Source organism: Peromyscus leucopus, chromosome 4, assembly GCF_004664715.2.
Source record: "Peromyscus leucopus breed LL Stock chromosome 4, UCI_PerLeu_2.1, whole genome shotgun sequence".
NCBI lineage: Eukaryota > Metazoa > Chordata > Mammalia > Rodentia > Cricetidae > Peromyscus > Peromyscus leucopus.
Window position 1 is genome coordinate 47,121,374 of NC_051066.1, and position 144,179 is coordinate 47,265,552.

Here is a 144,179-nt window from a genome sequence, read left to right on the forward strand (position 1 = left end):
CTAGCCTCAGGGTGGGCAGGGACTACTCTGGGGACAGTAAAGGGTCCAGGGAGAAGAACACTAAGAATGAGTCGGGGTGGAGTGAACTCTTAGGGGCAAAGACAGATCGGGGACTGGGTTTGGGAGGCCTCACAAACTGAACAGCTAGACAACAAAGTGGGTCCCCTCTGCTGACCAACAGATACGAACCAAGCCTTTGACTAGCCTTTCCCGTTTTTGATTAGTTTCTTTTTTTTAAGATTTATTTTATTTATTTTTAAGATTTATTTATTACATATACAGTCTGCATATCTTCCTGAATGACAGAAGAGGGCACCAGATCTCATTACAGATGGTTGTGAGCCACCACGTGGTTGCTGGGAATTGAACTCAGGACCTCTGGGAGAGCAGTCAGTGCTCTTAACCGCTGAGCCATCTCTCCAGCTCCTATTCTCTCTTTGTATAAAAATAATTTTCAGTATGAAAAGATCCCCACTTTTCTAAAGAAATCTCTCTCTCCAGTTCCTCTCTCTCTCTCTTTCTCTCCCTTTCTCTCTCTCTCCCTCCCCTCCCTCCCTCCCTCCCTTCCTCTCTCCTCATATAATTAACACCCGGCATCTCTAAAGTCTAGTTCCTACTCTAAAAGACAGTTTCAAATAATGGTGAAGTGTGGTTGGTCCTGGCTGTTCCTCCGCTCTCCCCCCTCCTCTGTGTTCCATGGGTGAGGGCAGGCAAGTCTGGCGGTTCAGGGCTTCGATCTTTTGTCTGCCTTGAGACCCTCGCCATATGCAGCCTGGGGATAAGCTCTGCCAAAAACATGCCGGTTCCGTTTTGAAGAATTTATGAAAAGATACTCAAGTATGCGGTGTTACAAGAAATATATTTTCCCTTCATATAAAAATGAATTTCGTGTGTATGTATCCCACCACAAATATTTAAAGATGCCAGGATCATCATCTTCCAGGTTGGAAAACATATGAATTTTGTACATTTCCTAATTTTATTTCATTTTCTCCATTTAATTAGAAGGGGAAAAAAAAAAAAACTATTAGTGTTTAGTCCCAAATTCATTTTGTGACTCGCAGCAGCTGGCTCTTATCTGTGAGAACACAGACCTACCAAGATATTTTTTCTCTGTATTGTCCCAAGCAAGTGTTGGCCATGAAATGTTAAGGGCAGTGGTGTCGCGGCCTCTCTGCACACATCCTAGTCACTGTTGGGACTTGTCTGCTTGATCAGGAGATCCAAGAGCGGCCTACGTTTGTTCTTTGCCTCTGAATGGTTGCGGTGGGGCAGAGTGTGATGGAGAAGTTCGGAGAAGCAGAGATTGTGTGAGTGTGTGATCGGGAAGTTAGATAATAAACAGCCCCCCACAGGACAGTTCTAGTAGCCAAGATCAACAACAGTCTGGGTGTGGGTAGGAGTAGCCTTCCTGCCTGCCCCTCCCCAGAGAGCCCTTTGTGTCTACGGGCACAGCCAGCCTCCTGGCTGGCTCCCAGGTCTCAGAGTGGGGCTATCATTTCTGTTTGCTTTGCAAATATCTTAATGGGAAGTGGTTCAACACCACCTATGGGTTAATCTGAGGGCTTCTGCCTGGCAGCTGTTGACTCTGCCAACCACATGGCTGCTCTCCGGTGGCAGGAGCCGAGCTGGCGCTCTCTACCCAGTGCCAGGTTGAGGTGTCTTCTTTGCCTATCGGATTTACAGACTGGCAGGAAGCACCTTGTTGCCTTTTATTTTTAGTTTGTTCCTCCTGGGAGGGCCAACTGTGCTTTCGCTCCAAGGCAGGGTAGTTGGGGGAATTATTTCCACCATTGTGAAGCACCCTCTTTCCCCTAAGCTCATGCTTGCAGAATCTGCGGTTTATATTAAGTGTGGTGATGATGGAGGTGGTATGGTGGGAAGATCTAGCGGGCCAGCACACAGGAGGACTCTGGGAGTCCCCAGAGGACCCCCCCCCCCCCGGGAGCTGCAGTCTGGTCTTCAGCTGGGATCTGAAGAACTGGTGAGGTACAGAATCCCACTCTGTGATTCTGTCAGTTCAGAGAAAGCCCAGATGTGGCTTTTGTGCATCTAGAGGAGCCGAGCACGCTTCCCAGAGGGACATGACCAAGCCATGCCTCTCTGCATCTGTGGCTTCTGACAGCGACACAGACCGCGTCCCTCTCCACGCTTCTCTCACGGGGTTCTGGGCAGGGTGAGCTGGCTCCCATGTAGCAGGGTAGGGAAGTCCATGGAGTGACCCAGACTTGGAGACCGCTTCCAAAGGCTGTGTTTGTAAACGCGCAGACAGGTCAGATTGCTCAGCGGGAGAGCGGCCCACTGGACAGTGCACTCCTGCTTGCAAAATCGGGTTCTTTTCTGGGGGGTTCACACACACTTGAGAGGTTGCTGCAGACAATGAAGTCCCCGAGGTCACCACCCCCACACACACCTTCCGATGATAAAACCTTGCTGAACCCACTCGTTTTCTCAGGGCCTCAGTTTCCCCATACTTAAGTGGAAGAGCAGTTGGCACAACCGCTCCTTCACCGAGTCATGAAAGACAGAAGAGATTGCACACACCAGTGTGTAGTGCCTCATCTGGTGCGTGACCGCACCCAGACCTAGGGACAGCAGGAGCAGTTAGTGTTACGTTGGCAGCGTAATTCTTCCTTTATGGAAGTCTTGGTGATATACTTCAGCGCTCGCTACTCTAAGCCCTGTAATATTAAGCCAGGGCTAAATTCAGGACAGTGTGAATACCAAAGTAAAAAATGATGACAAAAGAATATAACCCACTGAGTGAAAAGAATTCAGGAGTCCACATTAACAGAAGAAAAAGAAAATAATAAATGTAAATTTGATGATCGGAAAAACTGACGTTTCCAAGTACCGGAACCATCACCGCTCTAGGTGGGAATCAGGAATGGGAGCTAAAAACAGTAAGGAGAAAGACAAGCGATAACAACCGCTTTCACGATGTCGGAGTAAATCCCCAACCCCCGTAAGAAAGCTGTAAAAAAGGAACCTTGCAGAAGTCACTTTGACCAAATGACAGCATCACAGTGATGGAGCCATCACCGCATGGGCTTCCTGAGAAGAGCATCTTGTCTGTGGATTTCCTGCCAAACAAGCATGACCTGGATTTAATACCGAGGAAGCAGCAGACAGACCCCGACAGCGGAGTCTGCTGGAAGATAACTAGCCAGTAGACTACAGAACGAACCAGAGGGGGCCGAGGCCTCTCCCAGATGGAAGGAGACGTATCTGAATGGGATGCCAGGCTTTCCTCTGCTACAGAAGTTATTTATCACTGGGATATTTTGCAAAAATCAGAACACCGTGGAGTGGGTCATAGAATCTCACTAAGAGTATTCATTCTCTGATTTTAGTCACCACACTCCGGTAAGAGAACACTCTTCCTTCTGAGAAACAGACACCGGAGTAGTTAAGAGATAAAGGAGTGTGGGGTTTCTGCAGAGGCTCAGAAAAGGTCTGTGTGCTTGTGTGTACCTGTGCTGCTGTCTGCCGGACTGGGAAAAACAAGGACAGAGTGAATAGGTGCGCTGTAAGAGTCTACTCGTCCTGCATCTCTTGTAGAAGTCTGAAACTTAGTCAAAACCAAAAGGTACAATTAAAACCCAGGTCAGTTCCCTTTCGTCTCTCACTCACCAGTCTCATTCTCTTCAGATTCATAATCCTCTCCGTCACTCTTGCCCAGCTTTAGTGCAGTACCCAAGTTCCTCTAGTGTCTGGTGCCCCTGTTTGTTTACTTATTTAAAGACAGCATCTTTCCTTACAGCCCTGGAACTCACTATGTAGACCAGGCTAGCGTCAAACTCACAGAGACCTGCTCCCCTCTGCCTCCAGAGTGCTGGGGTGAAAGACTTCACGCCACCATACTGCGTGCTAACTCAGTTTTTAAAGTGCTAAATCCAGAACTCAACATAGGTCAACCTACATGCTACGTCAAGACCCACCCCCAAAGTGGGTGAGGAGACGTGGCTGGAGCCCCACCTACTCAAGAGATGGAGGCAGGAATGTTTCCTGTACCTGGGAGTTCAAGACCCGACTGGACAACATAGTGAAATCCTCTGGAAGACAAGCCTACTCAGAGGAAACACAGGGGTGACGGGAGAGAATCTGTTCCGAGGTCACTGCCTCTCTGCTGCCATTTCCGTGTTTAGGGATTTCTCTCTCAGAAGTAAGCAGTACATCTTTATGAGGAAATGTAAAACTTCATTAGGTTTGTGTTTTGTTTCTAACTTCTGGCCCTGCCTATCTCTTGATTTAATTCTTTTAAAAATCAATAGACTTATTTTTTCTTTCCTTTTTCCTAAAAACACAGATGTGATCGTTTTCTCCCAGCTCAGCAAGGGTTTTTATTTATATCTTATTGATGAAGAAATGGAGGTGTTGATTTCACTTGGCAAATGGAGGCACAGGCTGCCCACCTACATTTGACATTTGTGAAAGCAACAAATACTCCTCTTCCTATCAGCACGTTACAAGAAGTATTTGAAAATACTCAAAGAATTAATCATTACTTATCCAAACTTCACATTCGACTGGATATCTGTCCTGTATTTTATCTGGTAACTGCAGCCCAGGTAGTCTGGGGCTATTATGAACCGTGTGTCCAGCATGAAGAGGGGTCCTGAAGTGTGCCCCGAAGCCTTTACCAAGTGCTCGCACACTCCGCTGGCTCTGCCGGCCATAAAACGGCATTTTTCACCCTTTAAGAATCTTGGAAAATACGTACTCCTGCATAGTTACTAAGTGACTCAGATGTCTCTTTCTGTAGCCACTTCATCTGCCCAAAGTCTCTCCTCCAATACTTTCTGTTCCTCCGCTTTACTTTCTTCTTGGGCATGTACTTCTTTTTAACGTTCTGTAGTTTTTGTTTCCATCACTGCCTGCCTCTCTTGGGAACTGGCTTCCCAACAGAGGACTCTCAGGCCCCTTGATCACTGCTTTATCCTCAATGCCTAGAACTGTGGAAGACTAATTGATAGGTGTTTGTGGGGTGGACAGACTGATGGACAGACAGATGGATGAATGGATGGATGGATGGATAGATGGATGGATGGATGGATGGATGGATGGTGTCTAGAAAGCTATGGAAGGGCTTGCATTGCACAGTTCATATGTATTTCTCAGATAGAATCTGGAGAAGGCTTGCTACCAAGTCGGAGCCTAAGCATGGCGTGGTGTGCATTTCTTAATACTGGCCCATAGATACAGGGTAGGTTTAAAGGCCAGTCAGGGCTCAAAGATACAGCAGAGCTTCTTTTGATCTGTTCTCAAATATTTTCCAGAACTTAACGCTGATTGTGCCAGGTGCCAGTCATTAGGATCCCCGGTGTAACGGTGCAACTGACTGCCGTGTCCTGGAACAAAACGTGCCGGGGACAGAGTGCAGGCTGTGCCGCAGCCAGACCTGGTTTGCATCCACTTCTGACCTACACTGCTTACTCAGACAGATGGCCCAGCTTCCTCTCCCCAGTCTGTGAAATGGGGATGTTCAGGGACCTAAATCATCAGCTGTAGTTTAGGATGAATGAGACGATCCCACTGAGTCCTCTGTACTCCCCAGGCAACGAGGAGGAGACTGCATCTGCTGTTGCTCTGGTCTCTGGCGACTCCACCCCTACCTTTCCTGGTCAGGCCACCCTGCCAGACTGTGGCCCTCAGACAGACGGTGCGGCATACTTTCAGGTCGCAGGGTCCCTCGTCACTGCTCATTCCACTCCTTTTCCCAGCCAGCGGCTGCAGTGCTGATAAAAAGCCCAAGACTGTCACTTGTCCACTGAGGTACCTTTTCCACCAGGAGGAGGAAAAGCCTTCTGCTCCCACCTCAGGCTTTAGAGTGACAGCCGCCTGCGGTGGAGAAATAAATGCAGGAGAGGGGAGGAAGGAAAAGAGTGAGAACGCAGAGCTAGTGAATTAACACGGTGGGCTCACTGCACGAGAAAGGCGCTAGTGTGAATACACTCGTCTGGAAAAGCCTAGGAGGATTCGGGAAATGAGTGTGAGTCCACAAACCTAACTGGCACTGACGTAAAGCGGTGGAATATGAAACATTTATTAGCTCTTGGAGTCCTTCGGATGAATTAATCCTTGAGCCAGGTTCTAAAACAGAAAAGCAAGTCTATCTCAGAGCAACGGCGTATCCACATATTTAAGCACAGTTTGCATATCCAACCTCCTTTGGCAACAACAGTGACCGGCAAGGGAAATGAGATGTATGTTTCAGAGTTTTTATTAAAAGTGCTGAGTTATCCAAAACAAACGAGAAAAATAAAAACAAAAGCCAAGCTGTTAGGTGCAGTCCTCCTGGGTCTCTGGTTTCCAAACACACCCTGTTCCTTCCTCTTCTGTTATGTCCTTTGCAGCCCCATGATGTCCTATGTTAAAGCTCATGATGATGTTTTCCTGTTTATAAATGTAAGGGAGAAAAATAGCAAAGTACCAGTTTCTGACAGGAGCATGTGAAGACTGAAATGACTGATAATGTCCAGTGTTGGAGATACAGAAAAAAAAGTACCTTCCATACATTCATGGCTAGATATTAAGTTTTGTTTCTTTTTAGGGGAGAAACTGATGTTGTAGTTTAAACCCTTAGAGTAGGAAAAGGATTTTCTTACCCTTAGGCCCAGCAACTTCACACCAAATATTTATCCCCGGGGAAACAAGCAAATTAGAACTCAGAACCTCATCCACTGAGTATTTAATGATCCCTCATTCAAAATGTGAGAAACAGACATAACTCATATACTTAAAAATACGTGATTATTCAATTCACTTCTGCCAATCACTCAATGCAACACTGTATAGCCATAAGTATGATGGTGTAAGAGAGAAGTGGATACAATTTTAATATTTAAAACATGATTATTCAACTCACTTATGCCAATCACTCAATGGAACATTGTACAACCATAAATATGATAGTATGCATATATCTTTGCATATGTGGAAAAGGAAAGCTAAAATGCTCATATGTCATGGCCAAAATAGCCATGGGCCACTAGTTTTTAAAATATATATTAAATGCATAGAAAGTATCTGAAAAGATGTATATCTGGGTACTAATTTTAGCTAGGTGTGAAGATTATCCCTCCCTGTATTTTCTTCTCCTTCGGTGCCTATATAAGAGACAGTACAAGGGAACATATATCACTTTTCATCACAGAAAATAATCTTTAATTAGAAAAAAAGGGGAGAATAGGAAATATTTTGCTGCCGGAACTTTAAGCCATTTTGGTCAGAAAAGAAGATGTTGATATATTTTCATAGATTAGTGATAATGGTGATTCAGATGCCTGGGTTCATAACTGTCCCTCAGCTAAGCAATAACAGCAGAGCTGATGAACTCTCCAGTAGGAAGAGCTGATAGCTCAGGAGGCAAGGGATTCTGGTGTCGGTGACTTTGCTCATCGCTCTGACGATCACCTGATGAGAGGCACTTAAGGGAGGAAGGGTCTGTTCTGTCTCTCAGTTTGAAGATGGAGTCCATCCCATCAGAGACAGGATGGCAACAAGGACAGGATGCTGTTGCTTACATGTTGGCAGATCAGGGAGCAGAGAGAGAGGATGCTAGCATTCAGCAGGTTTTCTCTTTTTTTCCCCTTTGTTTATTCAGTCTGGGGCCCATGGGATGGTGTCACCACATTCAGGGCAGGTCTCCCCTCAGCGAATGATCTTTGGAAAAGTACCCCCAGCACACACACCCATTAATGAGGTACCTCATAAATGCCCTAGGTTAATATCATGAAATTGGCCATGGAGGCTAACTGCATCATGGTGTCTGCTGTCTTTTGTGTTTGGTCAGACGCCCGGCAGGCTTCCTCAGCAGGTGAGGTACAGACCTTGAGCTCATCTGAATGTGAGGCCAGGCAAATCATCTACAGAGCCATGTTTTCATGGTTCTTGTGTTCAGTATAGCTTGGAAATGCAGCAGGGGACTTCCAGCTCTACCAAGAGTAAAAAAGGCAGAGGAGGGCTTGGAGGTGGGGACAGAATGGCTTCTCAGGATGGCTTATTCAGAGGTGACAGCCAGGTGTGCAGGAGAGGTGGCAGCATTCCCAGGCAGGAAATGTGACCACAACCCAAGAGATGTCACTGGGGCTTGACAGGTGCGTACTGGCGGTGGGGGTGGTAATGATGAGTTGGAAAAGTAAAACATTCTATATATTTTAACGTTTTAACTTTTGTAATGAAAGACTCATTAATGTATGCCTTTAGATGCTTGTGAACTTAATGCAATAGTTTGTGCTTTAAAAAACCATTTTGATACCTTCTGCTCTGCGTGTTCAAAGCTAATGAGCACACGAGGTGAAAATCGGCAACACCACCCACACGGCACAAGTCAGGGAAGGGTCGGGGCCGTGCTGGGGATGCTGGAGTGCCTTCCTCATGATACCCCCACCCTTGGGAGTTCTTTATCCTTTATTAGAGCTAAATAATGGAGCTGGAGAGATGCCTAAATGGGTAAGAGAGCTTGCTATGCAGTCACCAAGACCCGAGTTCAGATGTCAGCACCCACATAAAAGCCAGGCATGACTATGCATGCCTGGAACTCCAGCCCTGTTGGGGCCAGAGACATGAGGGCCCCTGGGGCTTGTTGTTAGCCTAGCCACGAGTTCAATGAGAGATCCTGTCTCAAAGGCATAAAGAAGGGAGAGGAAGATAGAGCAGGACAACTGATGTCTTCCCTGGCCCCTGTGCATGCTCTGGTTGGCGGTGTGAACCTGGGAGAGCGGGGTCTAAACAGGAGGTGGACTAAAGTCTCATGCAATAGTCAACTTTATTCAGGGCATCAGACAACTTATACTCTGAGGGTGAGTCACCTGAGTAGAGTGTTCAATCACAAGGATGAGCCACAGGGAGCAAGAACATGTTTCTCCACAGAGACGTATGTGAATAACGACAGCTGAAGTCTCGCTCCTCTCCGCTACACATGGAAGAAGCACGCGAACACATTCCAAGGACAATTCTGTGTTTTGAAGAAACTGAGGTCACAAGACTCTTGTCTTATTTTTTTCAAGTTTTCTCACAAGCACTCAATTCTCACAGGACTCTGTTCTTTTACTGTGCCCCCCACCCACACACAGGTACATATAACTGCACATATGCCACACATATGTATAACATAGACACACACACACACACACACACACACACACACACACACACACACACACCCTAAGAAGCCTTGAGAAGCTCCATCTACCTGGCTCTAGTTCACATGAAAATTACCCGTCTCAAGTCAGCACAGGGTTTTCAACAAAGGACAATGTCCCCTGATGCCACCCCTCACATATCTTCATTTACCCTGTGGCTTGAAAGTGTTGGAACCCCTTCCAATCCCATCGTTCTCATGGTAATACGGTCCCTAAAGAAAGCTGGGTGGTGAGTGGATCTGAAACCTGCCTCCCTCAAGGGTCACAGAGGCCTGCTCTGTTCACACAACCTGCTGGGAGCACCTTGTCTGCTGGGTTGTCTGCTGGACAGCTGCTCCTCGGGGGCAGGAAATTGACCTCCTACTAAGAGTTCCTTTGGTCCCATGTCATCAAAGGGACGGGGGCAGTTGGCTAGTTGTGTTGAGGAACCTTCCTCCCAGAGCTGCCACGTGAGGAACAAGCTTGGCAGAAATACTCCCATGTTTAGCGTCACCAGGGTTGATGTGGCTGCAACCTGCTCGGCTTTGAAATTAGCATATGCTTTCAAGTGTGCAGCGCTAATACAGGTCTCGGTTTGTTTAGGTGCCAACGAGTGGTAATCGATACAAGGTAAGTCGTAACTTTCAACATGTAATCAAAATTAATAAAAAGAGCATGAAGAAAGCAGTTTAAATGAGGTCTAGGAAAGAGAGTCTCAGCAGGCACCTGGTATGTCTCAACTCTTACCTAAGAAAAGACAGTAAGAGGGTGACCTGATACCAGAGAAAACCAGCTGTCAGACAAGCCCGACGACGACGACGACGAGCCTTGTCCTCCATGACCCATCTCTCTAACTCTCCTGTGCTTTAGTCTCCAGAATATATTGACCAGCTAGTGAAGGAACAAATCTGGTCCAATTTGCTGCCCCTTGCAAAAGTCACACCCCGGCATCCTGCCTTTCAAATACGACTCCATAAGTTTGGTTAGTGTAACTCTGCTACCCCAGCTCTATTATTCCTCATTGAACTGACAAATTGAATTTCAGAGCCTGTGAAGCTCAGGCCCAGACCCTAGCCCACAGTAACTTCCCACTGGGCTAGCAGTACAGCGTGACAGAGCCAGCTGGCTTCATGATCTTCACTGCAGAAGAAGGCTGCCAGGCTCTCTGAGGAGAGCATGTGGAGAGCCAGCCTCTACACTGCCCCTCATCATCACGTGAAAGAATTAGATGCCAGCCTCTTTGGGCTTTTTTTTTTTTCAAGGCAGATTCCTAGAAGAAGGGTTCTGAATGGTGCCTGGGGTTTTCCATCCACCTCAGATCACACAGTTAAATGCGCCAGCTTCATCGAGCCTGGGGGCATCTGCAGGAGATATTAGCGATGTTTCTGAGAGGACCAGGTGCCCTGAACACGGGTAGTGAAGGTGGAGATTCATAGCCCTTTAATGACAGACTCATTGATTTGCGAGTCTTAGCAGAAATTGAAGACTTATTAAACACACACACACAACACACACACACACACACACACACACACACACACAACTTATTTTTGGGTGCAGATTCAAAAAGCAGTGTCTCGGGGCTGGGGAGATGGCTGTGGATAAAGGGCTTCCTGTGCAAATGTGAAAATGGATTTCAAAAGCCAGAACTTATGTAAAACCCAGGCAGGCAGGCAGGCAGGGAGAGACAGGGGACCCACGGAGCAAACTGACCGGCTAGACTCACCAAATTAGCCTGCTCCAGGTTCAGCTGGAGATCCTGCCACAGTAAATTAAGTGAGGAATGTCCAAGAAAGACACCCATTGTGAACCACTGGCCTCCACCCATACATGTGCCTGTACACATGCGACTATGCATACACATGTGCACAAATACTACACATGTAGACATGCAAAAGCAACAAGCCAGTATCAGCCTGTAAAAATGAAGACTCTCTGCTTAGTTACCTAATAGTCAAACTTTCTCGGCTTTCCTGAGAAACTGCACCTGATTGTCCAGGCTAGGATCCGATCTAATGTGTTTTATCACAGCAACAGAGAAGTAAGACACATGTTCACACACATACATATATGCATATATGCTCACACAAAAAAGAAAGAAACAAAGGGGCTAATGAAACCCCTGTGAAGGAATCAAAGCAGTGGAACTTCTGAAGAAAATTAGCTTGTTCACTCATTTGTATTTTTTGTTTAGTAATTAATTGTCTGCTTACATACTTGTTCATGTATGCGTGCATATGTACACATGTGTAAAAGCCAGAGATCAACGTCTTTAGCCTCTTTTCCATCTTTTAAAAAAATGTATTTATTCAATGTGTGTTTCTTTACATGGATGGATGGATATGCACCACATCACGCCTGGTGCCCTCAGAGGCCAGAAAAGGATGTCAAACCCCTTGAAACTAGAGTTAAAGATATTTGTGAAGCACCGTGTGGGTGCTGGAACTGAAACCAGGTCCTCTAGCAGAAGAGGGAGTACTCTAAACGGCTGAGCCGTGTCTCCAATCCACCGTATTTTTTGAGGCAGGCCTCCCACTGAACCTGGGGCTCGCTCCCAGCTCCCCTGGCCAGCAAGCTCCCTGGATCCAGCAGTCTCTGTCTCCCAGCACTGAGATTACAGGTGCCCACACGCATCCACACCGGGATCAACTCAGGACCTGATGCTCTCGCAGCAAATACTTTACCAACCAAACTGTATCCCCACCCTGACTTGTCCCATCTTTTAGAAAAAGCAAGGTGGTGACTGGGAGTGGATGGCTCAGGGGAAAAAGCACTCGCCATGTAAGCGTGAGGACTGGAGTTGGGATTCTCAGAACCCACACGAAAGCTCATGTATGGTGGACGAGCTTGTAATTCCAGCACTCGGGAGGCAGAGGCGGGATCCCTAGGCAGGTTGGCTAACTAGACCAGTCAAAACTGGCAAGCTCTGGGTTCGGTGAGAGACCCTGCCTCAGTATCTAAAGTGGAGGGCCATAGAGGAAGACATTTGACCTACATCCACACAGACACACAAGCGCATATGTAGGCCCACACATGCAAGCAGGCAACCGTGCATTCACACACACACACACACACACACACACACACACACACACACACTCACACTCACTGCAGATTGAAGAAAAGAAATGCACGTTGGACTTTTTCTTAAAAGAATTTCCCTCATCAGTACAGTACACAATACACGGGAGTCGGGTCCAGTGATAATATCTAGGGAAGGATACGTTTCTTCCCTCTCTCAGAATTTTATTGTGCATAGCGTCTCCGGGAAGAAATCTGCTTAACTTGGCTAAGTACTTTCCAGTTTATCTGTCTGGGGACAGTATTTCCTCCCTGCTCCTCCTTTTTCAAGTCAAGTAACAGTAAAGCATTGCACTAAGGGCCTTGGAGTCTTCCAAAGGCTTCCAGCGGGGGAGAGTCCCTTGATTGGCTGGCCCCAGGGAGCGTCAGGAGGCATCTGTACTGGTCTTTGGCTTCTAAAAGGCCCCAAGCTAGAGGTGTGCTCAAGAGGCTCTGATTTCTGCCCTGGGAATAGTAGGAAGTGGAGGCCTGGCAGTAGTCTGAACTCCACACTCTTCTCTAGATTTTCCCCAAAGCTCACTAGCCTTCGAAGGAACATAGAAGGCACGTGACCTTAAGTGTCCCACAGTCAACAGGATTTACTGGACTAGACAAGAGTGAGTGAGTCTCTTGAACCAGTGCCAAATTGCATTGAGGGAAGACTGGGCCAGAGGGAGAGCCAAGAATTTGGAGCCAGAAAAACTTGGGTCAACAATGTCTAGGAAATGGCCGAGATACCTGAGGAAATCCTTACCTTTCTTAACCTTATTTCTTCAATATTGTAGGCACAATGAGAGTGCTTGGCTCAGATGGTTGTGAAGATCTTGTTAGATATTTAAGAACATTTTAAAAACCAGATATGCAATATAAATAATTAGCTAATTTAAATTTACTGTTAAAGATATTTTTACCCAACTTATACTAACATTTACTAACTGTGCTGTGTCCCAGGCACTGAGATAGGTGCTGATAAAGAATGTGGAAAGCAGTCACTCTGATCCCTTCCCTTCCATGTGGGATGCATGTGATGCTAAAAAAATAACAGTTCTTTCTGCCCAGGTCTTGAGGTGTTTTTGATGAGTATACTATTTATAGCCATCTCTGAGATGTATTCACAAATGGTCCACCCATGTTGGAATAAATTAATCAGTTTAAATAACAAATAAGATTTAAAATGTAGCACTGGAGGTAACCTTAAGACCAGCTTATCTCAGTTCCCTTACTTTATAGCTGAGGAAAGGTAGAACCCAGAATACTTGAAACTCACCCAGAATCACATATTTGTAAGTGTGTGTGTGTGTGTGTGTGTGTGTGTGTGTGTGTGTGTGTGTGTGTGTGTGTTGGGATACCAGGGATACTCAGGCAAGGTCAGAACATAGACTTCCCCTCCCAGGTCAGTGCTTTTTTCTCTTGCAGACTTCTATCTGAGGCAGGGTCTATGTATCCCTGCCTCTGCCTCCTGAATTCGGGGATCATAGGCATGTGCCACAAGCCTAACTGAAAGATGCTAACTTAACTTTGCTTTGTGCTTTTGACTAGGCTCAATTGTGCCAAACTTTTTCCCTGTGAAGATTGAAGAGTTTACTAGATGTTAGTAAGTTCCTGGTCTGGTAACTTCAGACACGGTAATCCTGCCTCTGCTTCAGAGGTCCAGGGTGTACTATGACTGTTGGAGGAGCATCCCTGTAGCTAGGAGACTCTTCCATCACCCTCCACCCACCATCCCCAAGCTTATCTGACTATGGAACACATTTGTACCTCTTGAGCATGGAGTGTGGTAAATGCACTGAGCAGAAAGTACAGCCTTATATCAACTTGGCAAACCTGACATTGGAAACCTGTGGAAACCTGGCATTGCCCACCAACCCACACAACTTTAAAGGGACAGTTTCTAGGTCTTAGGACTTTAGGTGTATGTGGATCTGTTGGAATACACAGAGACAATACCAGTAAGATGCATTTCTTTACATGGACGGTGTCCTTTTGACCAAGAGCTGGCGCAGGATGCAACAGAAGCGGAAAGAATAAGTTTGCATACCTGTTTTTGGTGTTTTGTGGGGTTTTTTTTCCAGGAGTATTCCTATTAATTTTTTAATTGTAATTTTCAAACCTTTTAAAAATTATGATTTTTGTTGTCCTTTTAGGCATCCACAAGCCAGAGTTCCCCGACAGGCTGTGATGTTGCCACGGGACATGCACTTAAGGCAGCTGGACGTGATGATGCTGAGGTAACCTTCCCTTCAGTCTGGTCCAAGTCCGTGGGCATGGAGCCTGTCTGTGACTGCCGGGCACAGCCATACCAACATGAAACTTGCAGTGATATTTTGAAGTCTTTGAGACAAAAGCCTAGCTAAAGAACCTTGGTTCAGTGGAGAGACAGGGCGGTAAAGTGAAGAGAAAATCAAAAGCCTGGAAATCCGCTGCTGAGAATAAACGTCCGCAGCTCCCCGAGGTGATTTGCTGAGTGCTCCGCTCTGCAGATGGTGGAGTCTCTCTCTGAGAGAGGACCTGAGGTTCTCTGGTACACTTTGATACCCTGCTTGAATTCAGCATGTGAAATGGAGGCGTCTCTCTGTGACTTGGAGCCCACAGCAGGCTTTGAAGTCTGATCCAATTTTTGCTGCCTCCTATTTGATGTTGAAAGGGTGAAATGAAGAAAATGTACAGTTTTTGCCAGTGACTCTGCTGAGCATATGTAAGATTAAAAAAACAAAATCCTTTGGATGATGTGCTTAGAAATGGCAGGCAGATTAGTACCTTCCTATAGGTTTTCTTGTTTCTCTCTTAAGGATAAAAATTAAGTAAAGAGGAGAATTAGCACGTGGCTGGGCTTCTGTCCCGGACTGTAAGTAATTGAAGAGAGTATTAGGTGCATAGGATGAAATTAATGAACGAAGTGAAAGGTACTGCAGTGTGGCTCCTAATTGCCCCAGGAGAGGACTGTCACTCAGTTCTATACAAGACGCAGGGAGCATACAAATGTCATCAATACAGTCAGGGGCGAGGGTCCCTTCGTGTAATGAAAAGCATGTCCTTAAGGCGACTTCATCAGAGGATAGAAATGACACTTCTCTCCCTCAATCTTTTGGTAGCGCTCAGTTGCTGGGACCCATGTGTCATCTTCTTGGACATGTCACACTGCTCCAGCTCACCAGAGGCTGAGCCCCTGTGAAGGCCCTCCCAAACCTGGTAAGGAGGACATTTGGAATGCATGCAGTTCGACCATTCGTGTGCTGGCATGTGTTCCAGTGAGTTGTTTGTGAAGGGCTTTCTAGAAGTCAGGACCCAATTAGTGAGATGATGTAGTGTTAACAGGAAGCCCTAAAAGCTGGGAACAATATTTATATTAAAAAGTAGCTTACGTCGGGTGGTAGTACATGCCTTTAATCCCAGCACTCAGGAGGCAGAAGCAGACAGATCTCTGTTGAGTTTGAGGCCAGCCTGGTCTACAAAGAGAGTCCTAGGACAGCATGGGCTATACAGAGAAACCCTGTCTCAACAAACAAACAAACAAAAAGTAGCAGTTTAAGATGGCCATGGCAGTACAATCCCACTTAGGAGGCAGAGGCAAGAGGGTCAGGGTCCCTGACCAGCCTTGGATACACAGCAAGTTTGAGGCCAGCCTGGGCTACATCATGACTCTCTGCTTCAAACAGCCAAAATACATACATTCATACATTCATGAGTAGTAGCAGTTTATCTCCTACTCATATGCTTAAATGAATATCAAGAGCCTTACTTGCCTTATAAAATCCTGAAATTATGAAACTGTTCCTAAGCTTCTTTTGTTAAAAATAAAGAATTATCTAGATTGTAGCAGAGTCATTCATTTAAGGGCAGAATCTCTGGCTTAGCAATGAATATGGACTTGGAAAATACTTCTGCATTCTGGGTAGCAAGGCCATTTACCTAGCAAAAGACAGACACCTCATCACTTGTCTTTGGTGCCAATGAATTCTGGTCCCTTTTCAAAATTTGTTGCTATAAAATATGGTGGAAGTCAGTTTCAGGCTCGTGGGCAGCTGCAATCAGTGCTTCTGGAAGATAAAGTATAGAACATGATTGTAGAAAATATTTATGAACAGCGCTACCCCTAGTTCAAGGAAAGAAATCTTGGGGCTGGAAAGACAGCTCAGCAGTTAAGGACACTGATTGCTCTTCTAGAGGACCTCGGTGTGATTCTTGCTCACAACCATCTATAACTCCAGTTCCAAAGAATCTTGTGACATTTTCTGACCTTTGTGAGCACTAGGCACACACAGGGTACATGTATATACATGACACCAAACATTCACTTAAACACCATTTACTTAAGATAAAAACAACAGTAATTTTTTAAAAGGGAGAAGGCTCTCCACTTCAAATATGGTTGTCAGATTCAGTGTCAACCTGATCTGTTTTGCTGAAAGATGTAGTTATTTCTCAGCTCTCTCCAAAATTCTTCTTTACTCGTTTTTCAGTCAGTGAAAATGCAGTGGACTATAAAGGGGAAATACAGTTGAAATGTCCCAGCCCATGAGAAATTCCTACTCTCAGCGACCAGACAGGATGTGTGCACTATTGTAGAGCCTTCCTCATGGCTAATGCAGTAGATGATGACAAATCTTCAGACACAGTGTTTCCTCACAGACAGGCAGTGTTCAGGAATGTGGCCATGTTCTACTTTACAACCCAGGCAGTCCCTGGGCTGTAGACATAGCTTAGTCAGTTAAATGCTGGGCTCACAAGCATGAGGACCTAAGTTTGCTTTCTAGAACCCACCTAAAAACTCTGGGCTCAGAGGGAGGCAGAGACATGAGGATCCCCAGATTTGCCACACCTGTGGTGGTAATCTAATTGTACTGAAATGTGATTTTGATTGTATGTTAATAAATAAAGTTGCCCGGGGGTCAGAGCTATTAGAGCCATAGCAAGAGTGTGGCGGTGGTGGCACACGCCTTTAATCCCATAGATCTCTGTGTGTTCAGGGATACAGCCAGCATTGGAGACATATGCCTTTAAGACCTAGGGGGCTGTACATTCAGACAGTGACGAGGCAATCACGTGTTTGGGTTTACAACCAATGAGAAGGCAGAACAATAATACTATAAAAAAGTCGTACAGACAGGAAGTAGCTTTCTTTCGGGAAGCTGGGACACCGCAGGCAGAAGGGTGAGATTTTAGCTCTGAGCTCTGACCTCTCTGCTTTCTCTTTTACATTGTTTCTGTGTTTCTTATTTAATAAGATGGTTGGATACATCTATATCTGGCGCCCAACGTGGGGCCTGAACCCACGACCCTGAGATTAAGAGTCTCATGCTCTACCGACTGAGCTAGCCGATTGGTGAGCTCCAGGTCGATGAAAAACCCTGCCTCACAGGAGGTAGACAGCATTCTTGAGACAGGACTCTGTTCTCTAGGTTACACAGGCATGTGCACCCCCTCCATGCATAAAAAGCAAATAGAATACATGAAATTCCCTAGAAATAAAAGTAAGTGTAGTTGAAGCACAGGTTTAAAGTCAAGCCTCTCTGGATTCACATATCTGCTCTCTGTGAAATGTTAACCAGGCTATGTAATATATCGGTTACTTTTCTCGTCATTTTGACAAAATGAGTTACACATTTTGATAAAAAGCTGGGTATGGTGGTGCATGCTTTTAATTTTGTACTTGGGAGGGAAAGGCAGACAGATCCGTGTGGGTTCAAGGCCAACCTGGTCTACATAGAAAGTTCCAGGCCCCAGCCCATGAACTGGTAATGGCCACACTCAGGGTGACCTTGTCTCTTCAGTTAGACCTTTCTGGAAATACCCTCTGACGCAGTCCAAAAGGTGCGTTTTCGTAACTGAGAGGGGCAGCAGTTACATGCAGGAGGGCTGCATGGGGACCCATGAGCCAGGGCTAGTGAAGGGCACTACCCAGAGCTTGGCGCATGGTGAGGGGTGCTCAGGGGCTGTGATGACTTACCGTTTCTACAGATGTACTCAGTATGGGTGGCTGGTGGAGAAATCCAGTTCTTAATGTAAGGCACCGAGTTATGATGGGATCGCTCAGGAATAAATGCGTACTAACCAAAGGGTAAAAGACACTTGTTGAATTACAGTTATTTTTCTAGTCATTAGAAATACACTCCCCGAAGTCAGACTTACTAAGGAGTTGTAAATTTGACGTTTAGAAATGGCTCTTAGGTACTTTTCCACAGCTGTCCCTTCCTTCCAACAGACTCAGCTGCATCTTGGGTCAATGGCCATCACTATTACTTCCCCTTATACTCATAAAAATGGCTTCCACACTAAGTGGTTTCCCTGGCTTTTTTCCCTCCTTGAACTCCTCTAATGCACGGAAGTCTAAGGAGCATTTCTAAAGCGTAACTCTGCTCACGCCATTCCCTTCCTCCACCATCCAGTCCGTCCGTCCATCCATCCCGTCCCCCGTCCCCCCCCTCCCCCGCAGCCACCCCACAGTGTCAACTCTGAGGAGTCACTGACGGCTTCCTGTGCTCTTGTGCTGGCCTCGCTTTCAGGCTCTGAGTCTCACTGATGCCTCTTTCTGTGGTTCAGACGCCCTGAGCTCTCCTCTCCCCTGTGGACACGCCTACCATATTCTCTCTCAGGACTTTGTGCTGTCCCCTCTACTCTGTCAGAATCACCTGTGCTCTTCACGGTCCGTGATAACCCCCATTCTGTGCCCTTTGACTTGGTACACAGTATTTCTCTCCTCCTGCCTCGTGTTCCAGCTGTTTCCAGGCTTGAGGTCCATTTTAAACTCTCTGGGGTCACAGTTTATGGATCCTGAAGGTCGCCTGGACTTCACATTTACCTAGGCTTTGTCACCGAGCCACATCCTCAGCCTCCTGGATGAGGTTTCTGAACTGATTTCAGGGGCATCTAAAGTCATGATGAAATGTAATGGAAGAAGAAGGAGAGGAAACTCTCCTGGAGTAAGCATGCCATAGAAAAGACTTAGATGCTAAAACATGTTGGAACAGCATTGAAGTCTCCTGCAACTTAGATATAATGTCATGCTGACTAATGCTCCTTACCAACTTGACTAGATTTAGAAGCACTATGAAAACACACCTCTTGCAGTGTGTCAGAGGGGATTTCCAGAAAGGTTTAACTGAAGAGGCAAGGTCACCCTGAGTGTCAGCATCACCAGTTCGTGGACTGGGGCTGAATAAGAAAGACAAAGCGAGCTGAGCATCAGCATTCCTATTGCCCTGCTTCCTGACTGCGAACACAACGTGAGCAGGCAACTCAGTCCAGCCACCACGCCCTCCCCACCAGAGAGAGCTATGTCCTCAGACTGAGCTGAAATAAACCCTTCCTTCTTCAGGATGCTGGCACCAGGTGTCGGGCCCAGCAAGAAGAACAGCAACTAATAAAAACACACTCCTAAACAAGTTCCTATGATGGAAGTGGTTTCCTTTTGTTGCTGGTTTTTGTTTTGCTTTGAGACTGGGTCTCACTACCTAGCCCAGGCTGGCCTCCAACTCATAGATATCCACCCACCTCTGCCTCCTAAGTGCGGGGGTTACGCATCATCATGCCTTGGTAATTCTCTGTCTTTGATGGCCCATTATTTTAACCTGGTTTCATGGGAGCAAAAAGAAAATACTGTGATCTTTACCATTTGTAAGGAAGCAGCAGCGCCCAGCAGCCTTCCGTTCTGACTTGAGGGACTGACGCCACTGTTCCAGAAAGACTCTGGAGAGTCAGAGGCAGGAAATAAACCCTAAGTGCTCGGTCTGGGGCTCCAGAGCAGCCATCAAACCAGTCTGTAAAAATGGGACTTGGACAGGGCCCTTAGCTAAAGAGCCCAAGAACTTGTCTCCAGCCAGCCCACAGGTGCCTATACATTGCGCAAATAGATGAGTATGTTCAGAAAGAGGCAGGCACCCATCACTTTGTTATTAATCCAACCAGCTAAATACTTAATAGGACTGTATATAAACTCTAACCTTAACCATATATATTATTATATGTATATATATATATTATATATATGTAAAGATGTATATCTCAGATATTTGTTCTTATCTTAATTTATTCATATATTTATTTTTTTAAATCATCATTAACACTTTCTACATGCCAGAATCTGTCTTGGGTCACCAATTTTCAAATTGTTTTGAAAGACTTGACGTTTGTTTGTTTCAATAGACTGCTTTTCTGATTTGCTGTCTGGTATTTTTGTGACATGTAATAAAAAGAAATCCTAGAAAAACAATCACCCACTGAAAGTAACTGGAAAAGCAATTGCACCCTTGGCTATTTCACTGATATCAAACTGATCTCAACTTTGTCTAAATTCTTCCTTCCAATTAGTCTGAATTCCTTTACTCATCTAGTCAGGCACAGGGACACCCGTCAACCTGAAGACAAAGTGTCAGTGAGTGACAGTCACATTCTGATCACCCAGGGCCTCCTGGGCTAGCAGAGGTTTGTTCGCCTTTGTTTTGTAGATATAATTCCAACAGAGTGCTCCAAACACCAGCTGCCATCACCTCCCTTAACCCTTGCTGAGACCTGGTCCAAAACTGGACTCTTGAAAAGAATTTTGCAGTGTCCCTGTCCAGAAGCAAGGGTTTCTTATGGGCCTGCACGTGAGAAGAATTTGAGGGATGAAAAAGGGACAGCGTCTGTGTATGTGGCCAGGCCTCCCTCCCTACCCAGGGTACCCAGTGAGATCTGACTGTGGTAGAGGCTGGAGGGAAAGTGACCAGCTGAGCAGGCCACCACTGCAGAGGCCACAGGCTCCTTGTCTAGTCACTGTTGGGTCACTGTGGAGAGACACCATGACCAAGTCAACTCCTATTTAAAAACAAAAACAAAAACAACCAAGAAAAACTATTTTATTGGGGGTTTGCTTACAGTTTCAGAGGGTTAGTCCATTATCATCATCATGGCAACATACTAGAGCAGTAGCTGAGAGCTACATCCTGATCTGTAGACAGAGGGAGGGAGGGAGAAAGAGAGAGAGAGAGACAGAGAGAGAGAGAGAGACAGACAGAGAGAGAGAGAGAGACAGAGAGACAGAGAGACAGAGAGACAGAGAGAGAGAGAGACTGGGCCTGGCAAAGACTTTTGAAAATCTCCAAGTGCACCCCTGGTGACACATTTCCTCCTCCAACAAGGCCACACCTCCTAACCCTTGTAATCCTTTCAAAGAGTTCCATGCTCTAGTGATTAAACACTCAAATATATGAGCCTATGGGGTCATTCTTATTCAAACAAAGCCTTCCACAATGTGGTCTTGTCCCTGCCCTGTAGAAAAGCTCATTACAAAGCCTAGGACATTATTTCTGCCTAGATTGTTCCTGCCCAGCCTTGTCGGTGCTCCCTGGTGAGAGTTAGCTTGGGATGTTCTTTCTGTCACTGCCAGGACGGCATCAGGGGCACAGCTGCCAAGGGAGGCGAACCCGTGCTGTGCCCACAGCTCCAGGGACTGATGCCCACAGCAGGACTGAGAAATGAGCCCAGAGAGACTTTGATTTTAGCTGATGTGATGTCTTAAGGAAATGCACGCAGACTGCCCCGTTAATCTCAGCCACCTACTTTATTACATTTTAAACTCTACTTTAAAATCAAACATGCGATTGTTTCATGGTAGAAATGGAGTTATGGTTTTTCATCTTCTGCTTGATTTCTGAAATTGGGTATGATACAGTTTTCTACTATTGGTGTGTGTGTGTGTGTGTGTGTGTGTGTGTGTGTGTGTGTGACACAGACTTGCTATGTAGCCTTGGCAAGTGTCTTAGTTACTTTTCTATTGCTGTGACAACATTATAACCAGGGCAATTTATATAAGAAAGCATTTAATTTGGGGGTCATGGATCCCAAGGCTTAGAATCCATGACCATCATGGCGGGGAGCATGGCAGGCAGGCAGGCATGGTGTTGGAGCAGTAGCTGAGAGCTCACATCTGCTCCACAAGCAACGGGCAGAGAGAGCTAACTGAGACCTCAAAGCCCAGCCCCTGTGACACACCTCCTCCAACAAGGCTATGCCTCCTAATCCTTCCTCAACTCTTCCACTAACTTCAGGAACAAACATTCAAACATATGAGCCAGGGAGCCGTTCTCATTCAAGATACCACAGCTGGTCTGAAACTCTCTGTGTAGACCAAACTGGCCTCAAACTCAGAGATCTGCTTGCCTCTGCCTCCCCAGGCTGGGACTAAATGTGTGTGCTACCTCACCCAACTGTTGTTTCTTAATAGACTTTGAGTCATTTTTGTTTGTTGCAGGAACACTGAGCAGAAAAGTATGTAATTTCCATATACCCCTCCCTGCTGTATTCCTGTTTTTGACATGTTCCAGGCTTCCTTACAGCTCAGTGGAACGGCATTGCTTACAATGCAGGAGCCCTAGTTTAATCTCTATCACCATAAAAAATGATTTTTGCCTCCGTGTGATTCGTTTGAGAGCCAGTGTTGACACACTGTTAACTGGTGTCTGTGTTTCACATCAAGGTTCCCTCTGTGTATTATATATTCTGTGGGGTTTGACAAACGGATAAGGGCAGCTATCCATCATATGCTCTAGAACAGTCCCACTGGCCTATAATTCTCACCTCCACCTATTCTTCCCTCCCTCCCGTGCTCAAGCCCCTGGCAACCACTGATTTCTCTCTTCACTTTTTATTTATTGATGCTCTGTTTTCCAGACTGCCATACAATGGGAATGCAGGCAGTGCCTAGCCTTTTTAGGTTGGTTTCTTTCATTATCAGTGTTCACCTGAGACTGTGATATGTTTTATCATGGCCCTAGCCTGCTTGTTTTGATTGCTGGGTACTATTCTGTTGGATGGGTGTACCACAGCCTGTTTATCTGTTTACCAATTGGCAGACATCTTAGTTATTTCAGGTTTGGACAGTTACTAATAAAGCTACTACAGACATTTGGGCAAGCTTTGCATGAAAGTAGGTTTTTGACTCATTTTGGCCAAAACTGGATTAGGTGGCACAAGCATCTTTGCTTTGTTAGAAACTGTCAATTGTCTTCCAGAGTGACTATTACTATGCTGGGTTTCCATAATCAATGCGTGAGCGTCCTCATGGTCTGAATTCTTTGCCAGTATTTGATGTCATCAATACCTTGGATTTGAGCCATTTATTAAACATATAGTGGCATTGGTTATCATTTTAATTTGCAATTTCCCGATGACCTAAGGACTGGAACATCTTTTCATGTGGTTATTTACCATCCATGTACCTTCTTCAGGGTAGCGTCTGCTCAGCTCTGCCAACTTTAAGTTTGTGTTGTTTGCTTTCTTATTGAGTTTTTAAAGTTCTTTACATGTTTGTATGCTGGTCTTGTGTCAGTTTCCATGTATTTTCTCCCAATCTGCAGCTTGTCTTTTGATTCTCTTAGTGCCATCTTTTCTGGAGTAATAACATGCTTTTAATGACTGTAATCAGATGCCCCGCCTGCAGGGCTTCAACGGGTTCTCAACCACCCTAAGGAGGGAATGTAGGGACAGGAGATACAAAGGAAAGACACCAAGTCTAGATTCTGATCAAGGTGCAACTTTATTTCTCTTCCACAAAGGTTTATATAGTTCCGCAGGGTGGGGGGAGCAAGAAGCTGTCATCTGCATAAGGTGGGGCAAGCTAACAGGATGTTTGTATAGGATGTTTACAGGGTGAGAGGGTCAAGGGCTCTGACTCAATGTCCTGTTGCTAGGCAACCTGACTGTAAGATGATCTAGTTCCCCGTCTTATTGGGGGTCTGTATTTTTTTTTTTTTTTTTTTTTTTTTTTTTTTTTTTTTTTTTTGGTTTTTCGAGACAGGGTTTCTCTGTGTAGTTTTGCGCCTTTCCTGGAGCTCACTTGGTAGCCCAGGCTGGCCTCGAACTCACAGAGATCCGCCTGCCTCTGCCTCCCGAGTGCTGGGATTAAAGGCGTGCGCCACCACCGCCCGGCCTGGGGGTCTGTATTTTTCCACTAACTAGAGATTCTGTCCTTGTCCCTGACAATCAGAGAGAAAAGCATTCCTAACTACCTGTGATTCCTACCTGGGCTTGGAAATTGAGAACAGATAGCAATATGGAAGCTGATATTGATGACATGATGAGTGTAATATCCAAAGAAGATGTAGCTAGCCTCAAGTACTGTGGATGGGCAAGACAAATGTAATCCCAAATCAAATAAGGGGTGGAGACACTTGATCACATGACTGTGTGTAGAAGTGCAAAACAAAAAACAAAAACAAAAAAAACACATTTCTCCTAATTTTCACTTTTGTTTGTCCCCCTTCATGTGCTGGCTCACTTTCTGTTGCCATGATAAATACCATGACCAAAAACCAACTTGAGAAAGCAAGGCTTTATTCAGCTTACAGGTCACAGACCATCATGGAGAGAAGCCAAGGAAGGAAGTGCAGTAGAGATCATGGAGAACACTGCTGATTGGCTTGTGTCCCTGTTAATCTCACAGGTGTGAGGAGAAATATCACCTGCCTAAATCATCGTGGCCAAGCAGTTAGCTAAAGCAAGCTTTTTTGTGTGTGTTCACAGGCTGTCTCTCCCTTAAGGCAGGGCTCAAGAGATCAGCACTGGACATGGGTAAGATAAGGGTTTTTATAGTTCAGGAGTAGGGGGGGTTTCTGAATGAGGGCTTTGCCAGGCAAATGGGTGGAGTTACAGAAGCAGAAGATAACAAGTTGGTCATAACAACCTCCTTAAACAAAGACATGTTGCAAGGTAGTCATAACAAGGTGGTCATAAAAATACTTTTTGAAACAAAGACATGGTTGTTATTTCCTGGAGCAGGAGTGCAGAACCATTTGTAGTTAAGGTTACAAGCCCAATCCTTGAGAAATAGATTTAATCATAAACAGGAAGGAATCTAGTTTGTCTTTACTATAAGATGGCTTTCAATCCCAAGATGGACTCCAGCTGGTTTATTATCCCCTGGCTTGCTCAGCCTGCTTTCTTATACAGCCCCGCCCACCTGCCTAGGAAGGCACCGCCCACAGTGGGGTTGACCCTCCCACACTAGTTAGCTATTAAGAAACTGCCTCACAGGGGCTGGCGAGATAGCTTAGAGGTAAAAGCGTTTGCCCACAGGCCTGATAACCTGAGTTGGATCCCCAGGACCCACATAAAGGTGGAAGACACAGAGTTGTCCTTTGACTCCACACTCACACAGTGGCACATGCACCCAATAATAATAAATACAGTTCTTTATTCTTTTTTCTTAAATTCCTCTCTCATACAATACTTCCCAACTGCAGTTTCCCCTCCCCCCACTCCTCCCAGCTTCCCCCTCCCCCCATATCCTCTCTCCTCCGGATCCACTCCTCCTCCATTTCCCTTCAAAAAAGAGCAGGCCTCCCAGGGATAGCAACCGAACATGGCAGAACAAGTCACAATAAGACTAGATACAAACGCTCATGTCAGGGCTGGGCAGGGTAGCCCAGTAGGAGGAAAATGGTCCCCCACCTCCCCACAACCCCTAACACCTGTGATTGGCGGTTACCTGGAAGTGTAAGATAAAACAAACCTCTATGAGTTGTTTTTGGTCATGGTGTTTTATCACAGCAACAGAAACCCTAACTTAAGACAGGAAGGTTATGTTCGTAACCCATGGTGATGCGTCAGTTCCCCAAGTTCTCTACCAAGTACTTATGGGAACTACCCATATTGAAGATTATAGCGGCCTTTGAGAAACTTACTTTCTGTTCGACTTACTTTACAAATCAGGAAACTGCCCTAGTCACTCGACTGAGAGGCAGATTCTCAGAAGACATGAAGGGGGTGAAGCCCTTTGGGCAGCTTCTGGCCCACACTCTCCTTAAGGGTTCCAGAAGCCTCCTAAGGTTGTCTATCAATTTGGTCAACTGTCCATTATGAAGTCCACTGTAATCAAGTTATTGTATTATTCCTTCACCGGCCAGGATTTCGTGTTTCGAGGATTCTGGCCTAATTTGGCTCAAAGGCACAAAAACAAAAGAAAGAGACATGAAGTAGTGTGGGAGAAGGGATACTGTTGCAGGGTTCAGGTGTTGAATCTGGACCGCTGCTGGGTTGAACTAGCACAACTGTTTGTTTAAACAAGAATAGATCTATTTCTAATTGAGCTGTGAGTCTATGGATGTGGCTAGAGCGATGGCTGGGAAGGAACTCACAATAAATAATGGCTAGTAAAAACAAATTCCTAATTTTCCTCCCAACCATCATCAGTGGAGGAGCCGTTGGCATCTGGGTTCAGGTTACAGTGGAGTTGAACTGAGCACCGCCCCCAGCTTCCCCCACAAACCCCTCAGTCGTACGCTCCCTGTTTATGGCGCCTCACTGATATTTAAGCCTTTTCTTATGAAGGAGAAAACCTCTGTGTACTTGTGATGCCCTGGTGGATTAAGAGGATTCCAACTCAGGGCTCAAGATTCTAGATCTGAACTCCCTGTGAGGACAGATCCTGGACCCCTGCATGACCCCAGTCCCATTCAGTTACTCCCAGGGGCCACCTCTTGCTCTAGCGGGAGCCACTTTTGAAAGGTCTGTGTCTCCTTCCTCCACTGCAGTGGTCAAGTCTTCTGCTCATGCTGAAACTGCTCTTGGTTCCCTCAGCTCCACGGGTCCAGAGGCTTGTCACTCAGATCCTGTGCTGCACCGAAGCAGTTAGCTGGCGTTTTCCACGTCAAGCAGCTTGTGTAACTGAGGGCGTCTGCGGGTCATTAATCCACCTGAACAGTGAGCAGAGGAGTCAGAGTCCCACTGACTCGGCCCCGGTTTTCTTTCATCACCATCTAGAAAGGTCTGAGGGTGCTTAGCCGTGGGCAGCGAGCACAGGCCGCCTACAGACACTGACCTAATAACACGAAGACTTGGTATTCCCAAAGCCTCATCTTTTTAAGGCGAGAATTAATGATATCTCTTTTCATTAAGTCCAGGCCAGGCGTCTTTGCTAAGCAGTCTATTTAAAGGACAAATTCAAATGGGTCTGAGAACCAAATGCAGAGGAGCTCAGAGCTCTTCATTTCAAAGGAGACATTTGTGTGCGGGGACACAATGGCTGGGCGCTCCCCAGGGGCGCGCTCCCGCTGTAAGTATCAGACTTTGCATTCGTGCAGACATCAGATAAGAGCAGAGAGCCCTGGGTTTGTTTCTGCTCTTAATGGAGTCATCCTCCAAAGGAAAGTTTCCACACTGACTCATTCCCCCGGCGCCTGAATGTTTGAGGTACTTGTTCTGGACAGACTATCCAAGGACCGGATCCTTTTACACAGTGTATCCATTCTGTTTGTTCCTCAATGATGTATCTGCGCATGCCCCGAACAGTTCAGCTCAGACTCACAGGCATACTCGGCCTTCTGATCTTCAACTTGGATTGCCCTTTGGCCAGGACACGCCCATCTCACGTAGGCAGCTCATTCTTCACCCCAGATTTGCATCCTTTCATTCAGGCTGTGAAGGAAGTCTCCGCCTTATCGGGCAGTTTTTACTTAGGCTGCGAAAAGGCACTGGAAATTGGGCATCACATTCTTGCTTCTGTGTAGAAGAGGATTAAGACTGATATCATCTCAAACTCACCCATGTGTGCCTAGGGGTAGCCATGTAAACAAGTGCTGGCCTACAGGGGGCGCCAGTGCTTACTGCAGAGAGGTTTTGCTTATCCTTATCCGGACAGTTCTGAGCGTTTGACCCCAGTGACGTCTGTCTGCTCTGCTGTACTCTGAAGAGTGGTCGTCTGGATGGTTTTACAAGATCTCTGCAGGCTGTTTTCTATCGTGTCTTAGTCGGTGTTCTGTTTCTGAAGAGACACCATGACCACGACAAACTCTTTGAAAGGAAAACATTTAATTGGGGCTGGCTTAGAGGTTCAGAGCTATAGTCCATTATCATATCAGGAAGCATGGTAGCACACAGGTAGACATGGTGTTGGAGACGTAGCTGAGAGTTCCGCATCTGGATCCTCAGGCAGCAGGAAGAGAGAGTGACACTGGGCCTGGCTTGAGCATCTGAAACCTCAAAGCCTGCTTCTAGTGACACACCTCCTCCAACAAGGCCACACCTCCTCCAACAAGGCCACACCTCCTCCAACAAGGCCACACCTCCTACAACAAGGCCACACCTCCTACAAGGCCACACCTACTCCAACAAGGCCACACCTCCTCCAACAAGGCCACACCCACTCAAACAAGGCCACACCTACTCCAACAAGGCCACACCTACTCAAACAAGGCCACACCTACTCCAACAAGGCCACACCTACTCCAACAAGGCCACACCTACTCCAACAAAGCCACACCTCCTCCAACAAGGCCACACCTACTCAAACAAGGCCACACCTACTCCAACATGCCACACCTACTCCAACAAGGCCACACCCACTCAAACAAGGCCATGCCTCCCAGTAGTGCCACTCTCTATGAGCCCTCTCTGAGGGCCATTTTCTTTCAAATCACCACTTGTCACCTCTAGGAAGCCAAAGAAATCCGTGCACTCCCCACCTCCAAACAGGCAAATGTGCCCTTGCGGGTCAAAGGCATCTTCCCATCAGACTCTTGGGTTAAGAGTTCCTATACCAATGAGAACTGACCAATTATGAAGATTGTCAATTTCTAACTTGATAGACAGATTAAATAACTGAATGAGAAAAGTAACTACTTTTTGTCTTGTGTCATAGTTCACACGTACACACACACACACACACACACACACACATATGCATGCATGCATTGGATCTCCTGAAACTGGAGTTACAGATGGTTGGAAGCCACTGTATAGGTGATGGGAATTGAACCCAGATCCTCTAGAGGAACAGTCAGTGCTCTTAACTGCCAAACTGTCTCTCAAACTCTCTTTGTCACAATTCTTGGAATATTTGTAAATTGCTGTTGCCTTTGATCCCAATAAGTAACCAAATGACCTTCAAAAGTTCTTTAAAAAAATTTTGGACTACATCTAAAATCTTGAGACTAGAAGACACCTGCATCGTCCCAAATGGAGTAGACCTACAGCTCCTCAGAAATGCCAAGATGGGCGTCCTCATTATAAAAGAAAATGTCAAAAACTAAGGAAACTTTATTGTATTTATTTATGTGTTATCAAATTTTAATTTTAAAATTAACATATAATTACATCATTTCTCTCTTTCCTTTCCTCCCTCCAATTCTTTCCATATATTCCCCCCTTGTTGCCCCCTCTCAAAAGCATGGTCTCTTTATACACACAAACACATACACACACACGCGCACACACACACACACATATGCAAATAGACATACATACATATGTACATGCATGCATATATACATACATACATACATACATTAAAACCTGCTCAGTCTGTCTAGTGTTACTTGTATGTTTATGGTTTCAGGGCTGACCACTTGGCATTGGCAGACCAATTACAGGGCTTATCCCTGGAGAAAACTCTTTCTCTTGTTCTCAGCATTCCTTGGCTGCCTGTAGTTTTTTGTCTTATGGGTGAGGTCCCCTGAGACTTCCCTTCCATGTGAGCTTCTCTATGGGTGGTATACACATTCAGGTCTTGTTTGGGTGACCACACCCCTGTCATTTCTAGGAGACCCAATCTCACAGTAGATGTCCTGATCCTCTGGCTCTTAGCATCTTTCTGCCCCCTTTTCCAAGATGTCTCTTGGGTCTTAGGCACAGAGTTGTGTATGGGTGTGTCAGTCTGTGTAGCCCTGACTGGCCTTAAACTCACTGTTGTTACCTTGGGATTCTTCTGCAAAAGATGGAAATATTGGGTTTCTTCATCACTTTTGCTCCTTTTAATGAAAACGACTGCTTGACAGTTATTCACTTTTCCATGCTTAATAGAGGAGGAGAATTCCTAGTGAAATTCTAGACTCAAAGTTGGAACGTAAAAATTGAGATAAGATCATTTTCCATTTTACTTTGAGCTCCTTACAAAATGGGATTAATGCTTTCTGAGCCACTTTGATATACCAATTTATACACAATATAAATAAGTTGTCCTTGGAAGCTGGTTTTCTCCGGTTATCACTAGTGTTGATCTGAACTTAGATGTTAACTTTTTTTTTAACTTCTTAGGCCACAAATTTCGTGAGTCACAGAGGGCTCAGAGATGTCATATCTATGTTTTGAAGTCTGAAGTTTTCTTTCACTAAGATATAACTAGGTAGAACTGAAAGAAGAGTGGAGACAGAATGCAATAAACCCCAAATCCCAGTAATGATAAAACCTTGAAGGTCTGAGGATGTTTGCCTTGTTCTCCGCCATGAGCTAACGTTTGGGGAAAACTGAACCGTCTAGACCCTGCTAGACCAAACCATGTCCAAGTTCCCGGGAGTTGCAGGAGTCAGTATGGATAAAATGCTGAGGGCCGGAAGTGAAGCTCTCAACCTCCCGCCTCCTGTCATGACTGACTTCCTGTACTTAAGGAAGTTGTAGTTTGTTTTTTTCCTAAACGCCGGTCATTGCCCCATTTTAACATGACATTGCTCCCATACTCAGTTTCAGCTGTGGCTTCTGGAACCTCAAAGCCACACTTTCAATGACTCAGCACCTGTGAAGATTTTCTGCCTTGCTGTGGCACTCTCCTCGATTCACGAGGGAAACCGTGGGACACCTAGAGACACAGGCCTGGGTCCCTTCCCCAAACTCTCCTGGGGGTTTTAACCACCATGTTTCCCCACGGACACCAGCGGAGATTAAACTCTACAAACTGCAAAACATATCGTGTACTCTGTATATATACTGAGTGTGCATTGTACACACACACATTAAAGAGCAGATCAAGGAGCTGGGGAGAGGGCTCAGTCGGGAAAGTGCTTTGTCTCTCAAGCCCTAGGACCTGAGTTAAGATTCCCGGCACCCAAGTGGAAGCCAGGCACAGTGGCCTGCCCGGCTGGCAGGGGGTGGGGGTGGAGAGAAGTGGGTCTTCAGAGCTGGATGGCCAGCCATTCTTGCTAATCAATCAATGAGCTCCAGGCTCAGAGAACCTGCCCATAATGATAATGATAATAATGTGGGGAGTGATCACAGATCAACATCTGAACCCCTAGGACATGATAAAAGCACACCAAGAACTAGGAGGAAGGGAGGGAGGGAGGAAGGAAGGAAGGAAGGAAGGAAGGAAGGAAGGAAGGAAGGAAGGAAGGAAGGAAGGAAGGAAGGAAGGAAGGAAGGAAGGAAGGAAGGAAGGAAAGAAGGAAGGAAAGAAGGAAAGCAGGCAGCCAGACAGGCTGCACTTTTGAAAAGGCCCCAACACAACTTCACATCCTAGTAGAAAGCTCCCCCTTTCCTGACCCTACAGTGATGAAAAATCCTTTGGAGGATATTTTGTAAAATAGGAATTGTTTCCTGCTTCAAGAAACATCCTAGATTACAGTGACTTTAACAAATGTGTGTTTTCCTGGTGTCATGGGCAGCCCAGAGAGGCACTTTCTCGAACTGGCTCAGAAGATCAAGAATAAGCAAGGCCAGCGTTCTCCGTTTTCTTTGTTTTCATGGCCTCTCAAGAACATTAAAAAAAATGGCTGCTGCTGGCCTTTCATCTGTCATGGCCATGTTCTTTCGCTAAAAGGATCTTCCCAGAAGCACACCCATGCCTTTGGCCTACATTTCTTTGCTTCCTTCATTTGCAGAAGAAGCTGGGAAACATATTTGAGTTGATACATTTGCTCCCTCCTGTGATTGAAGGCTTCTGTAGGGAAGCCAGCAGGGGAGATAACGAGCAACAACTGCTAATGTTTGCCCAAAGTGGAACTTGAACACAGGGCCCAGAGCACGGCTTCATGGCAGCTTCCAAATTGAAGAGCTTTCAAGTCACATGAATCAGGCCTTCCTCATAAATCATCAGCTTTTACTGTAGGTCCTTCTATGTGGAATACCAAGACCTTCAAGCAAGAGAAGGACAGCAGAGAGGAGGGACTTGGAAGATTCCAAGGCAAATGTTTAAGTATGACTCATGGAAACAATTTGTGGCATAAAATGGCACTATTTCAAGTTGAGAGAGAGTGAAAAGATGTATCCTGTTGGTGTGTGGGTAGAAGCACAAAGAACACGATGTTTTTGTCCAAAAGTGATTTGTAATGCACATTGAAAGCCTTTTAAAAATTTGACATCCTGCCTGGCGTGGTGGTGCACACCTTTGATCCCAGCACTCGGGAGGCAGAGCCAGGCGGATCTCTGTGAGTTCGAGGCCAGCCTGGTCTACAGAGCAAGATCCAGGACAGGCACCAAAACTACACTGAGAAACCCTGTCTCAAAAAACAAAACAAACAAACAAAAAAATTATATCTTTTATCCTAATAATTTACTCAGCATCTATTGTTTTTAAAAGTCTAGAGAAATTAGCAAGACATTACCGACATTTGGTACAGATACATTATAGAAAAAGATTTTATTTTTTATTTTATTATTTTGTGTACATGGATGATTTGATTGCATGTTTGTCTGTGCACCACACACATGCCTGGTACCCTCAGAGGTGTACTGGATCCCCTGGAAATGGAGTTACGATGGTTTTGAACCTCCTTGTGGATGCTTGAAACTGAGCCCAGATCCTCTAGAAAAGTAGCCAGTGCCCTTAATGGCCAGCTGAGCACCTCTCCACCCTCAATGTTTAGTCATTAAAGCTTACATTCACCAAACATTTCAGACAACATGGGAGAGCTGTTTTATATTCATAACAACTTAAGTTTCCCCTGCTGATTGGTTTAATCAATTTCTCCTCCTCTAAGGTCTTTCCCTTCCTATATATTCAGATAAAAGTGACCAGGCTTCTGTCCCATTCAATAATAGGATTTACATTGTGCTCTTCTATTGCTTATTAGCACCTCAAATTGCAGGAAAGAATTCAAACCCTCCCTCCCCACCTTTAGAAAGAATGCTAAAGAGCAATTCATTAAAGGACAAGAAACAAGTGACCCATGTCTACAGGCAGAAGCATTTGCCTCAAAATTTAATGAGAAAGGAAAATTTTATTGTTATCTATTAAATAGGTTGCCGACATCAACCTTATTTGGAGAAAGGGTGTCGGTGAATCAGCTGACCTGGCAAACGCTGCCCTGTGAACTTAGCCACCATACCTAAATGCATTATGCTAAGCAGAAGATCTGTGTGACTGGTTATGGGTATAAAAAGCACTCAATGGTGTTGATTCTGGGTCAGCTGGAGAATGATCCTAGATCAACCAAAATAGAAATGCTCGGCACACATGGTACCCAGTACGCAGTAAGCACTCCGTGTTCACTGAATGAGCACTTACTCAGGTGGATAGTGTTAAGTCTGGACAATGTTCCCCCAAAGGCCCATCATAAAGGCTTGGATCCCAGGGGGACCTTATTAGGAGACAGTAAACACTTTGGAAGAACCTTTAAGGTTTTTAAGTCACTGTGGGTGTGCCTCCAAGTAAGATTCAAGGCCTTTAGAATGTTTTCTCTCTCTTCCTTCCTCCCTCTACTCCTCCCTCTCTTCTTCTCTTCCTCCTAGCTCACGAAGTTCACAGTTTTCTCTGCCATGTACTCCTGGCCATTGCCATATGGTAGAAGCCCAAACCAGAAGCCCAAACCAATGAGGCTGTCCAATCTTGAATTGGAACCTTCAAACTATGAGATAAAGAAACCTATTCTCATTATAAGTTAATAGCCTTGGGTACTTTCATTATAGTAACACAAAGCTGACTAACAGACAATCTGTAGAGCAGAAATTAGTTTCATTTCAAACAATGTCTTAGATCTTTCATTTAGTTAAATGTTGTAAATATTTCTGGTCAATAGTTGTCTCTCAAGGAGTGGAACTTGTAAGACAGGACACAGCCATCTGCTTGAACAGCAGGAGACTCTATGGGATGGTATTTCTGTCTGATTGTCTGTTTTGAACAGTCACATTTGTTACGAAAATGAGTAAGGTCTCCATGTAAAAGCAGAGAGATTGGCAATGGCCCTTGGAAAAGTTTGTACAGTCAAGGTACCTGGGTGAGGTTGCTCCTGTGGTTTGTTTTGCTGTCTGTGATACTCTGGATGAAAGAGAAATTAAGTGGGTTATCTGATTGATCAGCATAATCATGTTAGATTTGCATCGTCCAGAGGGATGGTCTCAGCCTCCCAGAAGGAGAGTATAGTTTCCTTCTTCTTTCTCCTCCTCTGCTCAAGCCCTTTTCCCACAACACCATCTCAGAAATCCCCAGACCTATGTTTCGAAGCTGTCTGGCTCCAGGAACCAGCAAACACGTCCAGCATCCATCTCCGTACAGCAGGCTAAAGAACATCAAGTTCACTTTGATTTTAATGATGAAAACACGTTGAGTTAGAAAGCACAGAAGTTCTGCTATTATTTTCTTAGAAATTCCCAACTGATTATATTCAAATCACTTCTCACAGGAAAACATCTGAAGCAGGAGATTAGGGCCTTAGCGCTTGATATTACAAAGGGAAAGATGAAACATTACAATTCAGTTAGGAGGGCTCTCTGGTTTTTCTGGATCTGTTTGCCTAATGTTATGCTTTGGGTGGTCTGAAGTGTCCATCACCTGCTTGCATGTTTGAACACTTGGTCCTCAGCTGGTGGCACTGCTTGGGGGAGTTGTGGGACCTGGTTGCAGAGGTGATATACTGTGGGCAGGTCTTTGAGGTCTGCCTGGCCTGTTTCCTGGTGTATGGGGACACAAGTTCCCACCACCATGCCTTCCCTACCAGGGTATACTGAAACTCCCCTGAACTGTGAGCCAAAAGCAATCTCTCTTGAGTCGGCTTGGTCAGGGGTTTTGTCGCAGTCACAAGAGAAGGAACTAATACATTTGGCACTAAATGTTGGTCTAGTAGAGAGAGCTGTGAGTGGCCAGTAGGGAAATTCCAATTCCTTCAAGAGCATTTTCACCAATCAACTTACTACAGACATTCACACGAAACATAAAGATAGTGAATCTATAGAGCTCTGAGATCACACTGATGAAAGGAAGAGGTATGCACAAAAGAGTGAAGGGGTCCGGCAGTTTGAAGAAGATGAGGTGTTTCTGATGAGCATCCTGCTGTCCTCCTGGTGACTCTTGGAAGGCAGTGTGGTTAGTGGAGTGTGTGAGTGCCTCACCACGTCATATGATTGAGTTCAGGTTTTCATGGTAACCCCTCATGAGGAAAGGCAGTATTCCATGCCTGAGCCAGGGAATTAGGACTTTCGTGTGGGTGCTGCCAATCCAACCCTTCACACTGCTGTGTTTTAAAATGAGACGTCCAGTAAAGTGATGATAGATTTTTTTTTTAAATAAGCAATGTGTAGTTGAGATGATTGAGCTGTAGCCACTGCAGCCATGGTCGTGAGGAGCACGTCTTCTGTCTTCCCAGTCTGCTCCCTAAGAGCAGAATCAAATCGAACAGTAGAGGAGAAAGGGAAGCAATTATAAACTGGATGCCACCATAACAGAGCAGAGGATGAAAACTGCCGTTCACCGGAATCATAACCAGATTGGTGTGGATCAAATGAGCGTCACCAGAATCTCTGTGAGTTTGTGATTCCCAAGTGATCATATGGATTTCTTCCCATGACCACGGATTTTAAGCAATGTTAGAGAAAATGCTGTGTGATCCAAAACAAAGCATGGTGTTCCTTTTCATATTTTAAAAATTTATTTATTTGTATCTTGTGTACATTGGTATTATGCCTGCCTGTATGTCTGTGTGAGGGTATCAGATCCCCTGGAACTGTTATAGACAGAAGGGGAACGGTCCATGTCCTCATGTCTGCATAGGGGTGAAGGGGAACGGTCCATGTCCTCATGTCTACACGGGGGTGAAGGGGAATGGTCCATGTCCTCATGTCTACACGGGGGTGAAGGGGAACGGTCCATGTCCTCATGTCTACACGGGGGTGAAGGGGAATGGTCCATGTCCTCATGTCTACACGGGGGTGAAAGGGAATAGTCTGTGACCTCATGTCTACATGGGGGTGAGGGGAATGGATGGTCCATGTCCTCATGTCTACATGATGTCTGTGACCTCATGTCTACATGGGGGTGAGGGGAATGGATGGTCCATGTCCTCATGTCTACATGGGGGTGAGAGAAATGGTCCATGTCCTCATGTCTACATGGGGGTGAAGGGATATGGCCCATGTCCTCATGTCTGCATGGTGGTGAAGGGAATGGTCAACTAAGCAGCTCTTCCTGAAATGGTGGTGACACCTCCAGCAGCAGTGACAGCTGCATGTCACCATAAAAACCCACATATTTTACAGCTTCCTACCCTGGAAATAGCCACAAGTGTTTGTGACATTGTATCTTAAGTAGTCTTAGCACAGATCCAAATTCTGAAAAGTCCAATAAAATGTAGGATGGAATAAATATATTTTTTGGCTTTTAAGTAAAATTTTGCCTTCTGTGTAGTGACTTTACATGTAAGCAACAGTATTAGAACCACCCAAGATGCTCTACAATAGTGTCAGTGGTGAAGTGTGGTTGAGTTATGGCTGTGCCGAGAGATGCCAAAGCTCGGAGTGCGCAGGGCAGGGCCCCTAGAGCCGCCTCTGTTTAAGGTCTCTGTGTTTCGAGCCCATATCCTCATGGTCTCTGTGGGCTGTCACATGACAAAGCCCATGCAACCTGGCTGTATCCGTTAACTTTCTCACCACTGTGACAAGAAACCAGAGAAAATAACGTAAGGGCGGCGAGGTTCCGTCCCATCGTGGCAGGGACGGTGTGGTGGAGGCGCTCACAGGGCATCTGGGAAGCAGAGAAAGGCTAGAGGTCCTCACTGGCTTCCTCCTTTCCCTCTTTATTTCAACCTGGCCTCCAGGCTATGGGTTGGTGCTGAATCCACATGGGTGGGTGTCCCCCGTTAGTCCATCCTCACCAAAAGCGTCCTCACTGACACACCGAAAGGTGTGCTTTACTTGTGCCCAGGGGCTTTTCTGATAAAATCAGGTTGACCATCACGTCCACTTGTGCAGACATGTTTTTCAAGGTCCCTGAATTCTTTAAGAAGTGGTGTGTGAAATCATGAGTGTATGATAGAAGCAGGAAGAGCGCCCGGTGTGTTGCTGGTGATGGGCCGGGTGTGAAAGCAAGCCAGTGGAGGGGCCAGGGACTTCCCTTCCGGGTACTGCTGCCTCGGTCTCTGGACCACACTGACTGCAATGATAAATAACTCCGAAACGTTCAAGAGCGAGGGCGGATGGAGTGACTGACTTTGTTTGTGTTTAAAATATAATTTCCACTCAGATGGCATTGGGTTCAGCTGTTGCCTGACTTCGTTTGGCTCTTGTGTTGCTCAAATAAGAGGCAAAACCCATAGCAGTTTGACGCCCCAGCTACAAGGGTGGCACTCCATAGCTTGCTGCAACGCACTCTGCAGAGACGGAGGTTCTCGTGCCCCGAACATCTTCACTTTTCAGGCGAACGACACTGACTTCATACAGGCGGTGCCCTTGAAATGTCAAGGTTAAAGCGTAAAAGAGGCTTTGAACCTTGTACGGGCCGTTGGCTTAGGTGTTTATGTGATTAGAACTGAGTGCAATGTCTCGGGGGGAATCTGACTACAACTGTAGGGCCTTCGGTCAACTAGGCTGTTTTGTGAATGACTAGACAGTCTTTTGCAAAGGTGTACAGGGATAAAGCCTGCAAAAACTGAAAACAGTGGCGTATGTATCCTAGTTGAGGATGCCTCCCTCCTCCTCCTCCTCCTCCTCCTTTGTTTTAAGGCAAGGTCTTATTGTGTATCCTAGGATGGCCTGGAACTTGCAATCCTCCTGCCTCAGCCTACCAAGTGCTGAAATTACCTCGGGGTCAGGGGAGGAAATTCACAGGGTCACTTGAGAATCCTAAGTGTTGGGATCACGGACAGCGATACATGTCCAGATAGTAAATTGGTATTTTGTACCTAAGGCTGCTTTCAAGCCTTCAGCCCACTGTTTGCCCTGTCTAGCCCTGTTAGAGGAAGGATAGGAATAGCATCTGGAAATATTAGAAATTTATAGCATTGTGAACATAATCATTTTGTGCCCACACTTCCTTTATTTGGGATTCAAATACTTCCCCAGGGAGCACTAGCTAAGTGGAATGTCCTATTGCCTTTTCCCGGGACACGGGGGATAAAGTCAGTTCTTGGTGCTAATTTCGTTAAGTCATGTGTTGTTCACACAACTGTCACAGTTTGGGTTATGAGGATGTAATATGATGCCAGGTGATTAAAGCAGCCTCAGAAGGGGTCGCTCAGGAGTACATGTGCCTGCCCATCCATTATATGCAAGCATGGAAGAGTCATCACCTTTCCGGGAGAGAACTGGATGGAGAGAGGGGAAAGGAGGGAACGAGAGAGAGGGAGGGAGCCTGTGAGGCCAAACTGCTCTTTCTCAAGCTTCACACCCTCCAAAGCAAAGCAGGAGTCATGGATGTGCGAGGCTCTGTTGGTTTCTAAATCCAAGAATCCGACACTTGAGCGGCTCTGTCTGCTGGACCTACCTTAGCCTTCACAAGGTTAGGCAATAAGGATCATTTGAACACAGAGTGTAACTTCTACCTAAACTCAATGTAGCAAATCTGGAGGAAGATTAAGGAGACCATGAAACTAGTGTGGTATTTGGGGAAGACCCAGGATGAAAGTACTAAACTTCCAGAACTATGGTTTCAAATGTCGGGAAAACAGATTAAAATCTTGCACAAATATTCTTGGCTGCAGAAAGTTTTCCAGTTTAGAGAGAAAAATCTACAGTTGCTGTAACAGGGGCAGGGAGCCTTATGTTACAAGACAAAAAAAAAAAAAAAAAAAAAAAGATCAGTGTTTTATATTGGATCTTTGTGAACAGAATAACAAAGTGCTCCATTTCACAGATGAGGAAGCAGCACTGTTGCCCACGCTTATCCAGCTAGGAAGCATCATTCCCGGAAAACTGGGAGTTACTTTGGTCCTTCGATCAGGAGGCCTAAGGTTAAGGATGCCTCCCCTGGAGCACCTTCTCAAATGCAGAACCCAGCACAGACCCAAAGAAAGGTTAAGGGGACATATAATTGAAACTAGAGTTCATGGGGAATGCCTTGCAGGGAGACAGGGATCCCATTGTCCTGAGTCTTTGTCTGTAGAAGCCTTTATTTTAATGAGCTGCGTATAAATCATCTTCTGCCCCTGATGAGCTGCCCTTTTAACTGTGCTTCATGTCCTTGGGCTGAGCAAGAAGGAGCTCTGTCTCTGTTGGTTTAACTCTGCAGTCATTTAACAACCGTGTGGTCCCAAACTCAGGATGTTGTTGTTTTGGTCGTCTTAAAGGCAGGTAATCTTGAATCTACTGATATTTTAACTACTCTCTGCACCCTGTGACCCTGCGGTCAGCACCCCGCTCAGACTGAAGCCTGGCAGTATTTCCAGTCCCAACGGCACTGGCTCAGTCATGGCCACCAAATATAGGTTTTAACTAAATCTCTATTGTTCTATGTACCAATAAAGACTCGAGAGTCAGGGGTGGGGGTAAAAACCTGCTAGATCAGAGATTCTGAGAAGCAACCAGCTGACCTTCCTTTTTAGCCTGAAACCCAGCAAGAATGTGTCTCTCCCCTTGATCCAAACCAAAATGACCACGAATCTCTAAGTCCCTCCCTTCCTAGGTGTCTCTCTATATGTATTTCTGACTCCCCTGTCTTCTCTATGGCTACTTCTTGCCAACTAGTCACTGACTCCACCCCCTGATCCAAGGTTAATTTTATTAACACAGTCTTGGGAGTTTCACAGTGTAATCAAATATCCTGTAGCAGGATATGTGTTTGAGATAAGAGATTACTAACCACAGATTTGTCCTCCAGCTCTCATTAGCTTTAGGCCAGGCAGGCCTGGCTAACCTTATTTACTGTCATCAGTTCAGCCTTTAGCTTTGTGGTCACTTTAGGCCCCAGGCTGCTCTTTTGGATCAGATTTAACTAAGCAGTAGCAAGAGTTTTCAGTTTGCTTGCTGGAAAGTTAGTCTATGAGACTTTTAAGCTTGTGGTTTGAGAATCCACCTCCTCTTCCAATTCCCCAACTTTTTGCTTTCCCTGACAATATGAGAGCAAAGACTCAGCCCAGGCTTTTCCTGGTCCTTGCCGTCTCCAATGGCAATCCATCACTCGACTGTGTGTTGTAAGACGCCCAGCTTTGCCTTTGGGTGAGGCTTCCCAGTCATTACTGCAGGGCCAGCAGGGCTGGTTGTATTTAGCAAAAGGCTGTTCTGATTATTTGCTTATGAAGAACAGACTTCTGGGTATAATTCTGATCTAAGTTGGGGATTCTTAGGTAATGCTTTCCCTTAGTGTTTTGTAGATTCCCCAGACAGTTCTCAGTTGTACAGATAGCAAAGTAAATAGTTTCCCTGCATATTAACATGACCCCAGCAGTGCCATTTATAAACAAAAGGCAGGATGCAAAAGTTCCTCTAGTCTTATTCTTGAGCCTCTTGCTACCATTGCTGTCTGTGTGGCATGGGAACAAAGGTAGATGTCACAGTTTGGTAAGCGATCCCAATGTCCATGCGTCAAAGGCTGGGTCCCTAGAGTGACGAATCTTCATAAAGTGGGGCCTAGTGGGGAGCTATAGGACCCCTGCCTCTTCTTCTTTCCTTTTGCCTTGTGACCATGAGCTAGGTCATTTGCTTCACCGCTTGCTCCATGCCTTGCCGTTGACTGTGCCTGCCAAGGGCTCAAAGCACTGGGCCTGTCTGATCATGAACTAGAACCTTCAGAACTGTGAGCCCAAACAAACCTTTCTTCTTTGCACATTTATTATCTCGGGTAATTTGTTACAAAGACAGAAAGCCAACTAACAAAGTAGAATTCAATTCAGTGAATGAATAAGTCTACTCCATTACACTGAAAAAAAAAAAAAACCCTCATAAATAGCATCTTTCTTGATGATTGAGGCTTACTTCCTAAAAGCATGATCTTAAAATTACTGTTTCTTGGGCTACATAACATTTATATAGATTCAATTCATCTCTCATCTAGACAAGTCATTTCCGAAGGAATATTGGTGGGTGTTTATAAGCAAAAGCAGCTAGAGATTTTTTTTCCCCATCCCTTCAATATACAGTGATTACTTACTACGATCCATACCACTGATTATAAACATAACATGGTTCTGTATCTTCCCTTAGGTGCGATAATTGTTATCTCCTTCTATTTAGTATGAAATGAAATGAGTGCTAAATGCATGGACAGACATTTGACTGGACTTGAAAGTCAGGAAAAGTCATCTTCTGGAAAATGAACTTGTGATGATTCTTACGGACCAGCAGGGCCGTGAGTCTGTGGTACGGAAGCCAGGATGAACTGTTGAGGATCAGTAGGAAATGAGCTGGAGAGATGAGGAAGTGTGTGCTAAGGAAAGACGCAGGCTCCATCTCTGCTCTGAACGCTATGGAGAACCATGGAAGAATATTGAGCAGAGGAATGACATGCTTGTTTAGAAAACTGTCTCTGGCAACCATGTGGAGGGCGGAGAGCATGGAAGCAAAACCAGAGCCGGAGCCAGCAGAGAAGCAGGCGCTGTGGTCCAGGCAACAGCTGATGAGAGCCGAGATAAAAACAGTGAGATGGATGGGATGATTCCTGCTGGGAGGATAAAAGTGGCATGCCCCGGGCTTGGGGAAGGATGTACGACGACGGGCACTGATAGAGGGAGGAATCTGGGATGAGATACCCTTGTTTCTGACTTGTGTTCTTCCTAAACAGATTGCCGAGAACTGATCCTTTCCACAATGCTTTAGGCAATGAGTTTCAATGACAGCTGCAAGGTTATGATAAATTGATGCTGGCGAAACAGCATCAGCTAGTCTTTCAACGTGCGATGGGAACATCAATGGTTGGGTTTGTAGAGGGGCAGAGGAGGAGGTTTAGGATTGCCATGGCCTCCCACACCCAGCACAGGCCCCTTTCTCAGGGTGATGTGTGCATCCTTCTGATAGGACAGGATTCTCGGACAGCATGGTTTAAGCTCCATTGCACTCTTCAAATAATTTCAACAAATAACTGCAAGTATATTTCACTTAATTTGAGAAACAAACCTACACGTGCCTGGTTTTTCTCCTAGGCACTCCCAAGCCTCTTGCCACATCCCTAATTTTGTCCTGTAAACACTGATCTCCCATGCTGTGGTTGTGGTTGACCTTTGCGGTAGGTCTCTACATTTTTCTGATCAGGCATAGGGCTCATTTTAAGAGCTACATTGAAGGTCTCCAAAGCAGAGCCACTCTCTCTAGGATAATTTTTTTTTATTCTAGAAACTGGACTGCTTCTCAAGGGTGCCATATGTATGTGTACCATGTTGTACCAGCAAAATTTAAGTGAATTTAGCATCCAAGTGCATGATCTAATAACCAGTAGGCTGGAGGGTACATGTGTAAGAAGATTGTGGCTGCCTATGCAGTGAGTTAAAAATTATATCTCCTCATGACAACTGCATCTGCACTTATGAACGTAAGCCTTCTGATGGGTTAAAGAGGACCATCGACCCCAATATAAATCTGTGTACTCTTTACTCCCCAACTAAATTGAACAGCTTGCAAAAGCTGAGCATGCTTACAAGCAAGAATGCCACGCGGCATTTAGTGGCATGCAGACACCACTTTAATACAAAATTTTTCCTGAAAATATTTTGTACTGTTATCTCTGAGGGAGGAAATCTGACAGACTATCTTAAGAGATGAAAAGGTAATGCTGTCGTACACTTCACAATACATTTCTTTAATAAAAAGACTGGTAGCCAGGCAGTGGTGGTGCATGCCTTTAATCCCAGCACTAGCAAGGCAGAGACAGATGGATCTCAGTGTATTTGAGCCTGGTCAACAGAGTGAGTGCCAGGACAGCCAGGACTATAGAGAGAAACCCTATCTCAAAAAACAAAAGAAAGGAAAATGAAAAGAAAAAGAAGTCTTTTTTGTAAAAAAAGGAGGTTATATAAATGGCCCTGCTTGAGATTAATTTGCATCCATCAATCATGGTTGTCCCTTCCCTTCTCTGTTCACTAGGTTCATAACTAGCTATAGTCCGGGGATTTTAAACTTACTTGAAGTTAACAGGTAAGGTCTATCTTCCTATCATTTCTTCTAATCCTCCAGCCTAACACACTGAGAACCAAGAAAGGGAAATGACTGGTAAGAACTCTAACAAAAGACACCTCTCCCCGGCACCCCCTGCTTCCCACACGGAAGCACCTGCTGGTGTTGACGAAGCAGAAAGCTTTGTTAAGTCCTTAATAAGTGAGGGAAGCCGCAAAGCTTCTGCCTGGACCTTGTGGTGTACTGGTGTGCACAGTGGTGAGGTTTTAGGAACCCTCGTCGGGTTGAAGAACCATTTCACGCTCACTAGGCTCATTTTCAGTTGGGCAATATTTGATTTATTGAACTTGACCAGTGAAATATACATTTGTAGGACTTCCACACATTTTAATTAATTTTTTTTTTTTCAGGACAGATACTTTCCTTTCGCCCAGGGCAATAACAGACAGGGATACAAACACGGCATTAGAGAGGGCGTCTGCTGATTTACATATTTTAAAAGTATTAAGATCAAAGGTAATGAGAATTTAATCCATATGGCATGCAGGAGATAAATAAGAATATTAATACTGAATCAAACACTAATTAAAAGAAACACATGGATCTAGTTTTAAGAATGCAGCACAGGGGTGAAATGCTCTTTGTAAAGTCAAGACCTCCTCTTCTGAAGGACAGTTCCGTGAGCTGGGTTTTCTCACCCCCATGGGGTGAGAACTGGCTGATTCATATACATCCTTTCACAGACTCCGGATGATGATGAGCCCTGTAAATGTGCTCTAAAAGTTGAAAGATTATATATATATCCTCAAAGCAAACTCTTTTTGTTCCTAGTTTCTCAACCCTTCTCCTATAGTGGAGGAAACATGCTTGTAAAGAGTCATGAAGGTCAACTAACCTGGACCTAACTACTCTTAGTCCCAGTCTCCTCCTCACTGTTTACCCCATCTCTTCCCCACCCCTTCTCTCCTTCCTCTCCCACCCGCTTAGTGATAATTTCTCTAGGTACCAGGCAGCCTGTGAGTCCTACCACTCACCCCAGACAACAAGGATGTTAACTGTTGGGACATACTTAGGGTGCCTTTCTAAGCCATCTCACCTCTAGGAATCTAATCTCCAGAAGTAATCAAAGACATAGTCAAATATTTATGTGTAATGGTATTTATGGCATTTCTAAGTGAAAACAAATCAGTAGGCCATGAGTCTAACGAGAATGTTTAAATCACAGTTTATCTAGGGGGTGCAGCTCAGTGAAACACTTGTCGCACACACGCGCGAGGCCCTAGGATCAATCCAAGGCACCGTAGGACAAACAAGTAATAGGCCATCCTGAACTATGTCGTGTCAGTGTACTATTCAAAGCATGGTGACAAGGAGGTTGAGTTGCCATCAACTGTTTGTGCTGAGAAAAAGTAAATTACAAAGTATGTAATGTGACCTTCCATGGATGTGTGTACACTCACGTTTATGTTATCTCTATCAGGGGTCAGCAAACGTTTTCAGTAAGAGACCAGATAGCAAATATAATGACAGTTCTATGACCTATTAAATGGTAGTATATGGTAGTATATGGTATATAGCCTTGCAGTCACTCATGTCTCCGTGTGGTCAACTGACTCTGCCGCTTGGGGGTGAAGTAAGCATGGGCAGCGTGTAGACAAATGAACACATCTGTGTTCTAATAAAAGTTTAATTTTGTATAATTTTATGGGCTATACAATATTCTTTGGGGATTTAAAAATATAAAGTTATTCTTAACTCAGGCTTAATAAATACAGAATAGTCCAGATAGGGACTGATATTATACTTTGCCAATCACTGTTCTCTATTATGAACAAAAATGCCCTGAAATACCTGTTATGTGACAGCCACAGGAACAAGAAGAGCTTACTTTCTCCCTTAACATACTGTTTTAGTTCACTTTCTTTCTCTGTGACTAAACATCGGGACCTAAAGCAACTTGGGGAGGAAAGGATTTATTTCAACCCACAGCTACTGGGTGACACTTCATCACTGAGGGGAATTCAGGACAGGAACAACTCAAGGCAGGAACCTAGAGGCAGGAACTGAAACAGAGGCCATGGAGGAATGCTGCTTACTGGCTTACTCCTCCTGACTTGCTGTTTACCTTCTTATATACCCCAGGACACCTGCCCAGGGATGGTACTGCCCACAGTGGGCGGGGCCCCTCCACATCAATCATTAACCAAAAAAATGCCCTATAAGCTCGCATTGCCTACAGGCCAATGTGATGGGGCATTTTCTCATTTGAGGGTCTCTCTTAGATGATTCTCCAAATTGCTTTTATTTTGTACATTCCCAAATGAAGCTGGAGTATCAAACCCTTCTCTTGTATTTAATGGGTTCAACTTACAAGGAGGGTATACCACAGGGGAGAGAAAATTTTATGTTTTCCTTGCCAGTTGCCAGGTTTGTGCTCAAAGCACCTATAACAAAACAACAACAAAAACAAACAAAAAAACTGTTGCTACCAAAAAAAGCAGAAAAAAATCATCTCCTGTTTACGTTTTATGTGACATAAACCTTCAAAGGCAGAGAGCAAAGGGACCAGAAGGCTTGTGTCTATTTTACACTAAGTCTGAGGAGCAGGGTTGGACAATGTGGGGTGTGCTGTCGCGACAGTATACTGGGGGGGGGGGGCTTTACTTATCTAAGATTCTTCTCTGTCTCTGGGTCTTTGGTGTCCTCTCCGGTATAAGCATCTGCTTCCCGGGAAGGTCCAAGGATTCTTTCACACTCCACTTCAGGGGAGAACCGCAGGAAGAGGACAGAAAGACCTTCCTACTTCAGCTGATTTCAAATACCGGAGTGCCATATTTTGGGAGAGCCTGTCCTGAACTCCATCATTGTCCCAGAAGTACTTAATTTATGTGTCTAGCCCTATGTCTTTGTATAAGACTTCAGGGTTCTTTATAATTGCACACCAGTTCAGTAACAAGACGCCTTCATTAGGCATCTCCTGCCAGCAAGTAATTGCACACCTAACCGAAACTAAGTGGAAGAATAAGGAAGATTTATTGTCTCTGTTAATTGTAATGTCCCGAGTACATGAGGCATGACTTCATTACTCCTGGCTGTGTCCTTTACAACTCCCTCAGTTCTGCCACCCTGCAGGCTTTACCGTCACCTTCAGTTTGGTTCCCTTTGGCTAGCTGCCTGGAGTTGTTTACTCCGGCCTGACACCTATTACTCTATTACTCTAGGCTTTATACCTGAACAAAATGCTGCTCCAACAGAGACGGAGCTTCAGAACTAGATCAACCTACTCTCAGCCAAGCCCTCTAGCCAGGAGAATGAATGCCTTGGACTAACAGCTTGATGCCTGTGTTGTAGGAACCAATCACTGTTAGGAAGAAAATGGAGTCACTCTGGTTTAGACCCATCCAGGTCCGTCCCTGGATCTGGATCTGGGTGTGGTGCCAATCTCTCCAAATGCATGTTAGCTAAGCATGGTGGAAAGGGTGGGCTCCATAGAAGGAAGACTGCCGTGAGAATTTCATCAGCCACGGCCCAGCTGGAGACAGAAACCATGGCAGTTATTTTTAAACAGAGGATTGAACAGTTCTTTCGTTGTTAATGGTAGAGAATCGAGAAGTCAAAGTGGAGACACAGTAATGCCCCCATGCTACTGACTCTAGAAAACATTTGCCGCTCCTAAAGTCTGAGGACCAAAGAGAAGATAAGATGGTTAGAATGTGACTGGGAGAAGAGGCCACAGAGTTGGAACCCAGACCTCTTAGTATCGCTGCCCAGCTGGGACTGGGGTCTGAGGGATCCATGGGGCTGGTTCTAGTCGTGTGAAGACACCAAAACCTGCAACCAACTCAGACAGCTTCCGTCAGTGATGACTGCAAAGGTGAAGACTGGTTGCTATGGTGACTCTGCAAGGAAAGGGAAGTACCAGAAAGCAGTGAGCACCTCCTTCCCGTCCTGCCTCTCAGTCTCCTGCACCACAGCTATGCTGGTTGATGCGCAAGCTAATGGGTAATGTGTCATGGGCAGTTGGCTAATACTTTTTCTATTTTTCTATTACATTTTATTGTGTGTGTGTGTGTGTGTGTGTGTGTGTGTGTGTGTGTGTGTGTGATTGAATGCATGTCACAGCACATATTTGGAGGTCAGATGACAGTTTGCAGGAATCAGTTCCCTCCTTCCATCATGTGGGTCTTGGGGATTGAACTCAGGCGGTCAGACTTGGAGGCACATGCCTGACTCTCTGAGCCATCTTGCGGGCTCCCACTGGCTAACATTACAAAGTAACCATTCATTCCTGTTTTCATTTGCCTTTGTTACCTCCCCCGTGAAAACAAGTTTTCTTTGGTCTCTGAATTATGAATGAGCACTAGACATCTGTGCCTTGGCGACTCCGTTGGTTGGTAGCAGGTTGAAGATTTTAATATGAGTTCCTGGTAAGATGACAGCCCCCTCTCCCCTTGAGAACACAGTCGTGCTTAACATAGATGTGCCCTTTGAAATGGAACCTCACGATTCAGAATGCTTGCTTCCCCATAAGTGACATTAAATCAGGAAGCATTTCATTAGCCACCCAGAGCTCCTGCAATTCGAACCGAAGTGTCTGCCACTTAAAGTCCTGACATTAAACACTGCTGAGACCTCCAGCGTGTCCACGTCTGAAATGTGAGAAGGAAAGAGTCCGCTCACACTGCACAGTGTCCTAGAACTGAGGGGATGTGAAAATATGTGTTGGGGGAGTGTGGGGGTGCGCGTGTGTGCATGCCAATGCACAAGTGCTCTTTTTAATGTTGTAGAAGTCCGTTTAATAGTCTGTTAAAAGTTGTATGAACAAGCACGCTTGTTTGGATTCTGCTGGCCCCAGTGTTAGCCTCCTGGCTCACTGGGGAGATGTAGGAGGCACCCAAGGCACAGGCAAGCTGTCGACATGAACAGCCTGCTGCTCCTGGTACAGTAATGTCTGGGGACTTAAAGCAGAGACACAAGGGTGACCTGGCAGATTCACTTTGATTATACCCACTTTCTGAAGTGCAGTCTCGAGGATTGGCCCTGACTTTAAAATAGAACAGCTGCTCTGTGTAGGAAGCTTCTCGCTCTCCTGTGTTTCTGTGAAGTTTTGTTTTAAGTAAATACTCCAAGTAATTACCAGTCAGTGGGTGTTAGAAGCTAGCATGCATCCCTGCTGAAGTGTTTCAAAGGCACCTTAAGATAAACACGGTGCACCTCTGAATTACCGAGTCAATTTGCATGGGGCGTGATTTAGGCTTTGCTACAAATGCATAGACTGTCCTGGGCTGTTGGTGCAGTCACTGTCTTAGTCACACTTTGCGCTCATTTCTCTGAATTAAGTGCTGAAACACTGTCACTTCCCTGGACACACACCTGTGGTGTATTGTGTTCCCCAAAATATTGTGCACGCTAACAAACTTATCTGGGGTCAGAGAACAGGACAGCCACAATATTAAACATAGAAGTTAGGCAGTGGTAGCACACGCCTTGAATCCTAGCATTCCAGAGGCAGAAATCCCTCTGGATCTCTGTGAGTTCAAGGCCACATTGGAAACAGCCAGGCATGGTGACTCGCGCCTTTAATCCCAGAAATTGAGCCTTTAATCCCAGGGCGAGAGGTAGAAAGCAGAAAGGTATATAAGGCGTGAGGACCAGAAACTAGAAGCATTTAGCTGGTTGAGCTTTTAGGCTTTTGAGCACAGTTCAGCTGAGCTTCATTCCGGATGAGAACGCAGAGGCTTCCAGTCTGAGGAAACAGGATCAGCTGAGGAACTGGAAAGGTGAGGTAGCTGTGGCTTGTTCTGCTTCTCTGATCTTCCAGAATTCACCCCAATACCTGGCACTGGGTTTGATCTTATTAATAAGAACTTTTGAGATCCATGCTACACACACGCCCACCCCTAACTCAGAAGCTATCCCCAGTTGATAGTCACTTGCAAACAAAAATGAGTTTTCTCGAAGGGAATCACAGTGGAGATACAAACCACTCTTGAGGGTGGGTCCCCTGCCCAGCAGTCGACGGCCAACACGACTAACTCGGCGGCGGCATCTTTGGAAGTTCTTTGTCTCATAATGTCAAGTCAGGACACTTTTTCCTGCCTTACACTCGTCCTTTGTGTGTGCATTATGGCTTCCAGTTTGGGGTGTTTACAGGGTTCCTGCATGTGCAAACCCATGTGTCTCTGCACCTAGACTCGTTTCTTGGGGTTTTTATTTGGCTCTTTTTCTTTTTTGTCATATTCTGAGTCTCTTATTGTACTTACTTGATTTTATTATTATTCCTTAGATGCTTGTTAGCTTCCTAAAGAAAGACAGAAATGGTATGGATCTGGATGGGAGGGGAGGTGGGGAGGAACTGGGAGGAGGGGAAGGGAAACCATAATCAGGATATAGTCTACGGAAAAGACAAATAATAACATAAAACATTCCCACTTCTTACTTGAGAAAGACTTTAATGCACAGATGTGCCCCAGAAATTGTGTCACCCCGCCCCCCAGCCTGTGGTAGTGTTCCCTGGGGTCCACAAAGCTCTCCCAAGCTTGGGTCTTTAACAGTAGTAGTTCCAAAGTATTGAGCATTTTCTTAGAAAAATGACTCAGTTGCCAAAATTCTTTAGAGTTCCAAGAGCAGTAAGTTCTTGTTTTAAAAAATTCATATTCCAGATAGTCAACAGATCATGAACAAAGTGAAAGTTATGGACGGGACTGGATTGCTCAGCGTATTTGTTGGGTACCTTGTTATAGAGCAACTGTTCACACAAACGTATTTAAAATCTAGTGGTTGGTTGTGTGGTTTGTAGAGCGGAGAAACTATGACCAGCAAGAGCAAGGCAATCGAGCTCACCCGTGGGAAGGCATGTGATCTGAAGATCATGTGATTTCCTTGACAAGATGGGGCTGCCAGTTACCAACCCAAAAGTGGGCACTGTGGTTTTAGTTTATTTATTCATTCCCTGGTCTACTTTTCAAGGCAGAGATCTCTTGTCTCTCAGGCTGGTCTCAAACTCACTATGAAGCTGAGGAGGTCCTGAAACACTTCTTGAGTGCTGAGATTAGAGGTGTGGGCCACCACTCCCAATTCATGTGGTGCCAGGTATTAAATCTAGAACTTCCTAAATGCCACCAATTGAGTTATATCCCCAGCCCTGATATTTTTAAAAACGTACTTTAAAATACTTCGTATACCTAGAGGAAATGAAAAAGAACACAAAGTACCTATGAACTAGACCCTACTATCTTACCACTTGTGCTGCAGTTTTGCTTAAGGAAAATACTCTTGCGACCACACACTCCGCTGACCTAATTCTGTACTCTACCCCTTATCCCCATAACAATCACTATCCTGCTCTCACCACATTCCTGTCTTGTTTTGTGTTTCTCTGAATGCGTAGGCAGAAGACAGTTGAACACAAAGCTAAGGCCTCCTGGGCTCTCCCTGAGGCTCAGAATTGTTAGGGCCAGAGGCTGGATTGCATTGCCACCCATGCCCAAGAGCACCCCCAACTTCTTCCAGAGCTTCTCAGCTCCAGTGGAGAGTCTGGCTCTGGTAGATGTGTCCATGTAAGAAGGATCCATCTACTCCTTTGCCAGGACCAAAGTCCAGGGTACCAAGAGAGACCCAGTGGATACTCTGTTGTGCATAAGGGCGGGTGTTGTGATGTTTAAAGCATCTTTTCCCCAAGTACTTTTTTCCTTAAATTTCTTGATCAATCATGCTGTTGGATCCCAAAGTTTAGGGTCTCAAATGGGCGCCCCAAGAACCCAGACTCCAGTCCAGTTGATGCAATAGCAGGAGGATTTATTAAGCTTCTGTACAGAAGGGCGCCTCTGCTCCCAAGAGCAAGAGTCTCATCTTACTGCAGCCCCATAAGGGCTTATAAAGGAAAAACCCATAAAACCCACAAGATTACAATTTCGTTTCATAAGATCATGGTCTGATCACAGAGTGATCACAGAGGGGGTACAGTTTCATCAACATACATTCTTCCTGAAACCTCAAGGGGGGTATCAGGGCGGGAGTGGAGTTTACACAAAGGTCACAGTGGTCCTTCCTAGAACACCTGCAACTATCCCAGTCACAGTTGAGCACATCTCTTAACAGAAATCTTTTTACATTGTTATATGGTTGCAGGGGAGATTGAACAATGTCTAAGTCAGGTTGCCCTTGGAACTAGATTTTTAGTTTCTCATTTCCTGGTGCTTGAAGTTTCTCTTTTCCTGAGGCTTCGGGGTGTAAGCCTGAAGGGCTAGGGTCTTTCAATGCTAGAGACAAGATAAAATCACTTTGTTACTTTGTATAAAAAAATACATGAAGCTGGGCAGTGGTGGTGCATGCCTTTAATCCCAACTCTAAAGAGGCAGAGCCAGGCAGATCTCTGTAAATTCAAGGCCAGCCTGGTCTACAGAGTTAGATCCAGGACAGGTACCAAAACTACACAGAGAGACCCTGTCTCAAAAAAAAAAAAAAAAAAAAAAAAAAAAAACATCAAATTTCAAATTTCAAAATGCATCTTACAAATATAAGGGAAATAGAGGGAAATAGTAATTGGTAATAATATTACATTGTTTTCCTTTCATTTGGGGGTTCTTGTTTTGCTTTGTTTCTTTGAGTCAGGATCTCATGTAACCCAAGAATGCCTTGAAGTCCTGACCTCACATCCCTAATTACACATCCCAAGCACTGGAATTATAAGCATCTGCCACCACACCTCGCTTACATTGTTTATTTTATTGTTTGCTATGTTTGCCAGTGTGATGGCTAGTTTTATGTCAGCTTGACACAATCTGGAGTCATTTGGAAACAGGGAGCCTCAATTGAGAAAATGCCCCACCAGAGTGGCCTGTAGTACATTGTCTTGATTGAAGATTGATGTGGGAGGGTCCAGTCCATTGTGGGCTGTGTCATCCCTGGGCAGGTTACACTCCATCACTGAGGGAAGTTGGGGCAGGAACCTCAAGCAGGAACCTAGAGGCAGGAGTTGATGCAGAGGATATGGAGGAGCTGTTTATAGGCTTTGTCTCATATCTTACTCAGTTTGCTTCCAAGGACCAAGGACCTCAGGATCACCTTCCCAGGGATGGAACCACCCATGATGGGCTGGGTCTTCTAGCATCACTCACTAATTAAGACTTGTTACAGGAAAATCTCTCAATTGAGAGGCCCTCTTCCCAATGACTCTAGCTTACATCAAATTGATATAAAACTAGGTAGGACAGTCATCCTACTGGAAAACTAAAGAAGATTAAACTTTCTTTTTTAAAGATTTATTTATTTATTTTGTATACAGAAGTGGGTGCCAGATCTCATTACAGATGGTTGTGAGCCACCATGTGGAAGCTGGGAATTGAACTCAGGACCTCTGGAAGAGCAGTCAGTGCTCTTAACCTCTGAGCCATCTCTCCAGCCCAAGAAGATTAAGCTTTAAGGTCTACAGAAGCCCTAAAGATGGCTCCTGATAACCCTCTTCTCACCCGTCTTGGCATCTAGCCACTCCTGTACTTTATAGGACTTGGACCTAGGTAACCAACGGGATGTCACAGCAACAACAATGTGTGGTAGCCATGGTTGGGTGTTTAAGGTTTCAATGTCCTTCTTGAATCTTGTGGGTAGAAGCAAGCCACCATGTATTAAGAACACCACAGCTCTAAGGAGAAGCCCGTGTTGTGAAGAACTGAGGTTTTTGGTTGATTGTTTGTTTTTGCCAACAGCTAGTAAAGAACTGAGATTCCTCCATAGTCATTTTAGAAACAGATCTCCCTGTTCCAGTCAGCCCTTCTGATGGCTGTAGCTGGATGACTTTTCTGGGCTCATGAAAGTTCCTGAATCCCTGACTATGAGAGATAAGCAAAGAAGGGGTATGTCTTAATAACAGGTTAGGGATTTGGGATCTTACACTAAAGGCATTTCTCTATGACACCTAAATAGGGCTTATTAATGGGAAAATTATTACAAGATATCCTTAAAGATGGCTTTATTCAGGGCCATCATGATAGGCATGAGGACCCCTCATAACAAGATCTTGCAGTGGGAGAGAGAGTGGGCTCAACTCTGAATACAGCATGAACAAGTGAGAATGTACAGACAAGGATCCGGCTACGGTTCAGTGGATGGAAAATTCCGGGAATTCCATTAGCAGTGAGAGTGACCCGGAAGTACATCAGCAGTGAGAGTGACCCGGAATTACATCAGCAGTGAGAGTGACCCGGAAGTACATCAGCAGTGAGAGTGACCCGGAAGTACATCAGCAGTAAGATCACTGACTTACAGGGTTTTTGCTGAACTCTTGTCAAGATGAGCAGACATCACTTGGGGGATGAAGAAGGTGGAGGTACTCAAGCAGAATCAAGGATGGTCAACTATGGAAGGGGAGGAGGTTCTGGTTAAACTGAATTACCAAGGTTCTCTTGGTTGTTTTAGATAATTTTTTTAAAGGAAGTTCATAGCTGAATCTAGGAGAAGAATCATATGCCTGACTCAGGTTTGGCCACACAAAGAATCATTGCTCATGGTAGAAAGTAATGTTTGTTAAATGATTCCTTGTTTATTTCCTTGGGAAATGGAAAACTCCAAACCCTGCTTCTCCAGTAGCTGTGGCCAGCGCTGGCTCTGAGCAGTCAACTGGCAGAGACAGCAGCCTGTCTGGAAAGCCGTTGGAACACTGGCTTAAAACTGCTCCCGTGTTATTCCTCCTGAGGCTGTGTGCTTATTAAGGGGCTGGAAAGGGATACTGATGAACTGGACATGGGGAGGGGCCTCTCTGCTGTGGTGAACTTTCATCTTGCTTTGTGATTGTTCATAGCTCCTGTGCAAATTTGAGTTGAGTCAATGCTAACGATGTCAACTAAGCAATTTAGCCTCTGATTTATTATAAAAGCTAATATTTGTAGTAATCACAACATGTACAATAAGAAAATAGTGCCTTGGGTGATGGTAGTTATATTAGTGAACCATCTTTTCAGCAGGCCTCTTTTATGACAATTTTAATAAACCCATAAAATATAGCATATGGAAAGGAACCAGGAGGCGAGTATTATTCTTAGGTAAAAACAGTCCCCAACACTGAGGATCATCTTAATCTAGTATAAGATTATTGCCCTAGGATAGCCAGGCTTGGAAGATAACATATTGACTGATAAATTACTTTATAACTATTTCTCAGGAAGAAAAAAATCTTTACAAGGGCAAAGATTCTTTGATGCCGCATTGTTTTGTGAAGAAGTAGTTCTAACTAGCAAGCACTGCAATCAGATTCAAGTTCGTAATGGCTGGAGAGGCACTCTAGAAATTTCCCAGTAAGTGAAAGTTTGGGTGTCACCCAGAGAAGTAGCTTGGAAAAGGTTCAAGAGTAGAGAGATGGACTTAACCTAGATGACCTCACTGCCATCTTCTCCAACTCTAGGCTTACTGCTGGTATGGCTCTGTCTGACCTCACATCATTAGTGAAGGGTGTCTCACCAAGATGGCCGCTCCATGGGGCAGTCATGCCCAGAGAGTGCTGCTCTCGGCAAACCCACAGAGATCCGTTTCCCACTTTGTCTTATGCCCTTCCTCTAGTTCTTTCTCTCTCAACTTTTTTATTTAAGGATAAAAAAAATTTTCCCAAGAGGAGTGATTCCCAAGGAGCTTCATGGTTTTCCCTTAAAACAGTGAAAAAAAAGTGATGGCGACAGACAAATATTTAAACTTTTTTTGTTAAGAAAAGCAATTATTGGGTTGGGAGGATGGTTCAGTGGGTAAAAGTAATCGTTGCACAAGGGTGAGGACCTGAGTTCAAATTCCTTTAACCCACATACAAAATGAGTGTGGTCATCCATACCTTTAACCCAGCATGGGAGAGGGGGGGTAGGGAGAGGGGATGGGAGGAGGGAAGAGGTAGAGACAGGAATGTTGTTGGGCCTTGTTGGACATTAGCTTAGCACCAGGTTCAGTAGGAGACCCAGTCTCAAAGAAATAAGGTGGAGAGTTACACAGCAGGAACTTGATGTCCTCCTCTGGCCTCTGCATGTGCAGATACACACACACACACACACACACACACACACACACACACACACACACCACAGAGATGGGGAGGGAGAGAACACAATTGTGTTGTGCTTTGGTCTCAGAAGGCTAAAAGGGAGAAACAATAGGATTTCCCCCTTCCCTGACCCACAGCATCCCCTCCTGAACACCCTAGGAGATGGAGGTGGCTAGGGTGGGGTGAGGGGTGGGAAGGCAAAAATATTCCTTCCAGCAATTGTCCACTCCAAAGGATCTAAAGAAGCAGCCTGGCACAAACATGCCCCCCCCCTTACCATAGTTATCCATCAGGACCCCCAGATGGCCCTGACAGCTGCCCTGCCCCTGATCTGCTTCCACAAGTGGGGAGTCCTGGTCCCATATCTCAGGTAATTTAACTGGACTCTAGTATTTGTGTATACGACCATCACTGGTCTCCTCTACTAGATGGATCCATTGAGAGCATGGACCAAGTCTGGGTCTGTCTCTGGTCCCCATCAGTGTTGACCAGCGGGAAATGCTCCGGGGATTTCCTTGGCCTCCCTTGCCTGCTATTCTGTAGTTGGGGCTGAGTGCCCCCTCACTGAACCTTCTCCCTCTGACCTCTGGGAGCATTGCCATCACTTCCAAGTTTGCCTCCACCCTGGTCCTGACCACCTGCAGAGTCTCCAGGAGAAACGGGTGTGACAGAGCAAAGTCCGAAGCAGAGTTTCTCAAAAGGTCATTTTGCCTGCGGCCACCGTTCTCTGTACATATATGGACCCTGGCCTGTGCTCTCCGGACTTCATTTTAGAATTGTATTCCCCTGTGAATAGGATTGTCTGCGCAGAGTAAATAACAGCAAGCTTTCTTGAGCACTGTACTCTATGCTTACAACAGAGTTAAGTATTCTATTTGCTATCACATTTGATCGGGCAAATATCTTCTTAAGGAGGTGACATCATCCTTCACTGATGAAACATCCACAGAGAAGTTGAACACCTGACCTGAGCACTAGGACATGCACTAGAGGCTGATCTCCAACTTGAGTCTCATAGGAAGGGGGAAAATGTTTTTTAGGTTCATCTATAGCAGTTAAAATAAAATAAAAGTTAAAGCCCAGAAAGCAAACTCTTTGTGGCAAAATGTCATGACAAGATTATATATACACATACACAGACACATACACACACACCCTTGACCTTGTCTTGCTTTTTTTTCTTCCATCCATAGTTATGTTTACATGATGCCAAGCTAATGAATCAAAACAAAAGTATGCTCACACATAGGCTTAGATTATCTTCTCTACATGCTGCCAAGCATCGGGATGATTAAATAAATTTGAATCATTTTTTGATTTTAGGCATTTCATTAAGGACCATGTTTCTTCCATGAGGCTCTGTTTTTTTTTTTTTTGTTTGTTTGTTTGTTTTTTTATGATATATCTCACTTCTCCTTTCCCAATCCTTGGAAATATGTAAAGCTGAACTGAATATGGTATGAGTATCTATATTTAAGCTAGAAATTAATGTCCCTCCGTTTTTCTTCTCTTTTAGAAAGGAAAACAGAATCTGGGTACCCATCACTGTTTTCATCAAGTATTTATTTACCAATTAGTCAGCACTGTGAACTGGTTGGTTTCACGATCTCTCGAATGATTTATGCATAACTTATTAATTGAGCCTGTGGAGATGAAGGGCAGTCATAAATTAATATGGAAAGCATATCTCTTGTCATTCCTTTAAGGGAATAAATCCTCCTCAACCATCTGTACTGGGTGTTCCCAGCTAAGTGTTTCTTGGATGTCAGGTAAAGTCCCGTGAGTCCCAGAGAATACACCCAGGGATCTGGTGTCGGTCTGGACCTTTCACACTTGTGAACACAATTACCACGACCTTTTATTGATCTGCAACTTAATTCTGAATAGTTCCAGGATTTCAAAGGGAGAACGCACTAAGCGTAAATGACAACTTAGAATTTCCAACATTGCCACCAGCGGAACCAGCTGCTGCCGATCTATTTTTAGACGGTCTGCCTTTGATTAGACTCTGAGGAGGAACGCAGACGTAAATCTTCAGTGGGCACTAGGTAGTTATACCCTAGAAAGCTGGGCCACTTACAGCAGTCAGCTTATCCGACCATGTCCACACGGCTGGTCTCAGCTCCCGAGAGTCCCAGTCTGGGCTTCTGACTGTTCTTCCTGTCACAGGGCACTTCAAGTTGGCTGCACACTTCCCGAGAGGCCTGTCTCACCTCCAGAGGTGCTGATGTAATCATTCTGGGGCGGGGCCCTGCCTTTGGGGTTCTTCTGTGGTTTCCTAGTGGACTCTCATACTCAGCCTCTTCTCAGGACACACACAAAGAGGAACCCTGATAACTAAATCTTAACATAAATTGCAGTGTGGCCTTAGGTCACAAATGTTTCTACGATCCCTGTGGATGACATGTTATTTCCGGAGCCTCTTTGTGTGTCTTGAGCCAACAAAAACTGCAGGAGTCACTTGACTGTGTCTTTCTTATATGGGAGACCCCCAAACTTCTTCTGCTCCCACTCTGGCGGGTCTTGGAAAGCTCAGGCTGGAGCAGTGTGGGGAAGCACTCTGCTGGGTTCTGCAGCCTGTCTCAGTCCCCTACACTGCCACTCCTGTTGGGCACACCTCTTCTCTGATTTTCTAGGAGGTGACACAGTCATGCAGAGCCTGGCATTCTCTAGGCTGCCCCCTTGTGACATTTGTGAGAGGAGCAGCCAGCATCGGGTATACCATTTATGGAACTGTATAGGCACTGTGGTAGGAATGAGTGTCCTCAGATCTCCCCACTCCCATTCATATGTTGGAAACAACCCACTAACTGGTATACTAATGATATTTGAAGTAAATTCCCTTTGATGGGGGTGATCAGGATTATAGAAAGTTATGAGGGTGGCAGGCTTGTGATGGTACCAATGGCCTTCAAAAAGAGAAAGAAGGGTTGAGCGTGTGGTTTAGATAGAATGGCTGCCCATGTGCTCAGAGCTATAGGTTCAGTCCTGAGCACCACATAAACTGGGTGTGGTGGCATATGCTTGCAATCTCAACACTGAGCAGGTGGAGGCAGGAGGAGGCAGGTTCAAGGTCATCCTTGGCTATCTAGCAAGCTGGGAATCAACTTCAGATTCATGAGACTTAGCCTAAGGAAAAAACAAGAGAAAATGAGACCTGAGCTAGCACACTGCTTGGCTCTGCCCCTCACTGTGTGATAGCCTCCACCAGGTCATAATGTAGCCAGAAGACCCTCGCCGGAGGCTAAGCAGATGCCAATGCCATGGAATGCCCAGCCTCCAGGCTAGAAGCCACATAAATTTCTATTCACTTTAAGTTGTAGTAATATATATTCATTAGTATATATATATTACTATATGTAGTATAACATATACTACATATATCTGCAGTAACATATACATACACATACACACACACACACACACACACACACACACACATATAAATTCTAGTATAATTCAACAGCACATCTCCATATGTTTGGCTCTGTTTGTTTGTTTTTTAGACAGAGTCCCCTTGAGTCCAGACTGGTTTCCAGCTCACTGGAATGATCTTGAACTCCTGATCTTCCTGCCCCTATATGACTTTGTGACTTTGTCTGGGCTGCCTTTACATCCAACTGGAAGATCACAGACCCAACCCTTTTGCAGTTCCTCTGTGCCATATTCAACAGAGACCTGAGGTAGAGAGCAGTAATCCCCACAGCAGCCTGAGCCTTACAATGTGACTCATGTGTTTTTACTTCAAGATAGCATTTTAATGCTTACATTTTTCTGATTATCTTTTTGTGTGCACCTGCTCACCACATGGGCTCTTAATTTAGAAAATATTCAGCAATTACACGTGGAGTTGATGCTTTACATAAAAGCCAAAATGATGCCTCTCATGTATGTTTCTAAAAATTGTTTGATATCTTTTATTTTTCTGGCAACAGTGCTACATGACCCAAGACATTGCTCAATATTTTTTATTTTGTGTGAGATGGAAAGTTCATGCCAAAGTAATTCTGCCCCTTGGATGAATGTCTCATGAAGGTTCCCTTACCAAACACCAGGTCTTCGGTAGTGTGCTCATGAACTTTAATTATCAATGGCTCTGAACAAATCTAAATTGGATTAAGCTAAATCTGAGATTTTATGAAATTATTTTTTAATGTCAAAATCAGATGTCACAGCAGCTTCACGGAAGAGAATTCTGGGAACTGCTACTTTGAGGGGAGGTTATCTAAATATTTAAGTGTGTGAAAACAAACGCAGATGAATGCTTTAGAGGTGTGTTTGGGTAGATTTTCTTTGTCTAACAAATGAGTGTGTTGGCTTTTTTTTTGTTTTGTTTTGTTTTGTTTTGTTTGTTTGTTTGTTCTTTTCAAGACAGGGTTTCTCTGTGTAGCTTTGCGCCTGTCCTGGAATTCGCTCTGTAGACCAGGCTGGCCTCGAACTCACAGAGCTCCACCTGCCTCTGCCTCCTGAGTGCTGGAATTAAAGGCATGCGCCACCACCGCCTGGTGAGTGTGTTGACTTTGTATTATACCATGTCAGGCCAATACCAACAAAGAGAAAATTTTCCCTCTTTTGCTAAAACATCACTTTGTGATCTGTAGATGTGACTCTGTGATCTGTAGATGTGACTCAGTCAACTGTAATGGGTAACTTCTCACACCTGCCTTTGCAACTGTGATGGCCTGGCATTTCAAGAGTATTTTCTTGAATTCACACTAATACAATACTAAGAACAGAAAACCACAGAGGATTTACCTCTGAAGTAGCTTGGTCAAAATATGTCTCAAACTGGGTGTTTTTGTTTTCAGTACTCTTTATTACAATCACTCACCCAAATATAGTAAGTTCAAATGGAAAAGGGATAATATATTCTCATATATATGTATGTATATATATATATATATACAGACACATATATATGTGTATATATTCCTTTACTTACTTTATCTTTTGTGTATATTTAACAGAAGTTAGAAATACAAGTGCTTGTATGCACATATATACCAGTGTGTGGGGGCGGGTGTGTATGTACACTAATGTGTGTCTGGTGTATGGGCTGATAAAAGAAAAATGCCTGGATGCCTCATTTGCTCTCCATAATTAACAGTGATCATTAGCAAACAGAGCCCTTGAGAACATTATTATTTTCCCCTCTCTAGTTGCAAACATTTTTTTACAGTAGCCTCAGGCATAGATAGTTTTTTTTTCTTTCCTTAGGAAATTTTATTGACATAATTATGAAATGAGGTTTTTGATTGGTTAACTGAATACCAACAGACTCCTGCAGATTTAAGAGCGTGCACAGTATCAATATGTGCCTGCAACTTCAGACCTTCCCAAAGGTGCATTCCTGGGAGGCCTCTAACTCGTGGGCCTCTGTGTTAATGGTACAGTGGGCTCGTATTTCTCATGACCGTGTTAAATGAGTTCAAACTACTTTCTCTGAGATCAAAATCAAAAACATCAAAGTGATGTTGAGTTGTAAACCACACCTTTCCACATCTCAATGGACAAAAGAGATTTTCTTCCAAAATCAAGTTAGCAGCAGACAACAAAGGCTGACCAGTACACTCTTTAATTCACAAATTTAGTATGGGAGGGAGAGTGAGGCCATTGCAGACACACATCCCACACAGGCACACACTTTTGGCAAATTCTCCCATGTACTCTCATCCCTGGAATCACACAAGTTTAGAATTTAAAGTGGTCTGGGACCAACTTTGTTTCACAGAGCAGAAACTGAAGCCCTGAGCCTACAGTTGGCCTAAGGCCACCATGCTGGCTGGTGACCTTTCTTACTGTCCCTTACCCAGGCTTTTGCTAAAAGAATAATGCATCTATAGAGTTGGCAATAATACCTCAGTGTTAGAGGCTGACCTCACTAAGTCCCATTGAACCTGACCAGAGCTCTAGACCAGCTGCAAACTCTTGCCTTCCCAGCAGCGGCCCCTTCCATCCACTGTTACCCTGTGGCCACTTCTCAACTCAAGCTAGTACATCCTGTTTAGGAAACACACCCTCCACGCCTGCCTTCACCATGCCTTGTAAAGGGTTTGTCCCGAATCACTTAGCTGGTGCTGGAGTTCACTCAGCTCCATCTGAATTCAAAGCTTTCACCATGCCTACACAGTCTACATGTGGCAAACTCACTTGTACACGTGTCCTGAGGATAATGGGGTCTTTTGAGGATGTTTCAGATTAGGCACTGTAAGGTTGGGGTGAGATTGGTGGTGTAGGGCCATCTTTACAGTCATAATGAGACTGCATGCCCTTTCAAGACATAGGATTCAGGTGACAGGCCACAGACCCCTACCTTGGATGAGGAAGGATGGGAGCAGAGGCTTGCAGAATCTGGAGAAAAGAAGGAACATTAGGAAGTCTCTCCAAAGCTCTCAATAAACTCACAAGAAAGTGAGGTTCAGAGAAACTAAGAGATGCCATCATTTACAGGTTAGTGTGAAAGTTTTCATCCATTTTGGGTGCTATAATAAAATGTATTAGACTTGGTAATTTATCTTAAAAAAAAGAGAGAGAGATGCATTGCTTAAAGTTTTGGAAGCTTGGAATTGGAGATCAAGATGTCAGCAGATCTGGGATCTGGTGGAGACCCATTCCTTGTAGATGGTGATTTGTGTTACGTGTCCTCATGTGGCAGAAGGGACAAAAGGGGGACAGTCCTCAACCCTTTTTATAAGGACCCTAATCCTGTTTTTCTGGCCCAATCACCTCCTAAGGGCCCTACTTCGTAATAACGTCACTTAAGCCTTTAGGTATTAACATGAGAATTTTATAGAAACAATTATTCCAACCATAGCGGTAAAAGATAAGCTTGGTAGGGAAGGCAGCCTTTACTGAGTACCTACTGTGCATTAGGATCTTTTAAAATGTCTTTTCCTTTTACCTGTCATCCTTACTGACCACAGGCTCATGAGGACAGTGGTCACGTCCATTCTGTGTAATGCTGTATCCTTGCTGTCCATCACACAGCTATGGTAGGTGGCCAGTAAGTGTTTCTGACTGTTTGAATACATTAATAAACCAGCTTCCAATAAATTCCTATCTCTGTGAGACAACTGGGGTGCTGTAACTCAAAATTACTTACCCAGAATCCCAAGGTTTCCATGAATCACCTGAATCTAAAGCCATAACCCCATGTGCACCTTAGCGTGGAACAGACACCTCACCACACATCCAAGCAGACTGGAATCCACATGCACTGACTCTTGCCTCCTTGCAAGAGCTGGAGAGTAGAAGGAGAGATGCTGTACCTGACGTGTGATTCTCACTGAGGAGACTACGATCACTTACAATATGCTGTGACATTCCACGGATTAAAAGAGCTCTGCACACCCCATCATATGGACTCTGCGCAATTGAACGGCCTCTGCTGTCTGTTCCAGCTGTCTCTGACCTGCACTCTAGTGGCCATTGGTCAGGAGTAGGATTTTCCTGCATCATGAAGCATCTGACCATTTTTCACGGAGAATCAATACTATATCCGGTAGCTCACTGATGTCCTACAATCTGATGATCAAAATGATACTGTCACCAACACCACTAGTCACCAGCCCAACAATCCCTCCCTTCTTGTCACCTCTCTTCCTTTGAGAAATTGTCTTTTAAGGTACATACTTAGGAGATTCTGATAGAGTGTCCAGACAAATTACACAGAACTTGAGCTGCAGCTTTGAGGATGTTCACCCTGGCCAGCCAGCATCATTTATCCCCCTGGTCACACTGATTGGCCCAGTGTCGAGCAGGAGTCCTGCCTGGCCTATCTGAGACTTTGTATGTGGCTGCCTCTTGCCCATGACTCACAACTTCCTGTTCTACTACATCTGTAGTCACTTGCTTATTCAGGGAAAGAGGTAGTGGGAAGTAGACAAGAATATGGTCATTGTACATGGAATGAGTGAACTGAGAGATGGACAGTGATGGAGGAGGGTGTACAGGGATAACAGAAGAGGTAAAAATCCAGGCTACATAATTGAAGTCACTGGAGTAACTGAAGTCAGGTCTTCTGGACAATTCTGTCAAGTATGCCAATGTTCCCCGTACTGGGGGAAAATACTGACATGTCCCTGTCATTGGCAGCTAACAATGTCTGACATGTTTCCTAACAGCAAATAGGGATTTTTCTTTTAGACCATAGATTGGGGGGAAAGAAGCAAGAAGATGACTATCATCATGCTATGAAATCATTGCTCTGAGAATGGTAGATCCTAAGAATCTGTCAGTGGTGGTCGACTGAGGAAACTATACCACAACGTAGTCAGTCCAGCGGTCCCAAATCCAGCTGTGCTTCAGTTCCATTCTTACACACACACACACACACACACACACACACACACACACACACACCCTTGGCTGCTGAACCAGACATATGTACCTTTGTTTTTTCTGTCTGCCCTGCAAAATATCCTGGCACGACATACAAGGTGATTGTAAGTCCTCATTGGCTCCACTTGAGAGGCAGTGTGCGGAGGGGTAAGAACAGGCCCATGTCCCTGATTGTATGGCACCCACATGGGAAGTAACCCAGAAAGGACACTAGCCATGAGATCTCAGGCAAGTCACCCCTATAACTGAAGAGTCAATCTCTGTGCGACCTGAACAACAGCCACCATTTTGTAGTCATAGTGGAGAGGAGAGACTTCTGCTGACCACACAGAACAGTCCTTTGACATGGGGAAACTGTTCAAAAGACATAGCAATTCTAACAACTGCCTTAACTAGTGATGGCCGCATAGACGAGGGGTCTTATGACCATGGGAACATGGATTGCTGGGCATAGCTTCAGAGAGGTGGGCTAAGTTACAAGACAGAAACCATAGTGGTTTTGTGTCTCTGCCACATCTTAATTTCGTCCCTCTTTATTTTGTTGGCTATTACTCTGTAAGTACTTTTGAGGTACTCCCAGACCCCAAGAGTAGGCCATCTGGATTTTCCAGGCTTCTCTGGACATTCCTATCCCAATCAATCCTTGACCCTTGCTCAGTTGGACCAGTCAATAAATGAGGACTCAGCAGTGGTTGCTGTTTGAAGCCCCATCTTCCACATGCCTTGTAACTATAACACCTTTTTATTATTCTCTTTCCATGGGTGCTAGCTGTATTTCAAAATGTCTGTCTTCTCCCAAGGGTGGAATTTGTTTAAGAAAGTCAACCTTCCCACTTCATTCACTATCGGAATGATTGACAGGAGGGTCAAGCTCAACGTCACCGTTGACTATACCACACTGAGTGAGTTCAGCTCAGCCTGTTTGACTCTGTGCTTGTTGGAAGACCACAGGCATTCTCAGAAGGCTCATCAGAGCTGCTCTGAGGGGCATTCCTACCTCAGATCTCCCAAACCTCTCACTTCAGGTCCCAGATTTGGGAGAGCTATGGTCTATGGACCCCTCTCAGCTTCCTCCATGGGAGTTCTTCTGTGGACATTTGCCCATCCCAGCCTTCCTCACCCAAGCTGCCTTTCCCCCACATTCATCTGGCCCCAAAGAATATCACAAATCACACAGCAAGGAGCACACCATTGGCCATGCAGGCCGAGTTTTAATTGCTCCACGTGCCTAAGCTTTGCCACAGCTTCCTACTTGAACCAGATTTGGCCAGGCAATTCCCAGTTCTAACTGTTCTCCGTTTTCCATGGAGTTGGTAAGAGTGCAGTTTGATTGCTCTGATTCCACGTTACCACTATACTACATACCTCACTGTTCTCCTAGGAGAAGACCCTGTAATCGGGAGGGGAATGACTCCTTTCTAGAATACTGCTTCCCCAGGAAATCAGCCTGGGGAAGTCTTATTCTTGCCTCAGGCTGTGAAATAAGTATGGATTCCTTCAGGAAAGGATCGCTTTGGTAGCTGGATCCAGTTAACAATGAGCTAGATGTCTTCACCTCCTTTCAACCTACATGGGATTGGTTTACTGTCCACATCTCTTTTTTTCCCCTCAGAGCTGAGGATTGAACCCAGGGCCTTGTGCTTGCTAGGCAAGAGCTCTACCACTGAGCTAAAACCCCAATCCCACTGTCCACACCTCTACATTTCTCTGCTTAGCTCCATCTTAAAGAGGGTGGCACCAAAAGTTAGGGTAGTTCCTCTGCTGTGCTCTTAGCAACCCCATTTTCCTTGGGGGTCTCCTGGCTATCTTCTGGTACATAGGGGCTATTCATTTCTCTTCTACTACGTAGCTACTGTGGAGCAAACCTTTAAAAGAGGCTCTGGGGTGGAGAGATAGATGGTTCAGTAGGAAAAAGTGCTTGCTGCACAAGATGAGGACCCAAATTTGGGGCCTCAGGACCCATGTCAAAAGCCAAACATAACAATGTGTGGCTCTAAGTCTAGTGTTGGGGAGGCAGAGACCGGAGGATTCCTAGAGCTGACCCTGTGAACTCATATTCAGTGAGAGATGCTGTCTCAAAAAATAAGGAAGAGAGAAGTTGAAGAAGACACCCAGTGTCAACATCTGGCTTCCACATGCACTTACACACACATGTGTAAACACACACACACACACACACACACACACACGATAAAAAAGTAAATTAATTAAGTAACTAATGAGAGAGGCTCTGCCACGCCCATGCTCCATCTAACCTTCATGGGGGAAATTATGGAAGGGTGGAGAACAGCTCCAGAGACCTGCTTTGATTACCTGTCCCCTCAGGGTGCCTTGGATCCTGCCTGTTGGACAAGCTGAGTTCTCTCCTCTCCCATAAATTCTGTGAGTGATTTCTGACTTCCTCCCAATACATCTCTTGTTGTGAACAATGGTCTGGATTGGTTTCTGGTGGCTGCAGCCTAGAACCCTGATGGATTCTGGTAGGAACTTCGAGGTCAACGAATCTCCTGGACGAACGATAGACGGGCGTCTGTGACTGGAGTTCTGCTATCTGCATTTCTGGCCAGGCTCTTCAACTGTGTGTTGTTCTGCTTGAGAACAGAAAAGCTTTCCGTTCTCAGGCAGTGAGTTGGAATAAGATGGCTGGGGAAAGATGGGGACAGTGGTGGATTAGGGAACAAACAATTCTAAATGGGTCTGGTTGTGAAAGCTGCTGCTTTACTTAGCATCTAAGTATACCATAATCACAGCACTCGGGGACAGCTGAGATGATTGATTTTGCAGAAAATATTTGCTGTTTAATTACAGGATCATATGGGTCTTTTGGCAACCAACAGATGCCAAAACAGACTTTAGGCACCATCTTGAGAAACTTGTGATTTGCTCAGTGTGTTTTTAATTTAAATCATATGGTTTTGCATTTGACTGCAGTGTCCAAAATGAAGACATTAACAGTGAGTCACTCTTCTGGAGAAAGTGCAGTGCACTCGGGCCAGGTCTCTGGGTCTGTGTTCTCAAATGGTTCTGTTTAGAGACGTAAACACAAAGCAGCTCTCCCTGTCGTGGCCTGGTGTTCCTGGGAGGCATGTGACATCAAAGGACCTCACAAAAAAAATTCCCCTGATATGTCCAGCACTTGGCATCATGGCCTGCCTCCATCTGAGTAAACAGCAGGGCCTGGTCACTGGAACACAGGATTCAGAGAGTTGAAAAGATCGTTTATTTTATGACAGCTCTTCCTTTTAAGTCTCCTGGCCTTCTACTCAGCCCAATGTGCCATGGCCACCAGAGAACATTAACATCCTACCTGGGAATTCAGAGCTGAAGGCTTTCAAAGAAGAGCCACAGTTGAGCTGGATGGTGGTGGCACATGTTTTTAATCCCAGAACTTGGGAGGCAGACGCAGGTGGATCTCTTAAGTTCAAACAGCCAGGGCTACACAGAGAAACCCTATCTCAAGAAACAAACAAACAAACAAAAACAAAATAAGAGAGCCACACTTGAGGCTGCAGACCACAAACCCAAGTCCCCCAAAGCTGCCTGTGTCTACTTGCTGACAAAGGATGCCCTGTGAACAGAGTGCAGTGGTAAGAATGTGGGCCCTGGAGTTAAGTGTTCCAAATCTGAACGACCACCACGTCCTAGTTATGTGAGGTCCTTCTGTGGGAATGACGGTACAGTCTTCCAGCATTGCTGTGGGAAACGAACAGAATTCCTTCTGTCCAGAGCTAAGATCCCGGCACTGGGAGTCTAGACTCTGATCATTAGTTTTTGTTGTAAATGCTAGCAAAGGCAGGGCCTGTTTTACCTCCATCTCTTTGCCTCACAGCTTGCCATGCCTCTAGTTAAATTTCACTCACATTTACTAAAGTGTTGTCACACCCCAGGTAAGAAGACCTCAGAGTTACATGTGTTTACGCCATGGAGTGCTACATGCCCTGAACACTAGCTTTTGATTTCTCCATTCACTGTCTCCAGGGTTTCCATCTGCCTTCATTCCTTGCCACTCTCTGAGACGTGCCCTCTCAACCATTTGTCAAGCCCTAGCCACCGGTCACATCCTAACCCTACTGTGTTCTCAGCATCCAGGAGAAAGGAACAGACCAGCTGGGGCGTGTGATGTTAGGACGAGGAGCCCCTGTTCCGCCACGCTGCAGGTAGCTGCATCCCAGGACACGTGGTCCAGAGAGAGGCTCGTCATAAAACTTTCCTGTCTCAAAGACTCGTACCCTCCTCATCTGTCAGCCCTAGTGGGCTGCTGTTCAGTGTATCCTCACAAAGGTCTTTACACCTCCTTGCTTGCTTTTCCGTTTTGTTCAAGTTCCTTTCTCTTGCTGGCTTGCTTCTCTTTGCTGCCCAGTGGGCATGACGGTCTCTTTCATCTTAATTCAGTCAGCTCAGTATTTAAAGCAGCTGTCCATGCTCTCTTCTCTTTTTCAAGGTCTAAAGTCTCTTCTGAGACTCAAGACAATCTCTTTATTGTAACCCCTTGTAAAGATAAAAAGAAAATTATATACTTATACTATATAATGCAAAAAATATACATTACCATTACAAACCAGAGGAATTGAGGCATAGCGGGAAAACACAACCAAAAAAAAAAGACCAAAGTTCATCATGGCAAGCTGAAAATCCTGCCACTCCATGTCTTACATTCGATGGCTCCGCCCTTCCAACTTTGCTGCCTGGAACATGTTTCTCTCTCCTGGGTTGGTTCTAACCCCTAATGAGCAGCTTTTCATGGCGGATATCCAATAGCTCTGGGCTCTTCAACACGTTGGGGTCTCTAATGTAATCTAGGACCCACTTTCACAGGTTAACACAAAGGCCTCCATGCAGGGACTCCCCTGGCATGTGTCTGGCTTCAGAAGCTCCCCTTAACCGTGGAGGAAGATTCTACAATCCCTTTACGTGTGTATCTTTCTTATGGTCTCTTCTTAAGGAAACCTTTCCCACCCTCTGATGTGTGTGTGTGTGTGTGTGTGTGTGTGTGTGTGTGTGTGTGTGTAAATATAAATATTTACCCATGTCTTCTATTTTTTAAATCACTTTTAAACTTCTTTTGCTTCAAATTAAGTATTTTTTGGAATGTTTGCCCTAAAATGATATAGAACTTACCCGGCACAATATTCATAAGTCATCCATCATGGCTGGCTGTCCTCCTTCTTGGTATCTTGTAGCAAGTGGTGATTCCCAGGAGGCATCAATGAAAGAAAATGCAAAAGTGTCTCCAGTATGTAAGCAATAGGAGCTCTGAAGACTGCCACTTCCTTGTCTGTACACAGCTTAAGAATGTATTGTATGGCTTGTCCTATGATACGATTTTGAACTCAGAGTGAATCACTACTAGTTGATGGGATTTGTCTGGTCTTCCTTCTCAGGTACTAAGGCAGGAAGAAAGGTCAGTTTCCTTCCTGGACTCTCTTCACTTCCTGTTTCTGCTGTTCTCACTCTGGCTAGGGCCACCTGTCTTGGCCTCAGGCTGGACCTGCTATGCCCTGAATGGTCCTCTAATACATCTTCTAATTTACTGTGGATGCGCTGCCAGAGGCTGAGTGCCTGCTTCCTATCAGAAGTGGTAGTGACTCCCTAGGGCATGTAGGATGAAAGACAAAAATCTATACAAATCACTGCCAACCTCTGCAATCAAATTTGCCCTGTGTCTCCACACTAACGTCTCTACCTCCCCCCCCCCCAACCACACCTACTGATGAGCACTGACACTCAAGGAAGGCTTGTGGCACTTTACCTGTTCCCCAGAATGCAATATACAGGTCTAGGATAGTTCCCCCCCCCCCCCCCCCATTTTGAAATTGAAAGCATTGTTTTTCTCTATAAAGTATAAAAGAAAGCATCTTTAATTAAGAAACTATTTTTTTAAAAAAACCTCATAGCATATTATCCAAGAATAAATTCTAATCTTGCTATATAGTCATTTGTTAGCCCATGTAATTTTTTTCTAAAATAATGTTTTTCTACATACCTTTAAACATTCATGATGCTTTTATCCTCTCATCATTACTATGGAAGAGACTAATTGGAACATCCACCATCTTTCCTTACCACAGATTATGAGAACAGTTAGCCTCAATCCAAAATTCTTTGATATTTGGATTGACAATTGTTTAGTTAACAGTGAACGAAAGTTTTGTGTATTGTATGTAACCATTTAAGAACCTTTTAGTTTATGGTTTTAAAATCCTAACAAAACCTACCTGTTCGTTGATAGAAAAGTTGTTAAATAATGTCATGTCCATAAGATGAAATAACATAAAATCATGAAAGAGAATGGGCTGTATCTATGTTATCCTCTGGGAGGGGCTCCATGGTATATCAGAATGTTTGAAGAAAAAGAACGGAGATCATAAACAGCTTCACTTTGGAAGGGTTTGTTTGTTTCGTTTTGTTATCCAATAGAAATACACACCTATAAAATAGTTCACACAAGACAGATATTGCTACTGTAGCCGGACTAAGAACCTAGAAAGGACTTGTCCCCAGAATAACTCTTTGTACTATTTAAATTTTTTTGCCCTAATTAAAATATATGAAATTTTCAATTAAAAGTATGAAACATCTGTGGCTAAAATTTGAATGGAAATCTACTGTTATTTAACATAAGCTAAGAAGAGACTGCACTGTGCCAGAAGATAGAGAAACCAATTATATCAGCAGTTAGCAGTGGCACAGCCCAAGAAACCCCTCCTACCTGGAGCATTCTTCAGGGAGAGCATCTCATGCAGAACTTCAGAAACACGGAGGTAAAGCAAGGACTGGTACACTGACTTAATCAGAGACGCCCAGAGAGGCCGTCCAGAGACAGGAAGGCTGGGCAGAAGATGGTCTTTCAGAACAAGGCCACATAAGCAGGAACCCAGTCTCCATTCTCATCTGGTAGGCTCCAGGTACCTCTGGGACTTTTTACAGTCCGTCTTTAATAAGCCCGGCTCCTTCCTCACCCTTCTTCTATTCCCTTCTTAGTCACATTGTAAGGCTCTTTTTGTTTGTTTGTTCATTTGTTTTTTAGACAGGGTTTCCCTGTGTAGCCCTTGGCTGTCCTGGAACTCACTCTGTAGACCAGGCTGGCCTCGAACTCACAGAGATCCGCCTGCCTCTGCCTCCCGAATGCTGGCATTAAAGGCATGCACCACCACTACCCAGCTTAAGGCACTTCTTGACTGCACCTGCTGTCTGGATTTGCCATACAGGATCTCCTTAGACCTCATTCCCCTGAAGCACATTGTTAGGAAACTGAAGACCTTGTAAGATCTGGAGAGACTTCTGCTCTGATTCTACCTGCCACTGGCATGTGATTTTCTTACCTATGTTCTTTCCTTGTTCCCCAATCCCCTGGCTACTCCCTGTTTCCTAGCCAGCTCTCCCAGTGTGAGCACCCTGCACATATCAGGGAACCTCTTCTCCTTTCTCTGCACATTTACTCCCCAAACCTGAAATTCTGTTGATAAGCTGTTGACTTCCCAGTGCAAGCGTTCAGCCTACTGTGTTCCCCTGGATTCCAGACCTGCACAGAGATTACCAACTGACAGTTCAGGCAGCCTACTGTGTTCCCCAGGATTCCAGACCTGCACAGAGCTTCCCAACTGACAGTTCAGCAAGATGTTACACAACAGGCACATGCTATCTGGGCCTGAACTCTTGACCTCACTGTTCTAGAGTTTGGGACCCCTGAGAAAAGACATAGACTCAATCCAATTATAATTAAAAAGACTTATTGATTAGCTACTAGCAAGATAATCTCTTAGTCAAATTTGAGATTGCCATTCAGGAGGGGCATGGGAAAGGACTTTTAAAGGGGGACCCCATACAAAGACCTTTAATATCTATGTAAGCAAGCAAAAACTGTTTTGTTCTGTCAAGTTAAGTAGTTAAGACAACTCAAAAAAAAAAAAAAAAAAAAAAAAAAAAAAAAAAACTTTGGTATCTGTGTAAGCAAGTCATAGAAGCAATAAAAGCAATTAGTCATACCATAACAAGTAGATAGTCGAGGCTATACATTTTTGGGGGGTTGAGGGTCACTGAGTCAAGGTTATCGAGAACTTATCTTCCAGGGACTGAAGTCAGAGACAAATGGCTGGTGGGTACCAAGATGGATGCCTAGCATAAAATGGAGCATCTTTAGCCATCCACTCACCATCCTATAAGACTCACTCCCCAACTAAATCTTCTCTATTTCACAAAATGGTATTCACAGCCACCCAAGAATATAAGGCAGAAGTCTGGGAGCCATTTTTTAAAAAAAAAACATTAGTTTAATTTTATGTGTGTAGAATATTATTTTTAGATGTGTTACATTTGTTTGATTAAATAAAATTGACCTGCGAGCAGGAGGCTGAGTCAGCAAGTAGCCAACAGGAAGTGGTAAAGAGGAACCACGTGTGGCTAGGGTTCTTAAATGGGGACTAAGCAGAAAGATGGTTGTGTTTTTGGATGAGCCAGCAAAAGGAGAAGGTTAGCTACTTGCTATTCAGCCTCTCTGAGCAAGCAGAATTCCACCTCAACCTTTGAATTGTGAGTCCTATAGAGGGATAAAGATCTAGGTAAAGTTTCCCTCAGTAGCTTTGAAAGAGTCTGTGCCTGAGGGAACAGAATCCCCTCAGGCTGCAGCCCTTGTGGCTGATCTGTAGCAGTGGAGCGGCAGTCTCTGATTAGGACAGCTGTCGCTCAAAGGGCAGCCACTGTAAATAATAAAAAACAGTTAGCAGCAATTAGCGCCTCACATTGGGTGCCAAAATGTTGTTGGTTGTTTTTTCTACTCTTTTGGGGGGTCTGTCACCCAGCTCCCACACAAATACACAGGGGGTTTTTTTTCTTACTTATGAATGCCCAGCCTTAGCTTGGCTAATTTCTAGCCAGCTTTTCTTAACGTATCCCATCTACCTTTTGCCTCTGGGCTTTTTCCTTTTCTTACTTCTGTGTATCTTACTTTCACTCTTACTCTGTGGCTGGCTGTGTAGCTGGGTAGCTGGCCCCTCTCCTCTTTTTGTTGCTCTTTCTTCTCTCCCTCCCAGATTTCTCCTTCTATTTATTCTCTCTGCCTGCCAGCCCCACCTATCCTTTCTCCTGCCTTGCTATGAGCCATTCAGCTCTTTATTAGACCGTCAGGTGTTTTAGACAAGCATAGTAACACAGCTTCACAGAGTTAAACAAATGCAACATAAAAGAATGTAACACATCTTTGCATCATTGAACAAATATTCTAGAGCATAAACAAATGTAACGCATCTTAAAATAATCTTCTACAACATATGTGTATATGGGTTTGGGAGACAAACATATACCATAGCATACATTTGGAGTCAGAGGACACCTTGTGGCAGTCCCATCTCTTCCCACTGTACGGGTTCTGTGGGTCAAACTCCAGTCATCAGCCTTGGCAGCAAACACCCTTACCCACTAAGCTGTCTTGCTGGCCCTTGGAAGTCATTCTTGACCGTTTCCTCTGAGTCCACCAAGCTCTGTTTCTGACCTCCTGTGTGTATCTCTTTCTCTGCTTCTCCTATCCTCACTCTTGTTTTTGTTTCTGACTCAGGGTGTCACTCTGTTGTCTAGATCAGCCTGGAACTTCAGATTAGCTTCACACTCATGGTGGTCCTCCTGCCTCAGTCTCGAGTTCTGGATTCATGAGCTAGCATTTATGTCATCACTCCTGTCCCCTGCATGGTGGGGACTTTGATCAGAGAAAACTGCTTCATGACAGGTTTCTTTCCATTCCTTCTCAATGACTTCCCATTGGCTTAAAAGAACATCCGAACTCTCTCTAACCATGGTTCTCGATCTTTGGGGGATCAAATGACCTTCCACAGGGGTCACATATCAGATACTCTGCATATCAGATATTTACATTATCATAATTTATAACAACAGCAAAATTATAGTTGTGTAGTAGTAATGAAATAATTTTATGGTTGGGGTCACCACAACATGAGGAACTGTATTAAAGGGTTGCAGCATGGGAAAGGTTGAGAACCACCTGCTCTAAGGCCTTTTTCTCAAAACCTCCCTCTTACTACAGTTCAGCTATACTGACCGGGGCTGATTGCCTCAAGGACATAGATGTGGCCTTGGCATATGCTGTTCCCTCAGCCCGGAATGTTCCCTGTGCCCACTTTCCTCAGTCTTCATAGGCTGGATCTCATGGTTCCTTGAGTTTTAGTTTGTCATCTCACAGAGAGACCATCTGTTTCCCACTCCTCTGTAATTCTGATGTACACTGACCTCTTCATATCCTCTCTGTACGCTCATCATGATTTGTAATAAGTGCAATGTTTACAATTGAATTTTATCATGTAGCAAAGGAATTCTCCAGGATGGTGTAGGAGGCTATGTGCTTCCTGCTCACCAATACTTCCTTAGAAACTGGCACATGGGAAGCACTCAGCTGATCATGAGGTCTGCTCAGGGGTTAGGAATGTGTGTTTTCACAACCAATTTTCTAGCTCTGCCATGATCTTCTCTATAAAAATGAAAGTGATACAACTGCTATTCTCTTAGTAAGCAATCATAGCTTAGAAGGTGTCTTAGTTAGGGTTTTCTATTGCTGTGAAGAGACACCATGATTATGGCAACTCTTATAAAGAAAACATTTCATTGGGGTGGCTCACTTGCAGTTTCAGAGGTTCAGTCCATTATCATCATGATGAGGAGCATGGCGGTGTGTTGTGCAGGCAGATGTGGTGCTGGAGCTGAGAGTGCTCCATCTTGCAGGCAACAGGAAGTCAACTGACTGTCACACTGAGGGAAGCTTGAGCAAAAGAGACCTTGATGCCTGCCCCGACAGTGACACACTTCCTCCAGCAAGGCTATATCTCCTAATAGTGCCATTCCCTTTGGGGGGCGTTTTCTTTCAAACCACCACAGAAAGGGAAGTGTTTATGAGTAGAAATTTGTATTTATATTCCTATTTTCTCAGTTATACTTAAGTATATGAGATTTGCTGTTAGTTTGTTACTATCAAATGATGCTATTTGTAGAGCACAGACTAATAGTCAAGGTGTATCTGGTTAGTTTTGGATTTTATGTCAACTGGGACAGATTAGGTTATGACAGAAACAAATAGTCCCTACAACTCAGTGCATACAGCCATAGTGTCTCCCCGCCCACCTATGGCTCTTCCCTCAACTTCTCTCAGGACCCAGGCTGACAGGGTAGCTTCCACCTATATCCTCACTGGGAGTTCTGGAAAACTTGGAAAAGACATTCTAGTGTCTACCTAGTAGCACACACACACACACACACACACACACACACACACACACACACGCATTAGGAATTCCTGGGCAATATTCATTAGCAACCAAATATCTTCCATGTATCAGTTTCTAGGGAGAGATTAATGACAAAGACCACATGTCACTGGACAGAGGAATGTCTGCTCCTGGGTTCAGCCCACTGGGGATTGTGATTTAGGGTTGATACAGATATTTCACGTAAAAGGAATATAGTTTACCAAGTCATTAGTGACTGTTTTCACCTGATGGCACAGCATGCATTTCAGTAGGTGGCCTAGGAATAAGTAGGAGAAGGCTTGCCCCTCTTAGTCTATTCGTAAATGCAGCATTTGATAGTAACTGTACCCACATTATGCTCTTTGTGTGTTCTGAATGTTGTAAATAATGGTGTAAGGTTTGAGGAGTTGTTTTGTTTTGGTTTTATTCACTACAAGCTCTAGGTAAGTGAATAAACCTTACAGCTGCCAGGAATTCTAAAGCGACAGAACTCTCTCTGCTTTGCTTGCTGCTTTGGATCAGTTTGTGAAAGGCAAATATCTTCACAGGACACTGCCTGTTGATGCTCTATGGCAAAACTCTGTACTTTCAAAGCTTCCTATGAACAAGAATCCAAGGATGTCACAAGGTTGCCTAAAACGTGGGGCAGGTACATTTCAGAAGGTTCTCTAACTCACTGAATTAATCCTCTCATTTCATTGCCTACATCCTTAGGGTACTTTCTCTTCCACAAGATACGGGTATCTGTAGTATGCAAGTGAGTCAGACCTCTCACTATAGCTGTGAGCTACATAGGAACAAATGACCAGTTAATAGACATGAAAATAATGACACTTTGGCTTCTCAGTGGGCCTGTATAAGATGGAGAGAGCCAAAGGTCACCAGAAGCTTCCATCAACAGTAAGCAGGGTTTCCCACGCACTCTCCTTTTCTCCAAGAGTCAGTGGGATCTCTTACTACTTCTAGCATAGACTTGTCCTCCTGTCTAAAAGTCCTTTATGTGGAAATTGTCCAAACTCCTTTATGTTGGAAAGCCATAATCCAAGTAGGAAAAAAAGGTGTTGAATTTTTCTCTTGGCCTCAGTGTGTACACAAGCTGTCTCATTCAGGCCCCAAATGTGTGTGTGCATGTGTGTCTGTGTGTGTCTATGTGTGTCTGTGTGTCTGTGTGTATCTGCATGCCTGTGAATCTGTGTGTCTGTGTCTGTGTCTACATTCCCAGCATTCCTTGCCTTTCATGAAATTAGCCATTGATCTAAAAGTCAGAAATGCAAATCCGGAGAAAACTGGAAGCATGCCAGGGCCCACAATACAAACTTAATTACCTAAGGAAAACTACAAGAAAGACTTTTGTTTTCCATCGGAATCTCCTCCCCGGGCTGTTAGCTGTGTCGTACACGGCCCAATCGATATATTAGCGCTTGAGAACCAAAGTCCCTTGGAATAAATTAATCTGTCAGGGAAAGCAATAAACAAAGAACAAATTAACATGTTTTAAGACATTGCTTAAATTTTCATAAATATAGACCTTGAGATGGAATGATGAGTTCCCAGGGGCCAGAGCTAATATGTGGTTGTAATTAAGAACTGCTCTTTCATGTTCCTTCTGATGTAGGTGGGAAATCAGCCACGTGCTTGCTGAGTTCTGGCTTGTGCCTCCTCACAAATGCCACTGTTTACTTCATTCGTCAGAAGTGGATGCCTCACAAGCTACATTGGCACACTTAGCTTGTTTCACCTCTAGCTGATATCAAATTATTGAAATGCACGCGTGCGCACACACACACACACATTCACACTCACATACACGGTACGAGCAGAGACTCCTTCAGGAACCTGCATGCATCCTCTTACTAGAGGTTTAAATGGACACAGTGGCAGGCACAATACACCATCTAAGACAGGCCATCTCAGAGGCTTAGGCACAGCTGACCGAGTCCCTGGTGTGTCCCCCACTGTACAGATGTGGAGTGACTTAGCTGATGACTGGCGAGGGCATTACCTATGTAAGTTACTCCTGCATAGACTCACTTAAACACAAGAACCAGAAGCCTCCCTCAAGCTAGCTCAGGCCGGGACACAATCTGTAGGCATTCCACCGGTACTGTTAGGCCGTTCTTTCTGAGCGGCTCCACACTGCTTACTCAGCATCTGGCATTCTCAGTGCTGACAGAGTGGCACGGCCAACCCTGAGCCCAGATCACAACGAGGCACTCGGGATGCCTAAGGACAGGGGCTGTCCTCACAGGGTCTGTATCCCCAACTCCTAGTGGACTCTAGTTCACTTGGGTTCTGTGTCCACTCTTCAGATAACCACTAAAAACAGAAAAGGGGCCCTGCTGGGCTGGGCTGGGCCTGGGCTTCAGATCCAGCTTGATTCGAGGGGACAGAGAGAAGGGATTACCCACTTCTTTCTAAATGCTTGGACTGTGTCCCTACTCCAACAGATAAGCAGAGATGTTAGGCTAGACACGATGACCAATATCTACCCAAGAACTTCCGTTTCCAGCCTACTTGTCAGGCTTAATTCCTGAATGTAGCTAATTCACAGAAAAGGTCAAAACATGATCTCTGCTTATATAAAACCTCTGAGGCTCTGTGGACAAAACTGGTGCGGTAGAGAACTAAGCCATTTCCTATCAAGGTCTAGACCAGATGACACAATGCTGTCAGTAGCAGCTATGGTAGAGCGGGGTGGGGTGGGGTGAGCTCCGTCTGTACAGTGCTTGCCTCACATGTGTGAGGCCCTGGGTCCCATCCCCAGTGCGTGCTAGCTCTCCTTGCGCTCTGGAAGCAGAAGCAGGTAAATCTGGACGTTGAGGTCATCCTTGGCTACATAGAAAGTTCCAAGCCGGCCTATAATACGTGAGCCTTTGCCTCTGATAAAAATAAAGATGGAAAAGATGGAACAATGCTAACTGTGGGAGTGCTCTCAAATGACTAGAACAACAGCTACCCAGCTACATCCTAATTTGTGGGGGTATTCAGGACAAGTGGCTTATGACTCGCTGTTATTAAAGCATACTCAGGAAAAAATAAGCAGTACATTGGGGCTTCTTATCATTTGAGAACTTTTAAATGCTAATTTTGCAGAGTGGTCTCATAACTCTACACTCTGGGGGGACTGTGGATAAAGTCTGGACCTCACGTTCTGATGTCAGAGGCTTTTCTAGTCAATGAGTAACGTACATTAGAAAGGTTGCGTATATATTTCTTGGTATATGGAGATAAAGATGGAAATGTACTCTTCAAAGCTGTTATTATCACAGTGAAGAGACGAAGTCTCTGACCCAAGTAGTCTCCAACTCCCAGAAGTGAGCAGGTGACAGGTAAAAGGGACCAAGAATCAAATATACCAGCCTATGGGGGCCATTCCCATCCAAACTACCACATAAGTAAATCAGCATAGACTGGAGGGAGACATTTTCTTTACAACCCAGTCAGAAATGGCTCCACCCTCTGCAGTGGGGGAAGACACAGTTCCATCCTCCCAGGATGTTCACTGTAGAGATGGTGGTCCAGGACAAAGCTGTCACAAATGTGTAGGATGACAAGGAGAATGACTCCCCAGTAAGGCAGCCCATAGGTCTGTTTTACATAGAAAACTAGGCCCTGAAAACACAGTTTACGGGTAGGTGGCATGCTTAGCATGCTTAACACTCTCCCTCGAACCCCCAGCTCTATAGAAAGTAAATGTTGTGTACCAAAATACATGTACATGTCTTTAAAATGAACAAAACATCCAAGCTGCCCAAAAAAAGAATATAATAAAAACTACATTTTTCTCACAAGCCTTACTGCAAGACCTGCTAACAGTTTCATATAGCATGAGATGCAAACAACATACATATATGGTCAAACATTTATACAAATTACACTAATACCCCTTCCTTGGGCTGTGTGTGTGTGTGTGTGTGTGTGTGTGTGTGTGTTTTCTTTACCCAAGATCTCAAAATTTGCTGAAAGCTTCAGAAAGGCAGTCTTAGAAAAGTGTTTTTCCCACCCCAAAACAAACACAACCCTGGGTTTTTTTTCCTTATGTTGGCTGTTTTGGTGTCCGAATAAAAATTAGGCTGAAGAATAACACTAAACCCACAAAAGAATGAACTGGTGTGCACAAAATCTTTTCATGAATTCAACTATAGTATCAACAATTCTCACAATGAGATCGGGGGTTGTCTAAACTAGCATCCTATTACATCTTAAAGACAACATTACAGGGCATCCCTGTGTTTCTGGGATCAAACCATTTGTGATCAAAAGAAAATTGTATTTTAAAGTATTTTCCCTCTTACATATTTATAGATAAAGGGGTAAGATGAGAGATCCACAAGTCTAAGATTAGAAACAATAAATAAATAAAACAATTTAATCAACAACATAAAGCAAGCCAGTGACACAGAAATGTAACACCTATGACTGCCGTCTCCTGGGTGGACTGCCTACCACCCATGGCTTAGTTTACAATGTGTACTGTGTACAGTGTAGACTTTAAATGATCACCAGAGAGGGTCCCAAGGAAAACTGTTACCTTTTCAGCCCCAGCTGCATTGTGACATATGAGACATGGTTAAATGTGTTATCTTATATGAGTCATGCCCAATGTCAGGCCTCACACATCCAATTGCCTCATTAGTCAACCAATCTCTCTCTCTCTCTCTCTCTCTCTCTCTCTCTCTCTCTCTCTCTCTCTCTCTCTCTCTCTCTCTGTCTGTCTCCCACCCCCTGAATTGAGTTTCCTGTCTACTAACTTGATCCTGGGCTCATCCCAAACCAGGCTCCTATAACCAACCAAGGAAAAGAGTTGACCTAGGAACGTAGCTGGCCAAACCTCCTCTCAAAAACAGAATACTTTGAAAATAATATAACACATTCAATTAAGGACTTGTGTTGAAGAAAGTGTAACTCTTAGTGTTTGCATCTTTGAGTGTGTGTGTGTCTGTGTGTGTCTATGTGTGTGTGTCTGTGTGTGTGTCTGTGTGTGTGTCTGTGTCTGTGTGTGTCTGTCTATGTGTGTGTGTGTCTGTGTCTGTGTGTGTGTCTGTGTGTCTGTGTGTGTCTATGTGTGTGTGTCTGTGTCTGTGTGTGTGTGTCTCTCTCTGTGTGTGTCTGTGTCTGTGTGTGTCTGTGTGTGTGTGTGTGTGTCTGTGTGTGTGTGTGTGTGTGTGTGTGTGACACACTTTGGAGCGTGAGTCCAGCTTTCGATATCCTTCCAGATGGTCCCTGAGCCAAGCTTGTCACAGACCCTTAGTCTCCTGCTGCCTTTTAATGCTGGTCCTTGACTGCCAGTGACCCCTGGCTGGACCGGCTCCTCAGCATTTAACCCCTCTCTGCTGGGTCCCTGTCTCGTGCAGGAGGAGAGGCTGGGGAGAGCTGGGAGTGAGAAAGTGCCAAGTGAGCCAGGGCTTCCGCCCTTTCAGAGCTGGTGGCCCGCTTCCCAGCCTCATCACGGATGGCCAAGATCACTCCATCAGAGAATTGCTGATGATACAATTTTCTCTATAGTGCCAAATAAACGCTACCTACTTTCTGTTGTTAATATTTTAGTTGACTATGCCCAGACAATCAAGCCCTGAATGTTTCCTGCAGGGGTCCAGGGCTAAGGACCACTGAATGTAATCCCTGGGAAGAGGTGCGCTTGGCAACTTAAAATTAAATCACACTAGGATTTTCAATCTTAGTTTAGTGGCCAAGACAGCTCATGTTTGTCAGCACACAGAGTCAGAGCAAAGAAACTTAAGACAATGATTAATTTCCCTGCCAAGGCCTAAATCACTTGTGTGACACATAGATACCAGTTTTCAGAGAAGTTGATAACACCAGTGAGAATTTCCTTCGGTTAAGCTTGCTTGCCTTTTGTGACATGGTAAAGAAAGTTGATGACTCATTTGGTGAGAATCTCAGAGTCCAGAGACAGAAGGGGGTGGGGGAGTCAGCCTTTTGGCATTCTTTCTATATTGGATTTTGTGTTAGCCTGGCATCAGATGGTAAGAAAACAAGGTAAAGAAACTTAGTGGTTCATGCCATCCTGGAGAAATGGAATCTGGTTTTTGTTTTAGAGAGACTCTTTTCTTGTTTATTATTATTACCTGACTTACTTATGTGGTACATGCATGCCAGTCAGCACTTGTGGACGCCAGAGAGGAAACTACTGGCATTGGTTCTCTTCTGCCACTGAGTCCCGGAAATTGAACTTAGGTCACTGGGTTACGTGGAAAGTGCCTTTACCCTTGGAGCCATTTTGTCAATCCAAACTCTTAAATTCTTCTTCTTCTTCTTCTTCTTCTTCTTCTTCTTCTTCTTCTTCTTCTTCTTCTTCTTCTTTTTTTTTTAGACAGGGTTTCTCTCTGTAACCCTGGCTGTCCTAGAACTCAATCTGTAGACCAGGCTGGCCTTGAACTCAGAGATCCACCTGCCTCTGCCTCCCAAGTGCTGAGATTAAAGGTGTGCACCACCATGCTCCATTTAAATTCATTTATTATTATTATTTTATGTATATGGGTGTTTTGTCTGTACACCCTGTGTCTGGGGCCTGAGGAGACCAGAAAAAGGCACAAGATCCCTGGAGACTGGAGTTGATGGTTGTGAGCTACCATGTGGGTGCTAAGAACTGAACCCCAGTCTGGGGCTAGTGCTCTTAACCACTGAGCCCTCTCTCTCTCCAGTCTGGAAAGTCTATATTCTTGATTGGAACAGAGAGCTGAAAGATTCATGTCCCATTCTTTGTATGACTCTTTAGATCTTTACAGGAAAGTTAGACCGATTGTATTTTATAATACGCTAAGGAAAACCCACCCAATATTCTGCACAATATAGAAAAAGAATCCTAACATTAATATTTTCTTGGCTTTTTCTTTGGATAGTAAGGTTGAAATAACAGCAATGGTGAGTTTCTCACCACTAAGATTTCATTGTTTTTTTTTTCTTTCGAATTATTAATGTAACAGGAAGCCATGCCCTGTGATTTTGGTCCATTGTTCACATTCATTCCTCTTCTGATCAGTAACCTGCTATGGGATGTCTTTCTGTATGCTGTGAATATGTGTTGCTCTGATTGGTTGATAAATAAAGCTGCACTGGCCTATGGCAAGGCAGCTTAGAGGCAGGTGGAAATCCAAGCAGATAGACAGGAAGAGAAAGGAGAGGCAAGAAGAGACGACAGCCTGACACCCAAGGAACAACATGCCAGCAGACCGTAAACCACGGAACACGTGGCAAAATATAGATGAATAGAAATGGGTTAATTTAAGATATAAGAGCTAGCTAGTGAGAAGCCTGAGCCATTGGGCCATACAGTTTGTAAATAATATAAGCCTCTGTGTGTTTGCTTGTCCAAGTGGCTGCAGGGTGGACAAGACACAGGAAAACTTCCAGCTACAGTAACCCTCATATGACTTGCCAGTCATTGGTGTGCATAACCTCCCAACCCCCTTCACTCACCCTGATGACGTATAAAATAGTTTAGAATTGATAGACGTGGGTGGGTGTTTGCACAGCTGTGCCAAGTTAACCTGTACGGTAGTCACAGCTGGGCAAAGGCTGAATAGGTGAGATTAGATGAGTCTTTTAGTCCATCTGTAACCAAATGATCAGGCAAGGGCCTCCGAGGGCCCACCTCCTTGTGCAGCCTTGCTCTGTGAACAAATGACCTGTGTTAAGATGAAATCCTGGTGCATTTGTTGGGGAACTTTTCCGTCTGAAGCCTGGGTGTATTTTGATTGGTCTTCTTCAAAGTGCAGCATTCTAAGAATCCAAAGTCTTTGTGTCTGCTTCACAAACAAGGCCCCAAGAGGCGAAGTGGCATCACACTGAAGTTCCAACAACTCCGAGTTGGAAGGACATTAAAGAGGCTTTTGGGGGTGGCTCTCCCCTTTCCCTGCCTTCACATGGGCTCCAAGCGGCAAGTCTACGTCAGATTTACCCCTCACTGCTCACACCTGGGAGGGAGTGTGGCTTCTATGGAGAACTCGGGATGTCCAGGAGAGAAGGTACACCTTTGACGTGCCACTGACCCCTTAAAACTCTATGCAACATTTTCACCTTCTCCTTGTTCTGTTTTTGTTCTGCAGCAGTGGGGATCGAACCTAGGGCCTCAGGAAAGCTAGGCAAATGCTCTACCACTCTACCACGCATATACAATAACAGAGACAAATGCTCTGCCACTCATATACACACCCAACGCTTTTGCTACCTGTCTGATTAGAGACAAACTCTAAGTTACCCAGGCTGGGTTTGAACTCATTCTGTAGCCCAGACAGGCTTTCAACTTGGGATCCTCCTCCTGCCTTAGCATACAGAGTAGCTGAGACTACAGGCCTGCTTCATCAGGCCTGGCAAGGAAGATTTTTATTTTATTTTATTTTATTTTATTTTATGTCATTGTTTGTTTTGAAAAGGGAGGGGTTAATATAGATTGAAGCATGGGAGAGAGAGAGAAAGAAAAGGGGAGGAAGGAGGGAGGGAGAGAGAAAGAAAAGGGGAGGAAGGAGGGAGGGAGAGAAAGGAAAGGAAAGAGGGAGGGAAGGAAGGAGGAAGAGGAAGGAAAAGGGAATTAAGAAAAGGATATATTACATGTCCTAGAGTGAGTACAGGCTTCTCAAGAGAGTCATGGGCCCCTATATCCTTATGCAGAGAGAACAGGGCAGAGAGGGGTGAGGACTTCACTCAGAGCCCTACCACGGCAAGGGCCAGAACTTGCCCTCTGTACATACAGTCCTGCCCTATCTGGCAGCCATGATTTCACGAGGCTTTGCACACCAACAGAAGAAACCAGAGCCCAGGAGGGGTACAGAGCTGTAGACAAGGGCCCCAGGATCTCCCACCACGGGAGGCCCCAAAGACCCCTTTATAACTGGCCTAGTCAAACCAGCACCATGGTGTCCCCCATGCTTAAGCACTTAGAATTCGGCTTCTTTAGAGAAAGTCATTCACTCTTTTATCCAGGATACTGAATCCCTGCTCCCAGAAATGACACCTTCCAGACTCCGGCCTGGTGCTGCCAGTTTTAGTGTTGATGGTTTAAAAAGCTGAGTTACAGCCGGGTGGTGGTGGCGCCTCTGAACCATTTAATAGCTAAAACCAGAAAGGTATGGATGAATTGTGGCAGACAGTCAGTATTATACAAGAACATCAATGGTAAAGTGTAACCAATCCAATCTTGTTGCTATCTAGACACCTTCGACTGGCCCCGCCCCTGCTGGCCCCGCCCTATGCTGGCCCCGCCCTATGCTGGCCCCGCCCCTGCTGGCCCCGCCCTATGCTGGCCCCGCCCCTGCTGGCCCCGCCCTATGCTGGCCCCGCCCTATGCTGGCCCCGCCCTATGCTGGCCCCGCCCTATGCTGGCCCCGCCCTCTAGCAGCCCTGCCCTCTAGCGGCCCTGCAGGTTTTTCTCTGCATTCTCTTTTTGCTTTAAGGAGAGCTCCTGGGGTCAAAACGGCTTTGGGACTTGGTTACTTATTTGTTGCCTCAAACCTCAGAAGAGCACCATCATAGGTCTGGAAACCAGAAATACTATGTCTATGGTCAACAAACTGTTCCCTTGTGATGACAGAAGTGATTTTGCCAGTGCCCTGGCAGATCAAGGGTATGCTTTGGACTCCAGCCGTTTAAGGCAGCTTCCTGCTCAGGCAAGGGCCTGACAGTGCCCAGAACCCTATGGGGACACTTCTCTTTTCCAGAATCCCTTTTGCTCAATTAAAACTTCTCTGAGCTTATGCCAGCTTTCCCAAATGGCAGCTAGCTAATCTGCAAAACCTGACCTGCAGGAAGAGTGAAGGGTCAAATCTCTGGCTTTCCCAGCCCGGGCTGCAAATTAAAACCACCTGGGAGAAGAGTCATTCTTAAGCGATCACAATGCCGGAACCCCTACCTCTGACCAATTGAATTAGGAGCTCCTAAGAGGGGCGGAACACTTGTATTATTCCAAAGCCCTTCTATGATCTGATGTGCAGCTAAGGTATAGTTAACACCACAGTTCCACCAGAATCGGAGAACAGCTGTGCTGTGCGGCACCTGTGAGCTCTGTGCTTGTGTGTCCTCCTTCTAGATCTTTCCTCCTCATGTCAATGCTGCAAAGACCCGTCTTGTTGTCAAGACCAAACCATGGTGTGTGCTAGGGCTCTGTACCCAGAGATTCACAGTTTTTTCCAACTCCAAGGCTTGTCCCATCCAAAAAAGCACACGTGTACATCACGTTCATGTTTCTCAGATGTGGGCCAGGGGTCACTGGTGGTCTCCAGGGTGATTTTATGTGGTGTGTGGATGTGACAAGAAATGACCCTGGACTTACAACAGTTACTCATTTCTTTAATGCTCCGTGTAAAATCTTCAGATTACTTTAAGAAAAACAGCTCGGCTTTGCTTTTAATAAAAAGAGAAACAAAAGAAGAATCGGTAATGTTTGGGAGTAGAATGTCTTTAATTATACAAAATTATTTGTCAGTGTTATTTTGGGACTCCACGAACACTGGTAACCCTGAGAAGGGGCATATGAATATATAAGGACAATGTCAAAGTCAAACCCAAATCCAGTACAACTACCGAGGTAATCCAAGGGGAAGTAGAAACAGGGAAAGAAGAAAGACGTTGTTCTTGCCTTGCGAGACACCGCTGATTCGCCTTCCAGCCCACCCCAACCCTTTAAGAAGATGCAGATCCTAGCAAGCCCCAAGGTGAGCTACAAAACACGCCCCATGAATTGAATTGCCTCGTGAAAACCCTACAAAAAGTCAAAATAATAGGCACTGAAGTTGGGAGTGCGTGTGTGGGCTGGACATGAGATGTGGGACAATCATCAGAGGAATCCAACTGGACGGGCTGGATTTGTTATTGAGGCAACTAAGCAGAGATTCTGAACTCCGTGGGGTAGCTCAAAGGGTGCTAACGTGGTTAGAGCAGCTCGGACAGTCTGGCTGGCCGGCTGAAACACAGTCCAGGAGGTGAGTGATGTTAAGGTTGAAGCCCAGAGCTGCTTTGCTGTCACAGAGGAAAGTGACCAAGGGCTCCGTGGGACTGGAATGTTACACTAGATGTATCCCAGTAAGTCTGCTCATCCATGCTGGGTGGGCTAGAGGACACTGCTCTTACCATGACTGTGAGAATTTTTTTCCATGGGTCCCCAGCATCTGTTGGGAACATTGTGGCCTCTCCCCATATTTCAGGAATTCCTAAGGGGACCACTGCCATGCTGGGGCCCATAGCTGCCATGGGGATAATTGGATGGGCATCAGGGTTAATCACAATATAACATGGGTGCGGTGACGATAAGGACAGTGGACTCCAAGAGTAGTTAAGAATGGCTTGACTCTAGGGGATGTGGGGTACTGCCTAGCTGACACATGTGTCCTGGGAGGGGAAATAGACAGTCTATATTGTTATTTGATTGTATGTGCGAAAACTTTTTTTAAATTTATTTTATTTGCATTGGTGCCTTGCCTGCACATATGTCTATGTGAGGGTGTCAGATTTTGGAGTTAGAGACAGTTGTTAACTGCCATCTGGGTGCTGGGAATTGAACCCAGGTCCTCTGGAAGAGCAGCCAGTACTCTTAACCGCTGAGCCAAACCTCCAGCCCATGCGAGAAAGCTTTGATGTCTAATGAACTGATGTCTAATGCCTGACTTGAATTAGCAAAACAGGGTTGTAGCATCTCAACTACTTGCCTAACTTGAACCAATCTATAGATCCAGAGGGGTTGTGACATCACTGTCTCTAATTCCTTTCCCACTTGTTTTAGTGCTGGTTTTTGTTGGTTGGTTGGTTTGGGGTTTTTTCAGTTTTTTGGTTTGGTTTGGTCTTTTGTTTGTTTGTTTAGTTTTTGATTTTTTGTTTTGTTTTTGTTTTGTCTTGTTTTCTCATCACAGGGTTTCTCTGTGTAGCCCTGGAACTCATCTGTAGACTAGGCTGGCCTTGAACTCACAGAAATCCACCTGCCTCTGCCTCCCAAGTGCCAGGATTAAAGATGTGCAGCACTTTTATGTGTAGGAGCATTTTGCCTGCGCGCGCGCGCGTGTGTGTGTGTGTGTGTGTGTGTGTGTGTGTGTGTGTGTGTTCACTGCATGCAGGTGCCCATGGAGGTCAGAATAGGACTTTTGGTCCCCTGGAACTGGAGTTATAAAGGCTGTGAACCACCATGTGGGTGCCGGGAATGGAACTCAGGTCCTCTGGAAGAGAGACAAGTACTCTTAACCTGCCGAGCCATCAGTCCAGGCCCGGGTTTACTGTATTTTTCTTTATTAAATCTGGCAGCTTTTATTCATGCACAATGTAAGCCTCTGCCGTTCTCTCCTGGGACCCCAGAGATGAGGAAGGAAATGTCCTCCTGGCCTCCTTTTGACTTGCTGACTTACAAAGATGTCAGTTACAAGAGCTCGCTCCAACACCGTTCTCTATAACTGCATCTTTCCCTTTCATCCCCACAACTGCTGCCTCTGCTCGACACAGTTCCTTCAGAGCGAGGAGCGAGGACAGTGTGGGGCCATGCATCCAGTATTTCTCAGTCTGGGGAACAGGATGGGTTCCTGGTCTCTGAGGAACAGGCAGGCCATGAAACAGAAGTCCTGGGACACACGGAGAGGATGCCTGGGGAGTCGCTGGTCTTAGCCCTCTCCCATGAGCCCTAGCAGGCATGGTGGTTTTCTGAGCAGAGTGCTGATCTTATTGCCATTTTATGGATGAGGTATTCCCAACATCACTTGCCAAGGAAAACATCCTCCTGAAGCAAACAGAGCATTCACTGTTCTAGATTTACAGATGGCAAAGTCCATATGGGATTACGAGATATACCCCTGGGGTGTCTAAATAGCACCAGAGTTATACAATTCGTGTACAAAGCCCAGCCAACTCCGTGTAGAAGGGGGGATGGTATGTCACTCTCTGACTGATGTTCTCGGGGCATTTGGAGGTGACAGTAACTCAGCTGTTTAGCTGGACAATCTCTCTCCAATGAGGCCGATCACTCACTCCATCGTTCTCTGTCAATCTTTCTAGGAAGTGGCGTCCAAAGACATGCCTTTCTTTTCTGGTTCTTCTCTGCTTCTCCTACCACCTGACTTTTGTGTACTAAATCTTGTTTTAACTAAAAATATCTTGATCTTTTTCCTTACTTCATCTTATTTGGGGAAGGACAAATGATCCTAAAGATATAAGCGTGGCATAAAGAAATTGAGAGATCACAGCAGGTTAAAAGGCAACATTTTTGCAACTGTGAACTCAGGGTTTCCAGTCTCACTGAGGCTAGTTCCTCCAAACTCTACCAGCTGTTCAATTTAAAAACACCAATGCCAGAACCAAGGCTTGGACATCAATATGAAAACATGAAACCTCTTTAGCTGCCTTTCATGTGTAGCCAGGGCTGAGGAAGGTGGTCCCTGGCCATCGAGCCTTTTCCACCCAGTGAGGACCACACGGTGGAAAATTGGTAACAATACTCAGACCCTCACCAGGGCTATCTATGAAATAATCTTCCCAGAGGGTAGGAAATCCTTGATGTACCCTGAGGGGTGAACTGTTTCAGGGATGCTCAGAGCCTTAACGGAGAGGAGGAAGGGAGAGAGCTACCTTGGAGTTCAGATTTTCAAATTGAGTCATGGTTACTTATAACTCTTTGAGTTGGGCCCCTTGCTTTTCTATTGGAGGGATTCAAGGTTGGGTGAGCATAGGTCCCCTCTCCTGGTGTCCTAGCTAGATTTCCATTCCTGTGATAAAATAAGCCTGACAAAAGGCAACTTTGAGGAGAGGTCATGAGTTTATTTTAGGTCATGATTCCAAGTTATAGTCCATCATAGGAAGGAAGGGACAGACGTAGCTCGTCACATTCACAGTCAAGAGCAGAGAATGGATCCGTGCCTAGTGTGCTCCGCTCACTTTCCACACTCTTACCCAATCCAGGGTGCGAGCCATGAGGGGTGCAGCCCACAGGCAATGTTTGTGAGACAGTCACTCTCTCAAGAGAATCCGTTCTAGACAACTCTTCATGGAGACGCTATTCATGGGTGATTCTAGGCTGTACCAGGTTGACAATTTATCTCCCCGGCACACCTGGTCTGTAAGATTGGAGACAGGACTCTTGACTTAAAGTCCTAAGATTGTACTGGGCATGGTAGAGCAGGCCTTTAATCTTAGCACCTGGAAGGCGAAGGCAGGAAGATTTCCAAGAGTTCGAGGCCAGCCTGATCTACACAGTGAATATCAGGGAAGCCAGGGCTACATAGTGAGACCCTGACTCAAACAACAATAACAACAACAAACAAACAAAACAAACTCCCTAAGTCTAGCTCATGGTTTCTGTTACGGGGTGTGAGTATGTGGTAGTGTGTGATAGTGTGTATAATAGCCTCTGTGCGTGTATGTGTGTCTGTATGTGTATTTTTTTAAACTGGGACTTTCTCAAAAGTTTTCACCTGACCAAGTCTAAATTCAGAAAAGACTACAGATCTTAGTGGACTTCTGTAACAACACACACACACACACACACACACACACACACACACACATACACATACACACACAAAGAGACAGAGAGAGGAAGAGAGAGATTTTTTTTCCTCCTGGGTTATACATGTAATTCAGATCTTGCTTTCTAAGATGAAAGGAAAGATACAAATTTTCCCAGTTGCCATGTTATGTCACAAATAATTTCCTTCAAAATCACAAAATTGCTACAAAGAAAACAACCCTGAGTTAAATTAGTGCCCATGGAAGATGCTAGAGTTGTAAAGTGTCTATGTGGAATATTAAACTAGTTAGTTAGATGGCAAAATTTTCCCTGAAAACCATTTCATAGCTCAGGGGCTGGAATGTGCTAGTGCATACCCATGCATGCTTACACACACACACACACACACACACACACACACACACACACACACACACACACACTGAATAAATGAATTAGTGATAGTAATGTACCACTCTTGTTTAGATTTCTTCCCTTTACATGGTCTGTTGCTGTGGGATGTTCTGTATGTCCTGTGGGAGCCCGTTCTTGGGTTCCTCGTGGCTTTACCCAGCAGGTCCGCATTAGAGGATGATTAGGACCACTGGGCCTGAGTGCAGGTGTCTGAGATGGTCTGCACTTGGCTGTGCTGGGGAATGGTCTGTAGCAGGAATCTTCAGAAGTTGCTCTGATTGAGTCAATAAATCAAAAACCTGATTGTGCCAGTGTTTTGGCTAGGCTAGCAAGTATCTAGGCAGGTAGGCTAACAGAGAGGAGAAATAAAAGAACAGGAAGGCAGAAGGAGTCACTGCCTGGAGCCACCGCCAGGACAAGGAAGATGTAAAGTACTGGTAAGCCACGAGCCATGTGGCAAGGTATAGATTTGTAGAAATGGATTAATTTAAGCTATAAGAACAGTTAGCAAGAAGCCTGCCACGGCCATACAGTTTGTAAGCAATATAAGTCTCTGTGTTTACTTGGTTGGGTCTGAGAGGCTGTGGGACTGGCAGGATGACAAAGATTTGCCCTGACTGTGGGCAAGGCAGGAAAACTCTAGCTACAGTCTGTTCTCTGGTTCTATCTATCAGCTTGTTGTTGAGGGTTCTAATAATAATCTTCTCTAGAATGGGTCACTTTAGGAATTTGGAATCTATCAAGAAGGGTGATAAAATCAGCTTTTCAAGGCAAGTTTATTGCTATTTTTAAAATTTTTATTCAGGGACTGGAGAGATGGCTCAGTGGTTAAGAGCACTGGCTGCTCTTCCAGAGGACCTGGATTCAGTTCTTAGCACCCACATGGCACTCATAACCATTTGTAACTCTGATTCCAGGGCTTCTGACACCCTCCTCTGGTCTGTGTGGGTACTGCATACACATAGCACACAGAAATACATGCAAACGAAATACTCATACACATAAAAATAGCAATAACAAACATTTTATTAAAGTCTATTCAATATATTTTGGGGAACCTACATTTATTTTTTAACTAAAAATATTTCAGTCATTGCCGGGCGGTGGTGGCGCACGCCTTTAATCCCAGCACTCGGGAGGCAGAGGCAGGCGGATCTCTGTGAGTTCGCGGCCAGCCTGGCCTACCAAGTGAGTTCCAGGGAAGGTGCAAGGCTACACAAAGAAACCCTGTCTTGAAAAAACAAAAACAAAAAAAAAAAAAAAAAATTCAGTCATTCATCTTATTTGTATTATAGTTTTCCCTTCTGCTTTAACAATAGAATTATAACTATTTTTCTCTATCATTAGCCTATTCTGGAAATCATGTATCTCTTTAAGAGTTACATTGTTTTACAATATTAAATAAGCACTATGGTCAAAAAAGTTAGAGGTGCTAAGTCCAACTGTTTGACTCTTTGGCCTTCTGCTTTCATTAACAGCAATTGGTGGGACAAGTCCAGTGGTAATCCAGACTTCATTATTTCTAGTGGCTGCATGGTTTTCACTTTACAGATGAACTAAGGTTACTATGTAGAATTTCCTCTATGGGGCATAGAAGTGATTTCCAGTGTTTTCAATAATCAATGCTGGGATTGAAAACACACTGCCCTCGGTTGCACAGCACATGGATTTTTGTTTGTTTGCTTGCTTTTGTTTTTCAAGGCAGGGTTTCTCTGTGCAGCTCTGACTGTCCTGGAACTCACTCTGTAGACCAGGCTGGCCTTGAACTTGGAGATCTGCCTGCCTCTGGGATTAAAAGAGTGCTCTACTAACCACTACCTGGCTCACCATCTGTTAAGGCTTCTCTGGAGTTTAAGGCACCAATAAACTCCATAGGTCCTGCCTGGGCCTAACCTGTGTGGAACAGATGCTGCCTGTGAAAGGGATGGTACAGGCGTGCCTCTCCTTAACCTTGCCATGTTGGAGGGGAGTGTTTCTCAAACTGTCACTCATTTACTGCAATTTTCAACGTGGTCAAGATCACTTGTGCTGTTTTTAAAATATTTTTACGTCAATGAATTTTTAAAAATTTTTCTTTTAGTTTCGGGCTGGGCACATGCCTCAGTTACCAGAGTGCTTGCCAAGTATACAGGAAGCCTAGGTGTGGTGATACAACTGCCACAAGCCGGTCATGATGTCAAGTGCATGCATCCTAACAAAGACATGTGTATGTCCTTATCCTCTACAAAAAGTGAAAAAAAAAAAAAACCATGACAGAGTTAAAACTAGTTAAGCAGTTAAATATTCTCTTTCATAACCCATGCTCATTACCTCCATTCCATCCTTCCTAATATTTACCCTTTCTTGCTCTCTTTCCTACATGTTATACTGTGCCCACATATAGATTTGTTTACACATACACATATGTTATTGCCTATGTTCTGCAAGCGAGGGAGAACACGGTACTAGCTTTCTAACAGGATTCATTAAACGATTATTTACTTGTTTACTTAACCTGGATTTTTCCCCCAGTGACAAAGCACTAAAGGGTGGCTGTACTCTTTGTAGAACACGGTGACACAGAGACATTAATCTTAGGAAAAACTATAATCCCATGCTAAACTAGATGGCCAGACTAGGACAGATTCTAGTGGAGTATAGAAACCATATGCTTAAACACCAATGTTCTTTACATTTGTGGGAGAAATGTTAAAGCTAGTGAAATTCTAGCCATTGACTTAATTCCATCGAAGAAGCTGAGGAACAGCCACCCACACAACTGAGTTCATTAAAAGCATAAGTCGAGTACCACGTCTTATCCAAAGCTCCGCCAGGTGAGAGGGGCAAACGCAAGCCTCTGATCAAGGGTAAACATTGTACAAAGTCCTGCTGAAATGGGCTGAACTCCAGCTGAACCCAGGGCTATTTCAGATGAGCCTTTTGAGTTTCCTCGGGTAGAATTCCTGGAACATTTGAAAGTCTGAGGGAGAGCAGATGGCAGCCTTGTACTGCCGTGTTCACACCAGCCACCTGAACCCTTGAGACACCTGCTCGTTCATCTTAGAAATCAGGACGGGAGGAACACACAAAGGCCGCACCACCTTGCAGACTGCCATGTTGCCGAGTACGGACTTTGAAAGGAAACGGGCAATGGATGTATTGGAACCATCCATCAGCTCTGGCGAAAGCAGTGCAGTAGACCTGAGCGCCATACATTGTTCCCAGACACTGGAGTGCCAGTGGAGGCTGTTGGACCTTCAACACGCAATATCATTCTGTAGGCTAGTTAGTATGCTTTTCTTGAGCTTCTACTCTGCCTGAAACTGGTTTTGTTGTTGTTGTTGTTGTTTTGGTAATCTTAGCACTTGGGAAGCAGAGGCAAGCTGATCTCTGTGAGTTCAAGTGCAGCCTGGTCTACAGAGTGAGTTCCAAGGCTGCATAGTAAGACCCAGTCTCAAGAATCAAAACTGAAAAAAAAGTGACTAGCAAAAATAAAAAAGATTTTTTAAATTACCATACATATACAAAATATAGAAATAAGTTTAAAATGTAAAGTGGTTTTTTTTTTTTTTTGGTTTTTCGAAACAGGGTTTCTCTGTGTAGCTTTGCGCCTTTTCCTGGAACTCACTTGGTAGCCCAGCTGGCCTCGAACTCACAGAGATCCGCCTGGCTCTGCCTCCGAGTGCTGGGATTAAAGGCGTTCGCCACCACGGCCCGGCCCAAATGTAAAGATTTTTAATGATGTCTTTGTATGTATATAGATATGTGTTCAAGAATGTGGATGCCACCAAAGCCAGAAGTATGAAATCCCATAGACTGGAGTTACAGGTGCTTGTGGACCCTCTAGAAAAGCAATATGTGCTCCTAACCATTGAGCCATCTCTCCAGATCGCCCCCCCACCCCACCCCGCCTTTTGTAAGGGCCAGTAAGATGGCTCACCAGGTAAAGATTTAGTTAGAGTTTCTGTGGCTGAGATAAACACCAGGACCAAAAGCAACCTGGGGAGGAAAGGGATTATTTCAGTTAATAATTCTACATCCGCACTCCATCGTTAAAGTAAGTCCGGGCAGGCAGGAACTTAAGCAGGACAGGAACATGCAACCAGGAACTGATGCAGAAGCCAAGGAGGAGGAATGTTTACTGGCTGGCTTCTCATGGCTTGCTCAGCCTTCTTTCCTTTTTCGTTTTTGTTTTTAATATTTATTTATTTATTTATTTATGTAGGTATTTGTTTATTTTGGGTTTTGGTTCTTCAAGACAGAGTTTCTCTGTGTAGTCCTGGCTGTCCTGGAACTCGCTTTGTACACCAGGCTGGCTTCTAACTCAGGAATCGGCCTGCCTCTGCCTCTCCCATCCCCACCCCTATCCCACCCCCACCCCCACCCCCCCCCGACCAAGTTCTGGGACTAAAGGAGTGTGCCACCATACCCAGCAAGCCTCCTTCCTTCTAGCACCTAGGACCACCAGCGCAAGAGGGGCTCCGCCCACAGTGGGCGTGGCCTCCCACAGCCATCACTAATCAAGAAAAGGCTTGCTTACAGTTAAATCAGTTTCTCAAATGGCTCCCGCTTGTGTCAAGTTGACATAAAACGACCAGCACAGGCACCTACCCCCAAGTCTGACAACCCCAGACTGACCCCCAGAACCTACATGTGGAAAAGAGAAGGGTTCTCTGACCCCACATGCATGCCAAACCACAAACATAGGCGTGCATATAAACAAACACATAAATAAATATAAAAAAAATAATAATGAACCTAAAGAGATATTTACCAAAAGAATCCACAGAAAAGAGCTGGAGATACGGTTCAGTGGTTAAGAGCACTTACTTTTCCTGAGGACTTGGGTTCAGTTCCTAGCACCCACCTGGCAGCTCACAACCATCTGTAACTCCTGTTCCAGGAGATCTAATGCCCTTTTCCGGCCTCAGTGGGCACATGGCACACACATGATGCACAGACATAAGACAAAACACCCATATGCATGAAATAAAATAGTAATTAAAAAATTTTTTTTGGTCTTTCAAGACATAGTTCCTCTGTATAACAGCTCTTGGCTGTCCTGGAACTCGCTTTGTAGACCAGGCTGGCCTCAAACACACAAAAATTTGCCTGCCTCTGCCTCCCAAGTGCTAGGATTAAAGGCATGTGCCACCACTGCCCGGCGATAATTAAAATTTTTAAATAAAAAATATTCCATGATGTAGCAATTCTTCTACAGGGTATATACCCAGAGAAAGGAAGTCAGTGTGTCAAAGAGGTAATCTGTACTCCCACGTTCATTAAAACACTATTTTCAACTACCAAGAATTGAAAATAACCTGGGGGGCACGAGGAGGGAGAAGAGGGGATCTATGGTTGGTGTGTAGAATGAATAGAAAATTTGATAAAATAAATAAAAAGGAAGGGGAAAAAGAAATAATAAAGAGACCATTTGGGAAAAAAAAAGAAAGAAAAGAACCCAAGTGTCCATCAGTTGGTGACTAAAGAGAATGCGACTCGTAGACACAATCGAATACGACTCAGCTCTAACAAGAGCGAAGCTCTGTAGTTTGGAGCAGCATGGGTAGAACTGGGTTTCGTTGTGTGGACTAAAATAAGATGAGGACCACACCTGTCGTTCGTTTGTGGGATAAAGAGGAGTTTATCTCCCGGAAGTAGAATGCTGCCTGCCCAAGGCCGGAAGACAGAATCGGGGGAGAGGTGGTCGGTGGATACAGTTGAAACAGGAGTACGAAAGTGTGCAGGCGCACGGTGGGCCGACTGTGTGCCCCCGCAATTTACTGGACATTTCGGAGTCAGAAGAAAGGAGTGTGAACGCTTTCCCTCACAAGGAAATGTCAGGTGTTTGAGAAGGGAGGCATGCTGGGCCTGATTTAAGTATTACCCGGCCTGTGCATAGAACCCTCGTGTGGCAACCCTAGAATGTGCATATGTTAACATTTTTGTGTATCAATCGGCTCTTGGATTTTAGAACAAAGCGTACAAAACGTAAAAGAAAATTTTTCTCTATAATTTCCACCCAAAGTGAAAATCTCTATTGAGGTTAAAATATGATTTTAAACACAAATCTCCAATTCTTTTTTTTTTTAAGATTTATTTATTTTTATTTTGTGTGTACCGTGTTTTGCCTACATGTGTGTGTTGGTGCGCCATATGCATGTGTTGCCATTGGAGGCCAGAAGAGGGCGTCAGATCCTCTGGAACCAGAGTTACAGACAGGTTGTGAGTCATCGTGTAGGTGCTGGGAATTGAACCTCGGTCTTCTGCAAGAGCAGCCAGTGCTCTTAACCACTGAGCCATCTCCCCTGCCACCACCCCAACTCCTTTTTGTGAACAATTAGCTTCTCATAAACATTCTGTCCATGAAATGCCTGCTTTGCAATCCTGCAGTGTTCAAGGACAATATCCTCTGGCAGGTGTGTGTGTGCGTGTGTGTGTGTGCACACATGCGCGTACATGAGTGCAAGGGCTCAGAGTCAAAGCATCCAATTGCCCTGGAGCTGGAGTTACAGGTGGTTGTGAGCCCTCTGACATAGAGGCTGGGAACTGAACCCGGTTCCTCTGAAGAATAGCACACACTCTTTAAACATGGCGTCATCCCCCATGTGGCTTCTAATCCCAGACTCACTCTAGGTCCAGGGTTTGAAATCAAGGTGGACCAGAAGAGTCTGCCCCATGAAATCAAGCAGCCATCCCTCTCCTCCTCCCTTGTGTCACCTCCAGAGGCCGCATGAATCAGTGGCATGATTCAAAGCACTCCGCTAAATACTAGCTCAAGCCGTGTTCCCCTAAAATGCTGAAAGGTTCGCTCTCCCCGGGAGTATGTGTGCTCCAGATGTCTTTGAACTCTCACTGGAGGATGGGGTGCCAGCCATGCCAGACTGCTTTGTTGTCCTTAATGGACTTATCCTGCTCCAGGGACTTTCCTGAGCAGAGAGGCTGACCACCAACCAGCTTCTACCTCTGCAGTGTGGACAAACCGATTTGCTTTCTGTCAACTCTGGCCTGATGATTCAAGTTGGAAATATGCAGCGAAGTTACAGATGCCAGCACCCTGCCTTATGATTAATGAGTGTGTGTGTGTGTGTGTGTGTGTGTGTGTGTGTGTGTGTGTGTGTGATGACATTTCTCCTAGAAGTAGCAAAGCTTCATTAAAACCGGCCAGGGCTTCAGTCAAGTACGTTTACAGTTACAGCGATTTCCCAGTTCTCCCTCCCCACACCCAGCAAGGCTTGCACTCAAGTTTCCTTGTTTGCAGGTTCAGAAGATGGCCTCTCGCAGAAGCAGCGAGCACCTCGAAGACGGTGTCAGCAGCCCAAAATGTTGAGTAGCCCCGAGGACACCATGTACTATAACCAGTTAAATGTGAGTTCAAAGTGGCCGTAAAGCCGTTTTACCGGCTTTGTTTCCAGTTAATAATTCTGTTATTAATACCTGTTCCAGCCCCTCCAGCCCCACCCCCACTCTCCTCTGCTCTCCTCCTGAACATGTGCTTAGGCTCTTTATCTGTTGCTTTCATGTCAGGATGTCTGCCTTCACGGTGAATAATTGATGTGGTTTATCAAAGACGAGCAAGATGCATGCTTCATCAGGCTCACTTGAGCCCTTTGATCAAAAAAATTATGCTGTGACTTCTGATATTATCAGCATCTGCTTGCATTCAACACAAAATCACTTTGAATTAAAAATTAACGACTTGGTGCTTCGCTTTGACTGTGTGTTCTTGGCCCTATCCACAGGGAACTCTAGAATATCAAGGGAGCCAGAGGAAGCCAAGAAAACTTGGGTAAATATCTGTCTTCTTAGTTTTCAGCAACTGTAAACAGAAGGGGTCCTTTGTGATACCATAGAAAAGGCACAACTTTCCAGAGAGCCTTCTGAAAATACTCCACCCAGACGCTGCCACTGTTATTCACACTAGCAATTCTTTTTCATGGTAGCAAGTACACAAAACTTGAATCCATTCTGCCCGGAAAGGTTGAAATTGTCACCTAAGACAAATGTTATTTCTCCTGATCATTCCGGGGCATTAGAATCATAATTAAAGACTGGCTGTGAGTTGTACAAAACCCTCCTTCCATAAGTAAGTAAGAGCATTTCCCAAGTGCAGACAGGCACTCCCGCCATATTTAATACTTCCTCAGACTTAACACTTGCAAGGAATGATGAGAAGGAAGTACCTGGCACATTTGTTTGCCAGCTCACAGTGGCGACCAGAAAGGGAGGCGATAATTGACATGGTTCTGAACTGAGGGGGGTCAGGGGCAGAACTGTCTGGAGAGGACAGCAGGAGACAGACCACTTAACCACATAAAAAATCAAGTTACAATGTGACCACAAGTTTTAGGTACTTACCATGGCCCAGAAAGGTGAAAAGCTTTATTATCAGACTCAAGATACTACCACAAATGTGGGGACATTCAGAGCTGGTCAGGGTGTAGCCCCTGTTCCAGTTCCCCATTACCACCACACACACAACTTTAGGTACACCAGAGATGATCCTGGTGTCCGTTTGATTTTCCTGTTGAAAATCCTCTTTTCTCTGTTGCAGACAAATCAAAGTGCTGGATGGGGAAGACCAATATTACAAAAGTCTGTCCCCTGGGGCCTGTGTCCCTGAGGAAAGCGACTCAGCCCACTGTTTCTGTTTTCCCTCATCCCCCAGAGGAGACTCCGTTGCTCAACACTGAGCTGTGCTTTCCAGCCCCAAATGTGTCCCGAGCAGAAGCAACGGTGGTAACTGATCATCTAATAAGAAAGCGGTGTCATGGGGTCAGCTTCTTTGGACATGGCCTGTGCTTGAACCTTACTGAACAACTCACAGATCCCTGAAGATTCTCTGCTCCCAAGCCCTTCTTCACCTGCCCTGCAGCCTCTGGTCTCTTCATCCTGTGAGAACACCCCTGCTTCGTCAATGCAGTCCTTCAGGCTGCCGACAGCTAGAAAAGCGTGGACAGTCCCATTGCAGGCCAGTTGTGAAATCTGATAACTTGTCTATTTTCCTCACCAAGTGGAATCCTGCAATCTCTTTCCTGCTCTTCTTGAACCCCGCCCACTTTGGTGAGGTTTCTATATCTCTTCCTCCAGAATCAGGGCTTCACTGCTGAGGGCACTGTTTCCAGGAAGAGTGGTCCAAGATTTCTGTTTAGATGCAAAAGTTAAAATCTTTCAGATTCTTCCTACAGGACAAAGGAATGCCTCTGTGGCACGATGTTATGTTGAGAGAGTGTCTGCCTGTTTCTTCTAGCTTGCCTAGAGAAGCACATCACTCCAGCAATGAAAAGCAGAACGTGGAGAGTGAGAATTTGGACCTGAGCAAGTTCGGGCCACCTGATTTCATAGCTGTATTCCCTGGTCAGCTGTCTCCACAGGCTGTGAGAGATGGCAGAGGACAAAGCTCATCTTGTCCATCTCTGTGTTTCTCAGACCTAGCTCAGGGCCTAGGACAGTGAACACCCAGTGCATAAGAATGAATTATTTCCGGCGGCATGACTAGCCAGGGAGTTACTTACATGTGATAGATGAGTTGCTACTTCTCTTATATATAAGTGAGCTCTGATGTTTTGCTCAAGAGTGAGCTGTTCGTATTGTAATCATAATGGCATTATATGATGTCATACTCGATATAATTCAGTACAAGCTGCTTTCTTGAGCACAAACTCTGTGTAAAACAATATGGAAAGCTGCTTATGTGTGCTGTAAAAGCAAAACCCTGTCTAAGACTCCTTCTCTAGAGCAGATGCTCTTAATATTTTCTTTCTCTAAAATACTTAGTTGATTTGAGAAAAAAAAAAGTACTTTAGGAATATTAGAAAATGTTATTATCAGAGGTTTTTTTCTTTAACGGAGGGCATTATAAATATTTTCCGAAGAGGAGCAGTTAAGTGAAGTTGCTGTGTTAACTTTCCATGAGGAGACACAGACAGGAGCATGGGTGAAAGGCTGCTTACAGAGGCGTGGGCAACTTATAGACAACGATGCCACCAAAGAATACCCCTCCATAGCAACAACTAACCCCTCAGGGAGAGGCAGAGCCCTGTACACAGCCTTGCACGCCTTTCACACTTCCACAAGGAAATGTTAGTAAGTGCTGTCTTGCCCTGAATCCACAATGGCAATGGCTGCATCGTGCCCAGAAGACAGAGAGTTCCACAACAGAGACATATGAAGAGCTCAGAAATTATAATGGTGTAAGAAATAGCTACAGACAGTTTTAGTAGCTTCATTGGGCTTTTTTTTAAAAAAAAAAAAACTATATCTGGGGTTTTTCCCAGATCTTCATTTAAGAGGTAATGTTTATATGGTGTGAGAATAGAGCAGACATAACAAAACTAATTTAGTTGCTTAAGAAATAATGCTTAGGGTAATTCTGTGATAGAGTACTTGGCTAGCATGTGCAGGGTTTATTCCCCGAGAACAAGAAAAATGAAGAGATGAGAGAGGGAGAGAAAGCCTCGAATACACAGATTTTCTTTGAGTGCCTTCGGAAATTTCTCTTTTATCACCGATTAATCTACTTTGATGTAACTGTTTTCCAAACTGTTGAATAAAAATGTTCATAACGTCCTGTCTGTCCACACACAATGTGATTGTAAGCCTTGTTTCTTTCTCACTAAAATGTGTCTACAAATAAAGATTTAAAAACGAATCGTTAAATTCTAAGTCAGAGGTTCTGTAATAATTGGCGATACAGCTGCAACTCCAAGCTTTGGTTTTGAAGCTGTGGTTGAAGCATGGATAAGGTAAACTATAGACTTTTCTCTTGGGTTGTTCATAATGCCATGGACTTAAGTGTGACTCTTCCACCAAATAGATGATAGTATGTTATAACCTGGAACTTCATGTTCATCAAAATAATAACCACATAGTTAAAAAAAAAAGCATAATCAATAATCCAGAAAAGCTGTACCAGAGATCTCATACCTCCCCATAAGAGGCAATCATTTAAATACTACTTCTGATTCTAGCCAGGGATGCTGTCTCATGCCTATAATCTCAGCACCTTGAGAGGCTGATACGTGAGGATGTCAGGTCAAGGCCAGCTTGGGCTACTACCCAGACTGTCTCAAAATAATTATTTCTAGTACTTCTAATGATTTCTGCCATCCTCTAAGCACAGTCACATGTCGCAGAAAGGCATGATGGTCAACAATAGGCTGCACGTCCCACAGCAAAAAATAAGCTGCACCATACAGCCTAGGTGTGCAGTAGGCTAGACCATCTAGGTTTGTTTGTTGTTCGTTTGGCTTCTTCAAGACAAAGTTCCTGGCTGTCCTGGAACTCACTTGTAGACCAGGCTGGCCTCAAACTCAGAGATCCACCTGCCTCTGCCTCCTGAGTGCTGGGATTAAAGGCATGCACCACCATTGTCTGGTAATACCATCTAGGTTTGTATAAATCCTGTCTATAATGCTCCCACAACAAAATCAATCTTTATTCATCATACAGATAACATTTATTTTCCCCCTTATGACTTAGTTCTCCCCCTCTTCTCCTTCCTCTGCCTTCTCCAGTATTTACCATTTTATTGACCTTGACCTTGGCTACCTTTCAGACCTTACTATGTATAACGAAGCATTTCTCTTTTGAACTATCCACTTTCCGGGGCATCCATGTGACTATCTCTAATGTGAAGGAAGGCAGCAGGCTGCAAGTCGGTGTCAAGAGAAACAGAAATGACTCTGGGTGTAGAACCTTTTGTGAAATCTGACTGCAGACCCTCGGCTGGGTTCCTACGCTGCAGCTGCTTTCTCTTCAGATCTACTTACATCCACTTTTCTAGCCTTGTCTGTGTGTGTGTGTGTGTGTGTGCAAAATTAGGAGACTCAATAAAGTATTACAGTGCAACCACCATGTAAGCACTCCTGCAGTCTAGAATAGCATGTTGTCTGAACACTAGGATGGACGTTCCCTCCTCTTCCTAGGCCCTGCACTTCCCCAAAGAAACACACTCAACTTTTTGACTGTGATTAGAGCTTTATACTTACAGTGCCCAAGCACTGTAGTTAGGCTTTGCCTCCTATGGTTAAGTTTCGGGGACTTTGGTAGCTTTGTTTGTTTTCTGAGACTGTTTCTCTCTAAGCATCCCAGATTGGCCTCAAATAGATGATCATCCTCAGCCAAAGTCTTCTGAGCTTTGTTGTTATTATTGAGACAGTCTGAGCTAAGAATATGTGTGTGTGCCACCACCCTGGACAGTTTTGAGGAGCTACATATAAATGGAATCACATGGTAAGAATCCTTCAGATCTCACTTCCTTCATCTAATTGTTCCATGGATGCTGCACACCTATATGTCATAGGATAGAAATAGAGTTTATGTGTCATCATGGGTGTGTAGTAGTCTAGTGTATGACAATTGACAATGATATTCTTTTCCTGGGGAAATGTAGATGGTTTCCTATTTGGGGCTAGTTTGGAAATCGCTACTGTGAGCGTTGCTGCATCTATCTATCAGTGTCTAGTTTCATGCCTTCCTGTCGGCCATGATCCTAGTAGAACTAGTAGAACTGAAATACAGTAAGGCATGTGTATCTTCACCTGGACACACACTGCCGAAGTGTTCTCTTGAGCAGCTGGACCGATCTGTGATCCCACTAGTGATTCAAGAGTGGTCCCAATTTTCTGCTTCGTGCCAACTCTTACTGTCATCAGACGCTTTTGTCAAGGTATTCTGATAAGTCTCTATTAGAATCTCACTGTGATTATAGCTTTATTATATATTATATATTATATAACCTTTATTAATAGTGACCTGGAACAATTTCATATGTTTTATGGCCATTTTAGGTAAATTCTTTGTGATTTTATTGGATTTATTTAATTGAATTAACATCTTTTAATTTAAAGGAACACATACATGTACAGTTGGTTATGCGTTGCAAATGCTTTCTCTTCTAGATGGCTTGCCCTTTCAGTCTCTTCAGATGCCCTTGATGGGGAAAAAGTAAATGTGTAATGTTAGCAGTCCAGTTTCTCAATCTTTTCCATCTTGGTTAGAAACATTGCAAAGACGCCTGCCTTCAGAACCTCCGGAAAGTGCCACTCTTGGCCTCTCACTCAGGTTCTCCACTCCACCAGAACATTTATGCATTTGACATGGACAGTGGCTCTCTTGGCCCTATTTGATGAGAAGGACTTTCCCCAGTGCTCAAAAATGTCAACATTTACATAAACCATAAGTCTGTCTCTCGATTCCAAACTCTACCCATCATTCTAATGTTCATCTTCACCTTAGATAACATATTTTCCTTTATGACACGCTCTAGTATACAGAAGAGCAAATTCTCTGGGTTTTTTTCCCCCAAAGGTTACTTCATCAGCACAGGCCTTTTGCATTTTGTACAATCAAGTAGTCAATTCTGGGGAGAAAAACAAATGAGATGTCTTTGGAACTGTCTAGAAACTTCAAAATGTAGGGAATTGACATCTTTACTATAGGGATCTTTTTGGTTTTGTTTTGTTGTTGTTGTTGTTTTCCTGTTGTTTATTTCTGGTTTTAGTGTTTTGAGACAAGGTATCTCTACATAACCCAGGCTGTCCTGGAACTTACTCTGTAGACCAGGTTGGCCTTTCACTCAGAGATTCACCTGCCTCTGCCTCCTGAGTACTGGGATTAAAGGTGTGTGCCACTATGCCTGGCCCACTACAGGGATTTTTTTCAATCCTCAAATGTGGTTGTAACCTTTTGTATTATCTAAATAGTTCTTCTCTCAGTAATGATTTAAAATCTTATATGAAAAATCTTTTAGCAATTTCATTAGTTTCATTTCTGTTTGCCACATGTAGTTTGCTGTTATTTAAAATGTTATTTTAAATTTATAGTCTCTGTGTGTGTTACCTTCGTGTATTTGTACTAGATGCATGTATGAGGTCCACTGAGGCCAGAGGCAGTACCGTATTCCCTAGAACTGGAGTTCCAGATGGTTGTGAACTACTGTACGGGGGCTAGGACTCAGCGAGGTCCTGTACAAAGGCCAGAAGTGCTCTTGACCACTGAGTCATTTCTCAAGGACCTCTAAAATGTTTTGGGCTAAAAAAAAGTTTTCTATTTGTTGCTAGTTTTTAAGGAAATATGACTGACTTTTTTTTTTTTTTTTTTTTTGAGGTCCCAACAACTTTGCTAAATGTACCCACCAACTTCAATAACGTCTGTAGATACTGCTGGGTTTTCAGCATACACAACTGTATCACCTATAATTAGCCATTTTCATTCTACTCTGATTGTCTTGATTCACCACCTGGACCGTTTGGCTGTTGATTTGCAGCCTGCCTCCAAATAACCACACATTTCTCACAATTCTCCTGGGTGTCTGAGTGTTGCCATTGATTTTAGCTAGCGAGTCACGTGTGTGCCTGCAATTAGCTGCAGATCAGCTAAGCAGCTTGGCGATCTGGGCTGAGTTCTTCTCACACTGAACACGGCAGAGATAGCTGGGTCAACTACACGTGTTCTCTGACTTGCTGTTTTCTCCATAGACTGTGGCAGAATGTAAGAGATCCAGAGAAGGAAGGGAAGGCAAGGAGAGAGGGAGAAAGGGGGGGGGAGGTCTCAGAGCTGGTACACTGTCAATTCCACCATGTTCCTGTAAACAAAGCAAATCACAAGTCCATCCCAGATTAAAGTGATGAGTGATTAAATTCATCTCTTACTGGGTGGCAGTGGCACACACCTTTAATCCCAGCACTCAGGAGGCAGAGCCAGGCGGATCTCTGAGTCCAACGCCAGCCTGGTCTACAGAGTGAGATCCAGGACAGGCACCAAAACTACACAGAAAAACCTGTCTCGAATAACAAATGAACAAAAAAAAAAAAAAAATTCATCTCTTAATTAGAGGAAATGCAAGTCAATAGTATTGGGCAGGTGGGCAGGGCAGAGATACCGGCAGAGGCAGTGAATCTAAGCCCCCTTTTGGAATCAAACTGTGATATTGAATGAGTGAGATTTCCAGTATAGCACTGATTAGGAAGGTTCATAGATGATACTCTTATCTCTGTCCTAATCGCAAAGAGAAATCTTCAGCATTTGTCCATTAATTATGCTATTTGTTGTTTGTTTCCAATCTTAAGTTTTGTTTCTTATAAGTCACTGAGTTTTTATCAAGTACCTATCCATTGCATATTTGAATAAACCTGTGATTTTTCTCATTTATTTTGTTAGTATAGTTACACTCATTTTCTTTCTTTAAAAAAAAAAAATTCAGTAGCAGAAATTGAGCCCAGAACCTCCTGTGTTCTAGGCAAATGCTCTATTACTGGCCTATCCAAGTCACATTACTTTTCTCAAGTTAAACCATCTTGTACTTTTACATTAAAGAACTTTCTTATATCATAGTATCATTTTACATTATGTTGGAGTTACTTTTTAAAATATTATCTATGCTCACGATGAAACTAACATACAAATTTCTTTATTCTTATAATATCCCAATTTGTCTTTCTCTGGACAGGGACCTTTCTAAAGGTCCCATGACCTCACAAACAGGGCGAACAGCTGGAGCCTATGGGAGGCATTTCTCCTTCAAACTGAGACAGTTCCCTGGATCAGTGCGATGTGACCTTTATCTCTTCCTGCTGGGGTTGAGTTGAAGATGTCAGAATAGTGGCTCTTGTGTGTTTCCTGGTCTTATATATTTGGAATACCTTTCCCAATCCTTTCACACTAAGGTGGTGTGTGTCTGTGGTGATGTGTGTCTGTGGTGGTGTGGCATGTTTCTTGGGGCAGCATAAAAGCAAGCAGGGTTCTGTTTTCTGATCTAAATTGGTAGTATATGTGCATTTTGATTGAGAAGGTCAATCTGTTGAGATCCAGAGTTATTTTTAAAAGGTATATAATAATTCCGGTCATTTTGTTGATTTTGTCCTGTTTGGTGTTTTTTTCAGTCTTCATTTGCTTAACAAATATCTGATCTTTTTGTTGTTGTTTTTCTGTAGATGTGTTTATAATTCTCTTCCATTTGAGGTACCACCTCCAGTATCTGCTATAGATGGCTTAGTAACATAAATTGTTTTAGACTGCTTTTACTGTGGAAATTTTCTCTCCTTGCAGTATCACAGATAGTTTTGCTGGGTATAGTAGTGTGGGTTAGCATCTGTGGTCTTCAGGACTTGAAGTACATTGCTCTAAGCTCTTCTGGCTTTTACAGTTTCCATTGAGAAATTAGCTATTATTCTGGTGGGCCTGCACTGAGTCTTCCCTCTTTCAGTTTTCAATATCCTTTTCTTGCTTTGGATATTTAATATTTTATCTGTTATATGGTGTGGAGTATTTTTCTCTGGTCCTGTCTATTTAATGTTCCATTTACATCTTGTACCTGGATGGGCATTTCTTTCCCTAAACAGGGAGGTTTTTTTTTTTTCCTTTGACTTTATTGAAAATGCTATCCATACCTTTGGTTATGGTTATGGTTATGCCATGGATAGATCTTCTCTTTTGTGCTCATAATTCATGATCTGGGCCTTTTCCTGGTGTTCCACGGATCTAGTATGTTCCACTCATATATATATTTTTAATTTATCATTGACTTTAACTGAATGACCCAATTCCTCTACTTTATCCTCACACCCTGATATTCAGTCCTCCATGTGATCCATTGTATTGATGAGGCCCTTCCACTGAGGTTTTGTTTGGCTTATTGAATTTTTCATTGCCAATATCTTTTTAGTTTGTTCTTCAATTTTTTTTATTTTTTTGTTGAATTCTATTTTCATATTCTGATTTGATTTTCTTTCTGTGTTCAGCTGTTTGTGTTTTCTTGGAATTCATCCAGGAGATTTTTCATTTCCTCTGTGAATTCCTTCACGTGTTTATTTGTGTCCTTTCTGGAATCTTTGAACATATTTATAATCAAAAAAAATTCTTTGCTTAGAATGTCATCGAAGTCACTGTCATTGGAAGCCCTCACTATGGGATTGCTAATTTTCGGAGGAGACATTTCACCTTGGCCTTTTCCATTCCTAGAACGTTTACACTGGGGTTTGCCGTCTGGGCTTAGACTATTGAGAATTTCTGGCACTCCCGAGCTACGCTTGTTTGGCACTTCACGTTTCTTCTGCTTCACGGGTCTTGGCTGGACCCTGTTGCTAAAGGTTCGGTTATGAAGAGGCTTGGTGTTGATTCATGGATGGTGTTGCTGAAGGTGATCATGACTCTGTGGAGGGAAGGGGCGCAGCATGACCTCTGACCTTGCAAACCAGAACCAGTACAGTGGGGGAGTGGGGGATGCCAGGAGAAGTGGTTTCACGTGTTCTCTGCTAACTAGAGCCCTGGTTTGTAAGGTGTGGTGGAGGTTCCATAAGCTGGACACATTAGGAACGTTGTCTGTATATGCCAGGGGTGGGGAGCTCACATCGTGTCACTTCCCTGGTCAGAGAGAGCATGCCCAGTGACAGAGGTGTGTGGTGAGGGTTGTCCTATGGGTTCACCAGCTGAGGTGCCCTGAGGAGAGTTGTAGTTCTGCTAGGAGTTCCAGAGAGCTCTGCTTGCCTGGCTGGCTGAGTGGACAGAGTGATGAAGTGTGTCCTGGAGGCAAGAAGCCAGGGACCTCGGGTCTGTGTCTAGCTCTGGTGCTCAGGGGTTGGTGGGAGTATGTGCAAGAGATGAGAATGAGGACCTCTCACCTTTCCCCGCCAGTGCTAACTGGGGGCAGGAGGACTATGCCCCGGAAGCAGAAGGTCTGGGGACCCTTGGCCTGTCCATAACTTTTAGGGATATTGTTGTCCAGCTCTTCCAAGGAAGGAGATCAGCACAGCTACCAACAGTAGGGAATGGAAAACAACGTCAGAAGGGGGCACAGGAGGAAGCATGTCATGGAGGAAGTGACATCTAACCAATCTTGAAGGGTCAACAGAGAAGAAACGGGCAACTGCCATCCTATCGTGTGGGTCACAGGACTGCCATGGAGCCTTTAGTGTGGGTTAGAGAAAGTGCTCCCTCCACGGTACACATATCCCAGACACCCCTATGCAACCAGAACAGCCCCAAATGTCCAGGCAGAACCCAAGCAAGTGAGACGGAGGAAAAATCAGCCTTGATGTGGATGGGCAGAAACATAGAATAAATAAATAAAAGGTAAAAGCGACGAAGCAATATGGAGGACCCCACAGGCTGCGTTAAGGAGTTTGGACCTAACTAGGAAATAAGAAATCATTAGGGATTTTGTTCAGGAGAAGTAAACAGAGCTGAACACGAACAGAGCTGGCATTTGGGAAGAACTTATTGACAGTGATATGCAGGGGAGAAGAAGAGAGACAAGATCCCCTGGGGGATTCACCAGGTGGGATACCAAAACTTCAGGAGAAGAAAGCAAAGCTGGAATAGTAGAAGGTGAGTGGAAGGAGTGAGAAGCCCTCTCATCCTAGGAAACTGGGGGTAGCAGCCGGGGAAGGATGGATTGAAAATGGCCTCATACTGGGGGCTGGAGAGATGGCTCAGCAGCTAAAAGCACTGACTGCTCTTCCAGAGGACCTGGGTTCAATTCCCAGCACCCACATCTGCTCACACTTGTCTGTGACTCCAGTTCCAGGGGTTCCGACACCTTCACACAGACTTACACGCAGGTACACCAATGCACATAAAATAAACCATTTAAAAAAGGGCCTCATGCAGAAATGAGTTGGGATCTTCTTCTGCAGCAAATTAACTGAGTGCCTGGGTTGATCATTTCAGGTTCCTCAGGCAACAGACTTTTGTCCCCGAAAATTGGAGATAAAAGGAATAAAAAAAAATCCAAGATAGTTTCATGACTGCCCAAATTTTTAGGATAAAAACAATCAGAGACTAAAAGGAAACTTCAGGATTGAGATTTAGACTTGAAATGGGAGGGATGACACTTTTCTATGTTCAAGAAAGAAATCATTCCAAAGTGAAAAGTCAGTCTGGTACCCAGGCATCAGATGCTTATTAATCATTAGTCTCTGAATGGTGGTTTGCTCAGGGCAATGTATGCTAATGTTGATATGTGGGGTTTTATAAGGTGTTTATTGCCCTGGTGACAGCTGATATGACCTCCAACAGAAAGAGGCTGTCATATCATCTATATCATTTTGTAGACATTTCAAAGTTCAGAGGCTGTCACTCAAGTAAGTGTTTAGGGATTCCAGTTTTTAATGCACAGAGTACAATTGATTTTACCCAAGTCAGATTTGTGGGAAATGAAGATTTTTTTTTTTAAAAGAGATGTTGAATATATTTTCTCCTGTGTTCTTTCATGTTTGTATAATGACTTGCTCACAGCACCAAGTCCAATCACAATCATTGGAACAAGGCCCTGGATTCATTGAAGACATCTCAATAATGCCAACACCTGATTATTGATCAAGCTAATTGGTTGGTAACTGGATAGATAACCACTTCACACTGTGCTGATGTTTGAAAACCTGTTTGGCTATTTTTTACATTAGAGGTTTACATGAGAATGTCTCCAGATATCTGAACACTTGGTCCCCAATTGGTAATGTTGTTTGGGGAAATAAGGCTTTTCTAGAAGCCAGATTTTTAAGAGTTTAAAGACTTGTGCCACTTCTGATTCACTCTCTCTGCCTCAGCTTCCTTCCCTGATGATTCCTTTTCTAAGTTGCTTCTGGTCATGGTGTTTTCTCCCAGCAATAGAAAAGTAACTAATACTTTACTGAAGGGCCCAGCTAACTCCAGTTTTAATGCACTTATCAAAAGTATAGCCAGGTTTATGAATTTCATATAATCTGTTCGAATCAGAGACAAGCTGTGACTAAAGAGTGACTGAGAAGAACCCCTTTGGTTAGCTGCTGGTCAAGTGAACCTCTGGAATTTACTATGCGCCACACCAGCCCCTTGGGCAATAGGTGCAAAGAATGTCACTATTTTTCACACATGCTTCAGTTGATATTTTAGTTCACTCAGACTTGAAGATCTGTGAATTCACCCCTGAGGATTTGCAGCAGGTGGTCTTTATGCGAGGGCATCCTTGGAGTCTGGGGTTTTTTCTCACCTACCTCCAATGCTCTGACCCCTGAGCTCTGGGTGAGCCAAGGGCCAGGGGATTCTGGGTACCAAGAGGCATTTGGAGAAACACCGGCAAAATAGTCACCAGTCTGGGCTCTTATGAGCTGGGTTTAGAGTCCAAGAACTTCCTCTCATCTGTCACCTCTCTCTGAAGAAGGGAGATTCCGCCCAGGACCCCCCTCCTCCGACACATGCGCACACGCACACACCACCCCTACTCCGTCTTCTGCAGGTGAGAGGGACAGCTGTGTCTCTGTGCCCTGGTCTCTTTCTTGTATTTTTATGGCTTTCACACCTACACTGAGGTGAAAAAACATGCTAATGTCCAGCTATAAATGAGACAGAGAAGATGTGAACACTAAGACTAAAGGAGTGTTATTAGGCGACAGTTTGATCCTGGAGCCAAAGCATCTGGAGAAATCAGTCACTGTCTGCACCATCCTTATGGGAAGTGGTTTTTCCCAAGACAATAGGTTTGTATTTGTTAGCAGAAGCGGTCAGCTTGCCTGGCATGACTTATTTGAACAAGAAGACAGAAAAGGGAACGGATACACAAAATAATATAAGGGGAGCAAACATGTAAGACAGAGCACCCATATACACAAATACATAAATCTTTAAAAATAAATAAAATAGAGTCGCTTTAACTTGTTAACAAATTACTATGATCTTCCTCTGCAAACAAGAATGTGGGAACAGGTATCATAACATCGTGGAATACGTCTGAGTTTGTCTCTTCTCTCTCCTGGCTCCTCTCAGAGCCCATCCGAAGACTGAAGCTATCATGGTGACTGATAAGCTAAGGTATTCCTAGGGTTAAAAGACTGGGGACAAGGTCTTCTCTATAATAAGAAGAGGTCTCTCTGACCAGCACATTGTGAGCACCAGGTGACCCAGTTACGCCATGGCAAGTCGTGTGTGCGGTCCATGTCTTTGGGGGAAGCTAGCCCTACAGCGGCAGAACATTCTGTGAGATCGGTCCGTGTCTCTAACATGCTGTAGAACTGCCATGAGTAGACCCTGGTAACTGACACTGTTCTCTGGCGATCTGTTACTACGATGAAGGCACACGGGAACTACTAAATGGTGGGGACTTCAAAACTACCAGAATGAGAAGTGCACCTGTCGTCACAGGTAGTGACATCCAGTCTTTCTCGTCCTCACTGTCCGGGTTTTCCAGATACTACCCAAATGTCCCAGGAGGCTAGAGGATCCAGGCTGACGCCGACAGCCTTGTGGTTAATGTTTGTAGACAATGGAGAAAAAGTCTTTAATAGGACAATCTTTGTTAAATCAGAATTCTCTAATTAGACAGTATTACAGGTTCTCGATGTTTAACAAAAATTCCCTCTTAATTGTCATAATCTTTGCTGTGTTGAGGAGTAGCTTAGTGCCACAGTGCTTGTCTGGGTTTAATCCTCAACACTGAAAAATAATACATACACACCAGCACACATGCATACATACATACATACATACACACCAGCACACATGCATACATACATACATACATACACACCAGCACACATGCATACATACATACATACATACACACCAGCACACATGCATACATACATACATACATACACACCAGCACACATGCATACATGCATACATACATACATACATACATACATACACACATACACACATATACACAGGGATAGATATATGTATGTATAATGAATATAAAGAGTAATTAACTTTCTTAGCTTTTCCAAATTTAGGGTTTGAAGTGCTGCCCTTAGCCTCTGAGTCTACATGCAACATTTTCATGTAGGAGAAGGGAGGTGTTAATTTGTTTATAATGTAATTGTGTAGTAACCATGATGTTTTCTTTTGTGACTTCATTTTTCAAGAGTATCCACTTTACATCAGATGATAATATATTAAATGCAGTATTCTTTTCTTTTTAAAATCATATCATCGGGGCTTTACATAACTTCAGAGAAACTGTCCCCAGAGTGGGTCCCTGCTCCCCGAGTGTCCCTCTCAAATATGGCTACATTACCATCAGTGCACAGAACAACTTAAACCAGTCAAATGTGCTCACATGTTTTCACTCAAGCTTCTCGGCCAGCAAAAATCTGGGAGACATTTTTAAATGGGTGTCTGCCTCTAATTCCTAACAGCGAATCGCTTCCTTTGGGAACTTGCCATGATACTATACAAAAGGAAGAAAACCGTGGTGAAAATCACCAGGAATGGGAACAAGCGAGGTTGAAATGAAAGCTAGCTTGCCAACCACCTGCCAGATGAGAAAACCTTGACCATTCACCAGACTGATGATGATTTGAAGGGTCCAGTATTTTTTTTAACAGAGACATAAGTTATACATAGAAGATAAATTGCCTGAGTGCCTGATTCACAAAATCTCCAGCACCATCTAATGCTATTTTTAAAAATGGATGAATACATACATCTCTATTTCTGCTTTCTCGTCTGAGCTAGAGAAAGCTACTACAACATTATGATCCAGGCCTCATTACCTTGTTAATTAGCTAGCATTTGTAAAGGGCTTTGAAGATGAAAAGCATCCTATAAATGCTAAGAATTATTAAATAATATGAGAGGAAAATCATGAAATAGATACATTGTTAACATTAATTTGTATTTTATCTTTGCTTATCACCGGCTCCCTCACAGCTGACATTTGGGGCTGAACTATAGATAAACGCGAGGGGAGGGCCTTGTCTCTTTCAGCTGTGACTCAGGATTGCAACCAGCTCCAAAGGCATACTTTCCCCCAAACGAGTTTTCACATGGAAACAAGTTATCCAGAGAGAGCCCCAGCTAAATTGCTGGAGTGTTAACTAGTTAAACAAGTCGCCTCCTGCCAATAGTTAAAAGAAGAGATGTGTTAACTCAGCAGTGAATAAGCACCTCGGAAGACCAGTATGGTGTGGTTCTAGCCAGTAATCCCACCAGTTGGGAGGCAGAGACAAGAGCATCTTCTTCCAGTTCAAGGCCAGCCTGGAATACATTCTGGGTTCTAGGCCAGCCGGAGCTGCATGGTGAAACCCTGCCTCAAGAAACAAAATAATAAATAAAACAAAATTCCTGCTTTGCACAAGACAGTGAAAAAGACACCAGCCAGAGCATTCTGGATGTGAAACATATGAATCTCCTTTGCCCCTGCTCCCGAATCCTCTGTCCTGTCGCTGCGTCTCTCTGGACAGTACATTGTAGAGTGTTGACTGGTCTCTACATTTTCCTGTCATCAGAACAAGTTAAACCACGTCTTCTGAAGCTGCAGACTGACTCCCTGTCATCTCTTCCTCTCTCCCAGGGCGAAGTGGGCAGGAGGCAAACCAGCGTTCAGAAGCCTTTGGCAGCCTGCCAGGGGCTGACACTCCGGAAAAAAAAAGGCTAGAGTAAAAAATTCTTAAAATATGTGCATCGTGAAGCCTTTCAATAAAGCAGGAAATAACGGATGAAGAACATTCAAAGTATTCGCCAAGTGTCTAATTGCCTGAAAGAGAGTTAACCTCTACAGATCACAGCAGCATCTTTATTGTGAAGGCAGCTTCGGTGATACTAAAGTTAATCCGGAATCCTGTTACAGGAAACTCATCCTTATTAAAGTAACATTAAGTACTCCCTTTTTATTGATCTTCCCCTTCAGCTTAATGATAGAAACTTACTGATGTTTTAATAATAACCTCACAAGCTTTATCTCATTTTACTGTGCCTCACTACTAAAAGAGGCAGTGGGCCCTAACTTAGCATAAACATTTTGCAGATGTCTTTAAAGGCTGGGGGAGGTGGGAAGGGAGGGGGGGGAAGGAGACTCAATTGAGCTGCATGTTAACAAAGATGGCTGAAAAACTAAAAGATAAAAGGGAGGCTCCTGTGTGAACATCAAAGAATTGTTAATGACAAGAAATACCATTAGGGTTAGCATCGCTTTTGTTTCAACCCTTTCACACCTGCATGTGCGGTGAGCTCAGCCTTTGTTCCGAAGTCGGAATTACCTCCATTAGCATTTATAGGACAGAAAAAAAAATATGGCTGCACAAACAACAGAAACCGACTTCTGGCTCTCCCCTTTGGCTTGAAAAGTCAGAAATTAGTTAGATATCTGCAGATTTCCCTCCGGTCTCGGGGTGTAAGCATGGTGAAGAGGTGTAAGGTAATAGGTTGCAAATGAGTCTACTGGAAACGTGAGAATCGCTTTGTAACTCAAAAGGAGAGAAGTAACAGGAGCTGCTGGGAGAGACGGCCCAGACGTGAGCAATGGCAAAATCAGAGCGTGAAATTCAGATTAGCCCTCCCCAGGCTGGGAGAGGAAGGGGGCATCCAAAGACTTGGCATGGCAAGAGGTGTAACCTGTTTTATTTGGCCCCTGAAAAATTTTAACAGATGGTGGGACCAGCTGTCTTCTTCAGCCATTTAATAAACTCCTCGGTGGTAACAGTTTGAAAAGTGAGGGATTTTTTGTTTTAGGCCAGAGGAGAAAATAAAGAAATCTGTCCCGAATTGTCTTTGCCAAGCAGTAAAGCCTGGAAACGCAAAAAGTTTAAGGAGGCAAAAACGTAGCCGTCCAAATCATCGTCTTGTTGTGTGTTAAGGGAACAGCAACAAAACCAAGTTCTCCTAGCTGCAGAAAAATGAATTTCGTCTCATTCTTTTTATCCGAGATGTCCATCTGTCTTTCAGAAAGAGATGCCTGCTCATTTGATATCCGTTGACAAGTGTACAGCACTTTGGGGCACTTTGTAGAAGTCAACAGTCACAGAAGGTAAACATTTTGTTCTGACCAATGAAAGGGTGAATTCCTTCCCGATCGCATTAACAGTCTAAAATGACTTAGACTCTTCCAGTTCAAGTCAGAAGAGGTTTGGCTTGGGGGCTTTAAATATTTTCTAAAATTGACATCTTTTCCTCCCACAAAAAAAAAAAAAAATGGCAATTTTTAACAGCAAGAGTTACAAAGATTCTCCCCAATGGCTCCAAACTCAACTCCCTGCCCCCCCTCTCCCACTTTTATTTTAAAAAGCAAACCTTTGTTTTATCTGGGCAACTTGGAAAATGACATAGATAAGCTTGGCAATTAAATTTGGAACAAGGGGACTCCCACTGTCAAGCATGACAGAAGCACTTGCAAGTTCATCCGGGTAACACGTCCCAAAAAGCCTGCCTTTTTCATGTAAACGTTTTGTTTTACAGTCTCTGGTCTCAAACAGCTAGTTACACAAGACCCCCACTAAAGAATGACCTCACAAGCTAAAGAATGTCTTAAGTCTGAGTAATCAGAACATGTGCTCTCAATGTAATAGATTGGTCACTTTTAAAAAAAAAAAAAAAAAAAAAAAAAAAAAAAAAAAAAAATGATCTCAAAGTAAGTGCTAGTAGACGATATGGCAGTGCTCGTCTTTCACATAAGCACTTGGGAGATCTCTATGAGTTGGAGGCCAGTGTGGTGTACACAGCAAGTTCCAGGCTAGCCAAGGCTATACAATGAGACTCTTTCTCAAAATCAAAAACAAATGAACACCAAAAGCCTAGTGAGTGAAAAGAAAGAAAAAAAGAAGAAGGAAGGAAGAAGGAAGGAAGGAAGAAGGAAGGAAGGAAGGAAAAAAAAAAAAAAAAAAAAAAAAAAAAAAAAAAAAAGAAAGAAAAAACGAAAGAAGGAAGGAAGGAAGGAAGGAAGGAAGGAAGGAAGGAAGGAAGGAAGGAAGGAAGGAAGGAAAGAAGGAAAAAGAAAAAAAAAAAAAAAAGGAAAGAAGAAAAAGAAAAAAAAGAAAAGAGGCCATGACTGCTCCTGCATATGAAGAAGGTTATTGTAGATAAAAGGGAGAGCATAGCCAGAGGCAGGGACATCCGGAGAGTCCAGGGTGAACATGACCCTGAGCTGGACCATGTAAGGTGAGGGGGAGCAGAGTGGGTAGAGCCAGGAGCCAAGAGGCAAAGAGGCCAGAAGGGAAAATGGCTGGGTTAAATAGGAATCAGAGAAGATGGGGAAAGGAAAGCCCAGCCCAGATCCTGGGCTGGAGAAGTTTAGGGTAGGGGATGGGTATGTCAGCCAGGATGACCCTGTAACAGGTAGGGACTGAGGGATGCTGGGAGAACTTGGCAGCCAGGTCTGCTTTGATTTGTTAATAAGCATCTCAGCCATTTGTCTCGGGTTTGAGACCTAACACCTAGTACCTAGTAAACATTCTGCCCAGCTTCTTGCTTGCCTGCATTCTTTCTGGACTGTTAGTAATGTTGGGGTCTTAAGTTGCAAAGTTGGGGGGTGGAGACAATGAAAGATATGATGATTAATATCCATTGTCTTACACAATACAAAGTACTATACTAAGTTTGGGGAATGGATAGCTTCAAATAGGAAAATTAAAGAAATGAAGCTTCATAAGATGCATCAAACCTATCAGCAAACGAGATTTATCCAGACTCTACCTCCAAAATATACAAACCTTTATGTCTAGGTGAGCCACTTGCAGGTACCAAATCAAATTAAAAAAACAAAAAAAAAACAAAAAAAAAAACAACCTAATTCTGGCCAATCTTCCAGAATATATAAATGTACTTTATCCTAAAAACAAGAGAGAAAAATGAAATGATTCATATAAAACCCAAGTGAAAACACACACACACACATCTATATGTGTGTATATATGTATGTACAGTATATATACATATATATTCCTGACACACCCTCATAAATAAGTGTTACATTTAATATCATTTCTTTTTACAAAAAAAAAAAAACCTAAGAGAGAACTGTAACTTTCCTAGCAAAAATAAATGCTAAAGTAAGTAAATAAATAAATAATAAAATAAGTACATATATATGTATATATACACTCTGCCACTGCCCCAATATCATTAGGTAAACAGGTGATCTAGGATAAGTAAACAACATGGTTTAAGACTAGCTCCCACCTTTAATCCTTCAATGTCTTCAGGTTGACTTACTTAGGCTTTCTGGCAATGAGGTGCAGCCACAGCCTTAGACTCCTACACGTTTTTGCCCTGTGTGTGGCCACTTCACCTTCAGAGCTGCCACATGGACCCCCAGCAGTGACTATGACCCAAGCAGTGACCAGCAGAGTAGCCCATAGAGAAGGACAAAAAGTAGCTGCCTCTAGAATTCATCTAGTGACACACAAATCCCAGCTCTAACAAGAGACCAAGTCCAAATTCTATCCTGATGCATCCTCATAAATACATGTCGTATTTAACTTCATTTCTTCTTACAAAAAAAAAAAAAAATCTTTGAGAGAATTGCAACCTTCCTAGCAAAAATAAAAGCAATATTTTACTCTAGAACAAAGAATTACAGATCAATGAAGCCCATTTAAAAAAATGATAAATTAGCCAAGCTGTGATGGCACACACCTTTAATCTCAGCACTCTGGAGGCAGAGGCAGGCAGATCTCTGTGAGTTCAAGGCCAGCCTGGTCTACCGAGCAAGTTCCAGGACAGGCAGGGCTACACACAGAAACCCTGTCTCAAAACAAAAAAAGGTGATAAATTAATGTAAACCTAAAGAACTTAATTCTTTAGGATTGTCAGAAAATATTAATTTCTCAATTCTTCAGATATCCAAGAAACTGAAATAAAAGGAAGAGTGCAAGAACTCTTTAGGTTAGGTACTTCCTGAGAAGATCAATTCTTTTCTTAAACTATGATCAGTAAACAGTTAAATTCTTAGCATTCAAATAAATGTTTTAGCAGATTAGCTAACAACTGGTTGTACGTAAGAAAATCCACCTCCGGTTTCATTGCGGTAATGAACATAACTACAAGCACTCAAACGGGACTGCGTATTTCACAAGCCAACCTAGTTCAGGTCATCCCAAAGATATCACTGAACATGCACTGTGTGCCAGACAAAGAATATCAAGGGTAACAAGACAGGGCTAAAGAGGAAAATGGAAGGAAGAGAGAGAGAGAGAGAGAGAGAGAGAGAGAGAGAGAGAGAGAGAGAGAGAGAGAGAAGTTGTTTATGTTGAATGTTAAAATATAAGGTTACCAAAAAAGAAAAAAGAAACAGAACAAGAAAGTTAAAATAGAAACACAACATTTTGTGATGATACAGATGAAATTTCAAATTGGTAGAGTGATTCAATGAAGGACATGGAAAAGTTTACTAAATTTCAGGGGTGGGCACAAAGTCCTCCAGAGCAGCCATGTTTAACCTGCTGTGCAGTCTTGGATGCAAGATGTAGACTGTTACCGTTCATTTTTAGTAGGAGGTACCTTTGGAGTTCTGCAGAGTGACAGGTGAGAGGAGGAGGAACTAGGCCCCTCCCTTCCTTGACTGGTGATGGGCCCTGCTTGTCACGGAATGCTGAGTGTTGGAAAATTACTGGTGATCTGCAATATGAATGAACTTAGGATCAGAAAAAGAGGGTGAGTCTCAAGCCCCAAATTATTCACTAGATAAGGCTTTGTGCCCTAAATCAATGAGATGGGGGTTTGGGGAGAAGATAATTGCAGCCTGGAGGTGGGGGAACTTTACAAACTATTATGGTTTGTGCCAAATCAGCATGCCAGGCATTCACGACTTTTCTCTATTCCAGCATCCCTTTGTGCAGAATTCGGTATTGAAAACTGCTTCTTTTTCACTATTCTGTTGAATTTGTTTTTGTTTCCAACATCATGGTTGGTAATAAAACCACAAAATCCATGATGCAGAGGCAAAGCTGTAACACAGTAGCCAGGGATCAGTATTTGCACCTATGGCCTATCCTCAGAGAGCAATGCACAAAGAAAGATAAACCTGCACACAGAGGGAGGGAATGGCAGAGGATGCCCAAGCTTAGGAACTTACCCTGTCTTAACAGGAAACAAACTTGCCTGCTCTATGCCCCAAATTGAGGTCTTATCATCATTATATTGCACAACCCACCAAGCGTCCCTCTGCTCCTAAGGGAACAAGGCTTTCTCTGCTCTCCACATCTGCAAGGTCCTTGAAAAGATGGTTGAGGACAATGGCAGGCAGAGTCTCTCTCTGCTCAAAAGAACCACAGCAATGTGAAGAAAGGTGGAAAATGAATTGTAGTCATACTGTTTTGTCAGGACCACCAGGCCACAAATAATGGAAACTTACTATTAGTTATGAAAGCTCAGCCTATAGCTTAGGCTTGTTCTTAACTAGCTCTTATAACTTAAATTAACTGATCCTATCACATGATGTTACTGCTCTTCCATCTTGCACCTCCTTATTTTCTCTTGTGTCTCCTGAGTACCTAGATTCCCGTTCTTCTTCCTTCCTCTCCCTGGAAATCCCACCTATACTTCCTGCCTAGCTATTAGCTTTTTAATTACACCAATCACAGCAATACATCTTACAATAGACAATGTACAAATATCCCACAACATTCCCCCCTTTTTGTCTAAATTAAAAAGGAAAGGTTTTAACTCTAACATAGTAAAACTATAAATGATAAGAACAATTATCAGGTAAGAATTATATTCACAATGTCCAGTCCATTTGTATTTGGCAAATTCAAAGAAAGTATGTATTATCTATCCTATCTTAATGAGTTCAAAGTTTCATACCTAAACCATTTTCTATCATAACTTGTATTAGCATCCAAAAAATATCCTTTTAGACCTTAAAACTTAGATAAACATCTGTGGATATCACTCTATGTAAATAAAACTGATCCAATACAGCAGATAGTGGACAAAAAGAAATCTAACAAAGTGAGGAAACACTGCACACCCCAGAAAACATTAAGACTTAACACACACTCAAGTATAATTATGAAATTTATTTAATAAAAAATTACAAAACTCAGCATACTTTATAAGTATATACGTCTATATTTTTATGAATTTGGACTGCGGTGAACTGGAAAACCTGCTAACACTTAACTATCTGTCCTATAAATTCACAATCTTTTTGTTTCTTTCTATTGTACAAGAACTGAAGAATATTCTTCATATAATATTGAGTAAACAGGAAGTGCAGAGCAAACAATTTCCAAAACCACAGAAACAACAAGCTTCCTCTGTAACATTGGAGCATCCATCTTCAGGCTACAGGCCCAGAATATCTGACAGACTTTTTTGTGAAGCAGGAAATTTTTGAAGGACTGTCCTACCTTGTCTTGGCGAAGTTCGGTAATCACCTTTTGTGTCCTGCTTGTCCAATATCGACAGCATACCAGCATACTGTCAGCAGTAGAGGTAACGGCAATTTCTTGCCCACTGGCTAACTTTGCCACAAAGAAAGCAAACTCTAAATGGAGGTTTCTTTGATGCCCATATTCTGTTGGTCTCTGAAATGTTTCAAGACCATCTGTCTATCCAAAATATATCTCTCTTTGACCTTAAAAACATACCTAATAGGACTACAAGTTTGATTGTTAGATGACTAACTACTAACCTGTATTTCTTAATTATCCTAAATAGTTTGTAATAATAACTTTCAAAGACTAGAAATTTATATTACATTGTTAAATGAGCTGCATAATTACAATACCTTATACAAAAGTAGAAACATATATACAGTATAATAAATATAACCTTAAATTTGTATCAATATACAAAAATCCATACCAATGTAAAATATTTAAGAATAGTAGTTGCTTTTTTTAGTTTAAAGTTAGATTAAAAAATCTACCCTTTTATCCTATCACTCCTGTGGGGGGTCTGTCGCGACCATCTCTACAGTGGTCCACAGAGGTTTCCTAGTAGAGATCTGAGCTTGCTTTACCCATCAGGGCTGCATTAGGGGATGGCTTGACCACATGTGTGGTTACCAGGTGTTTAGAAGGGTCTGCACTTGGCTGTGCTGGGGGGAGGTCTTTTGACCTGCCCCTTGGCATTCCTATAAAATGCTCTTTTTAAGAGACAGAAGGGGCCAATGGCTATTGATCCAGGTCCTCATAAAGCTATCCTATGTTTATGTCTTCTCCACAACACTGTCTTTCTACCTAAATATTTCTTATCCCTCTCTCCTCAAGGATACTCTGGGAAACAGTGGGAGCCAGCCTCCCACATATTCCTATATGCACCTTTTTCTTTTCAGAATTAAATCCCTGAATCTAACCTCCTTTGCTTAGTTTTTTCCCTGACCATGACTAGTAACAACTTGTAATAAACCCCCCTAAATAATGATAAATATCCGTAACCCACCAAATGACCAAAAACCACCTACCCTGCCTCTTGGGAATGTGGTGTCATGTTCTCTAGGCTGCTTCTGATTGTCTGGAGGCAATGGCATTTTTAGGGGACCCTGAGAAAATTGGGATATTGGTAAGTCCTGGGAGAGCTAGCTGTATTATTTTTTGTTTAGTCTCTATGTGATGGGAGAGTGTATGGCTTATCTGAAGTCCTGACTAAAGTAGTCTATGAGGTTGAACCATTCCAGCAAGCAGCTTTGAAGTTGTTCTGGATGCAGAATTTTGAGGAAATTGCAAAAGAGGCATTCTCAGAGGCGGGATCACCTGGGCTGCTTGTTTTCAATGGTATCTGGTCCTTTTTTCCTGAAAACACACAAACTTTTAAAGGTAACATATATATCTACATTAACACAAATTTGGAATGTGCAGTGTGTACAAGTCAGTTAAAGATAATTTTTTTGTTTGATGTTTGAGCAGGTAAAAGGCATCTGTCAACTTTATAAGTCTGCTTGAGCTGTATAACCAAACTGTAATATAAATCTCTATCCATCCATATGAAAGGGTGGCATGTAACAATAAGTCATGAGGACTCTGTAGCCAACAAGATTTATCATGTCTCATCCAGTCTCAGAACTGTTCCCATGTTGAGGGGTCAGAACATATACCACCTGTCCTGTAGTCTTTCTTGGTTTCTTTTTTTCATGTCTGTAGTCAAGATTTTCAGGAGGTCTCCCCCAATCAAATCTGACCTTCATTAATTTTCAAGAGAACCACAAGAAGTTATGCCTGGGGGAGGAACATAGCCTCTCCCCCAACACAACACATTTTCTGAACTCCATTTTAGAGTTAAGACATCCCTGAAGTATCTAGGCCGGTTTAATTCAGGACAATCCCATGTCTCTCAGTAGTTGCCATTCGCTCATCAGCATTCAAAAAAATTCAAAGTCAACAAAGCACCATACAGGATCCAGACACCCTGTGTATTTCCCATCTTTACCTAGCTTTCGCTGTATTGCTTTATCCTTTCTTTAAAGACTTCAACTTTATTATTTTTAAACTATTTAATTTTTTCTATGACTGTCTATTCCCATTTTTTTCTTTCTTTCTTTTTTTCTTTAGCACTTAAGCACATTTTTAAGCATTCAGTACCTACTTAGAGGTTTGTTTGTTTGTTTGCCTGACCTGGCTTTACTGAGCACCCACGGCATTCCCTGACCCTGTGAGCCAGAGCTTAGACTGCTAGGCAGCAACCAGGCCCTCTGCAGCTCGGCTTTGAAGACTAGCTACGGCCCCCTCCGTTCCCCGAGAGCTTAGATTCCTGACATCGTGTAAGGGTGGGAGACGAGTTGACTGCCCCAGCTCTGAGAAGTCCCCACTAGGGGCAGCCCACTGTTGTGAGTGCTTGCTGAGAGGTCCACGCAGTGCCTCTGGTGGTGCCCCCTGGCATGGCTCTTCCATCTGTGTGTTCATGCCCCATGTTGGACACCACATGTAGTCATACTTTTTGTCGGGACTGCCCACAAATAATGACGTGGAAACTTATTATTAACTATGAAAGCTTGGCCTATAGCTTAGGCTTGTTCCTAACTAGCTCTTATAACTTAAATTAACCCATTTATATTAATCTACATTCTATCACACGGCATCACCTCTCTTCTTACACCTCCTGTTTCCTCTCCATGTGTCCTGGTGTCTCCTACACACCTAGATTGCTCCTCCTCTTCCTTTCTCTCCCCAGAAATCCTGCCTATACCTCCTGCCTAGCTATTGGCTGTTCAGCTTTTTATTACACCAATCACAGCAATACTCTTCACACAGTGTACAGATACCCCACAACAATGAATAATCTCCTTACAGGTGTTAATTAGCACTTCCCCCCACCACCCCAAGACAGGGTTTCCCTATGTTAACAGCTATGGCTGTCCTGGAACTCACTCTGTAGACCAGGCTGGCCTGCAACTCAGAGATTTGCCTGCCTCTGCCTCCCAAGTGCTGGGATTAAAGACATGTGCCACCACCACCCAGCCTAGCACTTTATCTTTAAAAAGTCCTAAATAGATGAATGAGAGATCTGTGTGAAAAGAGAAAAGTGGTTATAAAAAGTAGGAGAAAAGTAGGTAAATGTAGCTAGAGTTTTTCTGGTCCTGCCTGGACCACAGCCAGGACAAATCTCTCTAACCCGCCAGTTCCGCAGCAGCTCAGACCCAACCAAGTAAACACACAGAGACTTATATTGCTTACAGACTCTATGGCCATGGCAGGCTTCTTGCTAACTGTTCTTATATCTTATATTAATCCATTTCTATACATCTATGCCTTGCCACATGGCTCGTGGCTTACCGGCATCTTCACATGCTGCTTGTCATGGCGGCGGCTGGCAGTGTCTCCCTCATTCAGCCTTCCACCTCCCAGAATTCTCCTCTCCTTGTCCTGCCTACTTCCTGCCTGGCCACTAGCCAATCAGTGTTTTATTTATACAGAACAATATCCACAGCAGGTAAATGTTTCCCTATTTTTTAGGTGAAAAGACCTTTCCAGACAGAATGTCAAAGGCACTGCTGGGCAGTGGTGGTGCATGCCTTTAATTCCAGTACCTAAAATCTAGGTGTGCAGGAGACACCAGGAGGCAGAGGCAGGTGGATCTCTCTGAGTTCAAGGCCAGCCTGGTTTACAGAGCGAGTTCCAAGATAGTCAGGGCTGTTACACAGAGAAACCCTGTCTTGAAAAAAAGTCAAAGACACTTTAAAGGAAGAAGAAAAAAAAATAAGCCAGGCATGATGGCACATACCTGTGACCGTAGAAAGATCAGGTACTCAAGGTCAGCCTGGGCTACATGGTGAACAAGTCTGAGGTCAGCCTGGGCTACATGGTGAGACCTTGTCACAAAAAGAAAAAGGAAGAAAAAAATCCTCTTTACTCCTTTCCCAGCTAGCCCACAGATAGGAATCCTCTCTGGGAGGGTGGGCGGAGCCACGGACAACAAGTCATTCTTTCCAGTGTTGTGTATAATAGCAACAATAAAAACAAGGACTGATTCAGATATTCAAACACAAGGCATAATGGCCCAGACATGCAGTGGAATAATATATAGACTTCCAAATGGTCCAAAGGGTTAGAAAAAAAAAAATAATGGTGCTAAAATACTTCTTACAGTATAGTTCCCTTCCTCCATACTGGGGAGCAAACCCCAGCTTTTGCTAGTAATAGATATTTACTGAGCTGTATCCCCAGTCCCTATAATATGCTCTTTAAAACAATATAGGTATGGGTACCACTTTCAATTTCTAAACAAGCCTGTGGAGTGTATTAAAAGCTGGTAATACTTGTCTTTTTGTACCAAGTAGCAGTCAGTGTTACAAAAGAAATGTTTAAAAAAACAGACAAAGCAGCAGTCTACCTTCCTCTCATCCGATGTATAGCGTTTCTATGGGAACCAACCTAGTTATAATCAATTCTTCCCCAAATGCTTTTCTGTGTAATCTTTGCAACAGCATCGAATCCTGTTCTAACCTCTCTGGTTTCTGTACGAGGTTCCAGGAGTGAACTCACCACCAGTGATTCAGAGAAGAGGCCCATAAACTGCACGGTTAGGTAATGAATACCTTTAATCCCAGCACTTGGGAGGCAGAGGCAGGCGGATCTCTGTGAGTTCGAGGCCAGCCTGGGCTACAAAACGAGTTCCAGGAAAGGCGCAAAGCTACACAGGGAAACCCTGTCTCGAAAAACCAAAAAAAAAAAAAAAAAAGAGCGAAGGATAGAGGCACGGGTGTTCCAGCCTATAATTTTGGAAGTGTGGGCAGCAATAGATAGAAAAATGTTTATGTTCGTGGGGTGAGCTGATGGGCAACCAGGCTGAAGTTAATTCTGTAAATATTTTCATTTGAATTTTCAATAAATACAAGACAGAAAAACTATGTGAAACCCAAACATGGATTTTTGTAAGAAAGATTAGACCAGGGCGTGCTGGGTTGTTCACTTTTGGTATGGTCCCACTTACCAAAGGTACAGCCCTGGCCAGCACTGGGAGCCAATGACCTCTGCCATCAGTCCAGCAGGTGGCCCTGGAGAACTGATAGGCAGTCTTAAGTCAAGAGCTTGTCCTGTGTCCCCCGTGTGAAACTGGAGACATTCTAGCAAGGCAGGGCAGGGGGCAGAGCAGAGAGGGATGTATTGTCCGCAAGACAATCCCAGGAGATTCCCGGGCTCAGATGACTGTTGTGTGTGTGGGGGGGGGGGGGGGTGAAGCCAATGAAGGAGAGGCACTGGTAGCAGTTTTCAGGGCACTGGCTGAGCAGGCCTGGGTTACCTCAGCAAGCTGCACTGAGCCACAGTGAGAGTTACCAGTCTCCCTGGCAAGATCCAAAAGTCAGCACTGTGCAGCAGACTTCCTCCCCCCACCTCCCACCCCCCACCCCCACCAGAGCGTCTGCAGGAAGAGAGTGGAGTGAAATGCCTGAGGTTCCAACGCCTCCCTCCTGCCCTCCATCAGGGATTGGGGGCTGGGGGGGGTTGTACTTTCCCACAAGGCAAATACTTCATTCTTCAGAATTCTGCCCAATACTTCACTCCTGTCACCAAAATCCTGTGCCCTCAAAACACCATCTCTGAGAAGACAGGATGGTACTAGAGAATACTATGCTTGGGAATGGAGATGGCTCAGAGGTTAAGAGGGCCTGGTTAGGGGGCTGGAGTGATAGCCCAGTGTCAAGAGCACTGGCTGCTTGCTCTTCCAGAGGACCTGAGTTCAATTCCCAGCACCCACATGACAACTCACAACTGCCTGTAACTCCTGTTCCGGAGGATCCGGACACCTTCACACAGACATACATGCAGGTAAAACACCAATGTACATAAAATACAAATAAATAAATTATATATAAAAAAGAGAACATGGTTGAGCTAGAGATAATGGCTCAGTGCTTAAGAGGGCCTGAGTTCAGTTCCAACCATAAATACTTTATTCATGTATACACACACACACACACAACACAAGTAAATATAATTAAAAATAAATAAAATACTGACCCTCCTACATAATATCTTCAGTCACTTAAGAAAAAAAAATGTTGTTTCTAACATGACCCAGAATGGCCTTGAACCTGAAATGTAGAGTAGAGAAGGATGGCCTTGAACTTAGAATTCTACTATCTTCGCCTCATGAATGCTGGACGTAGAACTACGTGTCACCAGAGTGTGTTTGTTCTTGCGGGAACGGAAGCCAGTGTTTCCTGTGTGGTATCCAGGGTTTCCTGCGTGGTACCCAGTGTTTCCTGCGTGGTACCCAGGGTTTCCTGGTGGTACCAGGGTTTCCTGCGTGGTACCCAGGGTTTCCTGCGTGGTACCCAGGGTTTCCTGCGTGGTACCCAGGGTTTCCTGCGTGGTACCCAGGGTTTCCTGCGTGCTAGACAAGCACCCTACCAACTGAGCTACACTCCCTGTCCCTCACTGCCGTATTTACAAATAATTTCTTAGAGTAGTTTAAGAGACTTCCAAAGACACAATCATTTCATAAGCACTTATATTTCTATCTCAGAGGAGGTTTTTTTTTTAAATGTTCTTAATTTTGCCTATACTACTTGAATTCTGAAAGATCTCTATTAGTAGCAATTGATAAATTCAAAACTTTTACCAGTAGAAAACAAGAATAAAATATTACAAAACCCCTTTCCATTCTAGCATTTTCTTTTCATTGACTAAAATAAAATCCTCTAAAGGAAAGGCCATGCCCACAGCACTGACTTTTTCCGTTTCAATTTTATGTCGCTTCTGACAGCAGAATTCAGGAACTAACACTTTGCATTAACTACGTTGTTCGTTTGAAAATAAAGGAGTTGCGGGTGACTCTTTGAGACAGCTGTGGCCAGATGGACCTGGAATGTAGAGGTGACAGTGACCATGAAAACTGGAGGGTTGACTGCTCTGGGGAACAGACTTCAGATTCTCTGCAAAGCAGAGCATGTGTGAGAACTGCAAAGGTTTGAACTCTGACTGCCCAGGCCTGGTCACTGCGCCTCAGCCTGGTCCTGCCCCTGCCACGGAGCCTCAGCGCAGCCCTGCCGGTGCCCCCCCACCCCACCCCGCGCCAAGTGGAAGAGCGATCTCATCTCCTCTTGACATAATCCTCGCCTGACTGCGGAGTCCTCGCCGAGGGTGCCAACTGTGAGGATGGCTCTGGGTTTAAACACCTGCCCATCAGGAACTAGACTTATACCCCCAACTTCCTTTCATGCAGCCACAAGGCAGACATCAGATGGTGGTGACTTCTGGTCCCTCCTGAGAGGCCTGGTTATGTGGCATCCCACAGCTTCTCGGTTACAGCTCTGCCTTTTCTGCATATTTACCCAAGCATGGGATTTTAAAATAGCAGGCAGACTCTTCAGGAAGCTTTACTTGAAGCATTTTTGCAGCAGGGCTGTGCTTTCCTCTCTGAACCTCACAGACCTCTCCCGTATTTATTTGTGTGTCTGTGCATTTAAATACCGGGCATGGTTCTAATCCCCTTGTTTATGAACAGTTTTAATCCTCATTATCCCAGGAGTAAATACGGCTATTCCCAGCATTTTATAGATGAGAAAATGAAGCACAGACAGGTAAGGTATGAACAGTCACAGCGTAGTAAGTGGAGGTCCTGAGACTCATTATGGTCCCAGAATCTGGGCCTGAAGTCCTGAACAAGCCCATGGCTTTGAACACTTGGTCCCCAGCTGATGGTAATGCTTTGAATAGTTGTGGAACCTTCAGGGGGTATCATGTGGCTGGAGAATGTCGGTCCCAGGTTAGGTAGCACAGGCACCCCCATTCCAGCTTGTCTCTCTCTGTGTAGTGAGTGCCATGTACCAAGCAGCTACTACAAGCTCCCGCTGCTAGAGACTCCAGCCATCTTACCTGCCCTGGTGTGATGGACTTTATCTCCTGCACTGTGAGCCAATATGAACCTCTCCTGTCGGTTGTTTGTGTCAGGGGTCCTGTTCCAGCAACAGGACAGCAACCAACACAGGTCCAGTTTCCCACATCTTCTTAGAAACAAACCCCAGGGCTGGTAGGCTATCCGCATCACTTGCAGCTAGTTAGCACTTGAAGTACTTTTTTCTAACTCTAAGTCCTGACTAGTTCTTCTCTTACGCTGCCTTGGTCTGCTTCTCCCTGCCTGCTGCGTTTTCTTCCCTCCCAGGGCTCACTCCAGTGAAACTGATAGACTTGAAACAGCCTTTAGTGTCTGACCCTGGGTTCTGCCGACGGCAGAGGTACTCGATCTAGGTTACCTTGGGTACAGCAGACCTACACCTTCCCGGGGAACTAACTGGGCGGTAAACCCTTTGCTACCACACAGGGGCAGGATCCTGACTCGCTCATTTGTTTATTTGTTCAATAAACATTTAATGAGGACCTGTTGACAAGCACCATGTGAGGTACCAGAGACACGTGGTAAGCAAGACCCCACAGTCCCTGCCTCTGAGAAGCCCACAGTCCACACAGATGTGGGATAAGAAGCAAATCGAATGGCCAGAAAGTAGACTAGGAAAGATAAGCTAGAGAGCTTCACAGCACTCTGAAGGGCAAATCCTAGGGGAAGGCACTTAGGAAGTAGTGCCACCCAGCCTGAGACCTTAGCCTGTACCAAGCAAGGGTCTACAACAGGACAACACACACACACACACACACACACACACACACACACACACACACACACACACACACACGGCTTCTCTGTGTAGCCCTGGTTGCCCTGGAACTTGCTCTGAGGATCAGGCTGACCTTGAACTCACAGAGATCTACCTGCCTCTGACTCCTGCGTGCTGGGATTAAAGGTGTGCTCCACCATATTATGGTCATTGAGGAGCCAGGAGTTGACATGACTGAAGGATAGACTTTGAATTTGCAGAGTAATAACCAGCCCGACTTTACAGAGCTGTAGGGCTGTTTTAAAATGACGAGTGTGTGTGTGTGTGTGTGTGTGTGTGTGTGTGTGTGTGTGTGTGTGTGTGTGTGTAAATCAGTGGACAACTTGTAGGAGTTGGTTTTCTGCTTCCACCGTGTGAATCCCGGAGAGCAAACTCAGGTCTCAGACTTGGCAGCAAGCGCCCTTACCTACTGAGCCATCTCCCCAGCCCAGAACCTGTACTTCCAAGTGGACACCTGCACATTTTCACAGCGTGCTCTCAGAAATGTTACAGGGCTGTGTTGAAGGTTTAGTCATCAAGTGTTGAAGCCAGGATTTTAACCCCAAGCTCATACTCAGAACCCAGTCACACAGACGATTGCATGAGTATTCAGGATACTTCATAGCTACCTTTTCATTTTCTCTCTAGTCCAGTGTTTCCTCTTTATTTTTTAAAGACTTGTTTATTTTATTTTATGCATATAAGTGTTCTGTTGCATGTATGTCTCTACACCACATGCATGCCTGGTGCCTCAGGAGAACTGGAATTATGGATGGTGGTAAGCCGCCTTGTAGGTACTGGATCCTCTGCGGGAGCAAGATGTGAACTCAACCACTGAGCCATCCCTCCAACCCATAGACCAAAGATTCTCGTGGGGATTCTAGAAGACACTGAAAGAAAATGAAGTGAAGACCCCATGTACTTACACACTCTTACATAATGTTTGCAGCAGAATTATTTGTAATCGCCCCAAACTTTTACAACCAATATGTCCTTTGATGGGTAAATAAATGAATGACCTGTGATGGGTCCACACAGTGGAATACTATACAACAATAAAAAGAAACAGCTGATGCACACCAACAGCTTGCTGTTGAGAGTCATTAAATGAAGCGGGAAGTGTGAAAGAGTCACGTTCTCTGAAACGCTATAGAAGAGTAGAGAGAAAGGTCAGGACACCAGACACAGTCCCTACTCCTGGGCAGAGGTGTCCTAAGGCGGAAGGGATCAGGCAGGGCAACACGAAAAAGTCTTGACTTGCTTGCTGGCTCGGACACCTTGCGACTGCTGTCTCTAGGATTCTGAGCCCTTGGCCCACGGGTGTGCTCCAGGCCTCGCGATTGCTGTCTTTCCAAAGCGCCGGTTCCCAGGCCCAATTTCAGGACTTGTCTCTTTCATCCTTTACTACACAGCCTCTTTACAAAGAGGGACCGGGTCCCAGCTGACCAAGGCCGATTCACCCTGTGACAAACTATCCTGGCACCGGTGTCCTCCAAAAGGGTGCCAAGCGTGTTAACACCCAGTGTGGATTAATGTTTCAAGTGGGTTATTAATTACTGTGGATTAAAAGCAGGTCGATAGTCAGCAGCTTATGCATGACAGCTGGCTCAGGTTTTATCTGGATCTCCAAAACCCCAAAAGGAAGGAAATGCGTGCTGCGTGACTGAGGGTTCCCCCACATCCCTGGGAAACTGGTGAGATGGGAGCCACTGTGTGTGTGTGTCGCGTTAACACAGGGGCCACCCACGGAGTTTCTGGGGAGCTGGGAGCAAGCCCTGGAATGCATTTTCTGGTAGCCGAAGCTGGATAAGTGGCGGACTTCCTGGCTGCCTGTTTCTTTCTTTCTGTCTTTTTTTTTTTTTTTTTTTTTTTTTTTTTTTAAATAGCCTCTTGGCTGGCCCTACCCAGAGATGTTCTAGCAGCTGGGGACCTGCCTTGGGGCGGATTTGAGGTCGGGGAGTCCTGATGAGTGGCTTTGTTCTCTTAAACACTATTGTCATCTGGCTCACCTAGTACTGTGAATAATTTGCTAATTTTGGCCATAAAAACAAGTTCTTAGACAATCTCCAGTAATGTGTCTTTTTATGTCGATCAGGGGAGCATTTTCCTGCCTCCTCTTTGTTTGATATGGAAATGAGCCTGATAGCTTTACAGCCAGGCAGGAATTGGAGCAAGGGAGAGAAAGAAAATTGTGTCCACCACAAAGGTGGCTTCTGCTCCCTCCGCAAAGCTTTGAAGAATTAGTTCTCAGAAAACAAAGTCTCTCTGAATAAATGAGCATCAATTAGAGTTCCCCCGGGTGTGCAGGACTGCTTTCTGGGGGTCTAGAAAACATCCATGTCTATGCATATATAATTATGGAATGTGTTGCTGATAACCCTATTGATAAACCACCGGAGACAACCCTTCCTTATGTCGGGAATTAGCTGGTTTGGAAGAGTCAAATCATCGCCAGTCTTTGGATTCACCAGCCTGTGGTTCTGGCCACGGCAGTCCTATCACCAAGTTCCTGGGTCCACACCACCTGCAGGCCTAGGAGCCCGGAGGCTCCTTCTTTCTCCCCGTAATGAATTCCTCCCCCAGCACCCCACTTCTGCTGCTGACTTCCTGCCCCCAAACAAGGGATGCTGATTGTACTTGACTGCGCTAGAGTGGCATCTCTGTCACTTCAGGCTGGCATCTCCTGTCTGAGACTTTGCTGCCTACAGCCCCCAGAGCCTTTGTGGTCAGTGGATAGGAGAGGGGACAGTAGAGGAGACTGATTCACTAGAACTTCACTCATGGGAGGAGGAAGGCTTTGAAAAACAAATGATTTAACCCATGGGACAGAGGGGTTGCGTTTCTTGCTTACTAGCACTTTCCTGAGCCTGGCTTTCCATATCCTCCACGAGGAGGCTCCACGAGGCTCCTCCCCTTATAGCAGTATACCAGGTCCCCTCACAGTGTGCTGGGCACCCCAGGCTTTTCCCTGGCTCTTTACCCTACGTTCCAAGTGCTTGTGGTACTGTTCGGGGCTATTGCTCATTCTAGCCAGGTGCTCTCTCAACCTAGTGGCCATTTTTGTTTTCAAAGCCCTGCCCTGCGGCCCTCACCATCTCCCTCCACACACAGAGTGTGTGTGCCCCCAAGAGCCTCGCTACCCTCTGAGGTAGCTTGACAAGGCACTTTTACCTCCCCTGGCCCTCAACTTCCGTATTTAAAAATAGATTGGATTTCAAGGCCTATTACACCCTTTGAATTTATGATGCTAGATCTGCCCTCGAGAGGAGGGTTTCTTTTCCTTTTTTCCCTCTCCTCTCTCTCGTTTGAGGATCATTACTCCAGCCTTTAAAAGGAAGGCAGCTAGGACTCAGGCTACCGACAGGGGTGAAGCCCGAGGACATCGTAGTGAGCGCAACGAGGCAGGCTCAAAAAGACAAGTACATAGGATTCCTCTCCTGTGATGGATCTGGAGTGTTAAATCCGCACAGCCAGGGAGTGGAGTGGTGGGTGGCAAGGGCTGGGGACAGAGAGGAAGGGGGAGATGCCTCACACGGAGAGAACTTCCGTTTCACAACGGGGAAAGTGATTTGGAGGTTGGTTGAACAGAAACTAAAATGGTTAAGATGGTAAACTTAGTTGTACATTTTTACGAAAACTGGTCTTTTTAAAAAGAGTGGGTGGAAAATAAAAATCTTCCCCAAAGTAACATATGACAGAAGAGTGTCTCTAGTGTGGCATTAGAATCCTGAAACAAAACATAAACAGAGGCAGAAGAGGCTTTCCTTATCTCACAGATGAAGAACAGCAGGCCCAGAGAGGCCAAGAGCTTCCCAGAGCCCCTCAACCTGACTGCTGCGCTTGGGCCCGAGGATGGATTTCCTGCCATTTTACAACCCAAACTGGGAACATGGGCTGAGGTGGCATGAACTAGGCCTGGGGTTCAATCCTCAGCTCCTACTGCAAAAAATAATAAATAAATAAATGAAATAAAGAGACTCCATAGTTACCCTGTTTTTTAAAAAACAGCATTAACCCTCCTCCCCCCCCCCGCCCCCATGTTATACGGAGAGCAGAGCAATGAACCAGTCTTGTCAGGTATCAGCCGGTTAAGAGGAGATCAAAACACTGGTGTTTATAGGTTCTTCCTGCTGTAGTCTCAAGTCTCGGAGTCTGAAGAGTGATGAAGTCACTGTGACAAATGGCGTAGGAAGCCTGGCTTGGCTCTGGGATGGGAGGACCGAGCATTACCTACTCGGCGAAGGCTGTTTGGAAGTGACGAAGTCGACCGAGGATAATGCCTTCGCCCTCCAGGGGCACGTGGGCAAGCATGGAGGTGACAGCTGCCCCGAGTCTCATCGAGACACCCCGGATGGAGCTTCGCTTTGTCGCAGCCCCAAACACATTTGTCTAAAGTGTTTCGTAATAATGCTGAGCTCTGTGGGCACTCAAATGCCAACCGGAATGAAGGCTTTCCGCGTCTTCAAAAACCCACCCCACCGAAGGGAGTAACAGATGCTGCCACGGTGCCTAAAATAAGCGTCTTCCAAACTGGTTTGAAAGTTCCATAATGAGACTCAATTCTTCACACACTAATAAAAAAAATGTGTTTTTCGGGGCTGAGGAGATGACTTGGTGGGGAAGGGCACTTGTTACTCTTGTAGAGGACCCCGGTTCTGGTCCCAGCACCCACAGGGTGTCTATAGCCATCTCAACTCCAGTTCTGATGCCCTCTTCTGACCCCTGCTGGCACACATGTGGTGCACATTTATTACGTGCAGGCAGAACACTCATACAAATAAAGAAGTCTTTTAAAAGTAAACAACATTTTTTAAATAAAAAAACTATCTATTTTCAAGAGTGAAGAGAAAGTACAACAATAAACACAATTAGCATGAACATAGTGTGTCAGATGTAAATAGCGTCAGAGGTTATTATAGGAGGCTCTGTTCATTCATGTACCAAATAAGAGTGGTTTACTGGACTGATGGTGGAGGCTGAGTTTAAGGCCAGCCTGGTCTACAGAGTGAGTGCCAGGACAGCCAGGGCTACACAGAACACTCTGTCTTGAAAAAAAAAAAAAAAAAAAAAAAACAACAACAACAAACAAAGAGTACTTTACTGTTTAAAGAGAAATTTAGAAGGCTAACTTTAAAAATTATTCTCTCTCTCTCCCTCTCTTTCTCTCTCTCTCTCTCTCTCTCTCTCTCTCTCTCTCTCTCTCTCACACACACACACACACACACACACACACACACACACACACACACAAAATTGGTAATAACCTTTTAAACCTCAATACACTAACTGGCTGTTCTCATGTCCTCCTTGGACAGTGTAAATGACTACCACCCCCTCCCCTGGCCCTAGCTTGAAGACTTTCAGAGTTGGCAGATAAAGACAGCACAGGAATTAGGCAACACTTGCCATCCTTCTAGAAAAAGCATTTACCCAGACAAAAATGCATCCACACTTTGCAATAGTCCTCTAAAATAACTGCTGGAGTGAAGAGAAAAGGCTATTCCAAGGTACAGTTCTCAACACACACACACACACACACACACACACACACACACACACCATTCATCAGCTGAGAAACAGCTGTCCTGAGAGGACATGTACTGTTGAATGTTGAAAAAAAAGTCCTAAGTGATCAATTAATTCTGTCTTAATATGGAGAGATCTGTCATTGTTTCTTGGAGGCATCTACCATGTACCATGCACCAGACACTAAAGTTGGGGAAGGCAGGGAGTATCTGTTCTTTTATGGCATTGGATTGTGTGATCTTCAGCACATTATTCCGATCAATTACAATTTTAAGGTGTCACGGGAGGTGAGGTTAACTGGAAAAGAGAACACTAAAAAGAGTGCCGTCCAGGGGGCAGTGGCTACTGAGCCCTGAAAAATGGCTAGGGAAATTCAGAAACTCAGATTCAACGTAAACAATTAAAACAGCCGTGTGTCGATGGGAAATGGCTACTGGGCTACTGGGCTAGTGGCTATCATATTGATTAACAGTCTTAGGGGGTGTGAAATTTAAACCAGTGCCTGTGAACACTTGTAGGGACAGGCAGTGCCGACATGGCCGAGCAAAAATCTAATATTCTGAAATGAAAGGTGAGTAGTGAGTACTTGTGGAAGCCACAGGTAGATGTCAGGGTGTTTTCCTCAATTGTATCCACCTCATTCATCCATTCATTTGTTTGTGTGTATATATGTTCATGTGTGTGCACCAGTGTACATGTATGTGGAGGCCAGAGTCCAGTATCAGATGTCTTTCTCAATTGCTTTCCCCTTCATTTTTATTTTTATGTTTTTAGTTTTATGTACATTGGTGTTTTACCTTGGGTGTTGGGTCCCCTGCAACTGGAGTTACAGACAGTTGTGAGCTGCCATATGGGTGCTGGGAATTGAACCCAGTGCTCTTAACTGCTGAGCCATCTCTCCAGCCCCCGCCCCTTCATTTTAAAAGACAAGGTCTATCACTGAACCCAGAGATGGTTGATTGTCTAGACTAGATGTCAAGCAAATCCCAGGGATTCTCCTCTGTAGACAGCAGTTTCTGTGTCCAGCCAGCAACTCCCAAATACCCGGCAACTTCTTCCCAAATAATTGACTCTGGGACTTAATATTACTCATAAATACTCAGCCGGTAGCTCAGGCTTATTATTAACCAGCTCTTATACTTAGATTAACCCAGAATTCTTATCTATGTTTAGCCATGTGGCTTGGTACCTTTTCTCAGTACAACATTTTCATCTTGCTTCCTCTGTGTCTAGCTGGTGACTCCTGACTCCATCCTTCTTCTTCCCAGCATCCTTAGTTTGGCTGCCTTGACTACACTTCCTGTCTGGCTACTGGCCAATCAGCATTTTATTAAATCAATTCAAGTGACAAATCTTTACAGTGTACAACAGAATTATTCCACAGCATCCTCCATCAATTTCCCCAGGCAGGTGCTTGCCAACATGTCCAGATTTTTACATGGGTACCGGGGATCTGAACTCTAGTTCTCATGCTTGCACAGTGAGAACTTTACCTACTAAGTTATCTCTCCATCCCTGCATGTAAGGTTTTGAGACAGGTAAAAACACAAGCTACTTGGCATTTTGGAGAGTTCATAATCAGAATGTTGACCATGGCTTTGATTGTTGTCTTTTTTTTTTTTTAAGATTTATTTTATTATGTATACAGCATGTATGACTGCAGGCCAGAAGAGGGCATCAGATCTCGTTATAGATGGTTGTGAGCCACCATGTGGTTGCTGGGAATTGAACTCAGAACCTCTGGAAGAGCAGTCAGTGCTCTTAACCTCTGAGCCATCTCTCCAGCCCTGATTGTTGTCTTAATCCCTGTTACTGGTAATGAAACACCCCGCACTTAGTAGAGTATGCTAAGTACCCCTGTTTTGTTGTTTGTGGGCTGTCCGGGTTAAAGCTGACCATCTGAGAATGGCCTGTCTCATCCCCGGCTCCTCAACTACAGTGACTCAGAGGAACACCGGTGTCACTTGAAGACTTTTTTCTCACATGGCTACTGGGATAGAGCAGCTCAAAGGCTGAGTTCTGGTGCAAACCAGAGCACAGGCAGGTAACCTCATATGTGGCACGGGCTTCTCTCAGTGGATTACAAGAGGGAACAGGGCAAGGGGCAGCATCAGGACGGTGAGCAATCCGGGGGGTTGGGGGGGGAGCAGGTGGAAGTCGGTTAGCCTGCAGACCCAGCTTCCAGTCATCTCTGCTGCATTCTGTCAGTTATAGATGTCACTAAGGACAGGCAGGCTGTGGAATGAGAGATATTGTGGTAGTCGATGAAAAAATGCGGACTGCCATGAAACCATGAAAGGGAGGAGACAATGAAGGCGTCAACCTAGGAAATGGAAAAAGAAGGAGAAGCAATTTCATGGAAGTAAGGCAGCAGTGATGGAAGTGGGGAATGAGAGAGAAAGCCCAACAAAGGAAGGCCAAGGCTAAAGTTGAAGATTATTTGTGAGTTGTTAGAGAGGGAGATGGTTAAGGAAATATGCATGGCAGAAATTCAGTAAACTCTGAGACAAGGACTAGAGGGGCTGAACCATAATTTGTTTTTGTAATGAAGAAAGAGCAGATGGTACTTGGGCAGTTCCTTGAGAAGTGACTGTCTCCAACTAGAGACCAGGACTATTGGCACAGGAGGCAAATATAACAGATATCTGGGTTGGTTTATTTAGTAGCTACTCCAATCTGTTTATGGACTGTTTTTCTTTTCTAGAGAACTAAAAACTATATTTCCTGGACTCTCTTGCAGCTATAGTTCCTCGTGCCAAAATTAGATTGCCTTAGTCAGTTGCAGCATGCCTAATCCGGAAGGCAGAAGTAGGAACCATGTGTTTGTCTTTCCCGCTAGTAACCGCAGTGGTGGTACCTTTGTTCTTTCTATGACAGCTTCAGCAGAGGTCTACATCCCTCCCAGTCCTGTATGTACAGCTATTGAGAGACAAGATCCGAGCACAGTAGAGGTGACATGATTCTGAAGTTGGGCAGCTGTGGCAGTGGCTTTCCAGAAGCAGCTCTGTGATGCTCCAGCTCCTGATACTGATCTGGCAGCAGTTCCTTGGGGTGGCTTTGGCAGCAACTGCTGAGCTCTCAGTTGAAACTCTGCATCTTCAGGCTTCCAGTCATGTTTGCAAGGTATTTAATACCTGCTAGTAAGGCTCTTTCTGTTTAAACTAGTGGGGTAGATGCTGTTCAGTGCAACTGGTCCCTAATGGCAGGATAGGGCCAAAGACAGAAAAGGATTCTAGTGTAGGTCTGGGCACCTCTTATAGCGGCCACCCAGAAGAACCTTAGGAGAATTGTAGAGGAGCAAGATTCCAGGGGGCAGTCATGAGCAGGCTAGGGGAAAGAGATCAAGTGATCAGGGAATGGATGCTGGTGCCCTAGAAGCAAGGAGCTAAGTATAAGTGCTTCTCCAAAGAAGGAGCAAGGTAAACAGAGTAGATCCAGTCCAATACTAGCATGATATTGGAACCCAAATTGAAAGGACATTGCTTCCTCAAGACCAGAAGGCCCACGGGCAAGACTCTTGCCAGTCTATAGGAAAGAGAAATCAATATTAATTTATATCTTTCAAAAATTGAGATAGGTCTCACTATGTAGCCCAGAGTAGCCTTGAGCCTTGTATTCATGATTCTCCTGCCTCAGCCTCCTGAATACTGGAATCACAGGCACAAACCTGACTGAGGTGACCTTTGAAATGGAAACAGAGACAGAGACTTGATTATATATTAGTCTGTTCCCAGCTGGAGGCTTATAATATCAGACCAATAACTACTTATATCTTTAAAACTAGTGTCTTGAAGCTTGTAAGGTCAATACTGTGGCTAATGCTATGTGTAAAACCCTGTTGACTTGAGGCGAGAGAGAGAGAGAGAGAGAGAGAGAGAGAGAGAGAGACAGACAGAGAGAGAGACAGAGAGAGAGACAGAGACAGAGAGACAGAGACACAGAGAGACAGAGAGAGACAGAGACAGAGAGAGACAGAGAGAGAATATAGAAATTAAAGAAAAGGCCCTGGTTTCAAACTAGAATACTTGAGGCAGTGACATATTCCAGCAAGTCCCCCATGGCATTTTCACCATGAAGTGAAGAATAACTGCAGTGTGTCCAGTATGGGGTCCTAGAGTTCATTTTGAAGATGCTACCACAGAACTACATAACATGTGATTATTTTTCTTATACTAAAGCTTTGCCTTCATGCCTTCATCCAGGTAGCACTCTATTGAGATGAGCAAAAAGTTGCCCCAGCCCCAGAGTAACATGATCCAAATCCAATGCCAAGAACAAGAGGGTACGGACTTGGACGGATTCCTTCACCTCTCCATGTTACAGCTTCCCCATCTACACATGAGCCTTGGCCAAAGGATTTGGTGAGGTCCCAGATGACCTGGAGCTGCTGCAATGTCACGGAAGTCAGACAGGGCACACGTGTGGCTGCCCAGCAGACGATACCACAAGCCACAGAAAACCATGACCCGCTATCATAGCTTTCTCTTTCCGGTGTTAGCCAGACCCGCCCCTCCATCCAGCAGCCCTGGTCTCAGAGGACTGCAGACGGAGGACCCTGACTTGGCCTGTGCAGCCCGTGACACCAAGGACATTTTCTCATTAAATCTTCATTAGACTCTCACCCAAAGTTATTTTCCTACACATTAATGCATGTTTTTATTTTATTACTACATCCAGATCAGATATCAAGAACTTTTTATGTGCAAAATCCTTGCTTAACTTCAAAGAAAGACTTGACACTTTCATCTCTTTTCGGGGGGCAAATGCCCCTACAACTGAGGAAGAGGACACTGAGCATCTTTTTTTTTTTTTGGCAAGGCGTTCATTTGTGTCCCCATCACTGTTAGAAAAAAAATACAGTACAGTCCTCCCAATGTTCTCTGCAACCCAGGAAGCAATGTCATGTCTTACTCATTAGAGATAAATTGCCAGGATCCTTTCAGCCTTTAGTTTTTTTTTTTTTTTTTTTTTTTTTTTTTATGATTCTAAGATTCAACGCCACCTTCCTCCAACCTCCCTTCCCCTCAACACTAGATTATGAACTCCCTGAGGGAAAAATCATGTGACCATTACCCCTGGTTCCTACCCACATCTGGCACTGTGCCCACTGGGACACACCTGCACAGCAGCCAGTGAAGGCTGGCTTCCTGGTGCCTAGAAACTATGGTGGAATTCAAGCCATGGAGTGTATTTGTGCTTCCTCGGGTGCCCACCATGAACACAGTCTCCTTGGGCTGGCATTATCCCTGTGCACACCATCACACCCAGCTTTTTCCCTTGGACTCTGAGGTTTGCAGTCAGGTCCCGTGCTTCTCAGGCAAGTGCTTTGTGGGTTAAGCCATCCTCCCAGCCCTTAACGTTTCCTTTTGATCACATCCTAAGACACAAGCATGAAACTCTGGCTGTCCCCTGCCATCTGTCTACTCCTGGCATGCGGAAACTCTGCACATCCTCCTGGAGTTTGTGTTTCTCACAATCGTTGACACACACATCCCCTCCTCATCTGCCCAGCCCTGGTTCTTGGTATGCCCAGGGTCTTATTCTTCCTCTCGTCTATACTCTGTTCCTCTTGCCTCAACACCTCTTTCCTGAGGCTGCCTCGATGGTCCTTCTTTTGTTCTTTTTCTATTTGTGTTTTTCCTATAACTTCTGTTCTACCTGTGTGACCTCCACTCACTTCTGTGAACTTGATTATTCTTCCATTATGAAAGTTCACAAATCCTTCTATGCAGAGCATGCACACGCACACATGCACACGCATGCACACGCACACACACACACACACACACACACACACACACACACACACACAGCACTTACTCCCTCCTTACCAGCTTTCTTAGCCTCCAGAACCCAAGCTACATTTGGTACTTAACTTCAAACTCTCTCTTTTCCTTATTCTTCTTCCACCTTCATCAGCAACTGGACTGTTGTTATTGCTGATAGGCTCAAATTTTAGTGCCCTTTTGAGTTTTAAAAATAACTTTACTGCTGGGTTGGTATAATATGCCGCGCATATGTAAGGACCTGAGTTCAGATCCCCCAGCACCACCGTATAGACTCAAACCAGGCACAGTAGTGTGCTGATAGTCCTATATCTAGGAGGCAGAGACAGGGCTCATCCCAGAGGCACCTGGCCAACCAGTTTAGCCAAGTCAATGAGTTCTGGGTTCAGTGAGAGACCCCGTCCATTAACATTAAAGTAAAGAGTGATTTTTAAAGAGAAAATCAATCTTTGACCTCTACGCACATGTGTGCACACACATGAATACATACCACACCTCTCCCCCTGGGAAAAAAAAACTTTATTAAGATATAAGTATATGCTACATAGCTTTTCCTGGGGCGATAGAAATAATTCTATTCATCCTAGATAGAGAAGGCAACAACAGACCAAAGAAAAGTTTCTGTCTAAGTGCAGGTTCTTGAAGCAATAAATTTAATGGAGCTGCTTATGGGAGCATGGGTGAACCACTACATCACTGGGAGGTCCCCTGGGTCGATTACTTACAGACAGTTATACTACCTGAAACATGGACATGGAAAGTGGGGTAGAGTACTCTGGGAAACTTGGGGGTAGATTCACTACCTGAATCACACCCCCCTTAGTTGTCTCGTCTAACCTTGGGAGGTCAGAGGAAAGCCTGTGAGCCTGTGAGCCCACCCCCTCTTCCCTCCACAAGAGCATGTGGTAAGCCAGTCCTCAAGAGAGTCCCCTGTGGCTGACCACAATTGCTCTGATTCAAGGTGGCAATGGTCATATCCAACCCAGAGGGAACTGATTGATGTACACCATCAAGGATCTTCCAGCTCATCCATTCAACACCATGCCAGTTAGCCTGGTAACCATGACAAATGCCCGAGAAAATCATCTCAAGAAGAGAAAGTTTATTTGGGTTCACAGCTCGGTTCGTGGTAAGTTGAGTGTATTGATTCTGGGGCCAGTGGCATGGCAGAACTATCTTATCATGGGAACACGTGGTGGAACTCTTAAAGATGCTCACCTCACAGCATAGGAAACCTGGAAGTGATGGTGGGGACAAGATAGACCTTCAACGGCATGTTCCTTGGAACCTACTCCTCCATCTAGTCATCAGCTTCCAGAGTGTCCACCATCCCCTATTAAATTATAACACCCCCACTGGATTAATTCATCAATAAGGTCAAAGCCCTCATGATTCAGTCACTTCCTAAAAGCTCCATCTCTGAATCTTGCTGTGGACAGTGGGACTAAGCCTTCAATGGGAGCTTTTAGAAGACAGTTAAGATTCAAGCCACAATATGTTCCATTCAGTGTCTCTCAGTATATCCGCAGACTTGTGTGATAATCCATACAATTAACTTGAGAACATTTCCCTCTCCATCACAAAGACTATATTGTTAATTCTCTAATCCTCCCATGCCCAGTTTCTAGTGACCATTAATGAACTGTTTCTCTATAGATTTTTCTATTCTAAGCATTTTATATAAATAAGAACACACAGTATGTGACCATTGATGGGTTTCTTCACTCAGCATAACATTTTCAAGGTTCCCCTATGCTGTGACATGCATCAGTATTTTGTTCCTCTTTATGGATACTCCATTGCACAAATAGATTCCATCTTGTCATTCACCAGATGATGGATTTAAGTTGTTTCATTTGGGGCATTCTGAATGGTGCTTCTGTGAACATCCACATAGATGTTCTTAGGCAAACATGTTTTCAGTTCTCCTTGCTACATATATGGGAGTATAATTATAATTCCGTGCTTGCTTTTGGAGGAACTGTCAAACTACCTTCCAAAGGGGCTGGACCATTTTCCATTCCCCCGAGTACTGAATGAGGGTTCCAGTTGCTGCACATCTTACACAATATTCTCTATTATCTTGCTTGCAGTCTTGCCACCTTAGTGAGTGTGAAGAGGTTTCTAATTGTGCGTTCCAGGGATGACTAGTGATTACTAATGATGCCCTAGTAGAGGTCACCACGTTCGTACAGCAGATCCCTCACCAGATGAGCAATCTCACCAGCCCTATTTTTAAGTTTCAAGCATTCTCCATACACTATGAATTCAAATTTCTTATTAGATACAGAATTTACAAATAATTCTCTCCTGTTGTGTGGGTTGTCTCTTCCACTTTCTTCAGGGATTTTTTTTTAAAGAATTCATTTTTATTTCTGTGTATGAGTGACTTACTTGCATGTATGTGTGTACACCACATATATGTAGTACCTTCAGGGAATAGACGATTATGTCAGATTCCCCAGAACCTGGATTTACAGATGTTTTCAAACCACCACATGGGTGCTGGGAACTGAACTCAGGTCCTCTGCAAAAGCAGCAAGTGCCCTTAGCATCTGGTGAGCCTCTCTCCAGCCGTCTTCCACTTACTTAATGTTGTCCTTTGAAACACAGAGGTTTTATATTTTGATGAAATTCAATTTCTTTTGTCGCTTGCCCTTTTGATACAATATCTATCTAAGACATCCCTGCCTAACCTAGGGCAGGAAAATGTGCCTCTCTGCTTTTATGTAAGAATTTCAGAATTTTGCTTTTGCACTTAAGACTAGGATCAGTTTGGAGATGTTTTTGTATATGTCATAAAGAAAGATGACGTTTTTTAGCTTATACATAACCACTTATTCAATTTTTAAATGGATAACTATATTATATAGGATTACAGTATGATCTTTTAACATATATACAGTAGATGATCATTAAATATATAGATAATTTGCATATGAATTGCCACAAACATTATTTATTTGTATTATAAATGCCCAACATCTTCTCTTCCAACTATTTTGAGATACATAATAAATCATTGTTGATTTAGTCACCCCACTGTACCACAGAACACCAGGACCTACTCCTTCTATCTAACTAATTTCATGCCCAATCACCGGCCTCTATTCCCCCTCTCCAGCCCTTCCTAGACTCTAGCAACCACCATTATATCTGTACATGTCTGAGATCAACTTATATAACTTCTACACATGAGAACATGAAGTATTTGCCTAAGTTATTTCATTTAACATAATGTTCCCAAATTCGTCCATGCTACTCTAAATGACTGGATCTCATTCTTTTTCATGCTGTGTTCATTACACAGTTTCTTTATTCGTTGACTCCAATGTTATTCTTTTACATTTGAATATCCAATTGTCCTAGCACCATTGCTTCAAAACAGGAGTCTTTTATTTCTCTCTGTTTTTATTTTTTCTATTCTAACCTATTACCAAATTTTGGGGTTTGGGGTTTCCTTTAAAATGCGGAGTCATACTTTCACCAATTTCCCCATCAAGCCTTCCTCATCTCATCCCTAACTAACTGTCAAACCATGCAATACCAATAACTAACTGTTTCTGCACCGATCCTTCCAGGCTCTCTACCAAGCCAGGCCTCCTGGAGGGGGAACTTTCAGACATGGCGCTGCATCTGAGCCCAGAAGAAATTTTCCATATAAAAAGCCCGGGCAAAGGCAAAGTCTCCTGACTTCTCTAATCTGTCCTGCCTTGTCTACACCCCAGCTTCTTAAACTGAGTTGCAACTCCATAAGGGGGTCACATAACTGAATGTGGGGGTTACAAACAAAACTGGCAACAGTAGAAAGGTTTGGAAGTGCAGCGATCCAAAACTAATTCAAAATCAAATGTGTGATGGATCTGAGGGGTTTCTGGCAGACTGAGGACACGTGCTTGCAACTGCAGCCTTGGTTCAGAACACACAACACACACACTTTGAGTTGAGCATGTTGTCACACCACACAATACAAATGAACGATGCTTGAAACATAGGTCAAGTCTGAGACTATTGTATGTGATGAACTACAGTGATTTTACTGCACAAAGTTCCCTAGTCTCACGGACACATAATGGTATAGTCAGGAAAAACAGAGACCTTCTTAATATTGTCATTCCTTGGTGTTTGTGCCAGATTTGTATACCTAATTATATCTATTGTGTTAAAAGTTTGACTTTTAAATTGTTGAATTGACAGCTTGAGTTTCATTATATATATGTATGTATGTATACATATACATACATACATACATACATACATACGTGTGTGTGTGTGTGTGTGTGTGTGTGTGTGTGAATTTTGCCTTAGGGTTAACGATGGCATTTCCAACAACTTCTGAAAAGCCCTAACACATTTCTTCCATTTTGTGCTATATATTTATTTGAAGTAGTAATCTCAGTGTTGACAGTGATAGTATCAAAACATCACTCAACTCTGAAAAATATTCAGGATGCTTTCTGCCCTGCAGTATCAAATGGACAACAAAGATTTAATTCCCTGTGTAAAAATAAGAACCAAGCCAAGCATGATGGTGCACAATTTTAATCCCAGCACTTGGGAGACAGAGGTAGGGGGATCTCTGTGAGTCTGAGGCC

The 144,179-nt window shown here is 44.3% G+C and overlaps 1 protein-coding gene across 1 annotated transcript; it reads left to right on the forward strand.

The window, feature by feature from the left end:
* Positions 1-5,517: 5,517 nt before the first annotated feature.
* Positions 5,518-100,209, forward strand: LOC119087809 (myosin-IIIb-like). Its single transcript, XM_037204423.1, has 7 exons — positions 5,518-5,662; positions 5,724-5,902; positions 14,330-14,413; positions 15,278-15,374; positions 96,806-96,912; positions 97,287-97,333; positions 98,099-100,209. The coding sequence occupies exons 1-7, from the start codon at positions 5,518-5,520 to the stop codon at positions 98,235-98,237; spliced, it is 798 nt and encodes a 265-aa protein (XP_037060318.1). The 3' UTR covers positions 98,238-100,209.
* Positions 100,210-144,179: the final 43,970 nt, after the last annotated feature.

Coding starts and splice junctions, on each gene's coding strand:
- LOC119087809 (XM_037204423.1), top strand. CDS start 5,518: ATGAATGAGACGATCCCACTGAGTCCTCTGTACTCCCCAGGCAACGAG. Junction 5,903..14,329: donor AGAGTGAGAACGCAGAGCTA/GTGAATTAACAC, acceptor TTGTCCTTTTAG/GCATCCACAAGCCAGAGTTC. Junction 14,414..15,277: donor CTGGACGTGATGATGCTGAG/GTAACCTTCCCT, acceptor ATCTTTTGGTAG/CGCTCAGTTGCTGGGACCCA.